At 60.8% G+C, this 131,895-nt stretch overlaps 9 protein-coding genes and 1 long non-coding RNA gene across 29 annotated transcripts; 6 read left to right on the top strand and 4 right to left on the bottom strand.

The window, feature by feature from the left end:
- The first annotated feature begins 7,047 nt into the window (after positions 1–7,047).
- Positions 7,048–28,219, top strand: PLXNB2 (plexin B2). 2 transcript variants are annotated; one of them, XM_064368260.1, is made up of 37 exons: positions 7,048–8,154; positions 8,506–8,558; positions 12,312–13,397; positions 13,732–13,914; positions 14,003–14,131; positions 14,811–14,911; positions 15,061–15,187; positions 15,584–15,737; positions 16,488–16,602; positions 16,702–16,810; positions 16,899–17,000; positions 17,532–17,624; positions 17,981–18,062; positions 18,285–18,442; positions 18,520–18,668; positions 18,819–18,927; positions 19,078–19,214; positions 19,380–19,550; positions 19,985–20,114; positions 20,223–20,450; positions 20,559–20,735; positions 20,802–20,941; positions 21,097–21,197; positions 21,309–21,538; positions 21,623–21,804; positions 22,204–22,270; positions 22,497–22,643; positions 23,213–23,369; positions 23,523–23,623; positions 23,699–23,783; positions 24,047–24,201; positions 24,277–24,437; positions 24,838–24,985; positions 26,519–26,583; positions 26,719–26,794; positions 27,246–27,320; positions 27,402–28,219. In XM_064368260.1, exons 3-37 carry the CDS (start codon positions 12,327–12,329, stop codon positions 27,504–27,506), a joined length of 5,520 nt encoding a protein of 1,839 aa, XP_064224330.1. In that variant the 5' UTR covers positions 7,048–8,154; positions 8,506–8,558; positions 12,312–12,326; the 3' UTR covers positions 27,507–28,219. The 2 variants fall into 2 exon arrangements, with proteins under 2 accessions (XP_064224330.1, XP_021524365.1); XM_021668690.2 differs by lacking the exons at positions 7,048–8,154; positions 8,506–8,558 and having other exon boundaries at positions 21,623–21,765; positions 27,402–27,758.
- Positions 28,220–34,157: 5,938 nt separating this feature from the next.
- Positions 34,158–38,215, top strand: MAPK11 (mitogen-activated protein kinase 11). The gene is made up of 11 exons (XM_021668680.2): positions 34,158–34,287; positions 34,454–34,512; positions 34,601–34,712; positions 34,797–34,826; positions 34,914–34,961; positions 35,040–35,154; positions 35,457–35,528; positions 35,765–35,844; positions 36,309–36,387; positions 36,473–36,646; positions 36,927–38,215. The coding sequence occupies exons 3-11, from the start codon at positions 34,620–34,622 to the stop codon at positions 37,004–37,006; spliced, it is 771 nt and encodes a 256-aa protein (XP_021524355.2). The 5' UTR covers positions 34,158–34,287; positions 34,454–34,512; positions 34,601–34,619; the 3' UTR covers positions 37,007–38,215.
- A 1,962-nt stretch (positions 38,216–40,177) lies between these two features.
- MAPK12 (mitogen-activated protein kinase 12) lies at positions 40,178–49,350 on the top strand. The gene is made up of 12 exons (XM_012434358.3): positions 40,178–40,475; positions 40,564–40,693; positions 43,389–43,447; positions 44,511–44,622; positions 44,752–44,781; positions 45,071–45,118; positions 45,574–45,688; positions 45,891–45,962; positions 46,662–46,741; positions 46,825–46,903; positions 46,986–47,159; positions 48,791–49,350. Exons 1-12 carry the CDS (start codon positions 40,351–40,353, stop codon positions 48,868–48,870), a joined length of 1,104 nt encoding a protein of 367 aa, XP_012289781.1. The 5' UTR covers positions 40,178–40,350; the 3' UTR covers positions 48,871–49,350.
- Positions 49,351–50,870: 1,520 nt separating this feature from the next.
- Positions 50,871–56,820, top strand: HDAC10 (histone deacetylase 10). 4 transcript variants are annotated; one of them, XM_012434362.3, is made up of 20 exons: positions 50,871–51,168; positions 51,237–51,371; positions 51,612–51,708; positions 51,974–52,071; positions 52,166–52,270; positions 52,426–52,494; positions 52,665–52,791; positions 52,888–52,953; positions 53,166–53,225; positions 53,305–53,394; positions 53,587–53,693; positions 53,799–53,866; positions 53,946–54,201; positions 54,315–54,399; positions 55,273–55,364; positions 55,499–55,555; positions 55,850–55,928; positions 56,137–56,319; positions 56,402–56,554; positions 56,696–56,810. In XM_012434362.3, the coding sequence occupies exons 1-20, from the start codon at positions 51,110–51,112 to the stop codon at positions 56,717–56,719; spliced, it is 2,010 nt and encodes a 669-aa protein (XP_012289785.2). In that variant the 5' UTR covers positions 50,871–51,109; the 3' UTR covers positions 56,720–56,810. The 4 variants fall into 4 exon arrangements, with proteins under 4 accessions (XP_012289785.2, XP_021524362.2, XP_021524363.2 ...); XM_021668687.2 differs by having other exon boundaries at positions 51,024–51,168; positions 53,587–53,679; positions 53,920–54,201; positions 56,402–56,579; positions 56,696–56,820; XM_021668688.2 differs by having other exon boundaries at positions 51,024–51,168; positions 53,587–53,679; positions 53,920–54,201.
- A 410-nt stretch (positions 56,821–57,230) lies between these two features.
- Positions 57,231–83,212, top strand: TUBGCP6 (tubulin gamma complex component 6). Of its 5 annotated transcripts, none has more exons than XM_012434380.2 (25): positions 57,231–58,493; positions 60,583–60,746; positions 66,379–66,589; positions 71,074–71,247; positions 72,457–72,578; positions 73,395–73,473; positions 73,624–73,703; positions 73,988–74,079; positions 74,177–74,316; positions 74,411–74,560; positions 75,676–75,757; positions 75,849–75,937; positions 76,011–76,126; positions 78,594–78,732; positions 79,063–79,137; positions 79,323–80,781; positions 81,004–81,062; positions 81,227–81,359; positions 81,442–81,610; positions 81,688–81,853; positions 82,008–82,202; positions 82,280–82,412; positions 82,484–82,697; positions 82,775–82,974; positions 83,074–83,212. In XM_012434380.2, the coding sequence occupies exons 1-25, from the start codon at positions 57,759–57,761 to the stop codon at positions 83,163–83,165; spliced, it is 5,268 nt and encodes a 1,755-aa protein (XP_012289803.2). In that variant the 5' UTR covers positions 57,231–57,758; the 3' UTR covers positions 83,166–83,212. The 5 variants fall into 5 exon arrangements, with proteins under 5 accessions (XP_012289803.2, XP_012289800.2, XP_012289798.2 ...); XM_012434377.2 differs by having other exon boundaries at positions 73,594–73,703; positions 81,688–81,829; XM_012434375.2 differs by having other exon boundaries at positions 73,594–73,703.
- On the top strand, positions 60,776–61,606 carry LOC105704855 (INO80 complex subunit E-like). The gene is made up of 2 exons (XM_064367858.1): positions 60,776–60,807; positions 60,860–61,606. The coding sequence occupies exons 1-2, from the start codon at positions 60,776–60,778 to the stop codon at positions 61,260–61,262; spliced, it is 435 nt and encodes a 144-aa protein (XP_064223928.1). The 3' UTR covers positions 61,263–61,606.
- Positions 83,213–83,463: 251 nt separating the features above from the next.
- SELENOO (selenoprotein O) lies at positions 83,464–97,945 on the bottom strand. Its single transcript, XM_012434382.3, has 9 exons — positions 97,386–97,945; positions 92,909–93,112; positions 91,034–91,214; positions 89,452–89,582; positions 88,879–89,159; positions 85,174–85,324; positions 84,019–84,204; positions 83,788–83,944; positions 83,464–83,711 (listed from the first exon to the last, which is right to left on the bottom strand). Exons 1-9 carry the CDS (start codon positions 97,943–97,945, stop codon positions 83,547–83,549), a joined length of 2,016 nt encoding a protein of 671 aa, XP_012289805.3. The 3' UTR covers positions 83,464–83,546.
- A 1,323-nt stretch (positions 97,946–99,268) lies between these two features.
- Positions 99,269–115,457, bottom strand: TRABD (TraB domain containing). 11 transcript variants are annotated; one of them, XM_064368252.1, is made up of 10 exons: positions 115,378–115,457; positions 105,645–105,711; positions 105,205–105,283; positions 103,948–104,114; positions 103,387–103,527; positions 101,489–101,599; positions 101,253–101,404; positions 100,836–101,008; positions 100,646–100,757; positions 99,269–100,493 (listed from the first exon to the last, which is right to left on the bottom strand). In XM_064368252.1, exons 2-10 carry the CDS (start codon positions 105,675–105,677, stop codon positions 100,319–100,321), a joined length of 1,143 nt encoding a protein of 380 aa, XP_064224322.1. In that variant the 5' UTR covers positions 105,678–105,711; positions 115,378–115,457; the 3' UTR covers positions 99,269–100,318. The 11 variants fall into 11 exon arrangements, with proteins under 11 accessions (XP_064224322.1, XP_064224326.1, XP_064224323.1 ...); XM_064368256.1 differs by lacking the exon at positions 115,378–115,457 and adding an exon at positions 113,041–113,168 and having other exon boundaries at positions 101,253–101,392; XM_064368253.1 differs by lacking the exon at positions 115,378–115,457 and adding an exon at positions 113,105–113,168.
- A 3,216-nt stretch (positions 115,458–118,673) lies between these two features.
- Positions 118,674–127,700, bottom strand: PANX2 (pannexin 2). Of its 2 annotated transcripts, XM_012434408.2 has the most exons (4): positions 127,475–127,700; positions 120,468–121,934; positions 119,794–119,995; positions 118,674–119,708 (listed from the first exon to the last, which is right to left on the bottom strand). In XM_012434408.2, the coding sequence occupies exons 1-4, from the start codon at positions 127,698–127,700 to the stop codon at positions 119,669–119,671; spliced, it is 1,935 nt and encodes a 644-aa protein (XP_012289831.1). In that variant the 3' UTR covers positions 118,674–119,668. The 2 variants fall into 2 exon arrangements, with proteins under 2 accessions (XP_012289831.1, XP_012289830.1); XM_012434407.2 differs by having other exon boundaries at positions 118,674–119,995.
- Positions 123,367–124,473, bottom strand: LOC135271281 (uncharacterized). Its single transcript, XR_010339410.1, has 2 exons — positions 123,925–124,473; positions 123,367–123,443 (listed from the first exon to the last, which is right to left on the bottom strand). It is a non-coding gene; the product is annotated as an uncharacterized LOC135271281 (long non-coding RNA).
- Positions 127,701–131,895: the final 4,195 nt, after the last annotated feature.

Below are 131,895 nucleotides of genomic sequence, written 5' to 3'. Positions count from 1 at the left end.
CCTGCTGCAGCCTCCCGGCTTGACACCAGGGCCTCCCTCCCACCAGCAAGGGGGAGAAGCTATTTTAAGTGGAGCCAGCAGTCGACAGGGGCAAGGGGCAGGTGGTGGGAGGGAGGGGCTCCAACATGGCCCCCGCCACTCCCTCTCAGCCTCAGAGATTGGCCAGGGTTGCTGAGGGGCTTGGCCAACCCACTCCCATCTTGGCACCGGGCCTGATTTGGTGACCACCCTGAGGGACCTCTGGACAGAGAAAAGGATGTTAGGGAGAAGGGTGGGAAGGCGGGGCTCCCCAGGCAGGCCGCCCAGGCCCTGCAAAGCTCACTGGAGAGTCTCCCAGTTCCACATCTGGACGGGGGCCCAGTGGCTCTTGACCAGGCCCTGGGGGGTTTGAAGTCCTCAGCTCCATCATGAACAGAGCAAGCCCCCTCGTGGAGCAAGGGGCTGGTCCCCAGGTCTCCAGGGAGACCCTGTTGCCTTGCAGGGAGGCCCGACACCCACCTCCCCACACAGCTCCAGCCACCAGCATCTCCTTCCGCTCACTGTCCTGCCCCCACTCTGAGCTGGACATTTCCTCATTGGGAAATCCCGGTCCCTCTGCCCTCCCAAAGCCCTGAGTGTTTGCCCCCGTGGGGCCCAGCCCACATCCTGGACTGCCTTACCCTCTGCCTGGACCCAGATCCTGCCCAGCACCCTGTGCCTCACCAGCCCTTAATTCATCCAGGGCAGATGCAGCCCCTCTCCTCTGCTGAGACCACCCTTCTCACCCCCCCACCCCATGCCACACATAGCCCCTCCCTTAGGGCTGGCTCCAGGCATGCCCGGCTATGAAAGCCCCACTGCCAAGATCCCAGCTACCCACAGCCCCTCTCAGCCCAGGTGTCCCCGCCTGAGGCACCTCTCCCAGGCTCTTTGTCCTGGGGATGAGTTCTGGGTGTTGGGGTGAGACCCCTGTGGGCAGGGCTCTTCCGGCAGCACCCAGCCGTGTGTGTCTGCACATGTGTGGTCACGTGTGCAAGTGGTGTCTGGCACACAGGCTTGGCGAGGTGCCCCAAGCTAATTGTGGGGTTCATCGGTGATGGGAGAGGCAGGGCTGGGGTGACCGCTGAGACGCTGACAGACTGACGGGGAGATTACAGGCCTTGCTTGCTGCTCACTGGCTGGTGCCTCACCCGTCTGCCCCCCACGCCCACCCTAGGGGGGTGAGAAGCCCCTGCTGTGGGCGGGCTCTGGTCCTAGGCCAGCTGCATCCAGGCAGGACCTAGTCTTTTTTTTTTTTTTTTTTTTTGAGACGGAGTTTCGCTCTTGTTACCCAGGCTGGAGTGCAATGGCACGATCTCGGCTCACCGCAACCTCCGCCTCCTGGATTCAGGCAATTCTCCTGCTTCAGCCTCCTGAGTAGCTGGGATTACAGGCACGCGCCACCATGCCCAGCTAATTTTTTCTATTTTTAGTAGAGACGAGGTTTCACCTTGTTGACCAGGATGGTCTCGATCTCTTGACCTCGTGATCCACGCGCCTCAGCCTCCCAAAGTGCTGGGATTACAGGCGTGAGCCACCGCGCCCGACCAGGACCTGGTCTTTGAGGAGCCGGCTGCTGCAGGGTTGATCTGGAAAAGGGGAGATGCATGGGGCCACTCAGAGGAGAGCCTGCAGGTGGGCATGGGTGCAGGTGGGGACAGGCACTAGTGGGCGGGCATGGGCACCAGTGGGGATGGGCCCCAGTGGGCTGGGAGGCCTCTGTGCAAGAGAGGCTCCGAGTCAATGAGCCCCAGAGTCCCATGGGAGTCCCTCTGTGGCCGGGCCGTCAGACCACACGTCCTGACCTGATGAGCTGGTGGTTCCTGCAGTGGCCACCAGCCTCATGTGTGTGCCCCGGGTGCCTAGCAGTGCCCGCCCCTCCCTCAGGAGGTCTTCAGGGAGCACAGGGACGTTGGTGGGTTCATTGTGCTGCCCAGCTTTTTGACCCAAAGGACTGCTGTATGGGGAAAGGGGGGCTGCAGCTGTATCCAAGCTGGACAGGATGGGGGCTGGGACCCCAAAAGGGGTGGTTGAGGAGAGAGCTGGTTCTGCAGGCCTGGTAGGTGTGGGGACAGGGTGCCATAGCCAGTTGGATCCTACCTTTTGTCTGAGGGCTGGGGAGGACCATTCTCCAGATGCCCCGGTGGGCCGTGGCCAGAGGGGAGGCCAAGGAGGTCCCCGAAACTGTGTGTGGCATGGGAGGGCAGCCCTGGGCCCCAAGCTAAGGACCCTCAATACACAGGGGCTGCGCTTGATGCAGAGGCAGGGAGGGGGCTGGGGCACGCCCCTTGGGCATGGCCAGGTGAGCTTGGGGGGTGCCTGAGGGCCAGGGCTAGATACAAAGGCCCTGGGTACCTGGTGGCCTGGGCGCCTCAGGAGGTGGACCAGTGGGCCTTGGCCATCTCGCCTGGAGCAGGTGACAGGGAGACTGGAGGAGCTGGGGCTTCTTGGGGCACACCCCAGGATCCTGGGCTGGTGACCCCATTGCTGCCACCAGCCCGGGTGACTTCCTGCTGGGACCGGGAGCCCAGACTGGAGCGCAGACTGCAGGGAGGCTGGCCCCAAAGGAAGGAGCCCAGCCCCTGGAACCCAGGCTGGCAAAGAGGGAGTGCGACTGCCTCCACCTGGGAGGGGTTCTCGCCCAGAGTCCTGCGGGAACCGCTCTAGGCGCTGACGCAAGGCCCAGGCCGCATTATCAGTCTGTCCCTGGAGCCCCGCCCCGCCCCATCCCAGCTCCTAGGTCGGGTTGTGCCGGGAGCGCTCGGCCTTTGCCCCGGGTGAGTCTGGCCTTGACCTCAGGTCGCGAGTCCTGCGGGAGGCTGCTGCGGGCAGGGTCGTGCATAATTGGCAGCTGGGCTGGGAGGGGCCGGGCCTGGAGACCGACTCTGGGGCACGGGCGGAGCCACCGTCGGCCGGACGGAGCAGCTCCCCGCTCCCCTTCCCCGGCCCCAAGGACTTAGGGTCTGGCCGGCCGCGCGCTCTGATGTGCCTGACGCCAGGTGAGCGCTCCGCGGGGACGCCGTCTCCTGTGCTCCTGTGACTGCGCCGCCGCCGTCACTGTTACTCGGGTCAGGCTCCAACTCGCCCGCGCGTCCTGGGTCCACGGGCCTGGTGAAGTTCGTCCCAGAGGCGGCCACGTGCTCCCTCCAGGTGCGCGCCTGGGGCTCGGGGCGGAGGGGCGGGCGGGGCGCCGGAGTCCCCGGAGGGCCCAGGCGGTGGCCGTGGATCTCCGGTCGCGGGGGGCAGTGGGCGGCGCGGAGGACGCCTGGGCCTAGCACCCGCGCTTCCTGGCCCTGGGCGCGCTTTGCGCCTGGCTCCCAGGCAACCGTTCTGCGCCCTCCGGGGAGTCTGGCGGCGCCGGCGCCGGGGGAGGGGCTGTGCCACCTGGGTCTGTCTGGGAGGAACCAGGCCAGGGCTGTCCACACAGGCCGGGGTGCCCGCCTTTGGGTCTGGCCGGGTACCGGGCTCGCAGACTCACCCAGGAGACGACCCTTCCCGCCCCGTTGGCTCCGGGTACCCGGGGAGCCGCCCCCCCTCCCTGCTTCTCCCCGTCCCTGGGCTGAACTCTGACCCGGGTCACTGGAGGGTGGGGATGGGCGCTGGACTGCCGGGCTCGCCCTCGCTGGGTCTCCCCGCGCGCTCTCGGGCCAGTCTCTCCCTGCGTCTGCCCACGGGCGCGGTGCCGCGGGGAGGGGCGGCCGGGGTCCTTGCGGATCCCCCCACCTCCGCCCCATGCGCCCCCCTCGCGCTTGTTTTGAAAACGATGGAGGCTGGGATTCGCCGGCGCGACTGTTTTGTTTCCTCTGATTTGTTTAGCGCTCAGGGCTAATTGCAGATTTGCGTGTGTCGCTAGCATTGGCCCGGCCCCCAGGCTGCTGGCTGCGGGGGGGCTCCCTGGCTTCTCCGTGTCGCCTTTCCCCTCCCCCCCGTTCCGGGACAGCCACTCTCAGACCGCCTTGGCCTGTGCTCCTGGCAGCGAATCGCCCACTTTATCCGAGGCTGCCTCCTCCACCACCCCCTGGCTGCGGCCCCCAGTGCAGGGCCTGTGCCCACCTCGGTGCTTTGACCCCTGGAGGGCTGCACAGCTCTACGACCCCTGCCTGCTCCACCCAGGGGTGGGGGGTTGTGCTCATGCCACCCCCTCCAGTCCTCCTAGGCCTGGGCCTGAGGTGTCCTGTTCTCCATGACTGCTGGTACCGGGTCCCCATCTCAGATTTGGCCAGCCCAGGCACCTCCTCTGCCCCCTCCTCTGGTCCCTGCCCTCTCTGTTTCACCTCTTAGAGCCCACAGCCTGGCCTGGCCAAGAGCAGCTCCCAAGCTGGGCCCTTCTTCCCACTGGGCCTGACTGCTTTGTGATGGTTTGAGTTTAGCATTAAGAATGGTTCAGGCCGGGCAGTGCGGTGGGCTGTAATCCCAGCACTTTGGGAGGCTGAGAGGACAGATCATGAGGTCAGGAGATCGAGGCCACCCTGGCTAATGGTGAAACCCCATCTCTACTAAAAATACAAAAGATTAGCTGGGTGTGGTGCACACACCTGTAATCCCAGCTACTTGGGAGAATCACCTGAACCCGGGAGGTGGAGGCTGCAGTGAGCTGAGATTGCACCACTGCACTCCAGCCTGGGCAACAGAGTGAGACTCCATCTCAAAGGAAAGAAAAAAAAAAGAATGGCTCAGTCTGTGTTTGCTTGAAAATACTGAAAGGCAGCGAACCCCCAATTTTAGCCCCTCCCGGAACCCTCTCCCAGTGCAGCCAAGACTTGAGGCGGTCTCAGAACCAAGGCTGGCAGGAGTTGGGGGACCTGGCAGCCTCCACTCGGCCTCATCTGGTGTAGGGCTCTGTCCTTCTCCCTTGGATGCCTCCTGTTTACCTGGTGGGAGGGGTGGTGGCCAGACTCAGTCTGTGCAAGGGGCCTGGGGGCTGCTGGTCAGAAAAAGAAGGAACCGAGGAGGGGCCACAGGTGCCCAGCCAGCAAGCGGCTCTTGCTTCTCCCCAGGCTGCCTGGGGCATAGGGAAAGGCCCAGCATCCCTGGGCTGCCCTCTGCCCCCATTGGAGGAGGAGGTTGCGGGGAGGAGACCCTCCTCCGCTCTCTTGGAGGTCTGGGGAGGGCCTACGGGGGCAGATGTGCTTTTGGGCTCACCACACCTTCCAGGCTAATGGAGCTTGGGAAGCCGCCAGATCCAGTGTTTGGACTTGTTGGTTGGGGGGGCTAGGGCCTCTTGGTGAAGACCATAGACCAAAGAGCAAGGCCAGTCCCTCAGGGGCTGGGTCAGGGAGGGTGTCTTGGTGTTCTGAAGGGTGGGCGGGAGCTTTCTCGGGAGCACAGTGAACATGGACGTGGGAACGTTGTGAGGCAGTGTTCCCTGGGTGCCTTCTCTGAGTGGGCACAGCTGTAAAAATTTCCGCACCCACTCAACCTCAAGGCAGCCCTCTGAGGTGGGCACCATTATGACCCCCGGGCTACATATGGGGAAACTGAGGCACAGAGCAGCTTTCTTTCTTTCTTTTTTTTTTTTTTTTGAGACAGAGTCTCACTCTGTTGCCAGGCTGGAGTGCAGTGGCGCGATCTTGGCTCACTGCAACCTCCGCCTCCTGGGTTCAAGCAATTCTCTTGCCTCGGCCTCCCAAGTAGCTGGGACTACAGATGCCCCAGCTAATTTTTATATTTTAGTAGAGACGGGATTTCACTATGTTTGCCAGGATGGTCTCTGACCTTGTGATCCGCCCGCCTTGGCCTCCCAAAGTGCTGGGATTACAGGCGTGAGCCACCGCGCCTGGCCCAGAGCAGCTTTCTGAATGGTCCACTTGAGCCAGCTAGAACGTGACACAGTTGGGGTGTGAATTCAAAGGTCTGGCTCCGGAGTTCAGGCCCTGAGGCCCCAGCTGTGTGCAGCAGCGTCGGGTGTGACCACAGCCTTCCAAGGAAGAAACTCCTTTTTCTGGGGTAACTAAGTGGGAATCCTGTGAGCAAGAGATGGAGCCTAGCAGAGTGTTGGGGGCCGGATGGGTGAAGGTGGGAGAAGCCTGACGCCAGGCAGAGGAGGTAGAATGGGCCAGGAAGAGCCCCAGGTCGAGGGTGGGAGGGGTCCAGGTGTTATTCTATGGGAGGGGAAATCCCTGACCTTCCTCCACTGTGAGAGACAGGGAAGAGGACAGCCGGAAGCCCCCTGCAGGAGAGTGGCGTTTGGGTCCTGCCTCTGGCTTTCTGAGTGCATTGATCACTTGGGGCAGGTCCTTGAGGGGGGTTCCGGGGTGGGCTGGGAGGAGGCCAGCCTCCCCTGACCTTGGCTGATCCCCCCACCCTGGGGCCTGGGCCGGTGGAGGCTGGGCCTTGGAGGTGTGCTGCCGGGAGAAGTTCAGGGCTGCAGGAGGCTGAGGGAGTGGGCACAGGGGCACACAGGCTGGCATGGTGTCCCTTCCAGGTGGCAGGTCTGGGGGCACCGTGCCACTACCATCACTGCCACCTCCTTCAGCAGCTGAGTCTCCAGTCCCGGCAGGTCCCGGCTTTCTCAGGAGGCCGCATCCTCCCAGCAAGACCCAGAGCTGCCCTGTGCTTTGGTTTCTGAGTTTGCCAGAGGAGCAGCCTTTTGGCCCTTTCACAAAAGCAGTGTTGAGTCTCAGGTTAAAAGGACACTCTCTCCCCGCAAAACCCCATGCTCCCCCGGCGCATAGGCCAGGTCAGCCCTTACCTGTGCAGCATGGTGTCCATGCACAGCTGTGGCGCTCACCTCCCTTCCTGCCTCCCCCCTGCTGGTGTCATCGCAGGTCCAACGCTGGGTCCCTCCGCACAGGGCACGGGGGGTTCCCGGTGGGGTGGGAGGAGGAGAGCTGGGCCTGGTCCTGTGGGAGGAGGCACTAAAGGCGCTTTGCTAGCCAGGCTGGGAGTGGACTCTGGGGCCCAAGCAGGATTCAGCAGAACCTTGGTTGTGGGGTGGCCTGGATAGTCACATCCTGAGGCAGAGTGGAGCCCACCTTCTTTTTTTTTTTTTTTGAGATGGAGTCTCTCTCTGTCACCCAGGTTGGAGTGCAGTGGCATGATCTCGGCTCACTGCAGCCTCCGCCTCCCGGGTTCAAACAGTTCTCCTGCCTCAGCCTCCTGAGTGGCTGCGACTACAGGCACGCGCTACCACACCCAGCTAATTTTTGTATTTTTAGTAGAAACAGGGTTTCAGCATATTGATCACGTTGGTCTTGAACTCCTAACCTTGTGATCTCCCTGCCTCGGCCTCCCAAAGTGCTGGGATTACAGGCATGAGCCACCGTGCCTGGCCTTCTTTTCTTTTCTTTTCTTTTTTCGTCTTTTTTTTTTTTTTGAGACAGAGTCTTGCTCTGTTGCCCAGGCTGGAGTGCAATGGCATGTTCTCAGTTCACTGCGAACTCAAGTGATCCGCTGACCTCGACCTCCCAAAGTGCTGGGATTATAGGCGTGAGCCACCGTGCCTGGCCCAGCTTACTTAGACGAGTAATATGTGAACATAGTCTTAGACTTGTGTTTTGCTTTAGTCTTAGAGTCTGGGTCTTGTCAGCCTCCTGAGTACCTGGGACTTCAGACTGCACCACCACGCCCGGCTTTAAGCTTTTTTGTTGTGGGGTGTGTGTGTGTGGGTGTGTGTGTTGTGTGTTGTGTGTTGTATGTGTGTGTTTTAAGACAGACTCTCACTCTGGCCTGGGTGGGAGTGCAGTGGCCTCCTCCTTGCTCCCAGAGTTCCCCACTATTTTCAGTTTGGATTGAGGGCTTCTGGAGCCTCTCAGAGATGGATGGGCTGGCCCTGCACCCCAGACTTCCCCGTCAGAGTCAGCACAGACCCACCTGCTTGCATCCACCTGTAGTTTTCCACAGCATCCTCTGGCAGGATGCTGGGTGGCTGCCAAATTTTCACTAAAACCAGCCATGCCGAGAAGCACCTTGCGTCCGAGCCTCGCTGTGGGTATGGTGGGTGTCTATCCAGAATGGGAAGATAGATACAATGGCAAGCATTTGCTGAGTGCTACAGTGTAACACTCTGAGGCTTTTTGTGAATGCATTCATTCAGTCCTTATAGACCCCTGGGTAGCTCACTGTTACTGTCTCCATTCCACAGATGGGGAATGAGGCACAGAGAAGTTAAGTAACTTGCCCAAGGTCACACAGCTAGTAAGTGAAATTTTCAGGGTCATGGGTGTGCATACTTTTCAGAAAGCAACTTTTTTTCAGAAAGTTTATTTTAAGCAATGTAATAGACATACCTAGTTTAAACATGGGCAGATCGTGTCAACAGACTTAAAATGAAAAGAAGTCCCTGACACAGGGGAGTGCCCAGAGCCCTGGAGGTGTCTCAGGGATGAGGGAGGGGTCATGCAGATGGGGCCAGAGGGAGAAGGCAAAGGCCAGATGGGGTCCTGTGGGCTGTTTCTTCCCCCAACCCCTGCCAGCATGGGACGGGTTCGGGGGCTCCACAGCAGGCCAGGCTCCTCTTGTGACCACCATCCCTCCTTTGCCTCCTAGAGAATCTCGATGCTGGCCTGGAGCAGAGACTGAGCCGGACCACTGGAGCCTCGGTGAGGGGGCTGCGCCCCGCCTGGGAAAGGCCGTGGGTGGCTCGGGCTATGTGGACAGGGAGGCTGGAGGTATCTGGAACTGCCATGTGGTGTCTGCGAGGCTCTGCCCAGCCAGATTTCGACCATAGCTGTCCCTCTGCAGCCCCTCCATGGCCTGGCCTGGCCGGGATTAACAGACGGCAGGGGTGCAAAGGAGCGGGGAGCTTCCCTGCCCGCAGAGCCACTGTGAGGCCCCCCAGGTTCTCTGAAGCCAAGCTTTGGCTCAGGTGGAGTGGGCTCTGCAGGGAGACTGGGGCACCCATTTTGGGAATTAGCGCTGGGAATTCAGGCATTGGGGGTGTGGTGAGGGGCGGTGCTTCGGGGGCCAGCCGCAGCCAGAGTTGGTGTGGCCTCTTGAAAGTGCCCCTCCGAGCTTCAACCAGGAGGAAGGCACCAGAGAGCCGGAGGAAATCCTCACCAGCCCCGTAAGTGGGGGTCCCAGGAGGGCTTCAAAACAGGAAGTGCTTGCTGCCCGCCCTCCCTCCTGTTCCAGGAACACAGGCAGCAGGAAGCAAAGCTGGCTGTGCCTGGCACCTCCTGCCCAGACAAAGCTTTGCTGCTGGTCCGGTGGTTGCCCTTTGCTCCTGGGCCTGGGCAGGCAGGTCACCTGAGGCCTTGTTTGTCCAGGAACCAGAAGGCAGCTGCCACCTGTGGGTGTCACCCCAACTGTGCCTGCCATCCTGGAAGGCCTGTGAGCACGGCAGAGGGAGGCATTCCCAGCGGTGGTTATTGAGCACTTAGGGTCTGCCAGCTGCCGGCAGGGACAGCAGAGCCTTCTTCCTGCACCGCGGCCCCTGCAGCCCTGGCGGGTGGGCGAGTGCCTTCCCTGGGTGGAAGTTGGCGGGGATGGGTGGGGGTGGCCGGTAGGGGCCCAGAGTCATTGCTTTTCCTGGGACGGGTGGCGGGGGCGCCGAAGAGTTCCCCAGGCTGCCCCACCGCGGTGCCTGCCGGATCCGAGGGGACTGCGGGCCCCGCCTGCGCGCTGCCCCCGCGCCGCCCCGGCGCTCCCTCCCGGCCGCGGTGCATTCCATTCGTTCCCGGAGCTGCGCCGCGCCGGGCCGAGGCTGCCGGGTGAGCGGGCCAGGAGGGGAGGGCAGCAGGCCTGGGCACAGGTCGAGGGGCCTGGACATGGCCTGCCCCCGCTGGCGCCGCTGTGTGCGCTTAGAAGGCAGGGGCGGCCGGGCCTGCGGGACCTGCCCCCAGGTGTCCCGGGGCGGGGGAGGGACGCGGCGGCAGGGTCTGGGGGGCCTTGGGGGCCTTGGAGCCGGAGCTGCTGCTCCCTGGGAGGGCATTCCGCTGTGGCTGTAGCCTCTGGGTCTCTTCTGGAGGCCTGGGGCTCCTGCGCCATCCTCTCCTTTCCCTAGACAGGCTGCTGAGCCACAGCTGGGGACCCTGGCTGAGCTGGGCATAGAACCCCCTCCTCCAGGATCCTACCCTCCTTGTGGTCCCCAGGGGCTTGTAGAATCTTCCTGTCTCTCACTAAAGCCAGTGTCTTCACGCATCCTCGTGAAACCTGCAGTCCCCTGGCCCTGCCAGGCCTCTCTGCCATCACCAAGCGGCCAGGGACTCCCTAAACTGTGGATGGTCACCTCCCCCAGCCGCTGCTGTGCTCGTGGGCACCTGGGGGTCCAGGAATTGGGCAGGAGGCTTCAGGGGCTGGGCAACAGCCGAGCACCAAATTCTCAGTGCAGGGAGGGGGTTCTGTGCTGGGCAGGATTCGCCTGGCTGAGGGGCGAACCCCCAGGGAGCAGGGAGGCCAGTGCAGCCCAGTCTCACCCAAGCTGGTCCTGGGGTGGCTCGGATGTTATCGATTGGTTGCGTCTTGGTTACACCTCAAGAGATTTCAGGAAACATGCGGGTAATCAGAACGGGGGGTGCCACGGGGAAGTGGAGGGCAGCTGTGCCAGTAAATACAGCTTCACCCAAAGCCGAGGCTCTGGAGAAACATCTCCCCTGGCTACGGAGCAGCAGAGTGGGGCGTCTCTGCCCTCCTGGGAGGACGGAGGCCAGCCCAGGGTGGTGGGGTTGCCAGTGTCAAAAGGGTGGAGAAGCGCAGTGATCATAGACCAAGCTGCTCCCACCACAGGTCAATCCCAGCCCCACCTACACCCACAGCCTGGCCTTGGGCAAGTTGCCCTCCATGCCTCAGTTTCTTCACCTGAGAAATGGGTCACAAGGCTGTCATGACTCACCCTGCTCGTCAAACACAGGAATATGGAAACATTTGCATCTTGCAGCTTGTTCTTTCTGCACTTAAAACTTTAAAATAGGCTGTGAGAAAAAGGATTGTCTTTCGAGGGGTTGAGCATACGCAGGCAGCTGACACCTGAGGTGGCCTGAGAGGGCATGGCAGTCCCTCTGGAGGCCCGGGCCTCTGTCCATCGGGGCTGGACCTACTTGACGGCTGCCCTGGACACCTGAGAGCCCCCAGCACTGGTTCACTCAGGGTCTGGGAGTGGGGGTGGTTGAGGGCATGAGGAGGGGGCACTGGCAGGGGAGGGTGATATAGGGAACCCTGGCCCTGATGGAGCAGGTCCCTAGCGTGAGAGGGACAGACCACCCTGAAGGAGAGCTCAGAGGCAGAAGGGTCCTGTCTGCCACTTGTGTCTGAGCCCCCAAGATGCACCTGAATTGGGCAGCGAAGGAAGGAGGGCGGACCACGCACGCATGTCCTGAGTCCACCTGTGCGGCCTTAGATCATCCTCCAGCTGGGAGACCCTTTGTGCAGCCTGGTTCTCAGCAGCTCACCCCAGTCACACATCCCCCTCATCCACACAGGCACAGGCACAGACCTGGACCCCACATGGACATGTGCTCGGTGACACACACGCATGTGGATGAGGCCTGTCCAGCCCACAGACATGGGGGCCTCTCCCTCTGATACCCGGTGGATTTGTAGCTGCTCATGGCTCCCCAGATCCCCTTCTTGCTTCCCCTGAGCCCACATCTGAGGCTCTGCACAGTGCACCCCTCACTCTCACCTGAGTCTCTGGTTTCTCGTGTACTTCACCTCTGCCCCACATGTGGCCTGCTTGTTCCCACATCCAGGGGTCTGTCTGTCAGCCTGGGCCTGTGTGCTGCGGCCAGTGCCTCCCCACGACCTGGAGCTCCCTGGAGTCAGGGGTCGGGGGCATGTGTGTGACCACCTGGAGCTCCTTGGAGTCAGGGGTCGGGGGCATGTGTGTGGCCACCTGGAGCTCCCTAGAGTCAGGGGTCAGGGGCATGTGTGTGACCACCTGGAGCTCCCTGGAGTCAGGGGTCGGGGGCATGTGTGTGACCACCTGGAGCTCCTTGGAGTCACGGGTCAGGGGCATGTGTGTGACCACCTGGAGCTCCCTAGAGTCAGGGGTTGGGGGCATGTGTGTGAGCCCCTGAGAGCGTTTCTGGGGGCATCGACTCCTGCCGGTGCTTTGAGCACCTCCAGGAGGGATCCTGGCGCAGGTGGTGGCAGTGCCTTGGGCCCAGTGGTTGGTCAGGGTGGACTTGAGGAGGGCAGGGAAGTGGTCTCCAGCAAGACCTTGAGGATGGCGGGGTTGTGAAGCAGGAAGGGGAGAAGCTCCGGGTTCCTTGGTTTGTGGAGTGGCGTGACTCTCTCTGATTCTCTCTCCCATGTTCTGATGTTTGGGGCAGGGACTGGAGGGGCAGGGACTGGAGAGGGATTTGTTGGTGGGTCCTCTGGGCCGGGGCTCCCCTGACCCTTCTCTCTTCCTACAGGGTGCCGGGGGGGCAATGGCACTGCTGCTCTGGGCCCTGACCCTGCTGGGCCTGCTGGGCGCGGGTGCCGGCCTGCGGCCCCGCAAACCAGACTTCTTCCGCAGCGAGAAAGAGCTGAACCACCTGGCTGTGGATGAGGCCTCGGGTGTGGTGTACGTGGGGGCGGTGAACGCCCTCTACCAGCTGGATGCCAAGCTGCAGCTAGAGCAGCAGGTGTCCACGGGCCCGGCCCTGGACAACAGGAAGTGCACGCCGCCCATCGAGCCCAGCCAGTGCCATGAAGCTGAGATGACCGACAACGTCAACCAGCTGCTGCTGCTCGACCCTCCCCGGAAGCGCCTGGTGGAGTGCGGCAGCCTCTTCAAGGGCATCTGCGCCCTGCGCAGCCTGAGCAACGTCTCCGAGCGCCTGTTCTACGAAGACAGCAGCGGCGAGAAGTCTTTCGTGGCCAGCAATGATGAGGGCGTGGCCACGGTGGGGCTTGTGAGCTCCACGGGTCCCGGCGGTGACCGAGTGCTGTTTGTGGGCAAAGGCAACGGACCGCATGATAACGGCATAATTGTGAGCACCCGGCTGCTGGACCGGACTGACGGCAGGGAGGCGTTCGAAGCCTACACGGACCACGCCACCTACAAGGCTGGCTACCTGTCCACCAACACGCAGCAGTTCGTGGCTGCCTTCGAGGACGGCCCCTACGTTTTCTTTGTCTTCAACCAGCAGGACAAGCACCCGGCCCGGAACCGCACACTGCTGGCCCGCATGTGCAGACAGGACCCCAACTACTATTCCTACCTGGAGATGGACCTGCAGTGCCAGGACCCCGACCCCAAGGCCGCTGCCTTTGGCACCTGCCTGGCCACCTCCGTAGCCGCACCTGGCTCTGGCAGGGTGCTGTATGCCGTCTTCAGCAGGGATGCCCGGAGCCCTGGGGGCCCCGGTGCGGGCCTCTGCCTATTCCCGCTGGATGAGGTGCACGACAAGATGGAGGCCAACCGCAACACCTGCTACACGAGCACCCGGGACGCAGCCAGGGACATCTTCTACAAGCCCTTCCACGGCGAGATTGAGTGCGGTGGCCACTCGCCGGTATGGGCCTCGGGCGTCCACGTGTGGATTTTTGTGTCCTAGCCTGACGGGGAGGGTGCGAGTCAGCAGCGTGGCCGCGGTGGGCGCTTGCATGGGTGGGTGCCGGGTCTCTCAGTGCCATTCATGCCGGCGCCAGTCCCAGGCCCGTTCCAGGGACTAGGGCACACAGCAGTGAGCATGGCGGGGCTCCCTGCCACGTGGGCCCTGTTCTGGGGGTGTGTGTGGGGCCACGTGTGCCTGAGGGAAGGGAAGGACCTGGCCCGTCTTGGAGCCCAACTGGGGAAGGCCCTCCAGGGCAGGGGTCTGCCTGCCATTGACACTCGGCGGTCCACAGGGCTCCAGTCAGAATTTCCTGTGTGGCTCGGAGCACCTGCCCTACCCTCTGGGCAGCCGTGACGGGCTCACAGCCATAGCTGTGCTGCAGCGTGGGGGCCTGAACCTGACGGCTGTGACGGTCACCACCGAGAACAACCACACTATTGCATTTCTGGGTACCTCTGACGGCCGGATCCTCAAGGTTTGGCCTGGGCTAGGGCAGGGAGGCTCCGGAGGGCCCATCAGTGCACAAGGCCTCTGCCCTCACGAGCCTGCCGTCCCGCACACAGGTGTACCTCGCCTCGAACGGCACCTCCTCCGAGTACGACTCTGTCCTTGTGGAGATCAACAAGAGAGTCAAGCGTGACCTGGTGCTGTCCGGAGACCTGGCCATCCTGTACGCCATGACCCAGGACAAGGTGAGCCCCACGCAGCCCCGGAGGTCACCCCAGGCCAAGCGCACCCTTTATGACAGGCCTAGGGGTCGGAGGAGGATGGGGCGCTGCAGAGCTGGGCCAGGCCTTTTCTTTGCCTGGGTGGGTTCCTGAACAATGTCTCCGTCTGTCTCTCTGATGCTGCCCCATTTCTGCTGCTCTTTCTGTCTGTCCGGTGTCTCCACCACGCCTGTCGCTCTGGCCCCACCTTTGCCCCGTCCCGATGGAAGGGCCCCGTTGGTGTCTGAGGGGTGTTTCTGAGGGTGGATGAGAGGAGGGGCCCTGCACAGCCTCTGTGAGCTTAGTCAGTGGGGGACATGGGCCTGGGCCCCAAGCTTGTGGGGGTGTTGGTGCAGGAGCCCCTTAGGCTGGCCCTAGGAGGACTCCTCAGAGGGAGCCAGTGCAGAGGACTGAAGCTGCCCCAGGGAGACACCACAGCCAAGACCTCCAGGCTTCCCTGGGCCCCCATTGGGTCCTGGGCCTGGCAGGGGCACTGGCCATGGCCACGCAGAGCCAGAAGTGTTTCGTAACAAGCCTGAGGTGTCCAAGGCTTTCGAGGCCCCAGGACGAAGCTGGGTCAAGCTGGCTCTCTGGGGGCATCTGTGGTGCGTGAGAGGCCCGTGCTGCGTCTGCTGTGGTCCCGCTTACGGCCCTGCTGCCCCAGGTGTTCCGGTTCCCGGTGCAGGAGTGCCTGAGCTACCCGACCTGCACCCAGTGCCGCGACTCGCAGGACCCGTACTGTGGCTGGTGTGTCGTCGAGGGCCGGTGAGCGCCCGGGGGCTCGGGACACAGCTGCCTCTGGGATCCTGGAGGGTCGTGGCCTGGGTCGGGGGGCACACTGCACTGTCCTGGGAGAGCAAGACCCCATCTGGGCTGAGGGGTCCTAATGCTGAGGCCGCCCCCTGCCCCTGCAGATGCACCCGGAAGGCCGAGTGCCCGCGGGCTGAGGAGGCCAGCCACTGGCTGTGGAGCCGGAGCAAGTCCTGCGTGGCCATCACCAGCGCCCAGCCGCAGAACATGAGCCGGCGGGCCCAGGGGGAGGTGCGTGGTGGGGCTGGGATAGGGGTGGTGGGGCTGAGGCTGGGCCAGGTGGGGGCTCCCCCAGGCTGGGAGCTGTTGGAACAGTCAGGGGAGGGTCCACCTCTCCCCAGCCTGGACTCCGGGCACTGAGCCTTAGGGATGGAGCCTACCCCCCATTGGCCCCCTGGACCCCTGTGACCTGGCGGGTAGAGGTGGGCTTGCCTCTATCGGGGGTGGATGCAGGCCCTGTCCCAGGAGTTGCTGGGGTGACCACATAGGGGCCTGTTTTGGAAGACACGGAGTTGGGTTCTGGAGGCTCCTCTGGGATGTGCGCCCAGACACGCAGAGGTCACTCACTGGCAAGCGGGCGGACAGGACTCAGTGGTCCCGGTGTGAGCCTCATGGGCTCTCCCTTAGGTGCAGCTGACTGTCAGCCCCCTTCCTGCCCTGAGTGAGGAGGACGAGTTGCTGTGCCTCTTTGGGGACTCGCCACCACACCCTGCCCGCGTGGAGGGCAACACCGTCATTTGCAACTCCCCAAACAGCATCCCCATCACGCCACCAGGCCAGGGTGAGGCGCCTTCTGAGCCCCTTCCCGGCCCTTCTCAGTCACTCCTGCACACGGAGCTCTGCGCACACGGGCTCTCGGCTCTGCCAGTCCCTGGGTGCAGGCTGGGCGCAGGCACGCTCTGTGGCCACTTGGGGACCAGGCCTGAAGCATGTGGTGGGGTTGCTGTGCCTTTGGGGGAGGTTCTGGGCCCCCCAGGCTGTCCGAAGCCACGCCCTTCAGGCCTGCCGCGAGGGTGACTTGGAGGGTAGTAGGCCCCCCAGCTTGCTCCCTCATCGCGTCCAGAGCGGCATCCGGGTGCCAGGTACCAGGCCTCGTCATCTGGGCACATGCCTCTCACCCCTCCCTGCCCTGTCTAGCCTGAGACAGTGGGGCCATTTCCAGAGGCTGCAGGGCCCGCATGTGGGCCAGGGCAGGTACCGTGCCCATGTCCCCTGAGTTTGGGGGCAGTGGGGCCACGCAGTGACGTGGGCAGGGACCTGGCAGGTCCCACCCAGACTCCAAGGAGCCACTGTCCCCAGTGCCTGCGGGAACAGAGGGCACGAAAGCAACCCGGGCCCTGGGGAGGAAGGCGAGCCCTGCGCTGGGCCTGACACCGGAGCTGAGATCTGATAGCAGGTGGCCAGGCCCAGCCCAGCAGGAGCACCCCACCCAAAGACCAGGGGTCTCTACTTCAGGCCCCTCCCCAGAGGAGGCCCAGCCTGCCCTCGGCTCAGCGGCGCCCCCTGATGCCGCCCCCTCTGCTGTCTGTAGACCACGTGGCCGTGACCATCCAGCTCCTCCTCAGACAAGGCAACATCTTTCTCACGTCCTACCAGTACCCCTTCTACGACTGCCGCAAAGCCATGAGCCTGGAAGAGAACCTGCCGTGAGTGTGGCATGCTCTCGGCCCCACCCACCCCGGCCCTGCTCTTGACCCCACATGCCCGCCCACCCCCGCCCTGCTCACAGTCCTCTCTGGACGCAGGTGTATCTCCTGTGTGAGCAACCGCTGGACCTGCCAGTGGGACCTACGCTACCACGAGTGCCGGGAGGCCTCACCCAATCCCGAGGACGGCATCATCCGCGCCCACATGGTGAGGGGCCTCAGGGCCGGGGGGTACCGTTCAGGGCCTGGCTGCCTTTCTGTGGCCAGGCAGCACCTGACCCACCTTGCCGTCCCAGGAGGACAGCTGCCCCCAGTTCCTGGACCCCAGTCCCCTGGTGATCCCTGTGAACCATGAGACAGACGTGACCTTCCAGGGCAAGAACCTCGACACTGTGAAGGTGCGGAAGGAGGGGGCGGCAGCCGGCGGGTGAAGGTGTGGAGGGAGGCTGCAGCGGGCTGGTGCTGATGGGTGGATGGAGAGCCTGAGCTCTCCCTGTGCCCCGCCCCCAGCTTGGGGCCCCCACATGAGGTAGAAAGCACAGGATACATGGGGGCAGAGGCCAGGAGGGAGCACACGGGAGCCTTCGGAGGGGCCTCAGTGGAGGCAGTGGAGGAGGCAGGTGCGTGGGGGCTGAGGGGCCAGTGCAGCCTCCTGAGGAGGGAGCAGTGGGGGCAGCAATGCCAGGTGGACGGGGCGATGCCCTCAGGTGTGGGCATGTGGTATGGGTGCCCCTGGGACTGCAGACACAGGTGTTTGGGCTCAGGAGGGGCTGCAGGGTCAGCTGGGAAGGGAGCGTCAAAGAGGGGCAGGCACATGTGGGGCAGGGAGAGGGCTCCCACACTGTAGGTGCTGAGGAGGGCTGGGGTGCCAAGGCTTTGGGCAGGGCAGGTGGGCTGTCTGTCCAGGGTCCTGATGGGACGGTCTGCAGGGCTCCTCCCTGCACGTGGGCAGTGACCTACTCAAGTTCAAGGAGCCAGTGAGGATGCAGGAATCGGGGACCTTCATCTTTCGGACCCCAAAGGTACAGCTCCAGGGCAGGCCGGCTCAGCCGCTGGACCCCAGGGTCCCAGGTGGGGTGGGAGTCACCTCCAGGAGTGTGAGGAGAGGGGCGGCAGGGAGACTCCTGGGACCAGAGCCCAGCCAGGGGCTTGCCATGCATTGCCCTGCTGGGGAAGCCCCCTTCCCTCTCTCTCCTTGGGGACAGAGTGGCGTAGAGCAGCGTCCTTGGAGATCCTAAACTGCCCCCACCTGAAGGCCTCTCTTGCTGCCCTTGGCTGGGAAGGGACCCAGTGACCACGGGGTGGTTGTCCTTGTGACCCCTGCCCTGCACCCCTCTGTGGGGGCAGGAAGTGCAGTGTGTCCCCGTGTGTCCCCCAGCTGTCCCACGATGCCAATGAGACGCTGCCCCTGCACCTGTATGTCAAGTCCTACAGCAAGAATATCGACAGCAAGCTTCATGGTGGGGCCACGGGCAGGGGACGGGAAGGGCGCAGGGCATGGGGTGGGGGATGGGTGGGGGGATGGGTGAGCACAGGGGGTGGGTAGGGGGACAGGTGGGCTCAGTGGGGAGTGGGGGGGTGGGCAGGCGCGAAGGACAGGTAGGGGGAGGGGTGGGCACAGTGGGGAGCAGGTGGGGGGCGGGCAGGCTCTGGGTGGCCATTGACTGCTACTCTCCCCACAGTCACTCTCTACAACTGCTCCTTTGGCCGCAGCGACTGCAGCCTGTGCCGGGCCGCTCACCCCACCTACAAGTGTGCGTGGTGTGGGGGTCAGAGCAGGTGCGTGTATGAGGCCCTCTGCAACGCCACCTCCGAGTGCCCGCCACCTGTCATCACCAGGGTGAGCCCCTTGAAGCCTGGCCCACGCTGCCCACGCGCCTGGCCCAAGCCCCTACTCACCTGGCTCTGTGGTTTCAGATCCAGCCTGAGACGGGCCCCCTGGGCGGGGGCATCCGTGTCACCATCCTGGGGTCCAATTTGGGCGTCCGAGCAGAGGACATCCAGAGGATCTCCGTGGCGGGCCGGAACTGCACCTTTCAGCCAGAAGGTTACTCCGTATCCACCCGGTAAGTGGACGGCCCTGGGCCCCGTCAGCCGGGTCAGTATCCACGCCGGGGTTCTGGGTGACTGGGTGGATGGAGAGGCTGAGGAGTGAGGGTGTCAGGAAGCGGGGTGGGTAGGGGAGGGCCTGGGCCACCTTGCCTGTCATCCGCCAGGATTGTGTGTGTGATCGAGGCTGCAGAGGCACCCTTAACTGGGGGTGTCGAGGTGGACGTCCTTGGGAAACTCGGTCGTTCGCCTCCCGACGTCCAGTTCACCTTCCAAGTAAGTGCCTGGCTTTGGGGACCTGTCCTGTAGCTGCTGAACCCGGGAGAGGGCTCTGTCCGCCACCTTCCTACCAGAGTTACTATCCAGCCCAGGACTGAGGGTGTCCTGAGCCCCGTCCTCACCTGAGTGCCCCTGCATCTCTTTTAGCAGCCCCAGCCTCTCAGTGTGGAGCCGCAGGAGGGACCGCAGGCGGGGGGCACCATGCTGACTATCCATGGCACCCACCTGGACACGGGCTCCCAGGAGGACGTTCGGGTGACCCTCAGTGGCGTCCTGTGTAAAGTGTGGGTGTCACCACCAGCTGCTGTCTGGTTGGCCCTGGCCCTGGGTATGGAGGGGGGCACTTACTGAGACTTGCGTGGCCGAGCGGATGGCGAGGCCAGCCTGGTCGGGCTGGGGCTGGTCCTGAGGGAGGGGGTTGATGCAGACCAGCACCCTCCCTCCCCCAGGACGAAGTTTGGGGCGCAGCTCCAGTGTGTCACCGGCCCCCAGGCGACACGGGGCCAGATGCCCCTGGAGGTCTCCTATGGGGGCTCCCCTGTGCCCAGCTCCGGCATCATCTTCACCTATCGTGAAAACCCAGTACTGCGAGCCTTTGAGCCACTGCGAAGCTTTGCCAGGTGAGGCTGCTGCCCCTCCCCTTGGTCTCCTGTGCGAAGGAGGGGAGCCACCCTCTCTGCTCCCCACATGCACACACCCAGCTTCCTCTTCTGTGCTCTCGGCTGACTTCACTGAAAGGAATGTGGTGGGGCTGGTCTGCACAGCGGGAGGAGGCCTCCTGAAAACCCCACTGCACGCTAGATCCGCTTCCTCCTAGAAACCACACGGGCACACCTCGGGCTCCATGTTCACCAGGTCCTGCGTGCCCCCCTGCCCACTTGAGGCACAATCTCGTGTTCAGCACGGCCCATCGTCTTGCCCCTTTGCCCACCCAGACCCACACGTGCACCTGGAAGCCCTGCGTGGCCTGAGCCAGGGTGGGTGGGGATGGGAGGGCAGTGCCTGCAGGGACCACCCCTGCCAGCTGAGCCCACAGAGGCACTGCCCTCCCCAGTGGTGGCCGAAGCATCAACGTCACGGGTCAGGGCTTCAGCCTGATCCAAAGGTTTGCCATGGTCGTCATCGCAGAGCCCCTGCAGTCCTGGCAGCCTCCTCGGGAGGCCGAATCCCTGCAGCCCATGACGGTCAGTCCTGGTGTAGGCTGGGGCTCCGTTCTGGCGCCAGCCAATGGGGATGTGCCCGGGAAGGGCGGGGCTTGCACCCATGGTCTGATGGCCGGGACTTGCCTGCAGGTTGTGGGCACGGACTACGTGCTCCACAATGACACCAAGGTGGTCTTCCTGTCCCCGGCTGTCCCCGAGGAGCCCGAGGCCTACAACCTCACGGCGCTAATAGAGATGGACGGGCACCGTGCCCTGCTCAGGACGGAGGCCGGGGCCTTCGAGTATGTGCCTGACCCCACCTTCGAGAACTTCACGGGTGGCGTCAAGAAGCAGGTCAACAAGCTCATCCATGCCCGGGTGAGGACGCCGCAGCTACAGGGGCTGGGTCCTGCTGGGGTCTGGGCTGAGCTGGGCCACATGTCCCCGGTTCCCTCCTGCTCACCCTGACCTCTGCCCGCTCCCCAGGGCACCAACCTGAACAAGGCGATGACGCTGCAGGAAGCCGAGGCGTTCGTGGGTGCCGAGCGCTGCACCATGAAGACGCTGACGGAGACTGACCTGTACTGCGAGCCCCCGGAGGTGCAGCCCCCGCCCAAGCGGCGGCAGAAGCGAGACACCACCCACAATCTGCCCGAGTTCATTGTGCGTGAGCGCAGGTGGGCGGGGGGTGCCCCCATGAGACCCAGCTGAACCCGACCTCCCACACAGGTGAAGTTCGGCTCTCGAGAGTGGGTGCTGGGCCGCGTGGAATATGACACGCGTGTGAGCGACGTGCCGCTCAGCCTCATCCTGCCGCTGGTCATGGTGCCCATGGTGCTTGTCATTGCGGTATCAGTCTACTGCTACTGGTGAGCCCGCCCCGGGGCCGTGCCCACGCCCTCCTGCCTCGGCCCCTCTGGCTTCACCTGCCGCCCTGCACGGGCAGGCGTGTGGATCCACCTCCTCACCCGGGCAGCTGAGGGGCCGGCCAGGCAGGACCCAGGAGTCTCCCTGTGCCCTGCAGGAGGAAGAGCCAGCAGGCTGAGCGTGAGTACGAGAAGATCAAGTCCCAGCTGGAGGGCCTGGAGGAGAGCGTGCGGGACCGCTGCAAGAAGGAATTCACAGGTAGGGCGGCTCGGGGGCAGGCGCCCGGGCACCTCCTGGGGCAGGAATGCTGTGTGTGGCAGGGTGAGGGCCCCAGGTGGCCAGGGCCGTCTCACGCCAGCCTCCCCCCAGACCTGATGATCGAGATGGAGGACCAGACCAACGACGTGCATGAGGCCGGGACCCCCGTGCTGGACTACAAGACCTACACCGACCGCGTCTTCTTCCTGCCCTCCAAGGATGGCGACAAGGATGTGATGGTCACCGGCAGGCTGGACATCCCCGAGCCACGGCGGCAGGTGGTGGAGCAGGCCCTCTACCAGTTCTCCAACCTACTGAACAGCAAATCCTTCCTCATCAACGTGAGCCGGGAGGCAGTGGGCCGGAGGGCGGGTGGGAGGGCGCACAGGTGGCGCCGGGCAGGCTCTGACCGCCAGCCCCCACAGTTCATCCACACCCTGGAGAACCAGCGGGAGTTCTCAGCCCGAGCCAAGGTCTACTTCGCGTCCCTGCTGACGGTGGCGCTGCACGGGAAGCTGGAGTACTACACGGATATCATGCGCACACTCTTCCTGGAGCTCCTGGAGCAGTATGTGGTTGCCAAGAACCCCAAGCTGATGCTGCGCAGGTGCACACGGGCGGGGCCACAGGCGGGGCGGCCACAGGGGCTCTGGGGCTGGTGGTGGGTGGCACGGAGGCCTGTGGGGCACCTAGGAGCCGGCAGGTGCCAGCCAGCACCGTTGGGGGGCAGCCTAGGGGTGGTGTCCCTGGCAGCACACACAAAGCCAGACTCCAGCCCTTCCTGCCCAGTGGTTTCAGCTGGTCATGTCGTTAGCCCGCTGCAGAACAGGAGAAAGGTGGCAGCCCCACGAGGGCTGGAGCTGCCACCAGGCAGTCCTCGCTGCAGGCCACACCCGGGCCTGGATCGGGACAAGGCTGGCCCAAGGGTGGCAGGTGCTTGGAGGAACTTGTTGGGCCTCAGGAGTGCTAGGGCGTCACTTGGTACAAGGCCCCCCTGCACCCCCAGGTCTGAGACGGTGGTGGAGAGGATGTTGTCTAACTGGATGTCCATCTGCCTGTACCAGCACCTCAAGGTGGGTCCCGCCCAAGCTGCGCTGGGGTTGACGGGCAAGGCAGACTGGTGCCGTCCCCTTCAGTGTCCACCTGTCCGTACAGCACCTTGCGGGGGGCCTGCCCGGACAGCTTCGCTTCCTGTCCCTGACACTGCCAGCCCCATCCATGCCTCTGACCAGGCCTCGGGGGGTCCCTTACAGGCCCCAAGCCCCCTGACTTCCCAGCCTCCCCTCCGTGTTACCCCAGGACAGTGCCGGCGAGCCCCTGTACAAGCTCTTCAAGGCCATCAAACATCAGGTGGAAAAGGGCCCCGTGGACGCGGTGCAGAAGAAGGCCAAGTACACCCTCAATGACACGGGGCTGCTGGGGGACGACGTGGAGTACGCACCCCTGGTGAGCTCCTGGGGCGGGCGGGGGCCGTCGTGGCCTCCTCGGACCTGTGCTAAGGAGCTTGGGTGTCCCTGGCTGTAGATGGGACCCACAGGCCAGAGCTGTCCACCTCCTGTGTGGATTCAAGTAGAGCCAGCTCTCTGTGCTCGGGGAGGGCCTGGGTGAGGGCCTGGGTGCTCCTGGGTGCGGGCTCTGGAGGCTGTAAGTGTGCGGGCCCTGAATCAGCTCTTCCTGGGTGCCCCTGCCTCCTTCAGGGCATGTAAGGGGCCTGGTGTCCCATGTTCTGTGCACGAGTGACTGGATCCTGTGCGCATGATGTATACATGTGCTGCCGTGAGCTTGCGTGATAGCCTGAGTGAGCAGTTCTGAGCTGTCCCCGCTTTCTGTCCTACTGAGCGGAGTGGGGAGGGGAAGGGTAGAGTGTGGTCATCTCGGAAGCCTTGGGGGCTCAGAGCGCGGCCGGCCGGGGCCTGCCGCCTGAGGGTGCCGCCGTGGTGGGCAGAGTGGCTCCTGCTTGGTGCAGGTGAGAGCAAGGGCCTCTCCCCTTGGGCTTCATCTGGTGTTTCCTGCAGACGGTGAGTGTGATCGTGCAGGACGAGGGAGCCGACGCCATCCCGGTCAAGGTCCTCAACTGCGACACCATCTCCCAGGTCAAGGAGAAGATCATTGACCAGGTGTACCGCGGGCAGCCCTGCTCCTGCTGGCCCAGGCCAGACAGTGTGGTCCTCGGTGAGTGCCGGCCACTGCCAGTCTGCATGCAGGCACACGCGTGCCTGGCCTGTGTCCTGTGGCAGGTTCTGGCCGGCTTTCTCCCTTGGGAGTGGTGGGCAGTGGGAGGAACTTGAGCGGCCTGGGCCCAAGCTGGGCTGTCTCTTCCCACAGAGTGGCGTCCAGGCTCCACAGCCCAGATCTTGTCGGACCTGGACCTGACGTCACAGCGGGAGGGCCGGTGGAAGCGTGTCAACACCCTCATGCACTATAACGTGAGCATGTGGGCTGGGACGGGCTAGAACCGGGAACCCGGGGGCAGGGCCCCCTCTCACTGCTGTGTTCTCCAGGTCCGGGACGGAGCCACCCTCATCCTGTCCAAGGTGGGGGTCTCCCAGCAGCCAGAGGACAGCCAGCAGGACCTGCCTGGGGAGCGTGAGTCTGTCTCTCTTGCCCATTTCCTTCCAGCCCCGGAGGTCAGTGCAGGCCATGTCCGCCCTTGGCACATGCCCGCCCCGACCTCCAGTGCTGCCTTGGGGCACAGGTAGGGGAGGTACCTGAAAGCCCCGCTGGGGAGGTGGCCCAGTGGCTGTGGCCGAGGCCCCGCCCTCCCGCCACCACCCAGGGGAGCTGTGCGTGTCCCTGTGGAACCCAGTCCCCAGACCCTGTGGGGGTCCCTCAGCACCCGCTCCCCACAGGCCATGCCCTGCTGGAGGAGGAGAACCGGGTGTGGCACCTGGTTCGGCCGGCCGAAGAGGTGGACGAGGGCAAGTCCAAGCGAGGCAGCGTGAAGGAGAAGGAGCGGACTAAGGCCATTACCGAGATCTACCTGACGAGGCTGCTCTCCGTCAAGGTAGGCCGCCGCGGGCATGCGGGCCGGCACCAGGAGCCGCAGCCATGGCGCCACGCTGAGCTCCTCTCCCCACAGGGCACGCTGCAGCAGTTTGTGGACAACTTCTTTCACAGCGTGCTGGCGCCTGGGCACGCTGTGCCGCCCGCAGTCAAGTACTTCTTCGACTTCCTGGACGAGCAGGCTGAGAAGCACAACATCCAGGACGAGGACACCGTCCACATCTGGAAGACCAACAGGTGACCCTCTGCACCCGCCCCACGGCCCGCCCGGCCCAGCCCCCCCCCCCCGCCTCTCACTCACCTGAACCTCCTGTACCCACCCTGCGGCCCACCCGGCCCCACCTCTCACTCACCTGAACCTCCTGCACCCACCCTGAGGTCCACCTGGCCCGGCCTCCCCATCACCTGAACCTCTGCACCCGCCCAGTTGGGCCCACCCGGCCCGACCCCGCCTCTCACTCACCTGAACCTCCCGCACCCACCCTGCGGCCCACCCAGCCGGGCCCCACCTCTTACCTGAACCTCCCACACCCATCCTGTGGCCCACCTGGCCCGGCCCCGCCTCTCACTCACCTGAACCTTCTGCACCCACCCTGTGGCCCAGCCCCTACTCTCACTCCCCTCTGCTCTGCCTCAGCTTACCGCTCAGGTTCTGGGTGAACATCCTCAAGAACCCCCACTTCATCTTTGATGTGCACGTCCACGAGGTGGTGGACGCCTCGCTGTCAGTCATCGCACAGACCTTCATGGACGCCTGCACCCGCACGGAGCATAAGCTGAGCCGCGTGAGTGGGGCGGGGCAGGTCTGGGGCAGGGAGGACCTTGTCTCCGGTGTGGATTTTTACATCTTGGGCCTGAGCTCTGGATGTAGGGGGTGGAGGGTGGCCGAGGCTGGGGGCAGAGGGGTCTGGGGCAGAGCCTGGGAGATTCTGAGACCCCTCTCTCCTCCTGAGATCTGTACATAAGCAGAGAAACTGAGGGTTGACACTCGGTGCCGCAAAGAAAAATTAGCACTGAGACAAAGGATTTTTTATAGCCACGCAATTTTTACTTCCTGGTCTGCAGGAAGGGTACCCTCACTAGCCATCTTAGCACAAGGGTCAATGAACAAAGGAAAACACACAAATTTATTCCTCATGCATTTGGGGTCATCCTTACTGCTGTGTCTGATCTCCGGTGGCTGGAGCTAGACCTCAAAATCTAAACTAAAACCCGATTGGCTAACAACTTAATTTTTTTTTTTTGAGACGGAGTTTCGCTCTTGTTACCCAGGCTGGAGTGCAATGGCGCGATCTCGGCTCACCGCAACCTCCGCCTCCTGGGTTCAGGCAATTCTCCTGCCTCAGCCTCCTGAGTAGCTGGGATTACAGGCACGCGCCACCATGCCCAGCTAATTTTTTGCATTTTTAGTAGAGACGGGGTTTCACCATGTTGACCAGGATGGTCTCGATCTCTTGACCTCGTGATCCACCCGCCTCAGCCTCCCAAAGTGCTGGGATTACAGGCGTGAGCCACCGCGCCCGGCCAATTTTTTTTTTTTAAAGATGGGGTTTCACCATGATGGCCAGGCTGGTCTTGAACTCTTGACCTCAGGTGATCCACCCACCTCGGCCTCCCAAAGTGCTAGGATTACAGGCGTGAGCCACCGTGCCCAGCCTACAACTTAAAATTTTTCTAAACAGATAAAAGCAATGGAGAGATGGGACATGGCTGAGAGCACGTCCAGCACAGATATTTTGGTTAAAGTACAAAGATATAGAATGCACTACGTGCTTGTAAGCATGGCGTGTCTAACAGCTACATAGGATAGGGATTAACAGAGTTATTAGCACACTTATTCTTTAACAGGAAAGGAAACTTTTAAAAGGAACTTTTCTACTTTCCACACTTTTACTACAAATTATAAAATACATAGTTTTTTCTTTTTAGACGTTGTCTCGCTCTGTCAGGCAGGAGGGCAGTGGCATGGTCTCGGCTCACTGCAACCTCTGCCTCCTGGTTCAAGCGATTCTCCTACCTCAGCCTCCTGAGTAGTTGGGATTACAGGCATGCACCACCACACCTGGCTAATTTTTGTATTTTTAGTAGAGGAGGGTTTTGCCATGTTGGCCAGGCTGGTCTTGAGTCCGTGACATCAGGTGATCCACCCACCTCCGCCTCCCAAAGTGCTAGGATTACAGGCATGAGCCATCTGGCCCAGCCAAGTTTTCTTGATGAAAGTGTCAGGAGGTCTGGGCAGGGGAAGCTACCCAGGGTGACTCTGAGCAGCCCCAGCCCGGCCCCCTGGGCCAGGCGTCACTGGGCTTTGTCCCCGACAGGACTCTCCCAGCAACAAGCTGCTGTATGCCAAGGAGATCTCCACCTACAAGAAGATGGTGGAGGAGTAAGTGCTGCCTGCCCTTCAGGCCAGGTCCCCTTGCCCACCTTCCACCCTCTGGGGGGAGGTTCAGGCCTTGGTTTCCCCCACCCACCCCTTTGTGCCCCTGCCACCCGCACTGTGTGATCCTCCCCCCTGCAGTTACTACAAGGGCATCCGGCAGATGGTGCAAGTCAGTGACCAGGACATGAACACACACCTGGCAGAGATTTCCCGGGTAAGCAGGCCACCAGGGATGCACCCACGGCCTCCCCTGCTCCCACCACCCTGTGCTGAGCCTGGCCCTGAGCTGCAGGGCAGGGGTAAAATGGTGTGATGGTGGGGGTGGGACCTCAAGGTGGGCCCGGCCATGTGAAGCGTGTGGCTGCAGCTTCGTGGTGTGGAGAGTGTTGAGCTGCTTGACGCCCATCCCCGCCCAGCGCCCCTCTCTGTGGCTCCGTCTTCAGCGTGCGTGGCACAGGGAGGCACTGAGATGGTTGCCTGTGCACGACTCTGCGTGGGTGTCTGTCTGAGGCTGTGCCGCGTGGAGGCCCCCAAGTGCCGGCTGTGCCTGAGGCCCCAGCTGCTACCCTGCGGAGGCCCCTTGTCCTGGGCCTCCGGCACTACCCCTGCCAGCCCTGGGGCTCCCACAGCCCCTTTTTGGCCCTGACCATCCCATCAACCCCCAGGCGCACACAGACTCCCTGAACACTCTCGTGGCACTGCACCAGCTCTACCAGTACACACAGAAGTACTATGATGAGGTAGGGTCAGCCCCTTGGGTGGGGGGCAGGGTACAGGGTGCGGGCGCTCCCCCGATGTGCTCTGATGAGACCCTTCCTCAGATCATCAATGCCTTGGAGGAGGACCCTGCCGCCCAGAAGATGCAGCTGGCCTTCCGCCTGCAGCAGATTGCGGCTGCACTGGAGAACAAGGTCACTGACCTCTGACCTCCAACTTCCAGTGCTGCCTTGGGGCCCAGGTACAAGAGATACCTGAGCGCCCCTCGGGGAGGAGGCCAAGTGGCTGTGGAGAAGGCCCCGTCCTCCCCTAGAGAACTCGCCCCTCGCCAGAGTGGGTGCAGCAGGGACCCAGCCAGCGCCTAGACTGTAGCATCTTCCTCTGAGCAATACCACCGGCGCCACACCAGCCCCAGCCCCAGCCCCAGCTCCCGCCGGCGGAACCGGCATCGGTGTTCACTGTGCAGTCTTGAGCGATTCGCAAATGTGCCTTATGCTGCCATGCTGGGGGCAGCAGGCCTCCGCCTCCACCCACGCACCAGCAGCCGCCTCCATGCCCTGGGTCGGGCCCCCGGGGAATCTGAGGGCCTGTAGCCCCCAGGGCAAGTTCCCAGACACTGTCTGTCTGTCCACAATGGGATGGGAGGAGGAGAAAAAGCGGTACGATGCCTTCCTGACCTCACCAGCCTCCCTGAGGGCGCCTGCACTCTGGGTGGACTCACAGCTGCTGGGCTCCACCTCATAGGTCAAGTGGGATGTCCTACATCAGGGCCCAGGCATCCTGTGGTCCTGGTCTGTCAGACAGACTGCCCTAGAGCCCCACCGGATCTGGGGGGACTGGGAGCAGCTCCACCAAGACCACCCCACCCCTTTTTGTAAATCTTGTTCATTGTAAATCAAATACAGGCGTCTTTTTCACTCTGCGGATTGGCTGAGTTCCTCCTGGGGCTGCTCACCACCCCTTCTCTGGGCTCTGTGGGCCCTAATAGGGGCAGGGGTGCCAGGAGGAGGGCTGTGGGGAGGTGGAGGGGTACTTGTGGGAGGTGGAGGGGGCTGAGGAGAGGTGGAGGGGGCTGGGAGGGGTGCTGGGGGAAGGTAGAAGGAGGTGGGGGAGGTGGAGGGGGCTGGGAGGGTGCTGGGGGAAGGTGGAAGGAGGTGGGCAGAGGTGGAGGGGGCTGGGAGGGGTGCTGGGGGGAGGTGGAGAGGGCTGGGTGGAGTACTGGGAGGTGGGACTGCTTCTGGTGCCATCTGGTGGCTTCGATGGTCTGCTTCTTTGATGCAACACATTCTTACCAAGTGCCCGCTGCATACCACACATGCACTGTCCTGAGCGCTAGGAACAGCAGCAACCAGGACAGGCAGGGCTCGGAGCCTCCGCTGTGTGCCAGGAATACAGGCAGCCCTGGCAGAAGGAGTATTCCGTGCTCCAGACCCAAAGTGAAGGCCCAGCTTCAGATGTGGCTGGATCCAGGCGAAAATCCTGAGGTTCTGCTGGTTGGGACTGCTAATCCATGTGCTAGGATCCATTTTCAGGCAGCCCCAGCCTGTCTCCCCCGCACTGGGGCACATCATGGTTGGGTGTCTTTGTAGGGCAAGGCCTCCATTGATGGAGTCCCCTTTGGACTGGGGCAGTTCCATTCGAGCCATGAGGAAAAACGGGTGGCTGTGTCTCCCCCACAAGAGAAAGGGGTACAAGGCAAACACATTCCCTGCTCCAGGGACCTCTGAAATGACATCGGGTTCCCCCATTCCCAGAGAAACTTGGGGTTGGGAGAGGTTGCAGGCTCAGCAGTCCAGCATCTCGGTGCGGGCAGGCCCTGGGTAGAAGTTGGGCAAAGCTGCTGGGGTGCATGTGGATGGGCTGAAGTGGTCAGCTGGCCAAAGACGGGTGGCCTGTCCTTTCTGGTGCTTTCCAAGTCCCATTTTCCTCCCAGAGAGGTGGGAGGAGGGGCAGCAGGCAGCTTAACAGCCCTGGGCTACAACCTGCTTGCTTCTTACTGCAGGAAAGTCCTCTGCTAAATCAGCTCCTCACCCACTATCACCTGGTCCCCCAGTGAGCAAGGCCAGATTTGTCAGGAAGTTCACTGCAGGAAGGGGCCCAGCTGGGAGGGACCTGGGGGACCAGAGAGGACTGTCACATCCCTCCAGTGAGGAAAGGTGGCCTGGGACAGCGCAGAGGGCAGTGGCCATGGAGAAAGGGTGGTGTGCTGTATTCAGGGACAAGTTTGTCAGCTGGGTAGGAGGTGCCTCTGCCCTAGGGCCCCTCACCCCTGCCCTGCCACGTGCTTTTCCCAGCTCCCCTGCCCGAAGCCAGTCCTGTCACCAGCAGCCTCCTTCTCCTCTGGCCCTGGGACTTCCTCCACTGGTGGCTCCCTCCACTTGGCCGACTGGGCCAAGGCCTCTGTTAGTTATCCAGGCAGCCCGGGCTGCAGGGACTTGGGGTGAGGTGGTTACCGGGAGTCCCAAGTGGTAGCTTCCATGTTGACTGGGAGGCGGACCACGGGTATGGGGTTCCCTGGCCCCCCCCAAGTTCTGACGGTGCCTCTCCTGGAAGGCGGCCTCCAGGCACTCTTGCCATCCGAAACTCCTCAGTGACCATTCCCCTGCAGTGCCACGACCCCACACTGTCCCCAGCAGGCACCTGGGCAGGACCTCTTCTGCCTGAGCAAGCAGGCAGGGGTTCCCGGGGCAGGTCCGCTCAGTGATGACAGGGTCCTGTCTCTCTGCCCGCGCCCCTCCTTCCCATCCCCTTGTCTCCCACCCAAAGTGGGAGAACGGAGCCGCCCAGCCTTCCTCGCCACACCCCCCCCGCGCCCCGGGAGGTCCAGGGGTGTGGCCGGTCGCCAGGGGAACCCGGCTCCCGCCCCGCCCGGCCGCGGCGCAGACAAAGGCCGCTTCCCTCCCCCGGCGGCGGCGGCCGCGGCCGGGGTTCCCACAGCGCCGGGGCTGCGCTCCCGCCTCCTCTTCCTTTAGCTGAAGCTCCATTAACTCCGCACAAAACCTAGGCCCGCCTCAGCCGGGCCCAGTGAAAGGCGCCCCGGGGCGGGAGCCCTCGGAGAGGCAGCCCGCGTCCTCGCCCCAACCCAGCCCCAGCGAGGAGCGGGGCCACCCCCAGGCCCGTGCTGGGCCCCAGGCCGGACGCCGGCTCCCAGTGGGGAAACTGCGGCTCCGGGCTTGGTCATGCAAGAGGGACTGGGCTGAGACCTGTTCCTGGTCTGTCCGTATTGGTCCCGGACACGGGGCCGTTCGCCAGGACCGCGCTGGCTGTCTTAATTTGGTTGCAGATATTTAAAAATCAGATTTGACTTTAAAACTCGGATTTTAATGTTTTAAAAAAGAAGCTTTTTTGGGCCACTGGGATCCTGCTGATTTCACTTCGCTGGAGGGGGCTGCCCAGCCACGAAGCCCCCTACCCACTGCTCTAACAGGGCGGAAGTCAGTGGCCGGTGCTCCAGGGGGCAATGCTCCTTCGAGCCTTCGCCACTTTCCAGTGGGAAGGTGTCAGGCTTCCCCCAAGGCTCCCGCCTGCAATCCTCGCGGCCTCCCTGGCAGGGCCGCTCAGCGGGTGGAGTGTGGCGCGGGCGACGAGACAGGACCCTGTCATCCCGCGGCCCGAAGCGCGGCACAGAAGCCGAAGAGGAGTGGGGCGCTGCGGACGTCCCCGCCAAGGCAGCTCCACGCGCCTGGCGGGGCTGACTTCACAAGACCCTGTGCACAAAGTCCGCTTCTTGGACTTGGGATAGTCAGGGTGGGCTTCCTAGAAGAGGTGGCAGCTAAGGAGGGGAAAGGTTCTGGGCACCAAAAAGGATCCGTTTTGGGGCCTGCATGTGGGTAGGAAGGCCCCGCGGTGATGCCGCTGTCCCTGGTCCTGACAGCCCTGGCCCTGCGGTCGCGCCTCTCCCAGAGGCGAGGTGAAGGCAAGCCGGGGCAGGAAGCCTGGAAGGTTCTCCCGAGCGCGCCGCGGATCAAGGCCTGCAGGTCCTGCGCGAGAAAGCCAGGCCGGCCCAGTCCCAACGCCTTTCTTTCGGCTGATTTTTTATCCAGTGCCGAGTCTTTAGGTGATGCTATTCATATTTCTGTCTTGACAAAAATGTTTCCCATGGTTCAACCCCGGCTTCTTGGCTTTTGACGGTTCTCCCTCGTTGGGGAGGGAGCCGCCGGGGTGGGGATGCCCGGGTCGAGCCCAGACGCCGGCGCAGGTCCGGGAAAGCGCGCGGCCCCCAGGAGATGCGAGCAGGAGGGAGGTGTCCGCCCTTGGTGCCCCCCCCCCCGGCAAAGGGAGGGCCGGTTTCCGCTCTGCCGCCGCCTCCGAGGCGCAGGAAGCAGCGCATTTGTCTTCGGGAACCCCCCCCCCCGCCCAGGCCACCCAGCCCGGGAAATCCGCCCGGGCCTCCCGGCCCCGCCCCGGAGCCCCGCCCCCGCGCCCGCCGCCGCCTCCGCGGCCCTCCGCTCCGCTCGGCTCGGGCGCGGGCGCGGGGCGCGGGGCGCGGGGCGCGGGGCGCGGGGCGCGGGGCGCCGGGCAGGACACGGGCGGAGCGGCAGCCGCTCCGGACATGTCGGGCCCTCGCGCCGGCTTCTACCGGCAGGAGCTGAACAAGACCGTGTGGGAGGTGCCGCAGCGGCTGCAGGGTCTACGCCCGGTGGGCTCCGGCGCCTACGGCTCCGTCTGGTAGGGGCGGGGCAGAGGGGGTGCTGGGTGGGGGCCGGGCTGGAGAGCGCGCCCCCTCCTCGCCCGCGCGGGGTTCTCGGCGTGGGGAGGGGCCTCGCCCTGCCTCCGCCCCCGGGCGCCGCGCGGATCCGAGGAATGAATGGGGGGTGGCGCAAAGAAACTTTCCAAGCCGACGCCGCTCCCGATTCAGAGCGCCCCCCACTAGGCCTGAGTCCTGGGGGTCACAGCCGGCGTGAGGGTGGGTCTCAGGCGACCGAGCGCCGAGTCTCCCGACGTCCGGGCCCCTCAATGTCTGAGCGCCCACCTGGGATTCACTGGGTCAGGTCAGGCAGTCTCCGGGGTCTAGCGGATGCCCCTCCCCCTCCCGGGGCGAGGACTATTGTTTGAAAAAAGCAGCCCCGTTCCCGGAAGTCAAGACCTGTTCCCTGGGATGGCCTCAGGCTCCCCCTCAGACCACCACCCCCACTTAGGCCCTGGGGCCAGAGGACCTGGCCTGGGGCCCAGAGAGAAGTCAAAGTCAGGGTGGGGGAGGGGCCGACTGGGCCAAGGCCTCTGTTAGTTATCCAGGCAGCCCGGGCTGCAGGCACTTGGGGTGAGGTGGTTACCGGGAGTCCCAAGTGGTAGCTTCCATGTTGACTGGGAGGCGGACCACGGGTATGGGGTTTGAGAGGTGCAGCTGGGTCCTTATGGAGGCCAGGGCCCGATAGCTGCTACCCACTGTGTAGTGCTGGTGGGGCGGAAGGCAGAGGCAGCCAGGGCAGGGCATTGCCCCAGGCACTTTCAGGTTGGGAGTGGGACCTCTAGGCCCACCAGAGGCGGAGCTCAGCAGGTGGCATCAGGGTCCGGGGGTCCCAGGGCGGGCTCTCTTCTTGTGGGGTCCCTACCCTTCCATCAGGGAAGTGGGTCATGCTAGCCATCCCAGCACAGATCTGTCGTCCTCTCTGACCTCGAGGGCAGGAAGAGGGTCCCGGTCAGTGTGGGAGTGGCCACAGGGAACTAGGGTGGGGCCTGCCTGGATTAGCCTCTGGGACTTGCCTTCTGGAAGTTGCTGAGGGGTGTCCGGTTCTCCGAGTGAGGCCTGGTCTCCCCATCTCTACCCGCACCCCTAGCCTGTTTACTCAGTTCTACTGCCAAGGCTGGGGACTAGGTGCCAATTGCCTGTCACCTGACTGCACAGATGGAATTGGCCAAAATAACCTGCTGCCCACATGTGGGGCCACTCCCCTCACCACGCCAGGTGCACCCTTCCCTGGTCATAGGCTGGGGGCATGGCTGCCCCAAGCACCTCGTTGACTTTCCTGAACCACGGGGCCCATGAGCATCCCAGACCCAGCAGGAGCCGCCCCTGCTCCCCCTGTGTGGGCATGGGGTGTGGCCTCAGCCTCCACTTGCTCTTGGACAGGATCCCAAGAGACAGGACTGGGAGGGAGAGAAGGGACAAGTAGCAGCCAGAGAAAACAGGCTGTGCAAAGGCCTTGGCTTTAGCAGGGCTGAGGGCAGGGGGACAGGGGAGGCTAGGGGCGAGGGCCACCTGCAAAGGGAGGGTGGGCTGAGGAAGCTGGCGCGGGGTGGAGGGTCTGGACACCTGGGAAGTGGGGCTGGGCGAAGGGCTGTTCTGTGGGTTGGGCGGATGCCCTCAGCTGGACATCACCTACTGTCCAGGTTTTGTTACAAATAATGATGCAGTAAACACCTCTGACCAACTTTCCCTCCGCATTTTGAACACTCGGAGGCACTGGGGGTCCAGGGGCTTTGAGGTGGCTCTAGAAACCTCCTCCGTGAGCCTTCTGAACCCATGGGGCCTAGCGGGCAGAGGGAGGCTCGTCTGCTGCAGGCGAACGCCAGTGGCTGTTTTCCTGCTGTATTTTTCCACGCTGGGTGGGAGGCCTCGCTCCCAGCCTCGCTTTGAATGGGGGCCCTGGGTTGGGGATGAGAATCGGTGGGGCCAGGGGACAGAGAAGGTCCAGGACCTTGTGGCGGGGAACACACGCATGGCGGCCCAGCCCCAGGGGTCCTTCCCAGCAAGCGCGGAGGCCCGAGGGCGGAGGCCGAGCTAGGGCGGCGGGGCCAGGGCGGAAAAGCCCCACGGCCCCATCCCCACGGAGGAGCGGCGCCGCCCAGGTACAGGCGCGTGCGCGCGGGCCGCCACCTACGGACCCCTCCCGGCTCCGCCTCATTCGCCCGCCTTCCAGTTCGGCCTACGACGCGCGGCTGCGCCAGAAGGTGGCGGTGAAGAAGCTGTCGCGCCCCTTCCAGTCGCTGATCCACGCGCGCAGGACGTACCGGGAGCTGCGGCTGCTCAAGCACCTGAAGCACGAGAACGTGAGCCGGGGTGGGCTGTGGGGAGGGCGCGTCCGGGGGCGGGGCCGCGGCGCAGCCAATGGGCGGGCCCTGGCCTTGGGGCGGGGCCGTGGGCGGGGCCCGGGATGCTGAACGGCGGCCGCGGGTTCGCCGCTGGGTCCTGATCCCTGCCGCCCGCGCCACCCAGGTCATTGGGCTTCTGGATGTCTTCACGCCGGCCACGTCCATCCAGGACTTCAGCGAAGTGTGAGCGGCAGGGCGGATGAGGCAGCGCCCTGGGGAGCGCGTTCGCGGAGGGGCGGCGGGGCCCTGTCCTGACCGCCCCCTTCCCCAGGTACTTGGTGACCACCCTGATGGGCGCCGACCTGAACAACATCGTCAAGTGCCAGGCGCTGAGCGATGAGCACGTTCAGTTCCTGGTTTACCAGCTGCTGCGCGGGCTGAAGGTGGGGCGCCCTGGACTTCGCGGGTTTCCAACGCGCGGGGCGGGCGGGCCGGGCCCATCGCTGACCGCGACCCCCCTCCCGCAGTACATCCACTCGGCCGGGATCATCCACCGGGTAGGTGCGGCCGCAGGGTGAGGGTCGGGTCCGGCAGGGCTCTGCCCGGCCCCCTGCGCTCACGCTCACGCTCGGCGTGACCTGCAGGACCTGAAGCCCAGCAACGTGGCTGTGAACGAGGACTGTGAGCTCAGGGTGAGGCCTGCGGGCAGGGGTGGGCAGGGTGGCGGCGGAGCCTGTTCCGGGCTTGAAAACACCTCGTGGTCGCCCCAGATCCTGGATTTCGGGCTGGCCCGCCAGGCAGATGAAGAGATGACGGGCTACGTGGCTACGCGCTGGTACCGGGCCCCTGAAGTCATGCTCAACTGGATGCATTACAACCAGACAGGTGCAGGGGGAAGGCCTGGCCGGGACGGAGGCCGAAGGCCCTGGCCCTGCATGCTCGGTCTTGGTGGGCAGGCAAGGTCCCCAAGAATGTGGGACCTACATTCAAAAGCAGCCCTTCAGAGGCTGCTAGAATATGATGGGTGCTGGCCCCCTCTGACCCTGCAGCTGTCGCCTCCCCTTGCCCAGGGTTGGATGTGGCAGAGGAGGGGGTCTACCTGTCCTGGGGTCTGGATGTGACTTTGGGTCTCCTGGAGGAGGGATGTGGGCTGGGCACACTGACGGAGGCCCCCCGCCCTCACACAGTGGACATCTGGTCCGTGGGCTGCATTATGGCTGAGTTACTCCAGGGCAAGGCCCTCTTCCCGGGAAGCGACTGTATCCTTGGCTCAGGTTGGGGAGCAGGGTCAAATGGGGCCGTTCCTGTAGGGTAGGGGCTGGTGCTGGCCTCTTCTGTTGGGTCTCGCCTCCTCTGCCCTCCCCCATGCCATGCTACCTTGGGGTGGCCATCCTCAGCTATGGGAGAGCGGGCTCTGGGCAGTGCCCCAAATCTTGGGTCTGAGGGCCCAGGAGAGGTCCGTGGCTGGCCGGTGGGTGTTTCCTGAGTGATGCAGACATTGACCAGCTGAAGCGCATCATGGAAGTGGTGGGCACACCCAGCCCCGAGGTTCTGGCAAAGATCTCCTCAGAACACGTGAGTAGGTGCCCACCAGCCAGCAGCTCCCTCTGCTGGCTGAGCCCCTAGGCTCCCCGGGGGAGAGGGTAGTATTGAAATGCAGGGACAATGTGGGGAACATGGGACGTGGTGGGATAGAGCCCAGGGCAGGTGCCCAATCCCTGTAGGGGGAACAGGAGAACAGGAGAGACATTCCTGACACCAGAGACAGTGGGTGCTAAGCCATGATCCCAGCAAGCAGTGCCTGGCCATGGCAGTGGGGGTGGGCTGGGGACAAGGAGTGCCCAGCTCCTGCAGGCATCAGGGGCTGAGTGAGGAGCTAGAGCCACCAGCTCTATGCAGAGGGGTTCACCGGCCTGCCTGTGCCCTTGTCCTGGCTCGTTGGAGTGAATGAGTGTTGTAGCTTGCTGAGACAAGCCCCAGTTTGGGGCCAGGGAGGCGGAGAGTGAGCAGCCTCCCCAGGTGCTGTTGTTTGCTCCCAGGCCCGGACATACATCCAGTCCTTGCCCCCCATGCCCCAGAAGGACCTGAGCAGCATCTTCCACGGAGCCAACCCCCTGGGTGAGGACCGCCCTAGGGCTAGATTGGGCTCCATATCTGGCCCTGGATATAGAGCTGACCCCCACCCCCACTGTCTTCCCTGCAGCCATAGACCTCCTTGGAAGGATGCTGGTGCTGGATAGTGACCAGAGGGTCAGTGCGGCCGAGGCGCTGGCCCACGCCTACTTCAGCCAGTACCATGACCCTGAGGATGAGCCAGAGGCCGAGCCGTACGATGAGAGCGTTGAGGCCAAGGAGCGCACCGTGGAGGAGTGGAAGGGTGGGCATGGCAGTGGCTGGGGTTGGGTCCAGGGGCCTGCGGGCTGCATTACCCCAGAGGCAGGAAGGACTCCAGTTCCTCTACAGACTGGTCAGGCGCAGAAGGGCGTGCAGGTATCAGCACAGACTGCGGGGTGGCACAGGGCAGGTTCTGGCTCCCAGACTGTGCTGAGGCTGCTGTCACAGTGTGGTGGGCCTGGGCTGGGTGGCAGGTGCTAGATAAGCAGGTGGGGGGCTGGGCTGTGGGAGGCACAAGCTTACCCTTTCCCTTCACCTCCTAGAGCTCACCTATCAGGAAGTCCTCAGCTTCAAGCCCCCGGAGCCACCGAAGCCGCCTGGCAGCCTGGAGATTGAGCAGTGAGGTGCTGCCCAGCAGCCCCTGACAGCCTATGGAGGGGCCTGGGCCTGCGCCTTGCCACGGCTGATCTGGTTTCCTCAAGAGGCGCCTCCCATACTCCTATGGTCACTGACTCCTGGCCCAGGACCCCTTGCCTTCAGGAGAATCTACATGCATGTATGCATGCACAAACATGTGCACATGTGCTTGCCGTGTGTAGGAGTCTGGGCACAGTGTCCCTAGGCCTACCTTGGTCCTCCTGCCCCCTCCTGGCCACTGCACTCTCCGCTGGGACCTGACTGTGGGGTCCTGGACGCCAAAGGATTTCCCCTGGGGAGTTCCCCTGTCCGTCCTAGGCCGACCCACGGGGAGTGTCAGCCGATGGATCTCTTCTGTCCCAGGGCTCTGGAGGACGCACTGGGGCCGGGAACCCCAGAGACAAAGGGAGAGGTCTCAGTGGCTACAGCTGCTCAGCCTAGAAGTAGGGGGCTGCCCTGGTCACTGCTGAGACCCACAGGTCTTGAGAGGCAGAGCCAGTGTGCCACCAGGCTGGGCAGGGACAACCAGCAGGTGTCAAAAGAAAAGCTGCCTGGAGCCTTGTGTTCACCCATGGGTGTGGGCACATGTGGATGGGCATGCACTCCCCGTGTTCACGTCAGGGCACATGTGGTGCATGTGAATCCGTGGGCACCCAAGGGACAGCAGCCGCGTCTGGCGAGAACCCTGAGCTGGGGCGGGCGTGCTGCTGCCTTCCCTCCCCTCAGTTCCTGATGCTTGAGGGATGTTGGGATTCAGACTAGAGGCTCCAGTGGGCCAAAGGGCAACCACGTGAGCACAGCAGGGTCTTTTTCCTCAGACATGGGAGCTATAGCAGGTTCCTGTGGCTGGAGGTGGGGGTGGTTCAGCCTTGAGGACTCTAAGGCAGGCTGAACACGTAGTCGTAGACTTGGCTTCGGACACTCCTGCCCCAGCACCCTGGCCCGCTCTCCGCCTCTGCCCGCTGCGTGGCCCTGCAGCTGGAGATCGGAGGTGCTCTGGTCTGCAGGTCAGTCCTCTTTCCTTGTCCCAAGATGGAGCTGATCCAGTAACCCTGGAGATGGGACCCTGCTCAGAGCTGAGTTGGAAGTGTGGCTTTGCCCTGGAAAGGCGGTGACCTCTTGCCTTGAGGGGCCCAGGGAAGCCTGGGTGTCAAGTGCCTGCACCAGGGGTGCACAATAAAGGGGGTTCTCTCTTGCTTGGCTCATATCCAAAGGCCACTCCGGGCCCTGCTGCCCTGCCATCCCTGCTGCTGGGGGTGGGGAGAGTGTCTGGGTCAGCCTTCATCACTTGTCTCCAGCTGGCCAGATCCCTCAGTCCCTCAGTTAGAACAGCAGCCATCCTCTGGCACCCTCCCTGCTCCCTGGAGGGTCTGAGAGCCCAGGGGGACCAAGGGAAGACGTGGCTGATGGGCGGGCTCTGTGGGCACAGGTTGTGACAGCCACCCAGATGGTGACCCCAGCTGCCCTATGGGGATGTACTGGGCAGACTTGGCTTCTGGCCAAGACCCAGACCCCCACCCCCACCCCACAGTTGTCAGGGAGGCTGGCTGGGGGTTAGTTGGGTGTCTCAGGGAGTAAGGGTCTGCCCATACCTGGTGGGGTGGGGCTGGGCAGGGTAAGGAAAATAGCTTTCCTTTCCTTTCTGGTGAAGGAAAAAGAGGCCACTTTAACCCAAGGGATGTATGCGATGGTCCCATTCCCACTGTACACGGTAGCTTACATGACGGGGAGGGTCCAGGCCATGCTGGGTCAGGCAGCATCTCCGGGCACCAGGGACAGCCTGTGCCCTTGCCTGGGTCTTGGGTGGGGGCCTCCTGGGGCCTAGTCAGTGTAGTGTTCAGTCCTGGGGAAGTCCAGTGTTGGGGTGGGGGTGGGAGCAGAATGGGGACACAGCCCCACCTCAGACGCCTGGTCTGTGTGGGGCCTGCTGGACCCCTGAGCCCCACCACGGGGAGTAAGGGAGACAGCAGTGGAAGCAGGGCCTGGAAGAGGTGGATGGAGTGCCACAGGCAGCCCAGGGCACAAAGGTTGCAGGCCACAGGCAGCTGTGGTTTGGGCAGCCCTGGGCTACCCCTGCTCACTGGTCACCAGCTGGTGAATGCCACAGACAGCCCGAAGCCCAGGTGTAAAGCTACTCCCACCCTTGAGCTGCTGAGCTGCTGATTCATGGCAGGAGGGCGGGGCAGGGGGACCTAGGGATCTTGTTACCCACCAGCCCAGTGGGTTCCAGGGGTGCACCCCCATCCTTCCTGAGACCCAGATCACTGGGCTGGGGAAGGCGTGTCAGGGTGGGGCTTTTCCCTCTGAAGCATCTGGTCCAGAGTGGAGCCAGACCGATTGGAGGACAATGCTCACAAGGAGGGGACAGGCTGAGGGCCCAGCAGGTCCCCGTCCCTGCAGGAAAGAGTGCAGCCATGAGCTTTGCAGGACAGAACAGGCAGGGGTGGGACAGGCCGGTGCACTGGTACTTGCAATGCTTGGAGCAGGCATCTCACAGACAGGTGAAGGGGAGGAGCTAGGGGTGCAGAAGGGCCCACGGGGACCTATGGGACTGGGAGGCCCAGGGTCAGTGGCCACGGCAGTGGGGTTGGGGATGCAGCTTGAGGAGTCTGGGGGACAGAGGGATGCAGGCAGGACAGGTGCAGGTGGACCCCACGTTCGGGGACGATAGGCACAGCGGCAGGGCATCCTTGGGGGTGAACCTGGGAACACAGGGCTCAGCCCAGGGAACTCAGGGCAGGGGGACAGTGACTTGCAGCTGCGGACAGAAGTCGGTTCTCAGGCTGTCACGGATGGGCCTAGCGCCCTGGAACTGTGGGGAGTAAGGACTGGAGCCCGGCGGGGATCCTGCTGAGAACTCCCCTCCTCACCCCGCAAGGCAGGGAAGTTCAGCCAAAGGACAGAGGCCGGCAGGGGTATCTTCGCGCCGCGTCCGGTCCTAGGTCCAGACGAAGCTGCGGGGCGGTGCTCCCTTCCCCCTGCGCTTCCCCCCAGGCTCCGGCCCTCCCCCGGCGGCGGCCGCCTCGGGTTTCCGGAGGGGCCGGAGGGCGGGCGAGGGCGTCACGTGCGCGCGGCCCGCGGGCCGGTTGGTCCCCGGGCGAAGGAGGGGCCGCGCGCTGCCTGGGTCGGGGCTGGGGTCGGGCAGGGGTCGGCACCTGGGACATCCCTGCGGGAAGAGCCGGGAGCAGGAGCGCCCCAGCGGCGGGCGGGCGGACAAGCCGCGCGGAGCCGGCCCGCGGCGCGCGCCGAGGGAGCCCCGCCGATCCCGGGTTCCCGGGCCTGGGGGAAGCACCCGCGGGCTCTGCGGAGTGGGCGGCTCCCGGGCCTGCCATGAGCTCTCCGCCGCCCGCCCGCAGTGGCTTTTACCGCCAGGAGGTGACCAAGACGGCCTGGGAGGTGCGCGTCGTGTACCGGGACCTGCAGCCCGTGGGCTCGGGCGCCTATGGCGCGGTGTGGTGAGCGCGGGCCGGGTGGGGCGGCCGGCGGCGCGGGCGGGGCCTGCGCGGAGTGCCCGGCCTTCCCGCTAAGCGGTGTACCCCGCAGCTCCGCGGTGGACAGCCGCACCGGCGCCAAGGTGGCCATCAAGAAGCTGTACCGGCCCTTCCAGTCCGAGCTGTTCGCCAAGCGCGCCTACCGCGAGCTGCGCCTGCTCAAGCACATGCGCCACGAGAACGTGAGTCGCGCGGCCCAACTCGGCTCGGCTTCCCCACCCAGCGACGCCCCCTCGGCAGGCGGCTGCGGGGCGGGGCGGGGACCGGGCCGTGGATCCCCAGGGGAGGAGGAGAGCAGGGCCCAGCCCCTGTCTTGGGAAGACGATTCCCTCTTCTCTGCCAGCCCCGGGAAGGACTCAGCCCCTCAACTCTGCGCCTCAGCCAGGCCCTGGTCAGGGGACACGAGTTGGCCAGGCCCAGGGGATCCTCCAGTTCTCATGCCAAACCCTGCCCCCAGCCAGGAAGCCCGTGGTGAGAGGTTGCTCCCGGCGGGACGATTTTCCTGGAAGGGGCACCTCCCTTCTTCCCCATCCGGACCCCTCTCCAGCTCCTCTGTGGAGCCCACTCTGTTGCGGTCCATTTCCCGAGTCTTCCGACCCAGCGTGGGAGAGGGGGCGCATCCAGAACATAGGGAGAGTGTTGGACCCTCAGGAGCCCCTTGGGGTGCAGGGTTTAGGGAGCTGGGGTTTGGGGACCACTGGGTGCTGTGGCCATCACACAGACACCCTCCCGTTCCTTGGTGGGGAGCCCATCCTTTCCAGTCCTGCCCGTGAGATGTACACCTACCCTGGGCCTCTCCCACTGCCGTGGCTGGCTGTTGAGAGCCCTACCTTTCTGCCAGGGGTGCTCCCGTTTCTGGACACAATTCCACTTGTCCACTGCCCTCCATGTCGCTCCTGCCCTGCCCCTTGTCTGGGCGCCTGGACCCTAGCTCCAGGGTCACACTCTCTGGACCCTTCTGGGTCATCCAAGCCACCAGCGCCCTGGGAGAATGAGTCCCTGCGTCCACCAGCAAACTGCCCCCACCACTCCCTCAGCCCCTTGGGTGGGTGCTTTTCTCTGAGGCTTCCCATGCCCACCCTGACCCCAGCTCACCCACCCCCCCGGCCCTGTGAGGTCCATTTGTGGTGGACAGCAGTCCCGCCCCCATCTCACCACCTCCCAGTCACACCCAGGCCTTGTCCCAGGAGTGCAGCCTCCCCAACCCTTGGTTTTATCCAGCTCCTCCCCTCTGGACCCCTGACCCCACCCACCCACTCACCTGCCTGTGCCTTGCCCCTGGGGCTTTTTTTTTTTTTTGGAGATGGAATTTCACTCGTTGCCCAGGCTTGAGTGCAATGGTGAAATCTTGGCTCATTGAAACATCCACCTCCCAGGTTCAAGCGACTCTCCTACCTCAGCCTCCCGAGAAGCTGGGATTACAGGCATGTGCCACCACACCCAGTGGGTAATTTTGTATTTATTTATTTATTTTTTTAATAAAGATGGGGTTTCACCATGTTAGGCTGGTCTTGAACTCCAGACCTCAAGTGATCCACCCGCCTTGGCCTCCTAGAGTGCTGGGATGACAGACGTCAGCCACCACGCCTGGCCACCAGGGCTTTACTTTAGTCACTGCTCCCTGTGCCTGTGGGTCCACCCCTGGGCTCCTGGCCTGCAGCTTCGGCCCTTCCCCTGTAACGCCATCTTCCTGGGAGACTAAGGCTCTGCAAGGCCATGTGCCTTGCTCAGCGGGGGAGGAGGCTCTGCCACAGGCCCCAGTCCTGCCATCTCCAGGCCGCCTCCGGCTCCAGGAGGGCCCCCATACCACAGAGGCCAAGTCCATCCGTCTGATGGCCCCTAGTCCACGGGACTCTGTTCTCCGTCTTGGGCTAAACCACTCTCCCAGGCACCCTCCAGCTCTCATGACTGCAGTCCCAGCTGCTCCCAGGCCTCCCTGGACCTTCCCCAACCCACCGTTCCTTCTTCTCTCTCCACACTCTTGCCCTCAGCTCTGGCCCACGGGGCTACAGTGGAGCTGTCCTTCCAGCTTGTGCCCATTCTTGCCTCACTCCGGCTGGTCCCTATACCACAGCCAGGAGGACGCATTTAGCATCACACCCCTGTTGAAATCCTTCCCCGCCTCTTGGGATCAAAGCCAAACCGTCACCTGGTGTGTGCTTCCTGCCGGCTCCCTCTGGCCTCTCCTCAGCCCCTCCCTGGCCTGGGCCTCGGCCACCTGGCCTCCCTCCCTCTGTTCCTCAAACTCTCCAAGTGTTCTCCCTCCTGCCTCGGCTACTCTGTGTGTGCCCTCTGCCAGTCTCCCTCCTTCCACACGTCCACCTGTCCCTCTGTCCTTGGCTATGCAAAACTCCAGGCCTCTCTGGGACTCTGGAGGCCCTGTCACCCCAAAATGCTGAGGTGGCAGTTATCTTATGTCCACTGTCTGTCTCCCCAGCCAGGGGCATTGTGGGGACCAGGTCTGGCTGGTCACGGTGCTGCCTGCCTGGGCCTCACCAGCAGAGGCCTGGCCTCTCCCCATAGCGCTGTCCTCCCCCTGGGCCTGGGTCTTCTTGGTTGGGGAGAAGATGGGAGAAAGGGTCAAGGGTCAGGCAGGAGCCCTCTGGATGGCAAGCCAGCCTAGGCTTGGGGTTGCCCCTCCCCCAGAAGATCCTGGCTGTCACCATCCAAAAATAACTTGTCTGGGGGTATGTGTGCCAGGGCTGGGCCACACTGCCAGTGGCCAGTGGGCAGAGCCAGGCCCTTTGGACAGTGGGGCATGACAGCGACAGCTGCAGAGGGGGTTTCCTGCCCAGAGGGCTGTGCCACTCTTGGGGGGTGCCCCAGCCCGTGTCCTCTACTGCACCCTCAACCCTACCTGCCCTCTCCCCACCCCAGGTGATCGGGCTGCTGGACGTATTCACTCCTGATGAGACTCTGGATGACTTCACGGACTTGTGAGTGCCGACCTGGGCTGGCCGCCAGGCACAAGGGGTGTTAGGCAGCTCTGGGTACTGGCTTCAGGTTCTAGGTTGGCATAGGGCTCTCATCCTGCAGGCTGAGTGGGGGATGCACATTGCCCACCTCCTCCCCAGACCACTGTCTGCCCACCGCCTCCACTACATGCTCCTGGGACCTACGGGCACTGGCACTGCCCATCAGAGCTGGGGCTGCCGCCTCCCTCCAAGTCTGGCATCTGGGCCCTCTCCAGCACTGGAGGTGTGAACCTTGGACCTGAGCATTTGTTAACAGGAAGGTCCCGTGCTCGGGACCTTCCTGGCACCAAGTATGTGGCCTGTAACAGGAGCAGCTGACCTTTTCCGACTGGTGTAGGAGAAGCAGTAGGGAGGACCCGCCCTGCTCCTGCCCTGTAGCCGACCACCCTGGGACTCACACCTTGTCGGCCAAGAGTGAAGGGCCAGGCTCAGGAAGAGCTGGAGAGGGCAGCAGGCTCCTCCCACCTGACTTGCAGAGGTCAAGAACCCATGCTGGCCTCAGTGGATGCTGGGGAGGTGCTAAATACCATGCTTCTGTGTCTGTCTCCACTGGCCCAGCTGACCCCACTGACCCAGATGCCTTGTGAGCCCCTGTCACCCCCAGGCACCTCCCTTGTCTCTGGCACAAAGTTCTGAAGTTGAAACCTGACTGCTTCCCTCCCCTGCCTGTGAAGCCTTGAGCCCTGCTGCCTCCACCACGCAGCCTCAGCCCCTAGACTGGCACGCAGGGCACTCAGTGGAGGGTTCAAAAACCCCAAAATGCAGCCTCCTCTCTGCCCAACAGTCCTCGGGGTGGGAGGGAGGTGTGAGCATTGCTGGCAGTGATGGGGTTGGGTCAGGATGGAGCCTGGCACTGCAAGGTGCAGCTTTGAGGACGCCGAGGCCAGTGGGGACAAGTGCTGCAGGGTGACCTTCCCAGGGGCACTTGCTGGAGCGGGATGGGTCTGAGCCTGGGCCTGCTGGGCGGGCCTCTGGGATGCAGAGGCTGGCTCTGCCCACTGATGGCACCCGGCCCCTCCCACAGTTACCTGGTGATGCCATTCATGGGCACTGACCTGGGGAAGCTCATGAAGCACGAGAAGCTGGGAGAGGACCGGATTCAGTTCCTCGTGTACCAGATGCTGAAGGGGCTGAAGGTACGGACCCCGGGGGAGGCTGCGGGGAGGCTGCAGGGAGGCGGCAGGGCCTGGTGGCCGGGCGGAGGAGGATCTTGTGGCTCTGAGTCCTTGGTGCACTGACGCCTGCCCAACCCTCTGCCCCCGCAGTATATCCACGCTGCCGGCATCATCCACAGAGTGAGTCCTGGAGGGGAAGCCACCCATCAGCCCTCCCTCGGCGCAATTTCCCCGCCTCCACGTCCGACCTGTGAGGATCTGACAGGGTCTGGGGGGGACTGAGCCATGCCCCATGCACAGCCCCTGTTGGGAGCCTGCCTGGTGCCCAGGTCCCTCCATCCATCCTTGAAGGGCTGCAGAGAGCAAGGGGGCCAGGTCTGGTGGCCCTGGCTTTAGGTCCCACCCAGGCTCTTGGCTGTGCCCATGCTTGGGAGGGTGGGACACAGTGGCCACCTTTCTCTGCCCCCAGGACCTGAAGCCTGGCAACCTGGCTGTGAACGAAGACTGTGAACTGAAGGTGTGTGCAGCAGGCCCTGAGCTGGGGCATAGGCTCCTTCAGATCCACCATCTATCTACCTGTCCTCAGGCCTGGGCAGTAGCTGAGGAGTGGGTCGGGGGGTTGAGCCCCAGGAGGCAGTCGTGCAGCCCATTGCTGTAGCTGCAGTGGGTGAGGGTGGGAGGCGCCCCCAGGCCCCTGCCTGGTCCAGGGCAGGGCTGAGGCCTTGTCGGGCAGCAGGTGACAGCAGGGAGAGGGCACCTGCTCCAGAGGGCAGCTGGGCTCAGTGCAGTGGCCACAGGGAGGAGCTCAGGGCAGTTTGGGGTCTGGGACTGTGGCCTTAAGCCCTGGAAGGTTGTCAGGAGGCCCCAGCTTGGGGGCTTCAAGTCCAGCCCTCTTGGGGTCTCCTGGATTATGGGTGGCCTGTCCACTCCTTGGGAGTCCCCTAGAGCCCACTTCCCCAATTTTCCCCACAGATCCTGGACTTTGGCCTGGCCAGGCAGGCTGACAGCGAGATGACTGGGTATGTGGTGACTCGGTGGTACCGGGCGCCCGAGGTCATCTTGAATTGGATGCGCTACACACAGACGGGTGAGGATCTGCCCAGAGATGTGGGCCTCTCAGGCTGCACCATCTGCTTCCCTGCTTCTTCGCGGAGAGCCCCTGGTGGCTGCTTCCCGGGAAGCTGTTGAGCTGGGGTGGGAGCCGGGCGAGTGGGCTGTGTCGGTGTCTCCTCCCTTCCCATCTCATTCCGGCCCCCTGCCCACGGAGCTGACCAGGGCTTCTGTCTCAGTGGACATCTGGTCTGTGGGCTGCATCATGGCAGAGATGATCACAGGCAAGACATTGTTCAAGGGCAGCGACCGTATCCTCCAGCAGCAGGGTGGCACTGGGGAGGGTGGGGATGGCTTCTGCCCAGGTGGAGGGTATGGGTGTGGGTGGGGATGGCTCCTGCCCAAGTGGAGGGTATGGGTGTGGGTGGGGATGGCTTCTGCCCAGGTGGAGGGTATGGGGGGGAGGATGGCTCCTGCCCAGGTGGAGGGTATTGGGGGAGGATGGCTCCTGTCCAGGTGGAGGGTATGGCGGGGGATGGCTCCTGCCCAGGTGGAGGGTATTGGTGGAGGACGGCTCCTGTCCAGGTGGAGGGTATGGGGGGGGATGGCTCCTGCCCAGGTAGAGGGTATTGTGGGGGATGGCTCCTGCCCAGGTGGAGGGTATTGGTGGAGGATGGCTCCTGCCCAGGTGGAGGGTATGGAGGTGGTGGGGATGGCTCCTGCCAAGGTGGAGGGTATTGCGGGGGGAATGGCTCCTGCCCAGGTGGAGGGTATTGGTGGAGGATGGCTCCTGCCCAGGTGGAGGGTATGGGGGTGGTGGGGATGGCTCCTGCCCAGGTGGAGGGTATTGCAGGGGGAATGGCTCCTGCCCAGGTGGAGGGTATGGGGGGTGGTAGGGATGGCTCCTGCCCAGGTGGAGGGTATTGGTGGGGGGGAATGGCTCCTGCCCAGGTGGGGTAGTGAAGGCCCCAATCTCTGGCACCCGAGCTGTGCTCCTGACCTCAGTACAGATCTGGACCAGCTGAAAGAGATCATGAAGGTGACAGGGACACCTCCAGCTGAGTTTGTGCAGCGGCTGCAGAGCGATGAGGTCAGTGGTCAGCGGGGAACTTGGTGGGATTGGGGGCAGACTCAGGCCTCGGTGCTGGCCCCTCACCCTTTCTTCCCACACAGGCCAAGAACTACATGAAGGGCCTCCCTGAGTTGGAGAAGAAGGATTTTGCCTCCATCCTGACCAATGCAAGCCCTCTGGGTAGGGCTGGCTAGCATGGGGGCCACAGGGTGCTGTAGTATGGGGCCTCCCGAGGGCTGGCCTGACATACCTTCCCCCACAGCTGTGAACCTCCTGGAGAAGATGCTGGTGCTGGACGCGGAGCAGCGGGTGACGGCAGCCGAGGCGCTGGCTCACCCCTACTTTGAGTCCCTGCACGACACGGAAGATGAGCCCCAGGCCCAGAAGTATGATGACTCCTTTGACGATGTGGACCGCACGCTGGATGAATGGAAGCGTGAGTGGGGGCTCTGAGCAGGGTCTGTGTGGCCCTGTGAGTCGGGGAGCTCTGGGCAGGGCCTGTGTGGACTTGGTGGGCTCTCTGCAGGTGGCCAGGCTCAGAGTGCTGGATCCCTGTCCCCGGGATGCAGGTCAGGTGAGGAGGACGGGAGGTCAGAGGGCAGTGTGGGGCCATGTGGCCTGGTGGAAGTGACCTTTGGTTGGAGCTGAAAGATAAAGGGAGGGTGTTCCTGGCAGGCTCAGCACAGAGGCTGGCACAGAAAGAGCCTGGGAATGGTGAGGGGCAGCTGTGAGTCAGGGCACCAGGGCCCACTTAGCCCTGCCTGGCCCCCAGACCTGCTGCCCTTCCCCCATGTCCAGGCCAGAGACCCAGGCCACCCTGACACCCCCGCCGTGTCCACTCATCCCTATGGCCTCTCTGCTTACACCTCCTGAATTTGTCATTGCCTCTCCTTGCCCCATTTTGGGATCCCTCCCACTTGGACAGCTGTATACCCAAGATAGTCCCCAGGGCCTCGCCTGTCTCTTCCCAGCCCCCCTGAGCAGTCCAGACCCCAACCCCAACAGCTGGGCACTATCGTCCCCTCTAGCAGGGGCCATCCCCTCATCTTGGAGGGCTGGCCAAGGCCTATGCAGCCTCAGGCTGGACTCAGGGAAGCCTCCCCAGCTCCCACAGCTATGATGCAGCGTGGGGCTGTGCTGGACCTGGCTTTATTTCTGCCCCAAGATGGCAGGCTGTGCTGTCGTCTTCATAGCTGCATGACCAGCCTGGGGCTGGGTGCCTGGGAATAGCAGGTGGGCACTGGGAGCAGTGCCGTGTTCCAGGCCCTGTCCTGGCTCTGCCTCGGGCTAGATGGACTGAGATTCTTTACCTGTGCTCCTTAGGGCCATGGGTCCCTGAATGCCTGCAGTAGAGCCTCCACCCTTAGCTGTGTGTGCTTAGTCATGTGCTTATGAGTTTGGGCTGGGAGCGGTGGCTCATGCCTGTAATCCCAGCACTTTGGGAGTCTGAGGCAGGTGGATCATGAGGTCTGGAATTCAAGACCAGCCTGGCCAACATAGTGAAACCCTGTCTCTACTAAAAATACAAAAAAATTAGCTGGATGTGGTGGCAGTTGCCTGTAGTCCCAGCTACTCGGGAGGCTGAGGCAGGAGAATCACTTGAACCCAGGAGGCAGAGGTTGCAGTGAGTGGAGATCGCGCCACTGCACTCTAGCCTGGGTGACAGTGTGAGGTGTGAGGCTCTGTCTCAAAAAAAAAAAAAAAAAAAAAGATTGCTTATGAGATTGGGTTTGTTTGATGAAAGGTTTCTGCTGCTAAACAAGATGACTTGAAACCATGGGCCGTAGGATCCTCTCTGTAGTTCCCACCCACACAGCTGGGGCTGGGGCTTCCGCTCTTAGGACAGACTGTGGTGGACGCATGGCCAAGCCCTGGCCACCTCCCCTTCTCCCTGGACATCCGGATCTAGGGCAATGGCCTCTTCACACAAACCTTCCCTCAGTGGCTCCTACCCATTAAGACTAGAGAAAGGCCCCACAAGGCACCACCAGGCGTGTCTGTGAGTGACTCCTGGGCTGGAAGGCAAAGGCTGACCCCTGTTTCTGTTATACCCTGCTCCCCTGCCAGGTGTCACTTACAAAGAAGTGCTCAGCTTCAAGCCTCCCCGGCAGCTGGGGGCCAGGGTCTCCAAGGAGACGGCTCTGTGAAGACCTCTGGGCTCTAGGGGTGGCAGCGAGGACTACCTTCACCTTCTGCCTGAGAGGGGACCCTTGTTGCCACCTTGCCCTTGGCTGGGGCTTGCATCCCGAGGCATCCGTCAGAGTGGACCCCAGTTCCATGGATGTTCCTCCCCAAGCCCGTGCCTTTGCTCTTGGGTACCCATCCTGGAGGAGCGCCTGAACTTTCTGGACAGGACCTCTGCCTGACCTGGGATGGCCTCTGAACCCTGGAGCAGTGGCCCCCTTGCCAGTTGCCCTCAGAAACCTCGGAGCTGGTGGGGCTTCAGGTCAGGCCCTGCTCTGGGCCATGCAGAGGAAGGACAGAGGGTGGGCACAGGGTACCAACTCAGGGACATCCCCTCTCCTGGGGGGCATCAGTGGGCCTTCCTGCACCCCCAGCCTGGAATGTCATTCAGCTGTGTGGCACCCACATGGCTGGAAGGAAATAGAGCCTTTTGTAGCTCCCTGCTCTGCTGTGCGTCCTCATGCTGGGTCCCACCTTGAGGCCTCCAAGCCCTTGGCCTGCATATAGAGGAGACTGGCCTGAGAGCTCGGACTCTAAGAGCTAGGAGAGGGGCCTGAGCATCCCATCTACCCCAGACCACAAAGCTGGGGCCCACTTCCCTAGGCCTGTGCCAGTGAGCCTTGAGCCCCCACATTAGGACTTGGCCTCTTCCCCTCTTACGGGGTGACCTTCCTCTAAAGGCTTAGAGTCTAAGCCACTGTGTGGATCCGAAGCCAGACCCAGGGCGGGGCCTGATGGTGGGGGAGTGTAGGGTCTATCCTAGCTCTCTGCACCCTCCAAGACCAGCAGGTTCCTGGGGAGGGAGGGGACACACTGGACACGTTGAGACCCTTCTGGTCCCTGTGGTGGAGTGGTGAGCACAGAGGGCTCACCACTTGATCAAACCTTTAGCCCCCACCCACTACAATGCCCCTGTGGTATCCTCATGCCTAGGCTGCCCTCTGTGGGCCATTCAGTGTTTCCAAGGGTAGCTGGCGGCTGGACCACAGGCCACGGGCGCCTCCACACCTGTGCCAGAGCAGGGGTCACAGCAGAGAGAGACCAGTGAGGGGTGGGACAGGCTGGGCGTCATCCTTGGTAGACATGCCCACAGCTGGCCCAGCCAAATTGGGCCCAGTGAGCTGCCACGACGGACTCAGGCCTTGTCTATCCAGTGAACCTCATGCTTTTCCAGGCATGGGGGTGGGAGGACGTGACCACTGGCTCTGGAGCCATGCTAATTTGTGACATGGCCGATGCCTATGCTGGACCCAGCTCCCTGCCACAGCTGGCCTGAGGAATGGGACTGGGGGCCCCAAGACTGTGACCCAGTTGGACACGAACTCTGGCGGGGGCAGGGTGGTCCCTGGGCTCCAGGTGCACTCAGGTCTCCTCTGCAGACACCTTGCTCCGTCTTACGCCTCCTGCCTTCCTCGAACCCTCTCTGTCTCCCTTCCCTCCGCCCCCCACACCTCCAGTCCAGCGTCCCAGCCTCCACCCTGACCTTGACTCTGAACTTGGGCCGGTGTCTCACTCCCTCCTTAAGCCTCGGGGGCGGCTCTGTGCCCAAATGCAGCCAAGACCACCGCCCTGAGCCGGCCGCGGGCCACCTGCGTCCCACCGGCTCCTCCCGCCCTGTGGCTTTTGCCCTGCGGACCCCGCGTCTCACTTTCCCTCCACCCTGACTCTTCCCGCGCCTGGCCCGAGTGGACCTTGGGGCTGTGCTGGACCCTGACCGGGAGCTGGGGCAGAAGGGAGCTCGGGCAGAAGGGAGCTCGTACGGGTGGGGACCCCGCCCCTCTAGAAGGAGATCGGGGCGGAGCCGAGGGGTAGGCGGAGCCGCAGCACAGCTTGGAGGGCGGGCGGCCCGGGGCGCCAAGGTGTCCGCGCCTGCTGGTTCCTCGCTCCGGGGCGGGGCTCGCGGCAGCGCTGGGGAGCAAGGCGCGGGGCGGAACCGAGTCCCAGGCGAGGAAGCCGGAAGCCGGGCGCGAGGAGCTTCCCGCTTCCACCTTCGCCCTGCTCGGCGCCTCCTGTGCGCCTGGGACGGCGGAGCCTTCCTGGGTTCTGTGCACTCCCGCCCGGGCCAGTTCCCGCAGCCCGCCGCCCGCCTGGGCCCCAAGCAGGTCCCAGGCCTCTGGCTAATCCCGGCCGAAGGTGGGGACGGGCAGTGCCAGGCATCGCTAGCGAGGGCGTTTGGGGACCCAGGGTGACCACGGCGCAGCCATGGGGACCGCGCTTGTGTACCACGAGGACATGACAGCCACCCGGCTGCTCTGGGACGAGTAAGTGGGACCTGGCCGAGGTGGGGTGCGGGGAGGGAGCTCTGGACTGAGCTCCCCATCTGTCCCAGCCCCGAGTGCGAGATTGAGCGTCCTGAGCGCCTGACCGCAGCCCTGGACCGCCTGCGGAAGTGCGGCCTGGAACAGAGGTGTCTGCGGTTATCAGCCCGCGAGGCCTCCGAAGAGGAACTGGGCCTGGTGCACAGGTCAGGACGGGGGCGGGCCCCATGATCAGGGGGAGAGCTTACCTAGAAACAGAGGAACCTGGGTCTACCCCGAGCCTGCCAGCCTCGAGGACAGAGCCTCTTCCCATGGACCTCGGGTGGGCTTGAGGAAGCAACAGGGTGGCCACTCCCACCACGAATCCCAGCACACACACGTTCCCCCTCCCGCACTGCCAACTGCTCCTGCTGGTGACCCTGCCTCTCCTGCTCGCCTGTCTACAGCCCCGAGTACGTGTCCCTGGTCAGGGAGACCCAGGTCCTGGGCAAGGAGGAGCTGCAGGCGCTGTCTGGACAGTTTGATGCCATCTACTTCCACCCGGTGCGTGTCCCTGGACACTCAGCCGTCCAGACACACATGCACGTGCCTCTGTGTGTTCATGGCCATGGCTGCCAACCCCAGTCAGTGTACCCTGGTCCGTGCATGTGACCATGCCCTGTACACCTGCCTGCTGGCACTGCCAGCACCTGGGACTGGCCTGTTCTGCTCAGCAGCTGGGGCCTTGCAGCCTGGCACCAGTGTGGGCATGGCTTACAAAGGGCAGCAGGGAAGGCAGGGGGCTCATCCGTGCCCCTACCTCCCACAGAGTACCTTTCACTGTGCGCGCCTGGCCGTGGGGGCTGCACTGCAGCTGCTGGACGCTGTGCTCACAGGAGAGGTGCAAAACGGGCTTGCCCTGGTGAGGTGAGAGCTGCCCCTAACCCCAGCTGCTCCTCCATGGGTGGCCTTGTGAGGGGATAGGGCGACCCTGACATGCCCCAAATCTCTCACTCAATAGGCCACCTGGGCACCACAGCCAGAGGGCAGCTGCCAGTGGGTTCTGCGTGTTCAACAATGTGGCCATAGCAGCTGCACATGCCAAGCAGAAACACGGGCTGCACAGGTGTGTGCCAGGCTGGCTGCAGGGGTGTGGGCCAGACCACACAGCAAGGGGCGGCGCAGGTGGCGAGACAGCCCACCCCGCACCTTCCCATCCCTGGCCGGGCTCCTGGAGGTGGGAGGCCCTGCCGCTTGGCCACCAACGCTGTCTGTGTCCAGAATCCTCATCGTTGACTGGGATGTGCACCATGGCCAAGGCACCCAGTATCTCTTTGAGGATGACCCCAGGTGAGCAGGAGTGCGGAGTGTGCATCCCCATTTGTGGGGTGCGCAGCCTGGCCTTGGAAAATCCAAGGGTGAGGTACAGACATGTGCTCAGAGCTCAGGGTTCTATGGGGGCTGCAGAGCTTGTTGAGGGTCCTGACCTCTAATCTCTGACCCTGGCTGGCTGTTGGCAGCGTCCTTTACTTCTCCTGGCACCGCTATGAGCATGGGCGCTTCTGGCCTTTCCTGCGAGAATCGGATGCGGACGCGGTGGGGCGGGGACAGGGCCTCGGCTTCACTGTCAACCTCCCCTGGAACCAGGTGCTCACCCTCAAGCCCCAGGCCCCCCCCAGCCCCCTCCCCCCAAACCCCTCCCCTGCCCCACAGTTCAGGATGTAGCCTGGGATGTCCTGCCAGGTCGGGATGGGAAACGCTGACTACGTGGCCGCCTTCCTGCACCTGCTGCTCCCACTGGCCTTTGAGGTGACTGCATGGTGGGTCCCTCCAGGGCAGTGGGGTGGGAGGGGGACTTGGTGCCTGGAGCGCCACAGGGAAGGCAGGAGAGGAGGGTTATGAGCTGCTCCATTCCTGTGTGGCTGGGGAGGGTGCTCAGGAGAGGCCAGGTTAGGCCTGGCTCATCCTCACCTGGGCTCCAGCCTCTCTCTTGACCCTCCCCACCTCTGTCTGACCTGTAGTTTGATCCTGAGCTGGTGCTGGTCTCGGCAGGATTTGACTCAGCCATCGGGGACCCTGAGGTGAGGACCTGGCCTGGCCAGGGAGGGCTTCTAGGGTCCTGGGGTCCAGGCCCCCCATCACACATGGCTCTGGTTCCAGGGGCAAATGCAGGCCACACCAGAGTGCTTTGCCCACCTCACACAGCTGCTGCAGGTGCTGGCTGGTGGCCGGGTCTGCGCCGTGCTGGAGGTGAGTGACAGGAGGGCACACAAGGAGGGGTCCTGGGCCAGAGGCCTGGGGCCAGAAGCATGGGAGCCAGGTGCCCATGGGGTACTTGGAAGGGTTATCCTGCCCAGGATAGAGAGCCAGGCAGGGGCCCTTCCAGTGATACCCCACCCTAGTGACATCCCTGCCCCAATCATGTCTCTACCTTCCTCCCAGGGCGGCTACCACCTGGAGTCACTGGCGGAGTCGGTGTGCATGACAGTGCAGACGCTGCTCGGTGACCCAGCTCCACCCCTGTCAGGGCCCATGGTACCGTGTCAGAGGTATAAGGGGAGGGAGGGTGGGCAGGGCTGAGATATGAGGGGAGGGAGGGTGGGCAGGGCTGGGGCATGAGGCCAGGCATCACCACTGTTTTGTCTGCCCCACAGTGCCCTGGAGTCCATCCAGAGTGTCTGTGCCGCTCAGGCCCCACACTGGAAGAGCCTCCAGCTGCAAGGTCAGTGTGGCTGGGTGCTGGGCTGCAGGATCCAACCTCAGGCTCCCGTGCAGTGACTATGACTCTGAACTGTCCCTAGATGTGACCCCTGTGCAGACGAGTCCCAGCACCCATTCCTCAGAGGGGAGGCCTCCACCTCTGCTGCCTGGGGGTCCCGTGTGTAAGACGGCTGCATCTGCACTGAGCTCCCTCTTCGACCAGCCGTGCCTCCACCCTGCACCCCCCGTCTGCCCAGCTGTTGCCCTTACAGCGCCAGATATCACATTGGTCCTGCCCCCTGATGTCACCCAACAGGAGGGGTCAGCCCTGAATGAGGAGACAGAAGCCTGGGCCAAGTGAGCAGGGCTGGCCTGGAGAGAAGGATGGGGCCGCGTCTACACCTGTGCCTGTGTGTGACTGATGTGCAGTCGCTTCATGTCTGTGTGTCCCTCTGGTCTCTCTACTACAGGCCACACGAGTCCCTGGCCCAGGATGAGGCCCTCACTGCACTTGGAAAGCTCCTGTACCTCTTAGATGGGATGCTGGATGGGCAGGTGGGGGCGCCTGGGAGGGGTTGGGGGTGCTGTGGACCCAGGGCAAGGGACCAGGACCTGTCAAGGAAATGTGGCCTGTCCAGAGGAGGGGTGGCTGGTGCAGAACCACATGGATGTGAATGTCGTCTTGTGCCAGGGGTTGCTCCCAGAACAGCCCCAGGGGTGGGGATCACTAGCATGTCTGACCTCAACCTCTTCAGTTAAATGCTCTGTGGCAGAGAGGTGCAGGTGATGATTTAAAGTAGAGATTTAGGCACGGTGCAGTGGTTTGTGCCTGTAATGACAGCAGTTTGAGGGGCCAAGACGGGAGGATCGCTTGAGCTCAGGAGTTCAAGACCAACCTAGACAACATATGGAGACCCTGTCTCCACAAAAAATAAAAAAAATCAGCCAAGCGTGCTGTCATGTACCTGTAGTCCCAGTTACTTAGGAGGCAGGAGGATTGTTTAAGCCCAGGAGTTTGAGACTGTAGTGAGCTACAATTGAGCCACTGCACACCATGCCAGCCTGGCTACAGAACAAGACCCTATCTCAAAAAAAAAATGTGTGTGTGTGTGTATATATATATATATATATATATATACACACACACACACACACACACAGACTTAAGATCTTATTTACAGAAATGGAATAAACACACACACATATATATGTACACTTAAGCATCTTATTTACAGAAATGGAGTGATATACACATATATTACATATATATATAGACTTAACATCTTATAGAAATGGAGTGATTTGACCTGAGTGTAGAGAAAGGCTGACAACAGCCACGTAGAGACCGAACAAAGGGAACTGTGGGTCTCTCTAACTGGCTTGGGAGTTGGCTGCTACCTCATCCTCCACTGTTTCTTCATTCCACAGGTGAGCAGTGGTATTGTAGCCACTCCACCCTCGGCTGCAGCAGCCACCTTGGATGTGGCTATTCAGAGAGGCCTGTCCCACGGAGCCCAGAGGTAAGCCTCACTTGGCCATCCTGAGCCTCTGAGGGCAGGACCGGTGGGCACCCCACCCTGGCTGGCCAAGCAGAGGGCTCTGGGAATGGGCTCCAGACAAACACAACCTGTCCTCAGGCCAGCTCTTCCTCCAGGCTGCTGTGTGTGGCCCTGGGACAGCTGGACCGGCCCCCAGATCTCGTCCATGATGGGTAGGACTCTCAGGTCTTGTATCTGTCCAGCCATGCATGTGGATGGGCATGTGATGGACATGTGCCTGTGCCCCAGGGTGACGGGTGGGTGGGGCACTGTGTGGTCCTGAATCGAGCCTTCCTCAGCTGGGGTTTGGGAGGGCTGCTGGAGGCAATGCCAGGTGGGTCTCCAGCAGAGGCTCGGCAGTCATAGCACCCCTGCTCGTGGCCCGTGAATACTCTTCCACCTCTGCCTTTGCTGCCTGGGCTTAGAGGGGTGAGCAGGGTCTTATGCTTATGCATGTGTCCTGGAAGGAGGATTTTGTGGCTGAACATCAGGGGCAAGGAGGCGGCTGCCCTATCCATGTTCCAGGTCTCCACACCACTGCCAGTGGTGAGTGATCATGCCACGTGGCAAGGCAGGTGGTGGGGAGACTGGATGTGTGCAGCTGCTGCTCGCTGGCACTGTCACGACAGCAGGCCTCTGGACCTTCCTGTCTCCCTGCTCCTACTCCAGGGGCCCTGAGATTGGGAGGTGGGGGGGCCAGAGCCAGCAGGAGGGGTATCCATAGATGAGGAGCTGCGCTCTGCTGTCCCCACAGCTGACTGGTGGGTTCCTGAGCTGCATCTTGGGCTTGGTGCTGCCCCTGGCCTATGGCTTCCAGCCTGAGCTGGTGTTGGTGGCACTGGGGCCTGCCCATGGCCTGCAGGGCCCCCACGCTGCACTCCTGACTTCAATGCTTCGAGGGCCGGCAGGTGGCCGAGTCCTGGCCCTCCTGGAGGAGGTAAGCTGGGCAGGGTGGAGGTGCTGTGGGGTGGGAGGAGGGGAAGGACCAATGACTGCCTCCGTCTTCACCCCTGGCCCAGGACTCCACACCCCAGCTAGCCGGCATCCTGGCCCGCGTGCTGCATGGAGAGGCACCTCCTAGCCTAGGCCCTTACTCTGTGGCTTCCCCAGAGGACACCCAGGCTCTGAGGTACCTGAGAGGGCAGCTGGAGCCTCAGTGGAAGATGCTGCAGGTGACCAGTGAGGCTGACTGCAGAGGCATGGCCTTGCCCTGGGGCCCGGCTCTGCCGCAGAGCTTGGTGGGGAGGGGAGTGCCCTGAACCAGCTCCAGCGCTGGAGGCCAACTGCGCGCCTCTTCCCGGCTCCTGTTGTAGTGTCGTCCTCACTTAGAGGCTTGAAATTGGCCAAGGTGGGAACATTTACACCGCAGAAATGACACAGCACGCCAGTGCCCCGCTGCCTGTGGCCGCCGTCCCCAGGCCCAGGCCGCTCCTGCCGCTGCGGTGACCCGGCGACTCGGACCTCCGGCCCACAGCTCCCGCTGCACCGGGGCACGGGGCCCCGCCCCCTCCCACCCCTGCACTTCGGCCCCGCCCCATCACGCTCCTGCTCCCCCACGTCACCCCTCCCGGCCCGTGAGCCCCACCCTCGGTCCCATCCTGGACCCTGCGCCCCGCTGCGCTTCGCTCCCAGCCCTGGTGCAGTCAGTAAATATCGGCCAAACGAAACCCTGGCTCTTCCTCCTTTATTGAGGACGCTCGGCCTCAGTCTTCCATACGTGGTACCGGACTCAGGCCGGAAGTCCGCCGCTGCGCAGGCCTCGTCCCCTCCACGGGCCTCCGGCGTCCCCGTGACGTGCTTCCGGCGCGTCCGCACTGGCGCTCTCCACAGTCGCGGCTGTGACGCGACGCAGGCGGCGGGAGTGGTAGCAGAGGGCTCTTTCCGCGGGTGAGGCCTGGTGAACGGGCGGACCTGCGGAAAGACCCGTGCAGGCCAGACCCCGGGACCACTCGGCTGCGCTCCCAGACTTTTCGCTGCCTACGAGCCTCAGAGTGGCACCCTCCCCTGGCCGTCTCCTCTCCTGAGACCCGAAGAACGCGTGCAAAACCGGGTTCGTCCATTGTGTACTGTCCGGGCGCATGTTCCGTTCTTCGGGTTTGCCACGGTTCTGTGACTCCCTAAAGGTTGAGTGCTACTGAATTAGAAGAAACACCGAGCTGGCTGCCGGTGGGCTGCCGGGCGCCGGGCAGCGTGCTTACTCCGAGTAACCGCAAGACCGCCTTTAAAAATACCAGTTCTGAGCTTCGTCGTTGGAGAGGCTGCCTGTCATTCAGCCCCTTCCGACCCTCTCTCACTCCCTGTCTTCCGGAGCGTGAGTGAAGCCCGGGCGAGGTGTTTTCCCACATGCCAGGGGCCCGGAGCTGAGGAGGGGCGGGCATGGCCAGCATCACGCAGCTATTCGACGACCTGTGTGAGGCCCTTCTGCCGGCTGCCAAAACTCACCTGGGCCAGCGCAGTGTGAACCGGAAGAGGGCAAAGCGGAGCCTCAAGAAGGTGGCCTACAATGCTCTCTTCACAAATCTTTTTCAAGAGGAGACTCAGCTGCAGCCTGACACTTCGAAACTACCAGCCAGAAACAAGATCCTCATGTTGTCCTTTGACTTGAGAGTGGGTGGCCTGGGCCCCAGGGCTGACCGTTTGGAGGAGCTTGTGGAGGAGCTTGAAGCAGCCCCTTGTCCGCTTGTGGAGGTGGGGTCTGTTTTGGACCTCCTGGTGCAGCTGGCAGGGAGCGGTCCCCCTCAAGTGCTGCCGAGAAAACGAGATTACTTCCTTAACAACAAGCACGTGGGGAGAAACGTTCCATACGGCGGCTATGATTGCTACGACCTAAATGTGTTGGAGAGGGGTGTTCAGTCTCTGATCTCCAGAGAGGAGTATTTGTGTCACAGCATGATCCAGGATACACTTCAGGTTATGGAGGCTACTCCAGGCACCGGCCTGCCCACCGTCGGGCTCTTCTCATTTGGTGACCCTTGTGGTGACAAGTTCGAGAGAGACACCCGGGTCTCACTCTTCGGTGCGCTTGTGCACAGCCGCGCCTACGACATGGATGTCCGACTGGACCTGCCCCCCGTGCCGGACAATGCAGACGTCTCTGGGCTGGCCATTAAGGTAGAGTGTTTGTTTTTTCTCTTTCATCCCTCTCAGGGTTTGGAGAATGCTTTCTGTGACCTTTCTTCTTTTTCTTCTTCTTCTTCCTTCTTCCTTCTTCTTCGACAGGGTCTCACTCTTTCACCCAGGCTGGAGTGCAGTGGCAGGATCTTGGCTCACCACAAGCTCTGCCTCCTGCGCTTAAGCAATTCTCGTGCCTCAGCCTCCCGAGTAGCTGGAATTACAGGCACCTGCCACCATGCCTAGCAAATTTTTGTATTTTTTTTTTTTTTTTTTTTTTTTTTTTTTTTTAGATGGAGTCTTGTTCTGTCACCCAGGCCGGAGTGTTAGTGGCAAGATCTCGGCTCACTGCAACCTCTGCCTCCCGGGTTCAAGTGATTCTCCTGCCTCAGCCTCCTGAGTAGCTGGGATTATAGGCGCCCACCACTATGCCTGGCTAATTTTTGTATTTTTAGTAGAGATGGGGTTTCACCATGTTGCCCAGGCTGGTCTCAAACTCCTGACCTCAAATGATCCACCCGCCTCGGCCTCCCAAAGTGCTGGAGATTACAGGCTTGAGCCACCCTGCCCGGCCCTGTGATCTTCCTTTCATCATGTTAAAAGGAGGATAGTCTGGTGGCTGCGTTGTCCTGAGGTGGGGCTGCTGGAGTGGGCTTACTGGCGGCCACTCTCCTCTGCAAGGACAGTGCTGCCTGTCTGCTGGCCAAAGCAACGTGCTGGTTTTCACCTTTACCTAACAGGGCGTGCCTTTAAACCACTTCTGCCTTGTAGAGCTGCCGTTTAAATTTAATTAAAACAAAATGAAAAATTCAGTTCCTCAGCCCCACAAGCCACATTTCAAGTGCTCGCATGTGGCAAAACGGTCTGTTTATGTTATATAAAATATGCAATTGGATATACTTTTGCTCTCTATAACCTGAGGCTTTTTCCTATGGTATTATGTAACTCCTCACTGAGTTTTGTATTTTACTGCTTTAAGGATACATTGTTATTAGTCATTCTATTCCTATGAGATACCCAGCTATTTATAAACATAATGCTACAGCAAATGCCTTGGTGTACAGTAGTTTTGTTTTGTTTTTTGTTTTTGAGACGAGTCTTACTCTGTCGCCCAGGCTGGAGTGCAATGGCGTAGTCTCGGCTCATTGCAACCTCTGCCTCCCGGGTTCAAGTGATTCTCTTGCCTCAGCCTCCTGAGTAGCTGGGACTACAGGCTCCTGCCACCACACGTGGCTAATTTTTGTATTTTTGTATTTTTATTTTCATTTTCTTTGATTTCATGTATTTTTTTCGAGACAGAGTCTCGCTCTTTTGCCTAGGCTGGAGTGCAGTGGCACAATCTCGGCTCACTGGAGCCTCTGCCTCCCAGGTTCAAGCAGTTCTCCTGCCTCAGCTTCCCGAGTAGCTGGGACCACAGGTGCATGCCACCATGCCCGGCTAATTTTTGTATTTTTAGTAGAGGTGGGGTTTCACCATGTTGGCCAGGCTGATCTCAAACTCCTGACCTCAGGTGATCCGCCTGCCTCGGCCTCCTGAAGTGCTAGGATTACAGGTGTGAGCCACCATGCCCGACGTGTATTTTCAGTAGAGATGGGGTTTCACTATGTTGGCCAGACTGGTGTCAAACTCCTGACCTTGTGATATGCCCACCTAGCCTCCCAAAGTGCTGGGATTACAGGTGTGAGCCACAGTGCCCAGGCAGTGTACAGTAGTTTTTTTAATGTTTAGTGTGATTTTTTTATGCTAGGTTTCCTAAAATGGAATGTCCAGGTCAGAAAGTTTCTCAAAAGCATCTTTTCAGAAAGCATCTCAAAAAGTCATTGTAAGTTCCACTGAGGCTTATGTGTTATATGCAATTGGAAATTTGTAGTCTTAACAAATTATTTTGTTTAATTCCTTAAATGGCTCATTGGGGAAAAACATTGTATGGTACACATGTGCTTGAAAAAAACAGAGAAACGTTTTGCTAGGTCTTTGCCTCTAAGAAGTAAATGGAACTTTGTGGATAAAGTTTCTGAAATTCTTATTGCCCTTGGATGAAATGTGGACACAGGAATGAGTGGCGGTTTGTTCTTCCCTTTGTCTCCAGGTCCCACAGAGTGTGGATCAGTGGGAAGATGAAGGATTCCAGTCAGCATCCAACCTGACTCCTGATTCCCAGTCTGAGCCCAGCGTGACCCCAGACATGGACCTGTGGGAAGCCGCACTCACCTACGAGGCCAGCAAGCGGAGGTGCTGGGAGCGAGTTGGATGGTGCGTGCCCTTCTTTGCCTTGGCCTGCAATGCCCCTACACCTGTGTGAGCAGGACCTTGGGTGTGTGAGGGTCGTTGCTGACTCGGGGGCCCAGGCAGTTGTGATGGGTTAGGGACCTGGAAGTTTCAGGGTTTCCCCTTCAGGCCTCTGGGGTCCCCTCCCCATACCTGAGCTCGCTGGCCTCCCCCCGCTACCCCCCATTCCCTTCTGACTACCTGGCCCTGCAGCTGCCCGAGCCCAGCCCCATGAGGCCCAAGCAGGAGAAACGGCCCCGCCTGCCCCGGAAACTCAAGATGGCGGTGGGACCCCCTGACTGCCCTGTGGGAGGGCCGCTGATCTTCCCTGGCCAGGGTTCTGGGGCCGGGGTCGGGACAGCCCTGACCCCCTTCCTGCCCCCCAAGATGCCCCCCACCACGATCCCGAGCACAGTCCCTCGGCAGATGTTCAGCGACGCAGGTAGTGGGGACGATGCCCTAGATGGGGACCATGACCTGGTGATCGACATCCCAGAATGACTGCAACATTGCACCACGCCCACCACAGCCCCACCTGGTGCCTCCCTGTGCAGCACACACGAGCCCAGCTTCCCGGAGGTGTTTATTGATACCCAGCTGCCATGCTCCGGCTACTGACACAACCAGAAAAGGTGTAAACATGCACGGGTGTCCCCCAGGAGGGTGGCAGGGGCCCTGCCTTCAAACCCTGGCCCCATCCAGGGGACAGTTAAATGAGTGGCTGGGAGCATCTGCCACCTGCTGGAGAGGCAGAGACCCTGTGATCGCCACCCCTTTAAAAGGGCAGCTGTATGGGGCTAGGTTTTTTAATGAAGTTTCTGTATTAAAGGAGTGGCTCTGGGTTGGTTTAAAAAAAAAAAAATGTCCTCACTACCAGTCAGAGGTTCCTGAGAGCTGCCTGGCAGGGTGTGTGGTCAGTGCCAGGAAGAAATGCTCACCGGGCACTGGGTGTTGATGAAGGAGCCTTTTGCATCCATGTCTAGAGGAGGTGGGGTGCTGATGAAGGAGCCTTTTCCAGCTGTGTCTGGAGGAGGTGGGGTGCTGAGGAAGGAGCCTTTTCCATCAGTGTCTGGAGGAGGTGGGGTGCTGATGAAGGAGCCTTTTCCATCGGTGTCTGGAGAAGGTGGGGTGCTGAGGAAAGAGCCTTTTCCATCAGTGTCTGGAGGAGGTGGGGTGCTGATGAAGGAGCCTTTTCCAGCTGTGTCTGGAGCAGGTAGGGGTGGCACTCTGGGTGATGAGAAGCTACAGCTGCAGCAGCTTTCCCTGCCTGGTGCCAGCAGCTTGCTCTCTGGATGCAGTAGTCAGTCACTCTCTGGCTCATCTGGGTCCAGAGGCCTCTGCACTCAGGACCTCTTAGTCTGTAATGTGGTGGTATCTTTTCATAACTTCCAGAACCCAGGTAGAGAATATGCATTTTGGCTGGGTACGGTGGCTCATACCTGTAATCCCAGCACTTTGGGAGGCCAGGGTGGGCAGATCACTTGAGGTCAGGAATTTCACCTGGCCAACATGGTGAAACCTCGTCTTTACTAAAAATACAAAAATTAGCCATGTGTGGTGGCACATGGTTGTAATACCATCTACTCGGGAGGCTGAGGCATGAGAGTTGCATGAACCCAGGAGGCAGAGGTTGCAGTGAGCTGAGATTGTGCCACTGCACTCCAGCCTGGGCGACAGAGTGAGACTCTGTTTAAAAAAAAAAAAAATACACATTTCCCAAAATGTTTGTTTGGCCATGGAATGCCCTGTTCACATCCAGTCCACTGGGGATTCTGTTGATACCGGTTTGGGGAGTGTTAGGTGAAAGTCAGGACTGGCCAGGAGCTGAGTGCTCTCGGATGCAGTGCTGGGGCTCCTGTAGGGCCTGGAGAGGAGCATGTGCCCCCTGTGAACTTTCCTGACATCATAGAGTCCTCCAGGGATGACTAGCTCCCTGCTTCCCAGCACAATGGTGGTGGTGGCATTGTCCTGACCACCGGGGGCTTTCCTGCCCTGTCACTTCCTGCTGGGGCATCGATCTTGTCTTCTTGCACGTACAAAGCAAATCTAATGGTCCTGCTGTCTGCCAGCCCCTCACATGTTTAAAAACTTGCCCTCTGATTTATTGCTTTGCTCTGTATATATTTGCTAATAGTATTTTTTTTTTTTTTTTTGTATTTATTTGAGGTAGAGTCTTACTCTGTTGCCCAGGCTGGAGTGCAGTGGCACCATCTTGGCTCACTGCAGCCTCCGCCTTCAGGATTTGAGTAATTCTCCGTCTCAGCCTCCCTAGTAGCTAGGATTACCGGTGTGCCCCACCATGCCCAGCTAATTTTTATAAAAACTTAGAACCTTCTAATACCAGGTTTCCTCTGCCTGGAACATTCTTCAGCTCACCGTGATTAGGCAAGTGCTTTCATCCTAAACAAACTATGTCCTTCAGACTCTCCCTCATAAGTTTGTTTGTTTCTTTCTTTCTCTTTCTCTCTCTCTTTCTCTTTCTTTCCTTGAGATGTATTCTCACTCTGACACCCAGACTGTAGTGCAGTGGTGTGATCAAGGCTCCCTGCACCCTCTGCCTCCTGGGTTCAAGCAGTTCTCCCTGCCTCAGCCTCTCGAGTAGCTGGGATTACAGGGGTGTGCCACCACACCTGGCAAATTTTGTATTTTTAGTAGAGACAGGGTTTCACCATATTGGCCAGGCTGGTCTTGAACTCCTGACTTTGGGTGATCCCCCTGCCTCAGCCTCCCAAAGTGCTGGGATTACAAGTGTGAGCCACCGTGCTGGCTGTATTTCATTTATTAGCTCCCCCTTTTCTAGGTTCAGTTTTTCATGTCACAGATTAGGAGACATGGTTGCTTACTTTCTTCATCACCCTGTTCTGAATACACTGGAGACTGTAGAGCTCCGGTGCTGTGGGGCCCTGGTGGTGTTCCCTACACTGTGGAGCCCTGGTGCTGTGGGTTCCTGGTGGTGTTCCCTAATTGTGGAGCTCTGGTGCTGTGAGTTCCTGGTGGTGGTCCCTACACTGTGGAGCCCTGGTTCTGTGGGTTCCTGGTGGTGTTCCCTACACTGACGAGCTCTGGTGCTGTGGGGCTCTGGTGGTGGTTCCTACAGGGAGGTTCTGCTGAGCACCTGGCAGTGTTCTGAGCACAGCCTGGGCAGCTCCTGTAGGGGCTTTGTCTGCCCAGGGCCCTGCAGAGTGAAAGTGCTGTGGTCATCTCAGTGTCCAGTGGCTGACCTGCACAGGGCCACACAGTGGCTGGACCTGAGTTTACATCCCCTGGGCCCTCTACTCCCTGATTCCACAGCCCCTGACACTGTAATCCTGTCAGCCTGATGCTGTGGTTCAAGATCCTTTGGCAAATCATTTGATCTTGTTTCATTTTAAATCCCAGCCACCTGCTAGTTTCCCTCTATGATGACCTCTGACCAGCAGGTGGCTAAAGAAGTTGCTGCCCACAGGGGATGGAGGCAGCAAACCACCATGGCACGTGTATACCTATGTAACCTGCACATTGTGCACACGTAACCCAGAACTTAAAGTATAATTAAAAAAATTTTAAAAAAAAAAGCTGCTGCCCAGACAGAAATCGAGCCCCCTCCACTCTCACGCCAAGACATCAACTCTGCTGCCGTCCCAAGACCTCATGGTGGGCCACTCTTCCCTGTTCTGGCCCACACCGGGAGCCAGCATGGTCAGGCTGCTTATGGCCTGGCCCCCGTGCTGCTGGGCTGCAAGGGCTGGGTTAAGGTGGAGTGAGGCCTTTCAGACCCAGGAATGGCCTCTTTTTTTGCATGTGCCACCCATCCGGGGGAAGTGTGTTGCTACATCTTGGGCTGTGTTCTCCCTGGGGATCTGTTGGAGGTAGGTGTTCACTCCATAGCCCCCAGGGTGCTGCTCTGTGTCTTTGTGTTCTCACTGTGGGTTTTTTTCCCCTCAGCTCTGAGTCACCAGGAGGGGTGCATGGCCATGGCAGTGCTGGGGGCCAGTCCTGGAGGATCTAGGGTGGGATTGGCTGCAGGGGGAAGTGGGGTTGTGCCGACAGCTTGCACCCCTGCCGAGGCCGTCTGCAGGAAGAAATGCAGGGGGCAAACAGGTTCTGAGGGACTGTCTTTCCCATGCTTGTCTCATCCTGAGGGAGCCTAGGTGGGTGTCTGGGGTCCAGAGTGGCCCCACCTGCTGACTAGACACCTCAGGGCTTGTTTCCTTCCTCCTGCCTCGCTCCAGCCCCTCTTCACATAGCAGAGGTGGCCAGTAAAAGTGTGTTTTTTGAAGCTGATTGTTTTTGCAGGGAGGGCAGGGGTGCTAGTGTGTGCAGGGTGTGTGAGTGTGCAGGGTGTGAGTGTGCAGGGAGTGCAGGGTGCATGAGTGTGTGCAGGGTGCGTGAGTGCAGGGTTAGTGCAGGGAGTGTGAGTGCAGGGTGTGCAAGTGTGTGCAGGGTACACGAGTGTGCAGGGTGTGTGTGTGCAGGGAGTGCGAGTGTGCAGGGAGTGCAGGGTGCACGAGTGTGTGCATGGTGTGCAAGTGCAGGGTGTGTGCAGGGTACACGAGTGTGCAGAGTGCAGAGTGTGCAAGTGTGTGTAGGGAGTGTGCACAGTGTGCAAGTGTTTGCAGGCTGTGAGAGTGAGTGTGCAGGGTGTGCTAGTGTGTGCAGGGAGCATGAGTGTGTACAGGGAGCATGAGTGTGTGTGCAGTGCAGTGCCAGTACACATGGTTTTGCAGCCTCATAGCACCAGTGGAAGGCAAATTCCTCAGAGTTGCATGTGCCCAGTGCTGCCTGTACCAGCCCACTTCGCCTGTTTTAAAAAATCGTGAACTTTTTTTCTGTATCCATCTCTTGTGGTTTTTCTGAGGTGGGTTAGTAAAATTTATATAATGTTTTTACTGTCTTAACCAGTTGTTCAGCTCTGTAATGCTGTGTATTTTTACTACCACACAGTAAATCTGCAGACAACTCTGAACCCTTTAAACAGCTCCCCATTCACTCCACTTTCTGTCTCTAGGATTTTGGCCACTGTAGGGCCCTCATGTAAGTGGAGTTGCACGGTGTTTTGTGATGGCTTATTTCACTCCTCATGGCGTCCTTGAGCGCAATCCCTGTGGAGCGTGTGTCTGAACTGCCTTCCTTTTTAAGGCTGAATGATGGGCCAGGGTCTGCACAGACTACCTGTGTTTATCCTCCTCCTCCGTCGGGTGCTCAGGCTCCTCTCCCTCTGTCTATTGTGGATGATGCTGCCGTGGACATGGGTGTGGATGCTCCTGTGGACATGGGTGGACAAATCTGGTTTTGTTTCTAACAGAATACATTATGAGTGAGTCACCATCCTGAGGGCCACTGGCATGGCCTGGGGTGCTCTTCCAGGGCTGGGCCACACCCAGGACCCCAGGCAGGTACCCTGGACACACTTTCACACCAGTTGTCCTGTTAGAATAGATATGTGTTTGTACTCACAGCAGCATTATCCACAAAAGGCTGGGTGGTTAGTGGCATTCATACCTGATTGTGTTTCTTAGAGTTTATTGTTTTGAATAACTTCCGTTCTTCTGTTTATGTCCATTTCTGAGAGAAAGCACCCTGGTGCTGAGGTGCAGGTCACACGTCTGCTCATGGCCTGTCTTCTGCCCCCTCTCAGCCCGCCTGGTCACAGAGAGGAGCCTTACCTGACAGAGGCGGGAAGGGAGGCTTTCGACAAGTTCTGCAGGCTTCGCCACGGGGAGCTACAGCTGCTTGCCGGGGGTGTCCTGCAGGCCCCACAGCCCGTGCTGGTGAAGGAGTGTGAGCTGGTGAAGGATGTGCTGAACGTCTTGATTGGGGTTGTGTCTGCCACGTTTTCCCTCTGCCAGGTGAGAAGTGCTCCCTCCAGCGTGGGGCTGGCCTGCCCTCCACCAAGCACTGCCCGGCTCTGGACTGGGGAGAACAAGGCTCGCAGGAGTGGGGAGTGGCAGGGAAGGCCAACTCCGAGGGCCACCAGTGATGACAGCCAGAGTCATCCCATTTTGGTTCTAAAAGGTGTAATTTATTAATGTCCTTTTAAAAAACTGTAGAGCAATAAGGTGTATATTGCCATTGGTGAAGCAATAGAAAATGTCCCTCCTCCACATTGCCACTTCCGTCCTGGAGAAGTGTCAGGTGTCTTCTGAGCCTTCCCACCGCTCGGGAGGAGCACCTGCCTGCCAAGAGTGTCCCGAGATTGGGATGTGCACCGCTCTCCTCTGTGGCCTGCGGTGTCTCTCTGGGATGGGGCCGGGACTTGCTGATTCTGGCACCAGCTGCAGTTTATCCAGCCCTCTTACTGGACACTTAAGAAGTAAATGAGGGCCGGGCACGGTGGCTCACGCCTGTAGTCCCAGCACTTTGGGAGGCTGAGGTGGGTGGATCATGAGGTCAGGAGCTCAAGACCAGCCTTGCCATCATGGTGAAACCCCGTCTCTACTAAAAATACAAAAATTAGCTGGGAGTAGTGGTGGGCGCCTGTAATCCCAGCTATTTGGGAAGCTGAGGCAGGAGAATCACTTGAACCCAGGAGGTGGAGGTTGCAGTGAGCTGACATGGGCCACTGCACTCCAGCCTGGCGACAGAGCGAGACTGTCTCAAAAAAAAAAAAAAAAAAAGTAAATGAATACATTCAGAAAAATGAAGTCTCGTTGTGCAGCTTTAAGTGCTTGTCCTTTTCCTTTGTCTTAAATGTTCTGTGGTGGCCATTCTTAGACTTCAGTGTGTACTAGAAGCACAGCCAGTGACTGCCCCAGACAAGTGCTCACAAGCAAGCTCTAGCTGCGGCCAGTGATGAGGGCCCCTGTTTGCAACATGTTCTCAGGGCTCATCTTGTCTGTTGTGGGGATAGCCTTATTGTGTGGAACCAACCCTCACTTTTTTTTTTTTTGAGACAGGGTCTTACTCTTTTGCCCAGGTTGGAGTGCAGTGGCACCATCACAGCTCACAGCAGCCTCAATCTCCTGGGCTTAATCTAAGACAGAGTCTCGCTCTGTCACTCAAGTTGTAGTGCGGTGGTGCTATCTCGGATCACTGCAAACTCCGCCTCCTGAGTTCAAGCAATTCTCCTGCCTCAGCCTCCCGAGTAGCTGTGATTACAGGTGCATGCCACCATGCCTGGCTAATTTTTGTATTTTTAGTAGAGATTGGGTTTCACCAGGTTGCCCAGGCTGGTGTCAGACTCCTGGCCTCACCTGATCTGCCCACCTTGGCCTCCCAAAGTGCTGGGATTACAGGCGTGGGCCACCGTGCCTGCCACTTCTGGCTAATTTTTAAAATGTAGAGATGGCTCTTACCGTGTTGCCCAGGCTGGTATGAACTCCTGGGCTCAAGTGATCTGCCTGCCTCAGCCTCCCAAACTGCTGAGTGTACAGGTGTGAGCCACCGTGCCCAGCTCTTATTTTCATTTCTGATTTTATTAATTTGAATTTTTTCTTTTTTTTTTTTTTGAGATGGAGTTTCGCTTTTGTTACCCAGGCTGGAGTGCAATGGCACGATCTTGGCTCACTGCAACCTCCGCCTCCTGGGTTCAAGCAATTCCCCTGCCTCAGCCTCCCCAGTAGCTGGGACTACAGGTGTGCGCCACCATGCCCAGCTCCTTTATTTTTTTTGTATTTTTAGTAGAGATGGGGTTTCACCATGTTGTCCAGGATGGTCTCGATCTCTTGACCTTGTGATCCACCCGCCTTGGCCTCCCAAAGTGCTGGGATTATAGGCGTGAGCCACTGCGCCTGGCCTCTTTTTTTAGTAGTCATTTTTTTTCCTAATTATTCTAGCTAAGACTCTGCAATTTTGTTGATATTTTCAAAGAACCAACTTTTTTTTTGATTCTCTATTGTTCTCCTTTTCTGTATTTTTTTTTTTTTTTGAGATGCAGTCTCACTCTTTTGTGCAGGCTGGAGTGCAGTGGTGTGATCTCAGCTCACTGCAGTCTCTGCCTCCTGGGTTCAAGTGATTCTCCTGCCTCAGCCTCCCAAGTAGCTGGGACTACAGGTGTGCACCACGAGGGTAATTTTTGGTATTTTTAGTAGAGATGGGGTTTTACCATGTTGGCCAGGCGGTCTCAAAATCCTGACCTCAAGTGATTTACCCACTTTGGGCTCCCAAAGTGTTGGTGTTACAGGCGTGAGCCACCGTGCTTTGCCTGCTCACTCTCTCTGCTCTAATTGTTACTTGTTTCCTTCTGCTAGTTTTGAGTTTAACTTTTTTTTTTGACACGGAGTTTCGCTCTTGTTGCCCAGGCTGGAGTGCAGTGGCGCGATTTTGGCTCACCACAACTTCCGCCTCCCAGGTTCGAGTGATTCTCCTGCCTCAGCCTCCTGAGTAGCAGGGATTATAGGCATGTACGAACATGCCTGGCCAATTTTTAGTATTTTTATTAGAGATGGGGTTTCATCATGTTGGTCAGGCTGGTCTTCAACTCCTGACCTCGTGATCCGCCTGCCTCAGCCTCCCAATGTGCTGGGATTACAGGCATGAGCCACCACATCCGGCCTGACTGCCTTTTTTTTTTTTTTTTTTTGAGATGGAGTCCTGTTCTGCCACCCAGGCTGGAGTGCAATGGTGTGATCTCAGCTCACTGCAACCTCTGCCTCCTGGGTTCAAGTGATTCTCCCGCCTCAGCCTCCTGAGTAGTTAGGATTACAGGCGCATGCCACCATGCCTGGCTAATTTTTGTTTATAGGAAAGATGGGGTTTCACCATGTTGGTCAGGCTGGTCTCCATCTCCTGATCTCAAGTGATTCACTTGCCTTGGCCTCCCGCAGTGCTGGGGTTACAGATGTGAGTCATCGTGCCTGGCCTAACTGCTTTTTTTTTTTTTTTTTTGGAGACAAGATCACCCAGGCTCGAGTGCAGTGGTTCAAACGTGACTCACTGCAACCTCAAACTCCTAGGCTCAAATTGATCCTCCTGCCTCAGCCTCCTGAGTAGCTGAGACCAACAGGCATGCACCATCACGGCTGGCTAATTTTTAAATTTTTTTTTTTTTTTTTTTTTTTTTTTTTTTTTTTTTTGAGGCGGAGTCTCGCTCTTGTTACCCAGGCTGGAGTGCAATGGCGCGATCTCGGCTCACCGCAACCTCCGCCTCCTGGGTTCAGGCAATTCTCCTGCCTCAGCCTCCTGAGTAGCTGGGATTACAGGCACGCACCACCGTGCCCAGCTAATTTTTTTGTATTAGTAGAGACGGGGTTTCACAATGTTGACCAGGATGGTCTCGATCTCTCGACCTCGTGATCCACCCGCCTCGGCCTCCCAAAGTGCTGGGATTACAGGCTTGAGCCACCGCGCCCGGCCAATTTTTAAATTTTTAAATTTTTTTTATTTTGAGATGGAGTCTCCCTCTGTAGCCCAGGCTGGAGCGGGAAGGCGCAGTCTCAGCTCACTGCAACCCCGCCTCTCGTGTTCAAGTGTTTCTCATACCTCAGCCTCTGGAGTAGCTGGGGCTACAGGCACACACCACCACGCCTGGTTAATTTTTGTATTTTTAGTAGAGACGGGGCTTTGCCATGTTGGCCAGGTTGGCTATGAACTCCTGACCTGAAGTGATCTGTCTGCCTTGGCTCCCCAAGTCCTGGGATTACAGGCGTGAGCCACCATGCCTGGCTAATTTGTACAATTTTTATAGGGATGAGGGTCTCGCTGTGTTGCCCAGGCTTGTCTCAGGCTCCTGGGCTCAAGTGATCCTCCTGCCTCAGCCTCCCAAAGTGCTGGGATGATAGCCGAGAGCCACTGCGCTTGGCCTAGCAGCTCTTTTTAAAATCTCTTTAGAGTATGCACAGGGCTGCCATGGGTTTGCTATCTTTTTCGTTAGTAACGCAGGTGTTTGCAGCTGTAACCTTCCCTCTTGGCGGGGCTTTTGCTGCATCCCACACTTTTTGGTTGTGGTGAGCCCTCTGTTGGGGGTTTCCACTCTGGTTATAAACATGTTGTGGAGAATGTGCTCTGATGAGTCTGTGTTTACATCTTCCATCATTTCCTTTAATTCATCCCTGAGAGTCGAATGAGCAGGTCTCATGGCAAACATGTTTTATAGCTTCTGCCCAGGAGACTGTCTGTGTACTTGTGTCCTGTGAAGGTGCTCTGTTTTTTTCTACACTTAGCATTTTAAACATGTATTTTTCAGTGTGGTCAGTGAAAATTTATGTCTTGTTTTGGTTTGTATGTTTTTATTCCTCAGTGCAGGAGTTCTGGGTATGCCTTTTGAGCATTTGCTTTTGGATCCTGTGGGCACTCTAGGTGGTGTGGGGTTGGGTGCAGCAGTGGAGGGAGACGGAACCTTACTGGGCATCTGGGTGCCTGGCCTCTGCAACCTGTGTCCTCTGCCCCTGTGTAGCTGGCTCAGGCCTTTGTGGTGAAGCGGGGCGTCCATGTGTCAGGAGCATCTCCCGAGAGCATCAGCAGCCTCCTCTCGGAGGTGGCCGAGTATGGGACCTGCTACCTGCGCCTGAGCCGCTTCTCTCTGCAGCCCGTCCTGGACTCCTCGTACAGCAAGGGCCTTGTGTTCCAGGTATAGCCTCTGCCTCATGCTTGTCACGAACCTTTGAGAGAACGGTGCTCACGTTCTGGAAAAGAGAATCTTAGAGGTCCTTTTGCGGGACCACAGAGTCTAAACCTTTTATTTCCTTGCTAACATCTGAAACCCGATAGTGACTCTTCAGGGATGGGTCAGTGATGATGTTTTTCCCTCACTGAAAACCTGGGGCAGATGTGTGTGGGCTCTGGGTTGGTGGGAGGCAGGCGTGGCCAGCATTCGGGCTGTGCAGGGCAGGCAAGGCAGTGAGTGGGACTCTTGCTGCCTGCGCCTTGGTGGGAGCAGTCATCCGCATTGTGGATGACTGACAGGGCAGGACTCTCGCGTTGGTGAATTTACGGTGCTAGGAGTTCTGAGCCAAGCCTGGCTCTGGAAGCTGCTGTTTGTGAGTCTTGAAGCTGGCTCATATGCTGAGTAGAGGCCCAGGGGATGGGGGATGCACCTTGAGGCAGGCAGATGACAGGACGTTGGGGGAGTGGAGAGGAGGGTATTGGGGAGGCTGGGCAGAGAGCCCTTAGGACTGTTGGTGCTGCAGCGGGGGCTGTGGGGTGGGGTGATGCAGTGAGGTTTAGGTTTTAGACGGGCTTGGGAGGTAGGCGTGGTGGGAGCTGCATGGGGTGGGGACAGCTTCTAGGCAGATGAGCAGCCCTGGGGTTCTTGAGGGCTGGAGATAGTGGAGAAAGGGTCAGAGCAGTGGACACTGAGAAGGGTCGGACTGTGGTTCTTGCTTGTCTGGCAGGCGTGGCCAGGCCAGGCGGCTCCTGGGATGGGTGGACTGAGATTGGTCCAGGGTTGGCGTGAACTTCAGGGCCTGCTGCTGTGGCGTTACCCAGGATGCCGGTGCCACCGAGACCACTGTGGTCTGAGCAGCCGAAGCCTTCACAGCGCTAGTGTCTGTGCATAGAGCGCAGCCGCTCTTTCCACCCTCACCCCAAATCCCAGAAGCCACGTCCTTGGGCAGCTGGTCTCAGATGAGAGGGATTGGTGGTGGGCCATGGTTGTGGAGGTCCAAACGTCTACCTGGCCTGGTGGCTGGACGTGGCTCACAGAGGCCCACTGCTCGGAAATGAAGCCCAGAGCCGAGGCAGGGAGCAAAGTGCCGTGCCCAGCACTGGTGCGCTCAGGCCCTGGGCACAGGCTGCATCCATGTTCTTGGCTGCCCTCCTCCCGCCCCCTTGCCTACAGGCCTTCACCAGTGACCTGAGGCGGTACCTACAGTATTACCGGGCCTGCGTCCTCGCCACTCCGCCCACCCTCAGCCTCCTCACCATTGCTTTTCTCTTCAAGAAACTGGGCCGGCAGCTCAGGTGAGCCTCAGCGTGGCGACTGAGCAGGGGACTTTGTGGGCGAGGTGTGGGGCTCGCTGGGCACCGGCGGGGGTTTGCCCTGCTCCCCGGCAAGGAGGGCCTGTGAGAAGAGCCCTCAGCAGGCGACTGGACAGCCCTTGCCTGGCTTAATTTAGGTGCCAGGTGCCGAGCAGGTGTGTCTGCCGTGGGCCCACGTCAGCTGGTCCATCCAGGCCTTCCAGGCCCAGTGACTCCTGCCTAATCAGTATACAGGGTCCCTGGGGCTGTGGCATCTGGCACACACAAGCTGGTTAGTGAGCAACCAGGCTGGGAGGCCACTGGCAAGTGGAGAAGGAAGAGTGAGGACTCGGGGGTGGGAGCTGGAGGGATGACCTTCCGAGCAGAGGAGCAGAGTGTGGCCACCCAGAGGAGACCCCAGGGCTGAGACGGTGCCAGACCCTGCGGGGGGTGGGAGCGGGCTGCGAAGGGTGTGGGTTGTGGCAGATGCTTGGTGCCACTGTGTGGATGGGAGGGGCTTTCAGGCGCAGCCCCCATGTGGGGTGAGGTGGTGGGAGGATCAGGGCGATTCGGGTGTTGGCCAGCGCCTGGGAGGGAGGTGCCTGTTCGGTGCGGGTGCTTCAGTGGGGTCTGTGTGGACAGCACAGGGCTGGGCATGAGTCCTGCAGGGCCATTGAGGTGCATCTGGTTTTTAAGGACAACATCTAAAGTCAGTTGTTCCAGGGAGCATGAAGATTTGTGGATGTTTTGCTCACAGTCTGATCCAGGCCTGGGGACCCTGAGCCCAGTCACCTGGTCTGATTCTGCCTCTGGGTCTAGGTACCTGGCCGAGCTCTGTGGTGTTGGCGCTGCACTCCCAGGCACCTGCGGAGGAGGGCCCGGGGCCGAGTTTCCCACCGTGAGTCCTGCGTCCCTGCCGAGCGTGCCAGCCTGGTGGGCTCCAGGAAAGGGGGTGGCTGAGTGTGTCCCTGGGGGCTGCTGCTGGCAGGGGTGCACCTCACTGAGCTTCCATATGCAGGGCGTGAAGCTGCTGTCCTACCTCTACCAGGAGGCGCTGCACAACTGCAGCAATGAACACTACCCCGTGCTGCTGTCCCTGCTGAAGACCAGCTGCGAGCCCTACACGCGGTAGGCAGCGGGTGGTAGGGGCTGGGCTGGCGCACACTCCCACCAGGCAGACATCTGAGAGCAGCCCCTTGTCAAACATCTGTTGAATGTGCAGCTCACACAGGGAGGGGGAGGGCAGGATAGGTGGACTGGACTGGGCAGGAATCCCCCACCCCCTACCCCAAACCCTGATGGACAGCATGCCCCACCCCTACCCCCATGGACAGCTATGCCCTCGCTCCTGACTGCTGGCCCCACCCACCTCTCCACTGACCACACCCACCCCTGCTGCTCTCCCACTGCAGCTTCATCCACGACTGGGTGTACAGCGGGGTGTTCAGAGACACTTACGGCGAGTTCATGATTCAGGTGAACCAGGAGTACCTCAGCTTCCGAGGTAGGTGGCAGCTGGCTGCGGGGCGGGGCTCCGTGCCTGTGGCCCTGGGTTCAGGGCCACAGCCATGCCAGCCACGCTGGTGTTCCCCCCACTGTAGATAAGTCATACTGGACCCATGGCTACGTGCTCATCTCCAAAGAGGTGGAGGACTGTGTTCCCGTGTTTCTGAAGCACATTGCCCATGACGTGTACATCTGCGGGAAGACCATCAACCTGCTGAAGCTCTGCTGTCCCCGGGTGAGGAGGGGCTCCTGCGTGGGGAAGGAGGGGCCGGGGCTGCGTCTGAGGCCAGGGCTGAGTGCCGGTGGCTGTGCCTGCATCCCTTTGGCAGCATTACCTCTGTTGGTCCGACGTCCCCGTCCCCCGGATCTCAGTGATTTTCTCCCTGGAGGAGTTGAAGGAGATTGAGAAGGACTGTGCCGTCTATGTTGGGCGCATGGAGAGAGTGGCCCGCCACAGCTCTGTCAGCAAGGAGGAGAAGGTGCATGGCACCACAGGTCTTGGGGGCTTTCTTTGTGCCTGCCTCTGCTTCCTGGGGTCTCAGGCTGGTGGGGAGGACGTGAGGGCCATGCAGGATGGCGGGGGGCTCCCTTCTTGCATTTTCTGTGCTGGTGGTGTGGGTGGGTGGGTGCCAAGGGGGAGTTGAGATGAATGTCCTGGAGCCAGGTGCCAGGGAGGGGCTCTGTCCTCTCCTCCTGGGTCTGGGTGGCTCAGCCTGAAGCCCGGGCTTTCCTGGCTTGGGAAGCTCCACTGGGGCTTCCCTTGGGTCTGCTGGCTGTGGACAGGTAGTCGCGACTGTGCTCCAGGGCGGCAGGGTGTGTGGTTCTACACTCAGGTGGCCTTTGCAAGCTCCCCTCCTACTGGGAAGGGATGATGTGTCAGAAATGGGCCACGCCTCTCCTGCGTCCTCAGGGAAGGGCTCAGTGGTACATTTGGTGCCATTCCCAGGAACATGCTTTCTGGCCTGGGCAAGGGCAGGCCCAAGAGGCTGAGCAGGGAAGCTCCCTCTCCTTTCTGAGGCCCCTTGGTTTCCCTCCAGGGTGGACACACAGCCTGGGGTCCTCAACCCCCAGATGTCTCTGTGAGAGCCGGTCAGCTCCAGTCCATGGCCTGGAGCCAGGCTTGCCACTGCTGAGAGCCGGGGCGGGGGGAGGGGTGTCCCGCCATCACTTGGTGCCCTCCTCTCACCCTTGGGCAGTGTGTCTTGCCTGCTGGCCCTGATACCACACGTGTCCTAGGTGAGGGGTCAGAAGACTGGGTTGCTTTTTTTTTCTTTGTGACAGGGTCCCACTGTGTTGGCCAGGAGGCTGGAGTGCAGTGGCACGAACATGGCTCCCTGTAGCCTCCACCTCCCAGGCTCAAGGGATCCTCCTGCCTCAGCCCACCCGCCAAGTAGTTGATACTACAGGCGTCTGCCAGCACACCTGGCTAATTTTTGTATCTTTGTAGAGATGGGGTTTTGCCATGTTGTCCAGACTGACCTGGAACTCCTGAGCTCACATGATCCACCCACCTCAGCCTCCTGAAGTGCTAGGATTACAGGCATGAGCTGCTGCGCCTGGCCAGCATACTTTGTTTACTAATTGTCTTTTTTAGGAATTACGTATGGAAATTGCAAAACAGGAATTAATCGCTCATGCCCGGGAAGCAGCCTCCAGAGTCCTGAGTGCACTGAGCGGTGAGTGGCCCCAAGTCCTCCCTTCTGCAGTTCCGGGGGGGCCTTGCTGTGGCCTCCTTGTGACTGTGTGCCCCTTACTTTCCCAATGCAGACCGGCAGATGTCAGAGCGGATGGCTTTGGACGCCCGGAAGCGCGAGCAGTTTCAGAGGCTGAAGGAACAGTTTGTGAAGGACCAGGAGGTGGGTGGGACCTGCCCCTGCGGGGTCAGGCCTAAGTCCTGATTTCACAGCCCAGGCTGTGTGTGTTTTACAGCGACGCCAGGCGGCCAGGCAGGAGGAGCTGGATGACGACTTCAGCTATGCCCGTGAGCTCCGAGACAGGGAGAGGAGGCTGAAGTCCCTGGAGGAGGAGCTGGAGAGGAAGGCGAGGTAGGGCAGCAGGGGCCCCAGGCCCAGGGGTGCAGGTGCGGCAGGGGCCCTGGAGCTCTGCTTTAATCTTGCTGATGATTTTACTTTGTGTTTTGAAATCCTTTAGGCGTACATTAAGGTAGAAAGACCAATACGCTGAACCCAGAGTGGCTGTGGCCATTCTGCCATACGCAGGCGTGTGTACCCGGCGTGTGTACCCGTGCTAACTGTTGCCTTGTGGGTGGTTTGTATGGATTAGGGTCTGAGCAAGGCCTGTGTGCTGTTTGGGGTCCTGTCTCTTTATTTATCTTCTTTCTAAATAGGTCCCAGCTGGGCGCAGCGGCTCACGCCTGTAATCCTAGCACTTTGGGAGGCTGAGGTGGATGGATCATGTGAGGTCAGGAGTTCAAGACCAGCCTGGCCATCATGGTGAAACCTCATCTTTAAAAAATAAATAAATAAATAAATCGGTCCCTTATTTATTTTTAAGTCTATTATTGGTCTGACAAAAAGGGTGGTTTTTTTTGTTTACTATTTTTTTTTTGAGACAGAGTCTTCCTCTGTTGCCCAGGCCGGAGTGCAATGTTGCGTGGAATCTCAGCTCACTGCAACCTCCACCTCCCAGGTTCAAGTGATTCTCCTGCCTCAGCCTCCCGAGTAGCTGGGATTACAGGTGCCCGCCACCACGCCCAGCTAATTTTTCTAATTTTAGTAGAGATGGGGTTTCACCATGTTGGCCAGGCTGGTCTGAAACTCCTGACCTCAGGTGATCCGCCTGCCTCAGCCTCCCAAAGTGTTGGGATTACGTGCCCGGCTGAGATGGTGTTTGTCCAGCACAGCATTTGAGTCTGTCTCCCTGTGTTGTCATCAGCCTGTCGCTAGTCTGAGTAGAGCTGGAGCCTTCAAGGGGCTGTTTGGGGTTTTAGAGAGAGACCCTCTCAGGAGGGTCTGGCTGCTTCCGCTCAACCTCACACGATGCTCAGCTGTCTCAACCTTAGATCTCTTTATGGAGCCAGCGAGGGATGTTTGTGGAGGGGTGCGTGTGCCTGTGTGCACACGTCTGTATGCGTTTATGCATGCGTACGTGTTTGTGCATGTATGTGAGTAGATACTGTCCCGTTAACACATGGAGAAAACCAGGCCTGGACACCACATGTCTGGCCTGTGGCGGGCAAATTAGAGCTGGCCAGGTCAGGTTTGAGCCGGTGTCCCAGTGGAGCCCAGCACAACTTACGTGCTGGAGAAAAGCTCAAAATCAGGGGGACGATCGGTGAGGCAGGCTTTGCATTCAGCACATAAAGCATTTGTGTTGGTTTGCTTCATGTACTTTTTTGCATTCGTTTTCTTTTTTTTTTTTTGAGACGGAGTTTTGCTCTTGTTACCCAGGCTGGAGTGCAATGGTGTGATCTTGGCTCACCGCAACCTCCACCTCCTGGGTTCAGGCAATTCTGCCTCAGCCTCCTGAGTAGCTGGGATTACAGGCATGTGCCACCATGCCCAGCTAATTTTTTGTATTTTTAATAGAGACGGGGTTTCACCATGTTGACCAGGATGGTCTCGATCTCTTGACCTCGTGATCCACCCGCCTCGGCCTCCCAAAGTGCTGGGATTACAGGCGTGAGCCACCGCACCCGGCTTTGCATTCGTTTTCAATTCTCAGGTCTGCACCTGTAGGAGAAGAGGCCTTGCTTCTTAGGGTTCTGGGGCCCTCAGCTTCCTGCTCACCCCTTGCTTCAGGTCATGCAGGATCTCATTCTGGTTTTTTTTTTTTTTTAAATGTATATATATATTTTTTAATATTTGTTGGATAATATCAAAGCCTAGCACTTTTTATTCTTACACCACATCTCACTTTGGACTAACCATTTCAAGTAATACTCACATGTGGCCAGTGGCTGCCCTAGTGGACAGCACAGCTTTAGAGCTTTTTTTTTTTTTTTTGAGATGGAGTTTCGCTTGTTACCCAGGCTGGAGTCCAATGGCGCGATCTCGGCTCACCGCAACCTCCGTCTCCTGGGTTCAGGCAATTCTCCTGCCTCAGCCTCCTGAGTAGCTGGGATTACAGGCGTGCGCCACCATGCCCAGCTAATTTTTTTGTATTTTTAGTAGAGACGGGGTTTCACCGTGCTGACCAGGATGGTCTTGATCTCTTGACCTCGTGATCCACCTGCCTCGGCCTCCCAAAGTGCTGGGATTATAGGCGTGAACCACCATTCCCGGCCTCATTCTGGTTTTCATCCAACAGATCTTGCTGAGCCCTGGCTGGGCACCGACTTGCTAAGGTTTCCCAGCCTGGCAGGTGGAAGGGCCTGCCTGGTGCCGCCCTGCAGGTGCTGTGAGGGCCCAGAGCTATCCGGCCCTGGCAGGCGGAGATTAGGGGCAGGGGCCCACTGGGGCCTCTGTTGTGCAGAACCATTCTCTCCCGAGGGGCGCCAGGTGGATAGGGGGGTGACTCTTGTGGCTGTGTCCTCTCTGGGTGTGGCTTCAGGCAGGCGCTGGTCGACCACTACAGCAAGCTCTCTGCAGAGGCAGCTCGTCGGGAGCAGAAGGCGCTGTGGAGAATCCAGAGGCACCGACTGGAGAGTGCACGGCTTCGCTTTCTCTTAGAAGATGAGAAACACATTCGGGTATCTCAGCAGCTTTAGATGGCAGCTCTTCCCCTGGGCTTTGGGGGTCTGGTAACCCCCTGAAACTGCACACAGACCTGCGTGCTCTTATGGGAGAGGGCTGGTGGTTCTCGTGTTTGTGGCAGTGCCACTGAATTGCAGATAGAGGTTGTGAGGAGCTCGTGGTTTTGGAGTGCTTTCTGCAGGTTGGGGTCCCAGTGGAGTCCAGCACAAGCCTTGTCTGGTTCAGTGCACATGGCTGCTGTGGGCGTAGGGGCTGTGGCTTCTGTGTGGGGTTGGGGCCGTGCTTTTCTCCAGCTCTGCTAGTCATCCCTCTGGCTTGAATTTCAGGAGATGCTGAAAGCGATGACTGAGGCTCACCAGCCCCAGAAGCCACCGGACTTTCTCTTGAGCCCACACTCCCAGGTGAGCAGCACAGTAGAACCCAGGGTGCCCTAGCTCTGAGCTGGGGGCGCCGGACCTGGCTGTTTGCCATAGCCCTTGGCACCTGGTGAGTGTCGGTCATGGCTGCAGAGCTGAACTTGGAGGACAGAGTTTGAGGGCTCGGGGAGCCTGAGACCAGACTGGGTCTGATGTCATGTGTGTTGCAGGTCACATCTGGCCCTGAGCACCCAGATGGAGGCCAAGGCTGTGATTCTGGGACTGCAGAGCAACACTCGGCTTCCTGGGATTGCCCAAACAGGCCAGACCTGCGGACCCCACAGCCCCTTAAGCCTCTAGCAGTGGGAGCTGGTGGCACAGGGCTGCAGCAGGCAGAGGAGCCTGGGCCCTTCTTTGACGGCCTCAGCATTGGAGACTTCCTACCTGCGGGCCCAGGGGCTGAGCAGTCTGTGCAGACTGGCGTGGTCCCTCTCCTGGAGGCAGCGCTGCAGACCATCAGCTCAGACCTGCCCGCCTCAGCTCCTGGGGAGGCACCCGCAGCAGCCAGCACTCAGCCCTCCAAGCCACAGGAGTATGACTTTAGTACTGTCCTGAGGCCGGCTGTGGCCGCCTCACCTTCACCAGGGCCCCTCCAGGCTGCAGAGTGCAGCTTGGGCGGCTCAGGGCCGCAGCTGTGGGAGGACACTTGTGGGAAGCTGGATGCCTGTGTCTCTGCCTTGCAGGTGGCCCTGCCTCCCTCACACCTACCCAAGTGTGCCGCCCTGGAGGAGGGGAGCAGCCAGCACACAGAGCAGCTTTTTGGGCATGTGTCAGGGGGTGGTGTTCCCACAGTGGGCTACAGTTCTGGAATAGCTCCCACTCAGCCACGGTGGAACATCCATGGGCACGTGTCTGATGCCAGCATCAGGGTCAGGGAGCAAATGTCAGATGTGGCTCCCACCCGGCCACGGTGGAACATCCATGGACATGTGTCTGATGCCAGCATCAGGGTTGGGGAGAACGTGTCTGACGTGGCTCCCACCCGGCCGCGGTGGAACATCCATGGGCACGTGTCTGATGCCAGCATCAGGGTTGGGGAGAACGTGTCAGATGTGGCTCCCACCCGGCCACGTTTGAACATCCATGGACATGTGTCCGATGCCAGCATCAGAGTTGGGGAGAATGTGTCAGATGTGGCTCCTACCCGGCCACGGTGGAACACCCATGGGCACGTGTCTGATGCCAGCATCAGCTTGGGGGTGTGTGTGTCAGATGTGGCACCCACCCGGCCACGGTGGAACACCCACGGACCCATCCCTTTGCCCCACGTGATGCTGGGGGCCCTCTCACCAGAAACTGAGCCCAACACACCCAGGCCCCAACAGAGCCTCCCTGGCCACACGTCCCAGTCAGCACTCAGCCTGGGAGCACAGAACGCTGCTCTGGACTGTGGGCCATGGCTGCCTGTAGAAGTGGGGCCATCTCTCTCCTCCCCCAGCTTAGGCTGTGGAGAAGAGAGCTTCAGCGTGGGGGAGAACATGTCAGCCTTGGCTCCCACTCTGCCACAGTGGAACATCGAGGGACACGTGTCCGACGACACCATCAGCATGGGGGAGAACGTGTTGGACGTGGCTCCCTCCAAGCCATGCTGGCCCAACACCCCGGGAGACAGTGTTTCTGAAGAACCAGGTTAGAGTTGGGTGGCCGATGGCCAGGAGTGGGACTGTGGGACCCACAGAGCGTGGGAGGTAGGCGGGAGGTGGGGCTGGCTGCTAGTGAAGGTCCCCTCAGGACTTGAGCTGCTGTTTGGGGGACATGGGAGGGGCTGCCTGAGCCAGGGCCGGCTCTGCTCCATCCCCCCTCCGCAGGCGCTTGGCCCAGACACTCCCATGTCCACTTGTGTCCACACAGGCCCTGGCAGGAATGGGGACACTGAGGAGCTCTCTCCAAATTGGCCTCTGAACTCACAGGTGAGTTGGATGCAGCCTAGGGGTCACACAACATGCAGGAAGGGCTCTGTGCCTCTAGGTTATCATGTGGGCAGGTCCCATGTACGATTTTCCTTTTGGCACAAGGTGGGTGGGTGGGGGCAGCGTGATGTGGGTAGGTGGCTCTCAGGCTGGTGTTTTGTTAGGACGCAGCTGCCCAGAGCAGCCCAGGACCTGGTGAAGAGGAGGCGGAGGCCTGGGACGGGGAGCAGGCCTACCTGGCAGGCCTGGTAGGGCAGTACCATGTGGAGCGGTACCCGGACAGTTACGAGTCCATGTGTGAGTGCAGTATCGCTGCGAACGGGGGCAGAGCCAGAGCCCTGGGCGGGCAGGTTCCTAGCACGCTCTCCGTCTCCCACAGCCAAGCCACCCATCGCTCACCTTCTGCGCCCCATGCTTCCCTGGGCCTTCGCCTTCCCCGTGGACCCCCAGGTCCACTCCGCTGCAGACGAGACTGCCGTGCAGCTGAGTGAGTTGCTGACGCTGCCCGTGCTCATGAAGCGCTCCATCACGGCGCCGCTGGCCGCCCAGTGAGTGCCCCTACCCCAGCCAGCCTGCCTGCCCAGCCCGCCCCAGTGGCACCCTGACTCCAGCTCCCTCCTGTCAGCATCTCCTTGGTGAACAAGGCCGCCGTTGACTACTTCTTCGTGGAGCTGCACCTGGAGGCACACTATGAGGCGCTGCGGCACTTCCTGCTGATGGAGGACGGCGAGTTTGCCCAGTCCCTCAGCGACCTGCTATTTGAGAAGGTGACCTCTGGACACGGAGCTGGGGTGCGGCCAATGGTAGAGGGGAGGCCGTGGGGAGGGGGAGACTGGCTGCAGGGCTTCAGCCTCCCTGCCGCTCTGGCACAGCTCCATGAGGTGCTGGTGCGTGGCCAGGGACGTGCTTGGGGCTCCTGGGGACGCCAGTCCTTTTTCTGCCCAGCTTGGGGCCGGGCAGACGCCTGGGGAGCTGCTCAACCCTCTGGTGCTGAACTCCGTGCTGAGCAAGGCCCTGCAGTGCAGCCTGCACGGGGACACCCCACACGCCTCCAACCTCTCCCTCGCCCTCAAGTACCTTCCCGAGGTGTTTGCCCCCAATGCCCCAGATGTGCTGAGCTGCCTGGAGCTCAGGTACAAGGTCAGCAGCAGCCCTGGCCACGGGGATGGGGCAGGGGCCTGCCCATGGGATGCCTGCTGAGCGGGGGCTCCCGGCAGGTGGACTGGCCCCTCAATGTTGTCATCACCGAGGGCTGCCTGAGCAAGTACAGCGGCGTCTTCTCCTTCCTGCTGCAGCTGAAGCTCATGATGTGGGCACTCAAGGACATCTGCTTTCACCTCAAGCGCACAGGTGAGGCCTCGCTGGACCCCAGCGCCCTGGGCTTGAGGCTGTGCTCACCTCTGCCCTCTCCTCTCTGCCAGCCCTGCTGAGCCACATGGCCAGCTCTGTGCAGTTCCGCCAGCTGCAGCTGTTCAAGCACGAGATGCAGCACTTCGTGAGGGTCATCCAGGGCTACATCGCCAACCAGATCCTGCACGTCACCTGGTGCGAGTTCAGGGCCAGGCTGGCTACCGTGGGCGACCTGGAACAGATCCGGCGTGCACATTCGGAGTACCTGCACAAGGCCGTCTTCAGGTGAGGCCCGGGCACTGCTGCGTCCCTCGTCCCTGTGGTCACAGCTCAGCCCACCCAGTGGCACCACTTCCCCGCAGGGGCCTGCTCACGGAGAAGGCGGCGCCCGTCATGAACATCATCCACAGCGTCTTCAGCCTCGTGCTCAAGTTCCGCAGCCAGCTCATCTCCCAGGCCTGGGTCCCTGCTGGGGGCCCGCAGGGTGCAGAACACCCCAACTTTGCACTCATGCAGCAGTCTTACAACACCTTCAAGTACTACTCCCACTTTCTCTTCAAAGGTGAGGCTCACCCCAGCTGGGAGGGCTGGGTGGGTGGGGGGGCAACGCGGGGTTCACACCGCGGGCAGAGGCCTGAGTGAGTGGCTCGCTGATCCCCAGTGGTGACCAAGCTGGTGAACCGCGGCTACCAGCCTCACCTGGAGGACTTCCTGCTGCGCATCAACTTCAACAACTACTACCAGGATGCCTGAGGCTGCTCTGCGGGCAACATGCACAATAAAGGTGTCCTCAGACCCTGTCTGTGTCTCTCTCTCCCAGGCGGGGGCTGAGGACAGGGCAGGGGGGGAAGAATGACCACGGAGACGGGCCTAAGGGAGTTGCTGGTTTATTTAGGAGCCTGGGTCCGGCCCCCAGGGGCCAGGTGGGTGGTGGTGCTGCCCTGCTGAGCCAGCGTCAGACAGAGACAGGTCAGGTCCTGACTGGATGTCTCTGCCTTCATGGAAAGACGACAGGTGTGCGTGGGCCAGGGCAGAAGCCCCCCGCACAGAGGGCATAGCCCAGCACTGTCTTGGCCACTCAGCAACACACAAGGGCCTCGGGGGACTCCAGGGGTGTGGAGCATGCCGAGGCCATTACGATGATCATGTCACACACAGTTCTGCTGCCCAGAGCGGGGGCTTGCTGCTGTAGGAACGCTGCCCGCCAGTCGCCCCTCTGGCCTCCGTGTCCTCGGGCTCTGTGGTGGCCCCTGCCTCGCAGTGGTAAGGGGTCTCCAGTAGCTTCAGTACCCGTCGAACCTAGAGGAGTGTGAGGGTGAGAGGGGTCTGAGCCTGGCCCTCCTCCCACAGACCACAGGGATAGTCACGTGCTTGCCTCTGAGAAGTCCCCCTGCTCGGCAGCCTCGATGGCGTTCTGCGCAATGTAGTTCCTCAGCACATACTTGGGGTTGCTGGCGTGCATCACACGCACACGCTCAGCCTGCCAGGCAGCGGCATCTCCGGCGCCTTCCAGGTCCTTGTCCAGCCGGGCTCTGGAATTACATCCAGGCTGTAGTATCACAGCCGGGCTGGACCTTCCCAGCATGACAGCGGACGCAGAACTCACCTGTACGCCTGGAGCCAGGTGGCCCAGTGGTCCTGGTTCCTGCTCTGCAGCTCGGCCGCACTCAGCTGTTCCAGCTGAGACTGCTGCTCCACGCGCTCCAGCTCCCTGGCGATGCCTGCCCGGGTGCCCATGAGCGCGAACAGCTGTGGATTTGACTGCGCCAGCATCAACATCATGGACAGCTGCCTGCAGGGAAGCCGGGGTGTCTGGGAGGCAACCCCTGACTGTCTCCTGCTCTGTAGGGAGGTGTTCCTTCTGCCCCACCCTTGAGTCCCACTGGCAGGGATGGACCCGGGTGAGCACATACCAGCCATGCCCATGCTCTGCTAAGGGGCAGGACTGCTCTGCTGCCTAGCTTCCTGCTGGAGAGTCTCCGCCTCCAGAGTTCAATGCTTGTGGGACAGGCACTGCTATTAGCACTTTCCTTTTTTCCAAAAGGGTCCAGATGGGCAGGGGGCTTCCCATGTCACGAGGGCCTGCTGGCCAGTGCTCCCAGCCAACCCCACTTGTCTTGTTTTTTAAGTTACAAGCAACAGCTGGTGTGGTGGCTCATGCCTGTAATCCCAGCACTTTGGGAAGCCGAGGCAGACGGATGACCTGCGGTCAGGAGTTCAAGAGCAGCCTGACTAACATGGAGAAATCCCGTTTCTACTACAAATATAAAATTAGCTGGGCATGGTGGCGAATGCCTGTAATCCCAGCTACTTGAGAGACTGAGGCAGGAGGATTGATTGAACCCGGAGGCAGAGGTTGCAGTGAGCCAAGATGGTGCCATTGCACTCCAGCCTGGGCAACAAGAGTAAAACTCAAAAAAAAAAAAAAAAAAAAAAAAAAAAGCAACACCACTTGGGCAGGACTTCCCTTTGGAAGATGGTGTGGGAAAGGCTGGCCTCTGGGAACCTGTCCTCTCTGGCAAGTCAGAGGCTTTCTCTGAAGCTCACCCACAGCAGACCACTGTCTCCCCGCCCCCGACATCTGTGTTGGCATTGTCACCTTCTCCTCTGTAACCAATGGGCCTGACTGCACCAGTCCCTGGAAGCAGAGCAGCCACCTGGGCCCCAGCCAGCTCTGCCTTCAGCTTCCCCTCCGGCCCTCTTTCTGATTGTGCTTCCCTTTCTGGAAACAAATCCAAGGAAGTAGGAACCAAGTACCCACCGGGGATCCATCTGGGGCCGGAAGGCTAGCCTCAGCTCCTCCAGGGAAGCACACTGCTCCATCAGCCTGGCCAGGAACTCCGCCAGGCCCGGTGACTCCGGATCCACCAGGAAGGAGCTCAGCAAGTAGAAGGTGTTTGTGAAGTCGGCACCTGGAACACAGGCTGCTCAGAGAGCCAGAAGCAGAAGGCCCAGGGTTCTCATCCTCATGCCACTCGGACACACACCCCCCCCCCCCGCGGCACAGGTGCTGCACAGACCCACACCCTCCCCGCCGCCCCGCACAGGTGCCGTAGACACACACCCTTCCCCCGGCACAGGTGACACACAGACACACACCCTCCTCCCCCCCCACACCCCCTAGCACAGCTGCTGCATAGACACGTCGCCCCTGGCACAGGTGCCACAGACACACACCCTCCTCCCCACCCTGGCACAGGTGCCACACAGACACACTGCCTCCGGGTACAGGTCCTGCATGAGCCCTGCTCAGCACTGGATCCTGGGACTCCTGGGCCCTCCACAGCTCACTCCTCAGCCTCCCCATCCACCGCCCAGCAAGGCTGCCACTCTGACCCTGCAAGCCACTTGTAATGTGGGCTAACACTGGGAAGGCATGGAGGCTGCTGCTGGCCTCACATCATCACAGTCACTCACGACTGCCTGCTTTGGGAGCTACTGAGTGCTGAGAAGCCGCTGTAACCCACCTGCAGAAGATCCAACATGTGAAAGACAGATCCTCCCCGATCAGGGAAACACTGTCATGTGTAACCACAGTAATCCCTAAGACAACAAGCAATGTACTGCGAAAAAGTCCAGTACACATGGAGGAGGCAGCGACGGAGAACGCAAGGGACCAAAAACACGGCAGAAGTTGTGCCTGATCAGTAAATAATCCTTCAACAAGAAGCAGATAGGCAAAATGGGTGAAAAGACAGTTTCCATGCTGTCTACACAATCTGCAGGATGTTCAAAGTCATAAGCAGGCTAGAAGTGAAAGGGTGAAGAAACCTAGGCAAAGAGTAACCTGAAGAGAGGTGAGGCGACTACACTCACATCAGATAAGTTTTCTTTTCTCTTTTGAGACATAGTCTTGCTCTGTCGCCCAGGCTGGAGTACAGTGGTATGATCTTGGCTCACTGCAACCTCCAACTCCCGGGTTCCAGCGATTCTCCTGCCTCAGCCTCCTAAGTAGCTGGGATTATAGGTGCCACCATCACCATGCCCAGCTAATTTTTGTATTTTTAGTAGAGATGGGATTTCACCATACTGGCTAGGCTGGTCTCGAACTCCTAACCTCAGGTGATCCGCCCACCTCGGCCTCCCAAAGTGCTGGAATTAAAGGCATGAGCCACTACACCCAGCCAGATAAGATTTTAAATAAAAAATTGTCACAGGGGCCAGTAAAGGTAGCTCACCCCTGCAATCCCAGCTACTTGGGAGGTTGAGGTGGGAGGATCACTAGAGCCCAGGAGGCACAGGGTGCAGTGAGCCGTCACCGTGCCCAGGAGGTGCAGGGTGCAGTGAGCCGTGACCGGGCCCAGGAGGCGCAGGGTGCAGTGAGCCGTGACCGTGCCCAGGAGGCGCAGGGTGCAGTGAGCCATCACCGTGCCCAGGAGGTAGAGGGTGCAGTGAGCCAAGACCGAGCCACTGTACTCCAGCTTGAGTGACAGATCGAGACTCTGTCTCAAAAACAAAAGACAAACCCAAAACACAACATATCAGAATTGATGGATACCGAAGCAGCAGTGAGCAGAAGAACATACACAGCTGTAAATGGCTACACTGAAGAAAAACCTCACCTCACGCCTAAGGAACTGGAGAAAGAACAGCCAAGACCGAAGTTGGCAGCAGGGAGGGAAATATGATTAGAGGGAGAAAAATGAAAAACGGAATAGGCCGAAGAAACAGGACAGATACTGCATAACTCCACTTACATGAAGGATTCAGAGTAGGCAGATTCCCAGACTCGAAGTGGAGTGCTGCTACCAGGGGCTGCAGGAGGGGAGTGGGGAGCTGGTGACCGAAACGCACAGGGCGCTGGTGGTGACGTGAACAGGCTCCGGGCTCTGCTGTCCAGCACTGCTCCTGTGTCAGCACTCGTGCTGCACACTTCCTGCGCTCTCAGCTGAGAGGATCTATGTTAAGTGTTCTTACCACAATAAAATCGTTTTTAAAAACCTGCTATGAACAATTATGTGCCAAAATTGCCTACATGACATGGATAACCCACAGGACACAAAAATTCCTAGAAACACAAATTACCAAAACTGACTCAAGAACAACAGAAAATCTAAATTGATCTAAGAGAAGCAAGGAGATTGAGCAGTAATAAAAAAATTTTCCAACAAAGAAAAGTTCAGGACCAGGTGGCTTCACTGGTGAATTCTATTGAACATTTTAAGAATAGCAATCCTTCTCAAACTTTGAATAAAAAAATGGAAGATGTGGGAATACCTCCTAACTCATTCTGAGGCCAGCACTGCCTTGACATCAAAGCGAAACGAACACGAAAGAAAAAATGAAGCAAAACTATGAGCCAGTGTCCCTTACGAATACAGATGCAAAAATCCTCAAAATATCAGCATATTAAAATAATTACACAGCATATGGCTGGGTGCGGCGGCTCATGCCTGTAATCCCAGCACTTTGGGAGGCTGAGAGGCAGGCGAATAACCTGTGGCCAGGAGTTTGAAATCAGCCTGAACAACATGGAGAAACTCCCGTCTTTACTAAAAATATAAAAATTAGCCGGGTGTGGTGGTGGGCGCCTGTAATCCCAGCAACTTGGGAGGCTGAGGCGGGAGAACCGCTTGGACCTGGGAGGTGGAGGTTGCGGTGAACCGAGATTGAGTCACTGCATTCCAGCCTGGGCAATGAGAGTGAAACTCCGTCTCAAAAAATAATAATAAAAAAAAAAAAAATTATACAGCATATTAAAAGGACCAAGTAAAATTTATCCCCAGAATGCAAGGAGATATGAATGAAACAATAAAACAACGTTACCATTTTCATTGCAGGAAAAAGCATTGATAAAATACAATAGCCTTTCATGGTAAAAGCACTCTAAAAGAAAACTTCAGCATCGTAAAAGTTATATATAAAAAAGGCCACAGCTAACATCACACTCAATGGGTGAAACCCTGAACACTTCCCCGCAAAGGTCAGGAACAAGAAAAGGATGCCCATCTCAACTACTTCTATTCAACATGCATAGCTACAAGTCCTAGCTAGTGCAATCCAGTGAGTCACCCACATGATCCTGCCGTCCTACCAACTATGTGCCCCAAAGACCTGAAAGCAGGGACCTGGAGACCTCTGCACTCGCGTTCACGGCAGCACTGCACACAGTACACAATACGCTGTACACAACAGCCAGGAGAGGACAGTGTAGGCCAGAAGGTCACGGAGAAGCAAACTGGCCTGTCCATGCAACGGGATGCTTCTCGGCCTTCAAATGGAGTAAAATCCTGACAGAGACCTGATGAACACTGAGGACGTTATGCTACGTGACATAAGCAGTCACGAAAGGACAGACACTATTATGAATCCACTCACAGGAGGTCCCTAGATTCACCAAATTCATAAAGAAGGGGCTGGGGCGGGCATGGGAGTGGGCGTGCACCTGGAAATGGCTGGAAAGGTAAACCATCGCTAGCCACCACAGAACCGGAAACGCCTGCTGTGGGCACGCCTGGTCACTCACCGGTCAGGTGCATGGTCTGCAGGAGCTTGGACACCAGCGCCCTGTCTTCCACCAGCTCCACTCGCACGAGGCCCAGTTTCCTGCGCATCTTCTGCAGGTAGTGCCTTTGGAACTCGGCGTCAAACTCCTCGGCCAGGATGGCCTCACCCAGCTCCAGGGGCAGCTCCGGCTGCAGCGCCTCAGCCAGCTTCCGCAGGTTCCACTTGCATACCTCAGGCTGCTTGCTGTATGCGTAGCGGCCGGTGTTGTCTGAGGCGTTGCACACGTGGTCGGGGTCGTACCTGCCACATGGGGCGAGAGAGCCATGCCCTGCCTGAGGGGATGCTCCTAGGAGATGGCACAGGCACCCCAGAGGGGAGGCCCAAAGGAAGTTCCCGTGTGGCCGCGGCTCTCCTGCCCTGTCCCACAGGGGTCCTGTCTCTACAGCCTCTGGCCAAGGTCTCTGCATTGCCCCGACTCTCCTTCCTGTATCAGTCACCAGCCCCGTGGGCTCCCCATCCTGCACCACGGGCCAGGGCCTGGGGCAGCAGGTTTCATGAAGCCTGCACTTTGCTGGGCCCCAGGGCTGCTCACCTGTCCAGGAAGCCAAAGGGCCCATAATCGATGGTCAGCCCCAGGATGCTCATGTTGTCGGTGTTAAGAACGCCGTGGCAGAAGCCCACGCACTGCCACTCGGCCACCATCCGAGCCGTGCGCCGCGTCACCTGGGGCGGGACAGTGTGCTTGCTCCCTCGGGGTCCTCCCCAGACCCTCCCACTTGCATCCGTCCTTCCCCTCCTGAAACCAGCTGTGCTTCGCTGAGAGGCTCTCGCTCTGGTATTTCTGCGCAATCTGTCCGGATGACCTCTGTCATCACTTCAACCACAGGGCAGTGATGAAGAGTGTGTTGCGAGGGTTCTCATCCCCACTTACAGCATCCACTCTTTTATATGCTCACAAAATTCGGCTTTTACCCAAACTAGAAAAATCAGAGAACCCCAGATTCAGGCCCAGTAGAGACCCCAAAGAAGCAGGGAAGGGCCAGCTCACTCCGGGGCCACCCCTGCCCTAGGGCCAGGCCACTGTCCACTCTGGTGCCATCAACCAGACAGCAGTTCCCACCCAGCCCAGCGCTGGCAACCTTGAGAATAGGGGCCAATCAACAGGGAGGCCAGGAGCCCCCAAGATGCAGGGTGCACCGAGGGCTCCACCGGCCCTGCTGAGCACAGGCCCGACACCACCTCACTCCTGCAAGGCCACTGACACTCCTGGGAGGCAGTCAGCGCCGTCCTCTGAGGCTCAAAGGGGCAGAGTGACCTGCCCTGATCACACACCCACATCTATGCCAGAGCATAAGGCTGCGCCCAGTGGCTCCTCCCGGCCTTCTGTGGCCCCGCTGCCCGCCCACATGGAGCATAGCTGATGCGGACTGAAGGGATGGAGCCGGCACAGGACACAGCCCCAGGAGCACCTGTCTGGCACCCACTTCTGCTGATGGCAGCTCAACAGCTCCCAGCCACGTGCAAAAGCGGGTCCCCACACAGCCCTGGCTGCAGCTGCTCCAGGGATGGCCTGAGACCTCTCAAAGAAGATGCTGTGCCTGGGCCCCCTGAACCCCCACTTGGCCTAACCCCACTGATGCTGCAGGCCCCCAGCCAGGCCAGGTGCCGGGTCTCCCTACTGTGCCCTGAATGCCCTGTGACAAGGACGACAGCATCAGATCATGTGGGACGTATGTGCTGTCCGTGGGGCAGGGACCCAGACCCAAGCTGGGTGCTCAGCACCTCCCCAGTCAGGACCTGGCCGGCTGCTCTGGGCATCATGACGTGTCAACCCACATGGAAGGTGCCCAGTATCCACGGGTGCTTTCACCCAAGTCAGCTCCTCCCCACCCCCACCCCTGAGCTGGCCCTGCAAGGACTCCAGGAGGAGAGCACACCCAGGCCCCCAACACCACTGAGCACAGGGGAGCTTCAGGTTTGTCACAGGGCCCGATCACACGGTATTTGTGAGACGTCGGCGTGAGGGATGGGGTTTGTGGACAGGACGGGGAGCTCGGAGAAGGGTGGGAGGCTGGGCAAAAGCCTTTGTCCCCCGGCCAAAATGAGGGTGTCTTCAGCACAGGTGGGGACACCCAGCACCCTCCCGCAGTGGGGATGGCGTGCAGCCCACTGACCTCCCGGAAGAAGGCGGCATTTCTCTGCACACTGTCGCTGGCGTGAGCAGCCTGGATCTCAGGGTAGAAGGAGCTGATGACGTAGTCGAGCAGCTGCACGCGAATGTCGTTCCTCCCCACGCTGGGGCCTGCGCGCCCTGAGTGCTCATCTGCGGACTTAAAAATCTCAAAGGATCCAAACCTGGAGGGAAGACCCGAGTTGTCAACAGGTCAAACCTGACCCCAGCCCCTTGTGAGACTAAGAAAAAAGAAAGACGTTGTTGTGGCTGTTCGATCTTGTAGCTCCAACGCAGAAAGAGAACCCTGATTAAAACAAAAACCACCATCCAAGACGCACCCGGCTTTACCTGACACAAACACAGACATGTTCCACTTTTGGTCAACATCCAGCCACTGAACAAGCCCTGTTCACAGTCTGGGTCACGTGATGGGGAGGCCCATGGGCTAGAAACCACCAAGGCTCCCTGCACCCCCACCCCAACCCCATGAGGAGGGTTTTCTGCAGGTTTTACACATGGAGGGGCTTGGCCTGCCACTGTGTCCTTGGGGAGGGAGTGCAAAGGAGAGTCAGCTTCTACAGACACGCATCTGTGAGCACTCAGCAGCGGCCATCCTCCAGCGTGACCGTTCCCCAGGGGACATAAGGCAATGTCTGGACACATCTTTTGTTGTCACAACTGGGGTTACTGTTGGCAACCACTGGGTCCAGGGCAGGGAGGCTGCACGGCGCACAGGATGGACTCCACAGTGATGCCCACAGAGCTGCTGGACGGGGCCTCGGAGGAAGTTGCTGACCCAGATCCTTGCCATCCCCCCAGAGGACAGGAAAGGCCAGAGGCCCCAGAGGCCCACAGGCAGCCTCAGGTGTCGGCGGCTGGACGGGGCCACAAGCCCAAAGGCCACCTCTGGACCATTCTATATTCAGGCGTTCAGGAGGAGATGCTGGATGCCAGGTGGCAAGGTGACATCGAAGCCTGATGGCTGGGCCTGTCATCCCAGCACTTTGGAAGGCTGAGGCGGGCGATCACCTGAGGTCAGGAGTTTGACACCAGCTTGCGAACATGGTGAAACTCCATCTCTACTAAAAATACAAAAATTAGCTGGGTGTGGTGGCGCATATCTGTAGTCCCAGCTACTCGGGAGGCTGAGGCAGGAGAATTCTTGAGCCCAGGAGGTGGAGGCTGCAGTGAGCCGAGATCGCACCATTGCACTCCAGCCTGGGCAACAGAGTGATGGTCTGTCTCCAAAACAAAACAAAACAAACAAAAACAACAAAAACTGGTAACTGACGGCTCACGTCAGACAGGAGCCAGCTCAGGAGGACGGCAGACCAACGAGCAGCTGGACCATCAGATGAGAAAGCAGGAGCCTGACACCAGGCATAGCACGCTCGCAGCTCCTGCTGCTTCAGTGGCCATTTCCTGTCAGGTCTAAGGAGTTCTTTGTCATAAACTCCAGCAAACAGCTATGGACACTGTCCCCAACCTCAGGCAGCCCCTCCCGGGAAGCACCAGGCAGGGACCCTTCTCTCTGCCCATGGCCCTGTACCCGCTTGCTGGTGTTCCGAGGCATGCCAGCTCCCACAGGGCCGTCTCTGGCTGCAGTGAGAGCCTGGACAGGCACGTGGGAGGGCTTGGCACAGGTGTGCCGACCCAGGACCGAGTGCCTTTGTGTTCAAATCCTGGCCAGTGAGTGTGACGCAGCTGCTTTGCGGACAGGCAGCTTCCGAGGCTGCCGGGGACGGGCTGGACTAAGAGGCCACGGCGGTCATCTGGGTTTGTCTGTTTCTACCAGACTCCTAGCAGCATAGGCCCAAATCTCCTAAGACTCTATAAGCAAGTGCGCATAGACAAGCCTAAAGGACCCCGGCATTACCTTATGAAAGTGGAAGCTATACGCAACACAACTGTGCATTTTTCATATTTGGGATTACCATCATAGAACACATCACGCGCCACCATGGACTCAGATGTGACGCAGGCGCCAGCCCGTGTGGTGGGGACCCCGAGGTGGAACATGGCTTCGCTGCACAGGAACTCCCGAATGCTTGACCGCAGGACCTTGCGACCGTCGGCCTGTCTGAAAGCAAACACAGAGTTCACTACACAGGCGGGCAGGAGTCACCCAGCACCAAGACTCAGGGCAGCACACGGAGAGGAGGGAAAGCATGTAAGAGCCACGAGCAGCTCGCATGTCACTGAAAACAGCCCATCCTAGGGGACACCACCCAGTTCCAGCCACCGCCCACTCAGCAGGTCGTTGGCACAGCCTCTGATAAAAATGGGCCTGAACACATGAAGCAGCCTGTCCTGCCCAGGACGAGGTTCCACAGCAGAAGCTGGGACTGTGAGACTGTGCTGCAGGGGCAAAGGGCCTGGGGCAGCCTTGCCCCATGGGACAGGTCCAACAACAGCCTTTGTCTGCACCAGGATGGATGCCCACGTTTGGGCGAGCCAGGGAATCGGCTCCTCTGTGTCTGCTGGAAAGGTTATCCCGAAGCTCCCACACCACCTGCCAGCCTGCAGAACCCCTCCTTGGGGCTCCAACACTGCTGGGCTCAGGCCACTCACAGCCACTTTGGGCCCCCAGATCTCACATCCCCTCCCTATCTCACAACCTAGGTCCTGGCCTCAGCCTCGGGTCCTGCAGAACTGCTGAGGCCAGGCACTCTAGGACACGTGTGGGGAAGGGGATGCAAGACCTGAGGGCCAGATGACTGCCCCTTTTTTCTTCACTATTTTCATTGTGGTAAAATACATATAATACAAATATACTGTCTTAAACCACATTTTTTTTTTTTTCGAGACAGGGTCTCACTCTGTCACTAGGCCTGGAATGCAGTGGCATGAACCTGGCTCACTGGGGCGTTCAAGCCACTCTGTCACCTCAGCCTGCCAAGTAGCTGGGACTACAGGCTAATTCTTACCTTTCTTTTTTGTAAAGATGGAGTTTCACTATGCTGCCCAGGCAAGTCTTAAAACTCCTGGGCTCAAGTGATCCTCTCACCTTGGCCTCCCAAAGTGCTAGGATTATAGGCATGAGCCACAGTGCCTGGCCCATCTTAGCCATTTTTAAGTGTACAGATCAGTGCTATTAAATACACTGATAATGTTGCACAATCATCACCACCATACATGGGCAGAAATATGTCTTGTGAAACTGAAACTCTGTCCCTATTCACCAGCTCCCGACTCCCCTACTCCCTCCAGCCCCTGGCACCAACCACTCTACCGTGTCTCTGTGAATGTGACTATTCTAAGTACCTCATGTAAGTGGAATCACACAGGACTTGCCTTTCTGTGACTGGCTTATTTCACTCAGCATCATGTCCTCAAGGATCATGAAAGTTGCATCGTGTGTCACAATCTTCTAAGGCTGAATAATTTCCCACTGTATGTAAAGATCACATTTAATCCATTCTGCCTGTTGCCTTTGAATATGGATATACAAATATCTCCTTGAGATCCTGCTCTTAGGGATATACCCAGAAGCAGAATACGGTGATTCTATTTTTAATTGAGGAACTTCCATACCGTTTTCCACAGCAACTGTACCGTTTTACATTCCCACCAACAGTGCACAGGGTTCCAACTTCTCCACAACCTCAACACTATTTTTTTTTAACTTACAATTTTGTTTTTTGAAACAGGGTCTCTCACTCTGTCACTCAGGCTGAGGTACAGTGGGGTGATAACGGCTCACTGCAACCTCCACCTCTTGGGTTCAAGCAATTCTCCTGCCTCAGCCTCCTAGGTAGCTGGGATTATAGGCATGCCACACCCAGCTAATTTTTGTATTTTTCAGAGACAGGGTTTCACCATGTCGGCCAGACTGGTCCCAAACTCCTGACCTCAAGTGATCCACCCACCTCAGCCTCCCAAAGTGTTGGGATTATAGGCATGAGCCACTGTGCCTGACCAACCTTTTTTTTAAAAAAATTTAATAGCTGCCATCCTAATGGGTATGAGGTGGCATCCCACTGTAGTTTTGATTTGCATTTTCCTAATGATTAATGATGTTGAGCATCTTTTCATGTGTTATAAAACTTTTCACGTGCTTATTAGCCAAATCTTCTTTGAAGAAATGTCTATTCAATACCTGTCCATTTTTGAATTGGGTTTTTTCCTGAGTGTTGAGAGTTCTCTATATGATCTGGACATTAATCCCTTATCAGATGTATGAATTGCAAATTATTTCCTCCCATTCTGTGGGCTGCATTTTTACCCTGTTAATACCGTCTTTTTGTGCACAATTTTAAGTGTTCATAAAGTCCTGTTTGACCATCTCTCCTTTGGTCACCAGTGCCTTTTGTGGCACAGCCAAGAAATCACTGCCAAATCCAATGTCATCAAGCATTTCCCCTATTTCCTCTAAGAGTTTTAGCTCTTAGGTCCACTTTTCAGTTAACTTTGTTCAAGGTGTAGTTAAGGACCCAGCTTCATTCTTCTGCACGAGGATCCAGTCTTTACAGCACCCTTTGTTGAAAAGTCTGTTCTCCATCCAATGGTCTCAGCACACTTGCTAAAAATCTGCTGACCACATATATGAAGGTTTGTTTCTAGGCTCTTTATTCTGGTCTACGTCTATCCTGATGCCAATGCCACACTGTTTTGCTGACTGCAGCTTTGTAGTTTAGTTTTGAAATCAGGAAGCACGAGTCCTTCAACTTTCTTTGTATTATTTTTGAAACAGGGTCTCACTCTGTCATCTAGGCTGGAGTGCAGTGAGACAATCACAGTTCACTGCAGACTTGAATCCTGGGCTCAAGCAATTCTTCCACCTCAGCTTCCTGAGTAGCTGGATTACAAGCACACGCCACCTTACCTAGCTAATTAAAAGATGGGTCTCCAACTCCTGGCCTCAAGCAGTCTTCCTCCCCTGGTCTCCCAAAGTGCTGGGATTATAGGAATGAGCCACCACACCTGACTCCATGTGAACTTTAGAATGGGTTCTTCTATTTTTGCAAAAACTGTCACTGGTATTTTGATAGGGACAGCAACAATCTCTTCAAAGAGCTTTCTTTTTTTTTTTTTTTTTTGAGACGGAGTTTCGCTCTCGTTGCCCAGACTGGAGTGCAATGGCACAATCTCAGGTCACCGCAACCTTCACCTCCCAGGTTCAAGCAATTCTCCTGTGAGCCTCCGGAGTAGCTGGGATTACAGGCATGCACCACCATGCCGGCTAATTTTGTATTTTTAGTAGAGATGGGGTTTGTCCCCGTTGATCAGGCTAGTCTTGAACTCCAGACCTTAGATGATCCATCTGCCTCAGCCTCCCAAAGTGCTGGGATTACAGGTGTGAGCTACCGCACCTTCAACCCATGAACAAGGGATGTTTCCACTTATTTATGTCTTCTTTACTTTCTTTAATTTTTTTCACTATACTAGTCCCTTCCTTCTCACGGCCACTTCAGACATTAGCCTCAATCTCAGAGACTGGTAAGGCCAGGGACCCCAGCTGCCCTCAGCCAACTTTTCAGACACAGAACCGAATGGGTTTGGAGGGTGGTGAGGAAGACCACTGCCAGTCTGAGGAGCTTGCTGGGGAGACGGAGCCCTGGGAAAGGGATGCTGAGGCCCTGGGAAAGGGATGCTGAGGCCCTGGGAAAGGGATGCTGAGGGGCATTTCAGGCGCTGGATAGGGAGGAGTTGAGAGCACAGGGAAGGGTCCGATGAGAGGCGGATTTAGCATTTCTCTGAACATAAAATATACACTTGTAGATATTTTTTTCTTAGTCATTCCTCAAGCAATAAAGAATATGGAGTAAGTTCATTAACTGTTTAGTGGAAAAGAGCAGAACAGACCGAAGTGCTGTCTGTACACAGGAGGCAGGCGGCGAGTGCAGGGCTCCCCTGTGGGCCTGGGCAGCATTTGGACCCAGGTCTTGCCTTGGACCACCTGTGTGTCCCCCTGCCAGGAATCGAAACGATGCCCACCTCACTTCGGGGTCAAAGAGGGCTGCCCGCAGGGAGTCAGGGCAAGGCTTCTGTGAAGTCAGTCGCAGAGCGAGGTTGCTGGACGAAGCGGCCCGCCCCACGAGCGATGGGAGGAAGACTGGGGGCCTGCGGGGTTAGGGTTAGCCTAACCCCTCACCCCGGCTCCCGCCCCTGGGCTTGGAGCCCCAGCGAACGTCGGTAAACACGAGCGGCGTCACTGGTGGAGCTGACTCCAAGGTCCTCTGCAGGCTGATAAGCACAGGGCGCGGGCGGCTGCCAGCACCGCGTTTCCGCGGATGGAGGACAGGCCCCACCTGGCAGAGGCCGCAGGACGCCCCCAACACCGCGCCGAGCGGAGGGGCAGGGGCGCCCCGGCGGGGAGGACCCACCCGCGCCCCTCGCCCGCCCTGGCCCACCTGGAGAAGGGCGTGGGCCCGGCGCCCTTGAGTTGCAGCTCCCAGCGCTCGCCGGCCGCCGTGCACACCTCGCCTAAGTACATGGCAGCGCCGTCGCCCAGCTGCCCGGCGAACTGGCCGAACTGGTGGCCGCAGTAGCAGTGCGCGGCGGGCTCGGAGCCCGGCAGCAGTGCGTTACCGCTGAAGAACAACGCGGTCTCGGCCTCAGCCTCGGCCTCGGGCGCGGGCGGCGCCCCCAGGCCCAGCAGCGCCAGCGCGGGCTCCGACAGCGCCACGAGGCGGGGCTGCCGCAGCGGGGTGGGCCGCACGCGGGTGAAGCAAGCCCCGGGCACGAGCCGTGGCGTGGTCGAGGAGCCCTCGGGACCGGCAGGCGGCGTCTCCACCGGCAGCGCGCGCAGAGCGCGGTTGTCGAAGCGCAGTCCCGCCAGCCAGCGCGGCGCAGGCTCCATGGCGGCGCCTGACAACGCAGAGCGGGGCACGGGCGACAGGCGGCAGCGGCCGAGGAGCAGGAGTCGGGCAGCAGCGAGCGAGGCGCACACCGCGACCCTGCGCGCAGCCATCCGCGGCTCCGCTCCCGCCGTAAGCCGGTCTGCCCCGCCCGGAAGCCCCGCCCCGCGTGCTCCGGAACCCAGTCGCCAGTGGGAGGGGCGGGGGGGGGCCGGTGTCGTACCGGGCACTGATTGGCTGCCTCGTCCGTCTGTTCGCATCTCTGGTCCAGAGAGTCTGAGGCGTCGGGGTGGCAGCCGGGCGCGAGCCGGGTGACACTTGGTGACGTCCCCGAGACCGCCACCGGCGACCCCGCTCGGGCAGCCTTGGATTTCCTCGGCTGCACCGGAGCCGGCAGTCCGTTCGGGTCGGGCAGGGGCTTAGCGCCGCGCCCCACAGGCGGCCGGGACCCCACCCGGCCCCCGCCGCGGCTCTGGGCCGCCGGAGCCTCGCGCCGCCTCTCGGGGATCTGGTCCCTGGTCTCCCGCCTCTCGGGCCCCTCTCCTGTTGTCTAGGAGGGAAGGGGTCTTGGACCCGGCACCGCCCCCGGAACCGGGCCTGCGCTCGGAGAGGCCCCGCGAGGCCGCAGGCGCAGACACTCCCAGAGGGCTGGGCGGGCACCGGCGTCCGCGGCTGGCTTGAGGGACCCGACCCGCGGGGGAGGAGTTTGGGTTTCGTTTGGCCGAATGAACGCGGGGGTTCAGACGAGCCTGAGGCCCTTCCGCTTTCCATGTCCTCCCCGACCGGGCCCCAGAGGACGGTCTGAGAGGCGGGTGTCCGCGGACCCTGGACGCGCTTCCCGCCTGCCTGTGGTTTCCTTTTATTCCGACAGCGCCGCGAGTCCACCCTTCACTTCCAGAAGCTGCATCCAGAACCTTCTCCTGGGGCCACAGCGTGGGCTTCCGAGACCCCTCGTGACCGCAGCTCTGCGCTTCGGGGCAGCCTGGCGGAGCCCTCAGGACCCTCCGCATGGGTGGGTGGGTGACGTGGATAAGGCACAACGTGGTGATGTCCCAGTGCCCGACACTCCCCTGCAGTCCATCCTTCCCTTCTGCAGCAGTCCCTTCCAGGCACTGTGGCCACACCTGTTCCGAGCATCCTCTTGGGCAGGTGTTAGCTCTCAGGCCCTGGAACCTTCTGACCCGTCTTTTCGCTCCCTGGCCTCAGTCTGATCCACACTCTGGAATCTGTGGGACTGGGTATGGAGGGTCGTGTCAGGCCACTTGGATCCCACAGGTCAGCATGGAGGACAGTGGCCCTGTCTCCTTTGCTGGGAACCAGGCAAGTTCCCCAAGGGCTCTGGCAGGGCTGCCAGCACCCGCTGCCTGGGAGCACAGGGAAGAGACCAGGGTCCTTCATTACCCTGAGCACCATTTCCACACATCACAAAACAGGAGTTTCAAAAATTAGAATTTATTTTAGTTTCTATGGGACGAATCCCCGAGTGTGGCAGGAAGGACACGGCCAGCTCCTGACGCACACCCGATTTGATTCAACATTGAGTCAGCAGACACAACCAGAGATCGCCGGGGTCCAGGCTGAGGCTGCACAGGCTATGTCCTGGACAACCAGGAGGGACTGCCTGCACACAGGTGGCCGCCAGGCAGGAGGCTTGAGGGGGCAGCCTAGCAGGAGCCAGGCACACACAGTCTGTCCACAGAGGGCCTGGACGACCCTGGGCACCCCCTTGCTCTGGGGGGCTCAGGACACAGGCTCCCAGCTGAGGCCCCACCTGGGCCCAGAGCTGACATTCGGCTGCATACAAGCCCACTCGGGACAGACCCAAGAACACAAATTCTGTCCCTCCGGATTTAAGGCTGGTGTTTTTTTGACATTTACTTCAGTTTTTCTCTTTGAAGTTAAAATTACCTGAGTAAAAGATTTTGAGACATTAAAAAAGCCAAAAACACAGAATCCCTGCTGGCAGATGGCGTCGAGGAGGTGGCAGCCAGGCCCAGGATGCCAGGGGCATGGTGGGGTCGGCTGGAGCTCGAGGGCCGGGCCTTTCCCAGTTCTTGCCTGCCAGGGAGCTCCCAGGAGCCGCCCCTGGTAGGACGCTCCCATGGCCAGAGCACAGGAAGGCACAGTGAGGTAGGGACAGTGGCCATTGTGCCCTGCCCGCCACCAGGGCTGAGAGGGCGTATGCCTTGGCCTCTTCTCCAAGCCCCTGTCCCCCGGAGCTGGGCGTCTTGTCCAGAAGCCGGTGAACGGCCCCTGCAGTGTGGGAGGGGAGGGGCTGCGGGAGGCCTGAGCTGAGACAGTTAAATAATTCTTTATTTGGGTGGGCTGGGGGAGGGGTGATGGGACCGGGAGGGCAGGTGAGGCCCGACCTAGACCCCCATGGGGGGTGGCAGGGGCCTCAGGTGGGCTTGGATGCGCCTGGCATCCAGGAAGTGCCTCGGGGGCAGCGGCTCCTCAGGGGCCCCTGAGCATGTGGGGAGCAGCTCCTACTTGTGCCGCGCCTCAGTCACCCTCTGCAGGCAGTACTGCGCGGCGGGCAGCGACAGGACCAGGCTGGCGGTGCGGCGGCCCATCCAGTACAGGCTGTAGCCCAGCAAGCCGAAGAAGGCGGCCTTCACGGCCAGCCGAGACACTCTGCCGGAGATGGACGGCGGGGGCACGCTGGGGGAGGGAGGGGGCGCTGGGCCTGGCTGGGCGTGGGCTCCCCACACCCCAGGCCCCGCTCACTGCCTTGTATGGCTGGCCTCCCAGGGGCTCAGCCTCCACCTGGGGGGCTCTCGGGGCGGGCCGGGCCTCGGGAGGTGGGCGCTTACGTCATGATCTCCTGGATGTTGAGGTCGGTGCTCCAGTTCTTCTCTATGCCAGGCACGTGCCCCATGCCCACGACGCCCACAACCACGGAGGGGACACACTTCCTGGGCTCGGCTGTGGGGAGGGACAAGGGATTAGTACCTGCTCGGGCCTCAGCCTCACAGGGGCCCCGTGCCCATGGGCGGCCGTCACCGTCAGAGGCCCGAGGCAGCTCGAGGCGCCGGGCGGCCTGGCGCAGCATGTAGGTCAGGTAGACATCACGCTCGGAGACAATGGTGCGGTGCAGGTCAGGGAACTCGCCGATCATCTCGGCCATCATCTGCTCCAGCAGGTCCTTCTGCTTGCAGCGCTCCACGTCATCCTTGCTGTGGAGAGGGGTGGCTGCAGCCCCACAGGGACGGGGCAGTGGCGGGGGCTGGCACCCTGGGTGCCAGGCAGGGGCCACAGCACATTTGTTTGGGATTATGGTGGAAACGAAAGGGTAGGAGGGAAGGCCTTGAGTGAGGCTCAGCCTGGGCAGGCGTGGCCACGCTTGGACACACACAGGAGGACCTAGAGCCTCCCACAAACCACCCTGCAGGCCACCCGGGGTCCTGGGGGCAACCCTACCTGATGGGGTCTGAGAGGAAGCACAGGCCCCAAGCCAGCCTGACTTTCTGCCAGAAGGAAAGTGCAGCAATGGCCCTCTTGAAGGTGACGGGGATGGGCCGGTCGCCCAGGTGGAACTTGCAGAAAGGCACCTTGCTGGCCTGGAGCAGAGGCTGCATGTTGGGAAGCCGTGGGAGCCCAGGGCCACCCCTGCGAGCCACGTCCCGTGCTCACCCACCACCTTGCCCTGTGCCCACCTCCTTGAAGGCCTCCCTGAACTCGCCGCCTGGAGCCATGCCCAGCTGCTCCGTGATGTGCGCAGACACCTTCAGCAGCAGCATCTGCATAAGCCCCGACATGAGCCCGTTCTGTAGAGAGAGGGGCGGGGGTAGGGGGTGATGAGCCCGTTCTGCAGAGAGAGGGAGCGGGTGCTGGGGGTGGGGGTCACGTGAGCCTGTTCTGCAGAGAGGGAGCGGGTGTCAGCTGGGTAGGGGGCAGGGGTGCGCAGGGGGCACCAGCACAGAGCCCCACCCCAGCCCCTGTGCTGTGTCCTCCGCCCCCTCCCCGACAGGCATAGGACCACCCTAGCAAGCAGAAGGTCAGACCAGAGCAGGGAGTTCTAGCCCAACAGGCACTTCTCAAAGGTCACTTCTCAAACGCTCAGTGCTGGGCAGGCAGGCTCGCAGGTCACACCCGCCTGCTGGGGCCAGCACAGCACCGCCACAGGTGCAGACACCAGGCCACCCACATCACAGCAATCGCAGCCTAAGGCCCGGCTGGGGCCAAGGGGCTGTCCATGTGTGGAAGATGCCTCCCTGGGAAGGGGAGCAAAGCCCGGGGGCCATGCGCCGCCAGACGACTGCTCGCACCCTGCATGCGCCCAGGGAAGGCCCGGCCCTGAGCCCTGGGCGAGCCCCGCCTGACAGAGTGCCTGTGTTTCCCAGGGGCCCAGGCCACCCTGGAGAGTCCAGGCTGAGGGTGAGATGGGCACAGGCCTTGGTTTGCTGGGACCGACTCCACCTCTGGAGGGGCTGGGGCCTGAGCTGGGCCAGGCTTGTGACTGACCCCAGTAGAAACCCAGACACTGGGGCACAGGGAGCCTTCCCGGCTCCCTCGGGAGGGGACAGGTGAAGTGGCACCTGGTGTCTCCCAGACCCTGCCCCACACCCTCTTCCCTCTGTGACGCCGCAGCAGTCAGCACCACAGCCCTGCTGATGTCTGTGCCCCTTTGAGATTCCTGGGCCCCAGGCTCTGGCAGAGGGGCTGCCCGGTGCTGGGCCCTGGCTGGACTGGGGACCGCCCTCTGCAAGGCAGCTCACAGAGGTCTTTGGTGACTTCCCTCACCTGGAGAAACTAAAAAATGAAAGGCAGGTGCCAAATGTTTGCGGACATTTCTACAACATCTCATTACAGTGGTTTCCTTTAATCAAGGGAGAAGGCAAGCTGGGTCCCCTCTGAAAACACAAAGATTGATCAGGCACAGTGGCTCATGCCTGTAATCCCACCGCTTTGGGAAGCTGAGGTGGGTGAATCACGAGGTCAGGAGTTCAAGACTAGCCTGGCCAACATGGTAAAACCCTGTCTCTACTAAACATACAAAAATTAACCGGGCATGGTGGTGCAAGCCTGTAGTCCCAGCTACTTGGGAAGCTGAGGCAGGAGAATGGCTTGAACCTGGGAGTCAGAGGTTGCGGTCAGCTGAGACCATGCCACTGCACTCCAGCTTGGCGACAGAGCAAGACTCTGTCTCAACAGAAAAAAACAAAAAGAGACATGAGAAAGTCCTGCCTCTTAGGTCACCACAGGGCTGGAGGAGGGGGAACAGGAGTTCTGAGCCCCACTTTGGGCCTGGGAGGCCAACCTTGCACCGAGACCTGCCCCATCCCAGCGACTGCTCAGCAACCCCGTCCTCAGGCGACCAGCCCCTGCCTTGGCTCGGAGAGCCACCCATCTCCTCCTCCCTTGCCTGAAACCCAGTAACGGAGCCTCATTCCTTTCCCCTGGCCTGGGGGAGGTCCCCAACCCGGCAGAGCCCCAGGGCAGGCCAGGCACGGCCACATCGACGGGGAGCATGGGCTGTGGGAGGGACCCAGGCACACGGGTAGCTTTGACCCCGAGCCCGACCCCAACCCCAACCCTGGCCCTTGCTGCATACCTGCCTCACAGCCTGCTGCAGCTTCTCCAGGCTGAGCTCCTGGGCCTCCCGCAGCAGCGTGCTCTCATCCATCTTCAGCATGGACACGCGGTACTGGCAGAGCTCCACGACCACCACGTCAGGCTGGACCTCCCGGATGGTCTGCAACGGCCGTGAGTCACACCTCGGGGACATGGCCTGTTTCACGCCCCTCGGCACAGTGGACACCAGCACTCGGGGCCCCACCCCAGGGCAGGCCAGCATTGGCTTCACCCCAGTGCTAGCTAACTCTGATGCTGTAGTGACAGTTCAATTCTCTAACAAGAAGAGAGGAAGCTGGAAGCTGGTTCACTTGTTAGAGTGGGAAGACCCACCAGGCGTTCACGGCTCCCAGGCAGGAAGCCCACCTTGCCACTCCCAGGGACCATGGAGTGTTGAAGTAGGCGGCCTGCAGCGCACAGGGGACTCGGCCCCACAGTGGCCACTGAGACACATGGGCACATGGGCCCTCCATGAGTGCAGGACGCAGGCAGGAGCTTATCACCAACCTGCATCCGGGCCGTGGCGGGCGACGGCGCTCACCTTCACCACGTCCCTCTTGCTGTCGTCGCTGAAGTGGGCTGTCCCCACCACATACACCCTGCTCCCGTCCTCAGCTACCAGCTGGGTCACGGTGCGTGGCAGGTTGGGCCGCTGGCGCCGCCGCTTCAGCTTCATCTCCAGGAGCAAGTTGAAGGCGTCCACGTCGGCTGCAACGATAGCACAGGCCATTGTGGCGTGGTGCCTGCTGGCAGCCTGGGCTCTGTGACCCTCCCAGGTTCTGAGGACTGAAAGGTACGGGGCACAGGCTCCCCGATGAGCCCCACGCCCCACGTGCTCCCTGAGCCCGACACCTCACACACTCCCTGAGCCACACGCTGCCTGAGCCCCACGCCCCACACACTCCCTGAGCCACACGCTCCCATATGAGCCCCACGCCCCAGGCACTCCCCGACGAGCCCCACGCCCCACGCGCTCCCCGACCAGCCCCACGCTCCACGTGCTCCCCGAGCCCCACGTCCCACACGCTCCCTGACCAGCCCCACATGCTGCCCGACCAGCCCCACACGCTGCCCGACCAGCCCCATGCTCCACACGCTCCCTGAGCCCCACGCTTCCTGAGCCCCATGCCCCACACGCTCCCCGACCAGCCCCACACTCCACACGCTCCCTGAGCCCCACGCTTCCTGAGCCCCATGCCCCACAAGCTCCCCGATGAGCCCCACGCCCCACGTGCTCCCCGACCAGCCCCACGCCCCGCGCGCTCCCTGAGCCCCATGTTCCACACGCTTGGCCTGCCTGGCAATGGGAACACTGGCTACCACCTCTGTGAGCTGGACGCCTTTGAGAAGCCAGGGCCTCAGGAATCCTGTGCCCCATACACATTGTGAGGGCGAGCTTAGGGGCTGCTGTGGGTGACACACAGCATGGTGGACAGTGGAGGGGTGGGCGCCCCAGGGGGCTCAGCTAGGGGAGGGGCTCTGAGGAGGCAAAGCCGGTATCCCCGCCATAGGAGGGGCTCTCATCCTTCTCACACTCCTTGTGCTCAACAGCCCCCTATGCCCAAGGCCGGCCTGTGCTGCCGGCAGCCCTTCCAAGAGGCTCTGCTGCCAGGCAGGGCCTAGGAGCAGCTGTTGTTGGGGGTCAGGTCTGCCCTCTAGGGCACTGGGCCTAGCAGCGCCCACCCCAGGTCTTGGCCACAGACTCCAAGCCCCTGACGGTGGTCGGCCTCCTCCCCCTTCTCCTTGACTCAATAGCCCAACACCAGGGAACGTGCCTGGGGCCCTGAGGGAGACGTACACAGGTTCTGGGGGTCTCCAGAAAGCACCCTGGGCACCAACTCTGAAGCCTCCGACGGCACAACGGGTTCCACATCAGCCTGCAGGTGAAGGGAGAGTTCAAGTCAGGGTCCACGCACCCCGGAAAGCCAGGGCTCCATGCCTACCCCATGGACCACACACCCTGGAAAGGGCCCCGTGGCCGCTCCGTGGAGCCTAGGCCTTGCACTGCCAGGACTCCTCCTGCTTGGCCATCACTGGCAGGGCCACCATCAAGCTGGGCAGACAGGGCCACCAGGCATACCAGTCCAGGACCCCTCTCCCTCAGAGGTGCCTCCTGCCTGACCCTGGAGAACCCTGTGAAGATCATCTTTGCAGAGCAGCAGCCACGGACTGACCCCAGGAGCCCACACAGTGGAGAGGCCCCCACGCCTCTGTGCAAATAGCCCAGCCCTACCTTACCTCATGCGCTGGCTGCTGCTCCTCCCCGTTCATGGCTGGGTAGTGACTTCCTGCACCAGTGGGGAGCCTGAGGAGAGGCATGAGAAGTGGAGTTGCCACCTGGAGCCCCAGGCCTGGCACAGGGCTCACTGCATAATGCCTGGTCTAGAACCATCTGTTGGGCGGGACTGTGGCCTCCTTCCCCCATATCCCCTACTGCATCCTGCCCATGAAAAGCTACTGAGGTCCAGGGTCCATTCTGGTCAGGGCTGGGTGGAAAAAGGCCAGCAGGTCCCCGGGGACCCCCGCCCAAAGCAAAATGCAAACGGGCCTAGGTGGGTTGCTGGTGCACGGGCCTCACTCAGAACAGGGCCAGGGCGGCCCACTCCCACCACGGCACGGCGGGCACACACAGGAAGGCAGCCTGGGGTCCATGCATGGTCTCAGGACACAGCAATATGGCTGTTGACCAGTGGCGCAGACTCCAGGGCCTTCGGAACAAAGCCACTTCCCCTTTTGGTGACTACGGCCCAGGCAACAATGTTAGCACAGAGTCAGTACAGATGGAGGAATCCGCAAAGCACACAAGTCAGCATGTTCGCAGCCAAGAACTTCTCTCCCAGTTTAAGAGAAAAAAAGGCAAATGGAGCATGGAAGGCCCATGCTGGAAACCTGGACAGGCTGGGGCTGCCACGCGAGGAGGCTGCCCCGAGGTGCCATAGCTCCCCACTGACTCTCCTGAGGGAGAGAAAGGAAACAGCCAGGAGCCTGCAGCGCCGGAGGCACACACCAGCCAAGGCCCGCAAGGCACTGCAAGACCTGCATGGAGCTCTCCGAGGCCGGGGCAGGGACTGTCCTCCCACGTGGCTCTTCCTGAATGTGCTCAGCCCTGGAACACCAGGAGCCAGTATTTACAAAGTCAACAGCTCGTGCATGTCCTGGCGGATGGATGTGTCGCCAGGCGGAGTCATTAAAATACTCAAAACAGGCCAGGTGTGGTGGGTCACGCCTATAATCCTGGCACTTTGGGAGGCCAAGGAGGGCAGATTGCCTGAGCTTAGGAGTTCAAGACCAGCCTGGCAAAACCCCATCTCTACTAAAAATACACAAATTAACCAGGCGTGGTGGCGCACACCTATAATCCCAGCTACTGCGGAGGCTGAGGCAGGAGAACTGCTTGAACCCGGGAGGCGGAGGTTGCAGTGAGCCAAGATCACATCACTGCACTCCAGCCTGGGTGGCTCCTTCTCGAAAAAAAAAACGTGGGCTGGGTGCAGTGGCTCACGCCTGTAATCCCAGCACTTTGGGAAGCCAAGGTGGACGGATCACCTGAGGACAGAAGTTGGAGACCAGCCTGGCCAACGTGGTGAAACCCTGTCTGTACTAAAAAAAAATACAAAAATTATCTGGGCATGGTGGTGCATGCCTGTAGTTCCAGCTATTCAGGAGGCTGAGGCAGGAGAATCGCTTGAATCCAGGAGGTGGAGATTATAGTGAGCTGAAATTGTGCCACTGCACTCCAGCCTGGGCAACAGAGTGAGACTCTGTCTCAAAAAAGTAAAGTAAAAAATAAAAACGATGAGCTGTTGGAAACTATTCTAAGCTGCCTAGTTGTGCCCGGTATTGTGGTTTTGTCTTGAAGTGTCTGCATCAGTCAGAGATGAGCATCTGGGGGGAAACGACAGGGCTCCTAGGATGCGCCTGGGAAGGTCCCGCGGCCGGGCTTCTAGGATGAGCCTGGGAAGGGGCTGTGGCCGGAGTTCTAGGATGCGCCTGGGAAGGGGCCGTGGCCGGGCTTGTAGGATGCGCCTGAGAAGGTCCCGCGGCCGGGCTTGTAGGATGAGCCTGGGAAGGTCCCGCAGCCAGGCTTCTAGGATGAGCCTGGGAAGGGGCTGCGGCCGGAGTTCTAGGATGCGCCTGGGAAGGGGCCACAGCCAGGCTTCTAGGATGCGCCTGGGAAGGGGCCGCAGCCGGGCTTGTAGGATGCGCCTGGGAAGATCCCGTGGCCGGGATTCTAGGATGCGCCTCGGAAGGGGCCGTGGCCGGGGTTCTAGGATGCGCCTGGGAAGGTCCCGTGGCCGGGCTTCTAGGATGCGCCTCGGAAGGGGCTGTGGCCGGGCTTCTAGGATGTGCCTGGGAAGGGGCCGCGGCCGGGCTTGTAGGATGCGCCTGGGAAGATCCCGTGGCCGGGATTCTAGGATGCGCCTCGGAAGGGGCCGTGGCCGGGGTTCTAGGATGCGCCTGGGAAGGTCCCGTGGCCGGGATTCTAGGATGCGCCTCGGAAGGGGCCGCGGCCGGGCTTCTAGGATGCGCCTGGGAAGGGGCTGTGGCCGGGGTTCTAGGATGCGCCTGGGAAGGTCCCGCGGCCGGGGTTCTAGGATGCGCCTGGGAAGGTCCCGCGGCCGGGGTTCTAGGAAGTGCCTCGGAAGGGGCCGTGGCCGGGGTTCTAGGATGTGCCTGGGAAGGTCCCGTGGCCGGGCTTGTAGGATGCGCCTGGGAAGATCCCGCGGCCGGGCTTGTAGGATGCGCCTGGGAAGGTCCTGTGGCCCGGCTTGTAGGATGTGCCTGGGAAGGTCCCGTGGCCAGGGTTCTAGGATGCGCCTCAGAATGGTCCATGGCCGGGGTTCTAGAATGTGCCTCAGAAGGTCCTGTGGCCGGGCCTGTAGGACATGCTTCAGAAGGGGCTGCTGCCAGGTTCTCCGCAGATGCCTGCCTGTGCGTCTGGGGTCATTTCCATGTCACTATTGCTGCCCACTTCTCAGAACTCGTAATAAAGAGGAACAATGAGTAATAAGATGCTATGTCAGGTTCCTTTCCTCTGTACACCCTGTGGGCATACAGCTGCAGCAAGCACAGACTCTGGCTCCCGCTAGGACTCACAGACCCAGCTGGGTCCTGGCCACACAATCCCAGTTAACATGCTTCCAAGCTCGGGTTTCCTCACCTGTGAACAGGAAGGAGCTCTCCGTACGGTGTCTGGGAGGGCAGCTCACCCTGAGAATGGCCGGGACTTCTGGAAGAGGAACTGGCCTGGCCTGGGGCGCGTGGCGCAACAGGGCCATGGGGTGGGGGGAGGTCAGCTGATAAACACCAGGCTGGCCTGGGAACCCCATCCTCATGCCCCCAGGGGCCTTGAACCTCTGCAGAGGGCAAGGGGAGCCCTCCCACAGGCTCCCTTCTGGGGCCTTTCGGCCCTGGCAGGGGGTCCCACTCCTTTCGACCTGGGTTTGAGTCTGGACCTGACCCTGCCTGGGTGTCATAACGGTGAGCACATCCAGGAAGTGTCGCTGCTGGCACCGGTCAGAGCAAGGCCAGGCCTCAGCTCCTCGGTCTGCCTCCTTCCCCTTTTGTAGGTGAAAGCTCCACAGATGCAACCCATTGGTTGTGAGCAGCCGCTAAGCCAGCCAGCCCAGACAAGCACCCGGCCCAGGAAACGGCCACCTCCCTGGGGTCCAGCTGCACACACGAGGTGCACGAGGTGCACAGGAAGGCTCCTTAAAGAAACATCCTGTGCAGCCTGGTGGGAGGCTGTTGGCCTAGCCAACCGGAGGCGCCCACGTCGCCGCAGCCCTTCCCCCAAGGGTGTGGCAGCCCCAGGTCTGCGGTCAGCCCCGCCCTCCATCCAGCCTGGCCAGACCCGCCTCTGAGGCCGGCCCAGGGTGCACCAATGGCCATAGACAGGGCGGGACCTCCATGCAGTAGCAGGCACTGGTCCTGACCCTAGCTGTGCCATGGGGTGGGCATGCACAGGTCTCCTGTCTGGGGGTAGAGAAGCCTTCCTGACCAGGAGCCAAGCCTTGGGCAGCACAAAGTCAGAGCGACCAGAGGCAGCACCAGCCCCCAGCCCTGGCCCCTGCAGCCTCTCAGCAGAGGTGTGCTGCCCGCACGGCACCAGGCGGGAAGGCCCCTGAGGCCCCCTAGCACCTGAAGCCTGTGATTCTGGGAGTCTCTCTGACAGTCCTCCTCATACTCCCAGCACTCTCCTTCCTGGCCGAGGCCCCCTGGAGAGGTGATTTCAGGAAGTTACCAGGCCCCTTCCCTCTGGCCTACTCCCAGGCACTGTGCTCTCAAGACATGTATGGCTGAGCCCCAGCCTCTCCCAGCTGCCTGGCAGTCAGCAAAGGGCCCTACCCGGAAAACCCACAGATGAGCCTCGACTCCCTGCTCCCTGCTCCCTGCTCCCAGGCTGTACCCACTCTGGTTCCCCCCGACAACCTCTGGGTCCCAACAGAGCATCGCCTAGAGGTCCAGTCAGCGCACACAGCAGCTGCCCCCTTCCTATTTGTCCTTTTCAGGCACGCTCAGGCCCATCGGTGGAGACCAGCAGACCCCTGGCTGCCCCTCTGGGGGGACAGGCACCTTTCCTCTCTTGGCTGCAAGCACAAACCACATTCAGATGCTGCGTTAGCACTGAGCCTCAGCCCCTGAGCTTCTCTGCCGTGGCGCGATCTGTCCCTAAGGCACAGAATGGGGTGGGGACCCACAGGGCAAGAAAAGACTTTTAGCACCCTGATTTCAGGAGACCCTAGACCCTGCTTCTGAAGACACTTGTTCTCCACGTGCTGCTCCTCATCTGTAAAAAGGGACATCTGGCTTTGGAAACCAGGATCCTCTGCAGATAAAGCCTCTGAAAATTCCCAACAGCCCGCACGTCCCGCAGGGTGTCTGTCCCAGGATGTCATGTCCGGTGTGAGCATCAGGCTCCAGGGCTGCCTCAGCTGGCATATCCCACCTGCCTGCTCAGGTCCCGCTGCTCAGACTGTGTCCCCAAAACCCACAGGTTAAAGCCCCAACTCCCAATATGAAGATATTAGAAGGTGGGGTGATCAGGTTCAGATGAGGTCATGAGGGCGAAGCCCCCGTGACAGGGTCAGTGCCCCCTCTGAGAGACACCACGCAGCTCTCACTCTCCCCAGGTGAGGATGCAGCCAGAGGGGGCCTGTCTACAAGCCAGGAAGATGCATGGCGACCAGTGACCAGCACCTTTCATCTGGGACATCCGGCCCCTAGAACTGTGAGAAAATAGATTTCTATGTTGAAGACTTTTCCCAGCACCAGTGGGGCACAGAGGGAGGAGCCTACTCACCCACAGCCCCAGCTACTCAGGAGAGGCTGAGGCAGGAGAATTGTTTGAGATCTAGAGTTTAAGACAAGACCTCATTTTTTTTTTAGATGGAGTCTTGCTCTGTTGCCCAGGCTGGAGTGCAGTAGCTGGATCTCGGCTCACTGCAACCTCCGCCCTCTCCCCCACCCACCAGTTCAAGTGATTCTCCTGCCTCAGACTCCCGAGTAGCTGAGATTACAGGGTACTGCCATGGCGCCAGGCTAATTTTTGTATTTTTTTGTTTTTTTGAGACAGTCTCACTCTGTCACCCAGGCTGGAGCGCAGTGACACTATCTCGGCTCACTGCAAACCCTCCCTCCCAGGTTTAATCGATTCTCCTGCCTCAGCCTCCAGAGTAGCTGGGACTACAGAGGCATGCCAGCAGTCCCAGTACTTTTAATAGACATGGGGTTTCACTGTGTTGGCCAGGCTGATCTTGAACTCCTGACCTCAGGTGATCTGCCCACTTCAGCCTCCCAAAGTGCTGGGATTACAGGGGTGAGCCGCCACACCCAGCCTGTTATTTTTTAAAGTTTCCTGCTCTGTGATGTCTTGTTACAGTAGCCAGAGCTAAGACACCATCCTATCCCCTTCACCCTACTAGAAACTGCCTCCCAGACTCCAGCCTAGCTTCCTAGTGCAGGCCAAAAGCTGGCTGGCACCAAACTAAGTTCCCAGAAAAACCCTGACCTCTCAAACCTCCCACTAGACCAGCTCAGAAAGCCAAGGTTCCAACCTGGTCAGACCTGGGTGTTGCAGCAATGACAGACTTGGAGGGACCAGGGTGTGGCCCAGAGCTCTGATCTCCCCTCCTTCCCGTTTCTGAGGCCAGGCATCTTTGGGTCTGGCGGGGCGCTTCATGCAGGTGTGGCAGAGCTGGGGGGTGAGGGAGGCGGAGGCCGAAAATACTCATGCCTGAGCCGGAGCCCGAAGCCTTCTTGCCAGCACACCTGGCACCTCCGCATCCCTGGGGACCTGGTCACAGTCAATGCAGAACCCCCACACTGATCACCATGCAGCAGGCCCTGCAGGCTCCTGCCACCCACCCACCCCGCCAGGCCCCCTCCTCGGATCCCACAGCATCAGGGTCTCCATCATCGAGGCTGGCCAGCAGCCCCACGGAGCCCCACCAGTCACTGCAGGGGTGGTGGCAGCAAGTGGGGAGGAGAGACATACAGGGCCCTGAGCCTGGCAGCCTCCACAGCCTCTTCAGGGACCTGAAAGCCAGGACTCATCCACCTGGAGGCTGCCGAGGCTGCAGGAGTCCCTGCAGGGAGTTCAGCACCTCAGCACGGTCCTGGTTGCTTCTGGGATTCTGATGCCCAGACAGCTCCTACTCCATCTTTCTAGTAAGAGTTTTGACAAAGACACACGGCAGCTGTTAGACCGTTTAAGTTTGGGCGGCGCACAGTCGGGGAAGATCTGTCGTCCACTTCACCCACATGGGAACCCTGCTCTGCTCCACTTGAAGGGCAAAGGCACCTACAGACGAGTCAAGCCCCAGGTCTCAGCGGGGCTGGAGGGACAACAGGGGTCTGGGGCCTCCTGCTCTGCCTTCCCCAGGAGCACACCGACGGCCCGCAGGACTGGGACGCGTGCCTTCCTTGGCTCCCATCTCGGCCGGCTCCACCACAGGGAGTAGGCGGGGGTGGCTGGGGCCTGGGGTTCCCCTGACCCGCGAGGACCCCGGGACTCGAGGTCCGACCCGCGCCCTCCCGAGAGGCCGCCGCTGACCCTCCTGGCCCCAGCCCTGGGGGCTCTGCCGTTCCGCAGCCGCACTTCCCGGAAGTGCGCGGGGCCTGCGCCCGCCCTAAACCTGACCCAGGCCTGACCCCCACGACCTGCTCCCCCGACCCCAAAACCTGACCCGGGCCCGGCCCCCTACGACCTGCTCCCCCGGTCCCAAGACCTGACCCGGGCCCGGTCCCCATGACCTGCTCCCCCGACCGCAAAACCTGACCCAGGCCTGACCCCCACGACCTGCTCCCCCGGCCCCAAAACCTGACCCGGGCCCGGCCCCCCACGACCTGCTCCCCCGACCCCCAAACCTGACCCGGGCCTGACCCCCACGACCTGCTCCCCCGGCCCCAAAACCTGACCCAAGCCTGACCCCCACGACCTGCTCCCACGGCCCCAAAACCTGACCCAGGCCTGACCCCCACGACCTGCTCCCCCGGCCCCAAAACCTGACCCGGGCCCGGCCCCCCACGACCTGCTCCCCCGGCCCCAAAACCTGACCCGGGCTCGGCCCCCCACGACCTGCTCCCCCGGGCTCGTTCACCCCGCCCCCCACAGTCCCCCCACTACCCTGACCTGGGCTCGCCCCCAGCCCGATGGCAGGCCCTCACGCACGCGCCGTCGGCTCCGCGCGGCGTACCGAGGCGAGGCGGCGGCGCTCCTCAGCTGGCCTCCATGCGGCGCAGACCCTCAACGGACGGGGCGGGGCGGGCCGGGCCGGGGCCGCGGGGCGGGGCGGGGCAGACGGGCCAAAAGCGCCGACGGCCCCGCGGCATGCCGGGAAGGGTAGTCCCAGACGCCTCCTACTCGGCCCCGACCCGCGACTCCGGACTACACTTCCCAGGGAGCCGCGCGCGAGGCCCCGCCCCGCCCCATCGTCCCCGGGTCCTAAGGATCATTGGCGCGCACTTCGGAATGTGGGTTCGAGTCCCGCCGCCGTTGCCACGGCCTTGCGAGGCGCGCCCACGTTCTCTGGCCGCAGTTCTCAAGCTGTGAATGGGGACAATGCTCGCACGGCGTCCACAGGATGGTTTTACGTCGAATTAGATATTGAAATGCAACTGTTCTGCGAGCCGTCAGTCCCGCACGAAAGGGACAGCTGATAGTGGGCCACGAGGAGCTGAGTACAAGAGATCAGGGAACGCGCCGACGTGGACTCCGCCCGGCCCCCTCCCCTCTGGGGATCGGCCTCTTCCGTCCTCCTGGGGTCGCCCCAGAACCCTCCCCAACCCGGGACTCATGTTTCAGCGGGACCTTGGCGGACCGCAGGCTGGGGCACCCCGGGAGGTCGATGGCCAGCTCGGCGGAAAACCCGGACGCGGCGGGGGTCTCAGGGTTCAAGGACCCGGGCGCGCGGCCACTTCCGACCGTCCCGAGGCCCCTAGGGGGACCCGGCTGGCCACAGCCATCCGGACGCCGGACCCTCCCCGCGCGCCTTCTGCCCCGAGGGCGTGAGAGGCGGCCCAGCCCCACCCGCCCCACTCTCCTGCCCGGGCGCCCGGACCCCTTGCTGCGCCCACCCTCTCCGGGGGCGGCCGGATCCAGGCGGCCAAGGAGCTGCGCGCTGCGGGCCACGGCGCTGACGGGGGTGCGGGATCGGTGGCCAACGAGGGGCCCGGGCGATTTGCTGCCCGTGCAGAGGACTCGCTGCCCGCCAGCTGCTGCGCCACCCGCCTGCCCCACGCGCCTGCTCTGGTCCGGCCGCGCAGCCCGGGCCCACGACTTCCTCCTCCACGACCCGGCTTCTTGGCTGCCCCGGAGCTGGCGCTGGGCTTAGTTAAGCGGGCGTGGGCGTGGCGATGGCTTGTCTGTTGGCTGCACGTGCGGACCCCACAGCCAGCTCCCTGAAGCTGCGTGCCCACCTCTACGGCCCTGCCCCAGCCCACGGATCGGGTCCTTAGAGCGGGCCCGCCCTGGGGCCAGGACTCCAGTCACAGGGAGGGCCGCTGTGTCTTCCTGCCAGACACTGAAGAGTCGCGGGAAGGGGCCCTTTAGAAGAGGAAGGACGGCGCACCTCTCTGCTCAAGTGCCCTAGGACCTGCTACTCTCTGCAGCCAGTGTGAGGACCTCCGTGACCGCTGCCCAGAGCAGGACCCTCTGCGAGCCTGGAAGGCTGACACAACAGGCTGGGGTTGGGGGAGTCCAGCACAGTGCCTGGGCCTGGTATGGGTCTGCCTGAGGCTGCCCACCAGGACTTGGCACTGGGGAGCCTGCTTCCTTCCAGGCTCCAGGAAGACAGGCTGTGGCCCTAGCTCCAGGTTCTGAGGAGCTGCCCCAGCACGGGTGGCCTGCAGGGGTCCCAGGTTCCTCGATCCCGAGCCTGCGGGTGGTCCTCCCGGGGTCAGGCGGGTGGGTGAAAATGCGTGTCCACACAGCACCAGGCTGGGCTCCCCTCCAGCAGGCTGGGCTGGCTGCCCTCCGAGTTCTCTTACACAAGAGGCCCCACTCCCTCCTACAGCTTCCTGGTCCCCAAACGGCTGGGCCTGGCCTCTGTCCTCCTTGGTGAAGGACACTCACTTCTGGCCCCAGGGTCTCAGGTTCACACCCTCCCCATTCATTCTCACTGTTTGCTGCCTCTGTGGTCAGTCTGCCTTTCTGACCATCTTGGTCACATTCTCACAGGAGGGCAGTGGGTGGCAGTGGCCCCGGCTCCACCTCACCAATTTCTCAGCGCCAGTCTGGTGTGGAGGGAAGATCCCTGGCCTGGGGGCTGGAGGCCTGGGTTCTTAGTCCTGGCCATCTGGGATGGGTGCAAGGTCCTCCTGGAGCCCCTCCTTCTCCACGAGAGGGACAGCACCGTCCACCTGCCATGCCTGCCTATCTTCAGGGAGGAGGAGGGGCAGACGGGGGCAAGGAGGGGCACTACTTCAAACCAACACCCACCCAGGCCTGCGGAACCACCCTCCGACTCACCTGGGCAAGGTGGCCAGTCGGGGAGGGGAGGGTGTCGGCGATTCCAGCCCCCGGTGGGCAGCAGACAGTGGAGAGGCAGGAGACATGCCCTCCAATCCAGCTGAGTCCCCTGCAGGGCTGCACTAGGCTGTGAGGGGCGAGAACCAGAAAAGGGGGTGATTGAGTCTTGGGGAGCGTGCTTGGGGAAACTGAGGCAGGTCCTTAGCCGCAGGCCCTGGGTCACCACCCGCATCTCAGGCTGGGCTTGTCTGCTAAAGGTCTGCTCCCAAGCCTGCATTTCTCTGGGCAGGCTCTGCTCCTTCCGCCTCGGTGGGCAGGCAGGGTTGCCTTGGGAAGATGGTCAGGTGCAGGTGGAGGATGTGCACCCTGGGGTGCCAGAGCTTTTGAGGCCCTGACCCTGGGAGACTGGCCACGTGGATGCTCTGTTCGTGGAGCAACCAGAGGAGGGGTTTCTTGAGGTGCTCTGCGGGGAGTGAGGAGTCCTGGGGAGCATGGGGGCAGCATGGCCTGAGGGGCAGAGGCCAGTGCCTGGACCAGCCTGGAGGGTGCCTGGGGCCTCAGGAACAGAAATGCACTGTGTGTGCTGAGAGGGAGCATCTTGGTCCCCAGCTGGCTCTGTCCTCAAGGGGTGGACCTTGGGAGGTGGGGTTCAGTCTCATTCAGAGCAGAATGACAGATCCCACAGAAGCAGGCAAGGCAGCAGCGGGGAGGCAGGGAGCCCCATGGGGGAAGGGGGTTGGGGCTGGTTCAGCCCTGGCCAGTGCCAAGGGTGAGTACCGCCTTTTCAGGCCTCTAGGAACATGGCACGGCTGGTGAGGATACAGCCAGAAGAACAGGTCTGGGGATGAGATGGTGACGTCACCTGGGAGAAGCAGAAGCCAACGTCTCACTGAAGGATGGACATGGGCACAGGCTCCCCAGCACGGGCCGCATGGGGAGGGAGGGCTGGCCCAGCACAGGGCGAGTGTCACTCGAGGCACGAGCCACTTTCCAGACAGGACTTGGCCTGACACCTCCTGCCAGGCAGAGGCCCACAGGAGGGGGACGGGCAGCGTGGCTGCTGCCCATGGCCCTGGTCCCATCGAAGACTTCAGGTGGCTCCACATGGCCCCTCCTGTGTCCACACGCTTCGCTAAAGCCCTGCCTTGGCCTAGATGTTTTCTGGGCAGCCTGCGGGGGAAGGTGCAGGAGCTGGACTCACCACCCAGATCGGCTGCCCCCAAGGACTATGGGACATCACTCCTCTGGGCTGAACCATTCGGGACGCTGGGCAGCAAGGAGGCAGGTGCACGTATGAGGGTAAGGAGGGCCCGGGAGGTGGGACCCCAGCCCCAGCTGGAGAGCAGCAAGGACGCCCATGGCAAGCGCTACCACTGAGGCTATCATCCCTTGGGTCCCCTCAGCTGCCGCGCCCTGCCCACCCTCGCCACTGAGCTGGTCTGTGGGTGCAGGTCCAGGGCTCAGCCCTCCTGCACAACCAGGCTGGCCTGGGCAGGGATTTGTGGGCACCGGGTCCCTCCCCTGGATGCAGGAATGCTGGGCACATGGGCAAGCAGGCTGGGGAAGTGTCCTGAGTTAGGTGACCTTTTCTTTTTGGGACAGTCTCACTCTGTCACCCAGGCTAGAGTGCAGTGGTGAGGTCTCAGCTCACTGCAACCTCTGCCTCCTGAGTTCAAGTGATTCTCATGCCCCAGCCTCCGGGTAGCTGGGATTACAGGTGCCTGCCACCACGCCCGGCTCATTTTTGTATTTTTAGTAGAAATGGGGTTTCACCATCTTGGCCAGGCTGGTCTCAAACTCCTGATCTCGTGATCCACCTGCCTCAGCCTCCCAAAATGCTGGGATTATAGGCAGGAGCCTCTAATTATTTTCTGTTTTGTTGCTTTGTCAGCAAATAACTTCCTGTGCAAGCCACAGTGTCCAGCAACCACACCCACTCCAGGCCTCGTCTGTGGGCTCTCACACCCCAGACCCCACTGCCTGCCCTCATCGCCCTGGGCCACACACTGAGCAGCCAGGGACAGCCCCTGCCCAGCACCCGCTGGAGTGTCCACACGGAGTCCCGAGTCCACGGCCCCACCCTGCCCACTCCTTCTGTGGAGCCACAATGAAGGCTTTGCCCATGCTTCCTCCCATTGCCTGTGCCCTTGACAACCCCAGTGCCCTCCTCCGTGGCCCTGTGTGGCACAGGGTGTCCCTCCTTTGGGGATCTGAGTACATTTTTTGTTTTAGAGACAGCATCTTGAGCTGTCGCCCAGGCTGGATTGCAGGGGTGCAATTATGGCTCACTGCAGCCTCGAATCCCCGCCTCAAGCGATCTGCCTGCCTCAGCCTCCCAAAGCTCTGGGATGACAGGCGTACGCCCAGGCACCTGCCCAGACTCCTGGAACCAGGCTCTTTTTAATGGCAGGAGGCCTCGCCAACCAGAAGAGTATATAAACCTCCATTTTAACGTGGAGGGCAGGGTGCACCCTCCAGCTGTGTCCTTGTGTACCTCATGCTCAGGGCCCTGGCTGTGGGGGCCATACCCTGGGGCTGGTGGCATGGAGGATGGACACCTCTTCCGGACTCCTGGGAACCCAGGGGTCCCTGCCCCACCCGCTCAGCGCTGCTCCAGGAGGGGCCTGGGGATGGGGCTTCTAGGAAGCCCGGGCCAGGTGGCAGACAGGCCCACTCTGATCTCAGCCTGGACCACCCTTGCAATTCATGTCCTACACCCCCAACCCCACTCTGGCCCCCACGGGCCTCTGTCCTAGCTGCCCAACCATCTGTCTTCAAGGACCCTCTGTTCAGACCCTCAGGGTCACCTGCCGGGATCTGCAGGGCACATGGCTCCATGGTGCACCCACAGGACCAGCCTTGTTCCATGGAGTCCTGGGCCTGGCAAAGGGGCCTGCCCAGGACCTCCGTATTGTTTTGAGCATCCCAGACCACATGGAGGGCGCCTCCTCCGGGAAGCCTTCCTGGATCCTGCCAGCTCTCTGTTCCCCTAGAGTGTGCCTGATAGTCCCCCTCCTCTCTCCCTGCAGGAGCAGGAAGACTGAGGGGGTTGTTCGTTCGCCTCCCAAGCCTGTGTGCCCCAGGGCTTCAGGCCACAAATGAATTACCTCCATGCCCACAGCCTGAGTACAGGGTATGTCCTGTTTCAAGCATGACACCTGCTGTGGGTGCAGAGGGGCCCCTTATCATGCTTCCTGACGAAGGTGGCCCCTGCCCTATGTACCCCAGCGTCCCCCACGCGTGGTGCCGAGTTAGGGGATGGGCGTGGAGGGAGACAAAGGCCCCGGTGGAGCACAGGCGGTTATCAGAATAATATTTATTGATATGCTCGGTGCTACCTTGTTAATGCCGCGTCACATGGCCTCTATGGCTGAGGTATTCGGGGTGGGACCCGCCGGGTGCCGGCCAGGGCTCCCACGGGAAGCCATGTGGCCTTGGCTGTGGCAGGGGGCTGGGTGGGGGATGTGGTTATTGCGCTGGGTTCCCTCCCTCCTCATACATGGACCACGTGCACTCACGCACTCACCGCCTGCTCACACACACACTCCCAAGCTGGCTCCTGCACACACCTGTGCACACGCACACACGTGCACACTTGTACATACACAGCTGCTAGCTCACGCCCACCTCTGCTGTGCCCGTTCACACACACACCATCCTGCTTTAAACCCATCCTAAGTCTCCTGGTGATAAATACAGCAGTCTTAGGAAAACAAAATGTATGTCAGGCTACGAGGAGAAAGTGCAAGTGGGTCTCTGACCCGAGGGTGGACCTCAGTCCCTCCCACCAGAGGCATCAGGTCCCTGCAGGGGTAACCCCTGAGCATGTGACCCCATGGGCGTGACTGCCCAGCCGGACAAACCGGTCCCAGCTTCCTCTTCTCTGGCTCTGGGCTGGGGGTGCTGGGCTGTCTGGCCACAGCCCGGGGCCAGAACAAAACTGACTAAAAAAATAAACTCTTCACCTCCTGGCCCCCCTCGCCCACGGCTGGGCACCTGACGCAGGGGTGTGGGAGGCCGGATTCAGCCTTCCTGGCCACTGGCTCCACGGGGCCACCTTTCCCCACCCAGCCAGTGCCTAGTGATGCCGTGGGGCGGGTTCCCCTGTCAAGTGGGTGGGGTTGGGGGCCCCAGGCATTCGGACAGAGGCTGGGGGTGTGGGCAGTGCAGGCGAAGCAGAGGCCACGTCCACGCAGGGCAGGCATCCCTGGAGGTCAGCCCGGCCACACCACACTTGCACAGAGGGGCACTCCAGGCCTGGGCGGAGCCATCCCTCAAAACTCCACAGTACTCACGACTGTTCTCGGCTCATCGAAGGTGGCGATGAGGATCTGCTGCGGGGCTGGGATGGCGATGAGGTCGCCCACGTCCTGTGGCAGGCGGGGGCCCCCTTCATCCTCCTCGCGGGCCTCGTACAGCGTGTTGATGTGCAGCAGCGGGTGCGTGGCGTTTCGGCTCAGGATGGTCAGAGGCTCTGCTTTGCCCAGGCTGGCTGGTGACAGAGGGGCCACAGCAGGGGCGGCGGGAGGTGAGCGGACGTGGAACGGGGCCCCCGAGGGAAGCCCTGCCCGGGCTGGCTCTGAGGGGAACAGGATTTCCTTCTCGGGGAGTGCAGCATCTGCAAACAGCCAAGAGCAAAGGCATCTCACACTGGGGCTGCAGCTGCGCCCCTCCCGGAGCCCACTCAGTGCAGGCCCACAGCGGGGGAAGTGCCCTGGAGAGCCTGGGGCGGGGCGCCCCTGAACACAGCAGCCGTCCTGGACACACGCCCTGCCCCGCCCCGCTCCGCTGTGCCGTCTGAGGAATTTCCTCACCCGGGGACTTGGCTCCACCGTGCAAGCGGAGTTCAAGGAAGCCGACCAGGAGCACATCCCTCCCAGCCTGCCTCCTTCCCACCTGCCTCCAGGGGGTCTCCAGGGCCAGGCCAGGCGCACCTTGACAGTGAGCCCGTTTGATGGAGCCGGTTGAAACCTCCGCCTCCTCTACGCGGCTCCAGGCCCCCACCCTTCCCTAGCGCCCTGGTCGGGCTCCCGCGGGCCGCAGTGGCTATGGGCGCCCCTCCAGTCCCCCGTCCCTAGCCCAGCCCCTACCTTTGGCGGGCACCACGGCCAGGCCCAGCCCACAGTCATCATCCTGGGACAGGAAGCCCCCCTCCTGGCTCCGGGAGGCGGGCAGGGCGGCGGGCACCGCCTCGGGCTTGGCCTTCTTGGTGCCCAGGATGTAGGGCTGCACGTCCAGGGAGAAGTGGCGAGCATGCTTCTTGTCGGGGGCGGGCGGTGGGGCGGGCGCGGGGGCGGGGCCCGGGTCGCCGCCTCCGCCCTTGTAGTGGTGGGCGGCACGTGCGCCCGCATCCAGCAGCGGCGCGATCAGTGTGTCCGTGGCCGTCTTCCTGCGCGCGGGCTTGGGCTTCTCCGCCTTGCTGTTCTCCACGCGCATGATGGCCAGCGGCTCCTTGAAGGGCTGCGGCAGCGGGTTGCTGGTGGGGATCCACTTCATCTTCTTGCGCGGCCGCTTGACTACGGGCGGCTCCGCGGCGCCGTCGGGCTCGGCGGGGTTGGCGCTGGGGTCCACGGTCTGCACGCCCGAATCGCGCACCGTGGGCGTGGCGTCGTGGTTGGACTGCGCCAGCGCCGCCAGCAGCTGCCGGACCACGTTGTCGTACATGAGGTCGCTCTCGTTGGTGATGAAGTCCAGCCGGTTGAGCGACTTGATGTGGTCGCGGTTCTCGTTGCAGAACATGGCCAGGATGTTGATGTCGCAGAACTGTGAGCGGCGCCACTGCCGGCGCGTCTTGATGCCCACCTTGTGCAGCTTGTCGAAGATGAAGTTGCTCTTGCGGAAGATGAAGAGGTGGATGAGGTTGACCAGGATGATGAGGTTCATGACGCACAGCAGCACGATGTCCACGCCCGCGATGATGCGTTGCAGCTGCACGGACGGGAGCTTGCAGCTCACGCGCACCGTGGAGCCCGCGCCCGCCGGCCCGTCCGGGGCCGCGCCCAGCGCGCAGGTGAACTCATTCTGCTTCTGAGTGGCGTAGTAGGTGCACAGGTAGGAGATGGGCACGGCGCTCAGCAGCAGGATCAGCACGTGGCGCGCCAGGTACAGCTTGGCTAGGAAGTTGCTGCGGCCGCGGCGCTCCAGATACTTCTCGAACAGGTTCTGCTCTGGGCTCTTCTCCTTCTCCGCGTTCTCGATGATCTCCCGCTTCTCGCGCTCCGTGATGCCCGGGCCCTTGGACTGGATCTGCTTCTCGATCTTGGGCGCGCGGCCCTCGGCCGCCCGGTGGTAGCAGTTGTCGATTTCCTGCAGCAGGAAGTTGAGCTCCGAGGTGAGGCGCGTGGAGGCCAGGAACTCCCAGCCCAGCGCGGGCACGTACATGATGGCGGCGAAGGCCAGCAGCGCGTAGGGCAGGAACTTGTGCTCGAACAGCGACGGCCACAAGCTGGAGTCCACGCCGGGCAGCGCGTCCCGCAGCTCCGTCCAGCAGTAGCCGCGGGCGTACAGCGCCTGGTCGCGCGTGAAGTTGTGCGGGGTGTAACAGTAAATGGGTTCCTCTGGGGGCAGAGAGGAGACACGGGCTGGGGCGGGGAGGCGGCACTAGCTGCGGTGAGAAAGCCGGCTGGACCTGACCTCCTCCCTGCCGAACCGCCCCCGCAAAAGCCTCTCCAGCCTCCTCCCACACGGTGCCTGCTTCCTACAGGGCCTACTGCTCCCCAGATGAGCCCCACTCCCCTCCCCCCACCACGGTGGTGTGGGGGTCCTGCCCTGAGGACCCCCACGAGGTCAGCTGCGGCGCATCTGCAGGTTGAAGCCACGACCGCCCAGGGAAACCACCTGAGCCACGCATCTCTCCAGATTCCACAAAGACTGTGTGCACAAGGGGAAACCGAGTCCCAGAGAGGACCAAGGCAGGCTGGGAGTCCCAGCCAGGGTCTCTTCCATGCACACAGCCGGACCCAAACCAGGTCCCAGCCACCGGCCAGGTACAGCCTGGGGCCGTCCAGGGCGCGTGGCTCAGGTGCTGCTAGCTCCCGGGGAAGCCAGCCTGGGCTCTGCCAGGCCTTGACGGTGAGGGGCGTCTCGCTGAGACCCACCGTTCTGGGGACCCCAGACACCAGGTGAGTTGGGTGAGGATGTCACCAGCTGGACTTCGGTATCTGCTGCTAAAATTGCAAAGAGGGAGTCTCTCGAACTGCAGGCAAATGGTAATTACTGAACTTTGTTTTCTCTCAGAGCCTGTCTCTGCCTGCAGGTGACAATGGGCACGAACCGGCAATAAAGAAGTGTTCAGGACACTTGCGCCGTGGCCCAGTGTGGGGTCCAAGCAGCTGGGATCTTGCTAACGTTTCCCAGGAAGGCTCTGAGCCTGGGGGCCGCCAGCCATCGTGCTGTCCATCCAGGCTGGGCCCTTCACACAGCGCAGGCACCGGGGTCCATGCCAGCCTCAGCCTTGTCTCGCAGCCCCGAAGAATGGCCCCAGGGCAGGGCCCACGTCAGCATGATCCCCTCCCCATAGAGCAGAAGCAACAGGGACAGGCCTGCCCCTCTGCACCGAGTCCTAATTAGGGATGGAAATCGAGGCAGATGAGAGACCCCTGCCCACTCTGGGAACTATTGATGCCACATAGGGCCTGGGGCTGGGCACGATGGCTGGCTACAAGCGGGGCATGCAGACCCCACAGCCTGAAGGCGCCTCCAGCCCTGACCACGGGCCCCTGCGACCCCACGTGGCTATCATCACCTCGGAGGCACATCCACACAACCCGCTCAGGGAGAGTTCGAGGAGAGCCCCTAAGGCAGGGCTCCCACGGGCCATCAGACCCCCCTGAGGGTCCTGGAGACTCTGGAGGGCTTGGGAAGGAGCCTGGGGAGAGGCAGGAAAAGCTGGGACCTGAGGCCCGAGTCCTCGGTGGGGACATAGGGCTGGAGATGAGCTGGGCTCAGAGCAGAGCAAACCGGACAAGGCAAAGGAATCCACTCTCTTGGTTGAGAAAATGGCATATTTTATTTACTTATGTTTTGTCCTCACAGCCAATCCCAGGAGCCAGAGAAGAGCGTCCACCCTGGGGAAGAGAACAGGGACAGGTTTGTGTCCCATCCTGAGCTGGGCCCATCCATAGCAGCCACCCTTGCTAGGCACATGTGGCCAACATGGCGGGAGAGGCCCCGGAACCCCTGGCCTTGACTCCAGTAGGGCCGCAGGGAGACTGGAAGGAGGGATCCTTGGTTCTGGGGCATGGGGCGGCCTGTCCTCCTCCAGGGTGGATGAAAGCTGGGGCCCCATACCCCACCACATGGCTGGTAAGCTGCCCCCACTGTGAGGAGCCCCACTGGGACAGGGGTTCCTGACGCCTGTCACTGTCTCCCTGCTGTGTGGCGGCAGCAGCAGCAGGGGGAAGACAAACCCTGCTTGTCACTCTGACCTGTCTCCTCATCTGCTCAACCAAGGATATTGCCCTGGCTCACTGCAGGTGAGAGGCCTGGCCCTTCGGGGCCCCAGAGCCATGTCCAGCAAGGCCTCCCTCCTCCCCGGATCCATCATACCTGCAGGGCACAGGGTGCTCCTGGAGGCCTCAGCAGGTCCTGATGGACTCAGAGCTGTGCTGGCGGCCAGGCAAGGCCAGCCTCTCCCAGTGCTGTTGGGGGTGTTGGCCCGACTCGGGATGGGGCAGCAGAGAGGGCCTGCTGACCCCAAATCCACGGGCCCATCCCAGACACAGTGGCTGCCACGGGTCTTCTGCCTGAGGCCCTCCTCTGGGACTTGCCAGGGACAGTGGGGCTGTGCTGGGCTAGCGCAGGTGTCTGGAGGGAGGCAGGAAGGCCTGGCCCATCCAACAGGGCAGACGGAGCCGTGGCCAGGGCTTCTGGGGAGACAGCACTGTGTGCACCCTGGCTACCCCAGCTATGCCCCAAGAGAGGACACTGGCTTCCCAGCCAAGGAGCCTGTCCACACTGTCCTCAGACCCCTAGGGACAATGCCAGAGTCCAGATGCGGCCAGGGGCCTGGTGCAGCCTGAGGGAGGAGCACCTCTGAGCGGGTGTCTGAGCGTGCCCCAACACGGCCCATGTTCATATTTGGAGTGCTGGCCCCAGGCCACAGCCCAGCCCCCCGGTCCTCCCCCAGTCCTGCCATCTCCAGCCCACCCCTGCACAAGGCCCTGCAAGGGTGAAGCTGAGTCCCTCCCAGCTGCCCGGCAGTCCTTCTTGCCCCTGTCTTCCCACCTGGGGAGTGGGGACGCCTCTCCAGGACCCCTGGCTCTGCGCAGGCTCCTCCTGTCTGCTGGCCGCACCCTGTCCAGTCACCCCAGACCACTGCCACACCTTTGAAGACCTCGGCCCAGTCCCTTTCCGATTCCCCTGGCCTGCAGACCTCCATAGGGGGTCTGCAGTGAGCGGAATGAAGGCCCCAGAGATGCCACATTCCAACCCTGGAACCCGCGGCAGTGTCGCATTTCCTGGTTCATGAGGACTTTGCAGACATGACTAGGTTGGGGGTTGGCAATCACAGGACTCCTCTAAGAGGGTCAGAGTCAGGGACGGAGATGTGAGGACAACACGGGGACTGGGCTGCAAGGCCAGGAATGTGGAGGCCTCTGGAGGCTGGAGAAGGCGGGAAGCGGATTCTCCCCTGGAGCAGCCCTGCTGACACCTTGTTTTAGCCCGATGAGGCTGGCTTCTGATTTCTGACCCATAGGTTTGTTCCAGCAGCCACAGGAAGCTAATCCCAGTGGTGGCTGCATACCTGCTACCTTCTCCCACCTCTGCAGGCTGAGGTGGGCTGAGAGCCTTCCCCGGCCCACCTGGAGACCCTGGGACTTGTCCCCTACCTTCGAGAGTACTGAATCCCCAGACAGCAGCCGGTCGGTCACACAGGTCCTCAGGCCCAACCCTGCCCTGTGGCACCAGGGGCTGCGCCCAGCCCTCCAAGGAGACTGAGGCCAAAAAGAGGCACTAGCCATAGTGCTCTGCAGGGGCAGAGCACTCACTTCCTTTCCGTTTTAAAGAAGAAAGTTGGGCCGGGTGCGGTGGCTCATGCCTGTAGTCCCAGCACTTTGGGAGGCCGAGGTGGGTGGATCACCTGAGGTCAGGAATTCAAGACCAGCCTGGCCAACATGGTGAAACCCCATCTGTACTAAAAATACAAAAATCAGCCGGGTGTGGTGGCATGTCCCTCAGCTACTTGGGAGGCTGAGGTAGGAGAATCACTTGAATCTGGAGGTGGAGGTTGCAGGGAGCAGAGATCGCATCGCTGCCCTTCAGCCTGAGTGACAGAGCCAGACTCTGTCTCAAAACAAAGACAAAAAAGGGGAAATTTGGCCGGGCACAGTGGCTCATGCCTGTAATCCCAGCACTTTGGAAAGTCGAGGTGGGAGGATCACTTGAGCCCAGGAATTTGAGACCAGTTTGGGCAACGTGGCACAAAAATTAGCCAGGCGTGGTGGCAGATGCCTGTGGTTCCAGCTACTGGGGGCTCGGGGCTGAGACAGGAGGATCACCTGAGCCGGAGAGCTGGAGGTTGCAGACTGCACCACTGCACTCCAGCCTGGATGACGTACCAAGACCCTGTCTCAAAAAAGGTAATTTGGACACAGACAGGGAAGGAAGAAGCCCAGGAGAAGACAGAGGTAGAGACTGGGTGGCGTGCCACAAGCCGAGGCTCGCCAAGGATTGCCGGCAGCACCAGAGGCTGAAGAGGCGGAAGGTCCCTTCCCCAGATCCTCGGGAGGGAGCAGGGCCCAGCTGACACCTTGATTTTGGGTTTCTGGCCTCTGGAACCACGAGAAATAAATGTCTCCTTTTTGAAACTGCCTAGTTTGTGGCACTTTGTTGCCACAAACACAGAGAACATACATGGTGCCTGCACACCCTGGGCCCACCCCAAGGCCCCACATGAACCTGGGTTCCCTGCTCTGCCTGAGTGTGCTGTGCACCTGTCACAGGGGTCCTCTAATCCTGGGTGTCTGAGCTCCAGTGTCCAGAGGAGAGACCAGCAGAGGCCTCCTCCACCCCTGCGTGGGATCAGACAGCCTGGCCAATGTCCACCCTCAGGCTGGCATCTCCAGGCCACAGGCCTCCTAAAGGCAAGGCACCTGGGAGATTCGGGAAGTGCCAGTGCTAAGGCAGGGTCCCTGAGGTTTGGAGGCTGCAGGACAGGGGGCCCCAGGGCCCCAGCACCCGCTCCGTGCTGCAGACTGGCATCTCTGGGCCACGCAGGCCAGGAGACCCAAACCCTGACTCCCTTGCCTTGGCCCAGACCCCAGGGGAGGAAGCTCTCGGCTGCACCTGCCTCACCCCACTCCTTGGGGAGGGCAGAGGCACCAGGTCCCCACCACACAGAGGCTCACAGGCAGGCTGGCTGCTCTGTCCCTCTCCTGCATCCCTGGGTGGCTTCAGGTGCCCCCACAGGTCCTGCTCTAACCAGCTGGGTTCTGGGTTCTGCTGACAGCCCCTCCATCCCTGCCCTGGTCCACCCCCATCTCCCTGCAGTAGCTCTGGGCTCCCTGCTCCACACATTACCCCACCTCATACTAGCCCCCGCTGTTTCAGACCTTCAGAGGCCCCCAGCGCACCGGGAGAGGCCTCGCTCGCCTGAGGGGTGGAGGGTATGGGCCTCTCGGAGACTCTCTCTGTCCTCCTTCCACCCAAGTCCAGCCTGGGGACACTGCCCAGCAGCGTGGGGACTCCACCAGCCCCTGGCGTCAGCTCTCTCCTCTCGACACCCGTCCCGGCCTTTCCTGGTACCCTTGGCCACCCTTCCACCCCCTCAGACGCTGCCGTGAGGTTCTCCAGACCAGATCCCCTGTCTCATTGCATTTAAGACCCCCCAGGTCAAAAGGCCTAGTCCCACCCCGCGGCTCACGGGCGGACGAATGGAAGACAGAACAACAATAAAAAGAAGAGGGGTCTGGGGCCGCCCCAGCGACTAGCGACACCTGCGACGATGGGAGCGGCTGTGGAAGGTCCCCGGAACGCGGCGGACGCAGCCAGGCCACAGTGGGCGCGGCTGGACGGAGCCGCAACGCACGCGGGAAGCGCCAGCGCCCGGACACCTGCAGACGCGCCCTCTCGCCCGCACCCCGCGCCCCGGCCTCACCTGCGAAGTTCTTGGTGAAGACCAGGGTGACCAACAGGATGGGCACCAGCACCGTGCCGATGGTGACCACGCGGTCGAACGGCAACTCCAGCTTCAGCTGCAGCAGCAGCGCGGCCAGCGCGCCCGCCTTGTCGTCCTGCGCGCCCGGCAGGATCAGCTCCCGCAGCTTCTCTCCCGCCAGCAGCGCCGTCGCCATGTCCGCCGACTGCTCCAGGAGGTGGTGCATGGGGGGCGGGGGGCGCGGCCCAGCGGGGGGCGCGGGCGGGGCGGGGGGCGCGGGGCGGGGCCCGGCGCGGGGGGCGCGGGGGGCGCGGGCGGGAGGGGACGGGCACGGCGCGGGGGCGGGGAGCCCGGGGTGCGGTACGGGGACTGAGGGCGCGGGAGAGGGTAGCAGGGGACGCCGGGACCGAGCTGGGGGCTCCGGGGGATGGAAGTAGCCGGGGGTGCGGGGCGGAAGCGGGGCTGGCCGGGCGCTGAGCCCGCGGCGGGGCTTGGGGGTCGCTCCGCCGCCGCCCCCGGGGGCAGGGGTCGGGCGGCCAGGGCCGGCGCGGGGGTGGGGAGCCGCCCGCCTCCGCCGCAGCCCGGCCCCCGCCCTGGCGCGTGCCTCCGGCGGGGGCGGCGGCGGGATCCCGGCCCAGAGCGCGGGCGGCGGCTGCTGTCTCTGCTTGGGGCCGGCGGCCCCGCTCCCGCGGCGGGGAGGGGGCTGTTTACCTGCGGCGACTCCGCGGCGTGGCTCCGCCCCCGCCCCCCCCGCCGCCCGCCACGCAGATGCGGCGTGGGCGATGACTTTGCAGAAAATATTTAAATGAAATGAAATGAATTAGTAATGACCGGTCCTTCTTCCTGGGAACGCGGGGCGGCTGGGTGGGGGCTGCCCCGGCCCGCGGGACGGTGGGCGCGGGTGGGGGCGGCCCTGCGGGGCTCGAGGGCTTCGGGCGGGGGCACCGCGCGGTGGCGCCGCGAGGACTGGGAACGCACTGTGGCTGCACCCGCCGCACTGCAGGGCCCCTCACCCAGCCCAGGACGCGGAGGGGGCTTCCTCGCCCGGGCCCCTCGCTTGGGGTCACCTCCCCTCCCTTCCTCCCTGCCCCGGCCTCGCTCTGCTGTGGGCCCGGAGGCTCCCGCGCTCCTGGGGTGCTGCGGCCACGGGCGAAGAGGCCGGTGCCCTCTTCCCCGGGCTCGGGCGCCCGTGTGCCAACAATGAGGGCACCTCCCAGCCCCACCCGAGTTCCCCCAGTCCCGCCCTGAGTGACCCCATCACCTCCGCGGGGGCCCCTTTCCTACACCCCGCACTTCCTCCCCACCGCCCCATCACGTCCCTTGTTCCACAGACGTTCAGCTCAGGGGGTCCCCTCCGCTCCCCACAGCCGTCGCCCTCCGTCCTGTTCTCCCTCTGGGAGCCGCCGGGTCTGGTTTCAGGCGCGTTCCGCGTAGTCCACGCCCACAGGGCCCTCTTCGGTCAGCGGTTTTCCTTCCTGTAGGTCCCCTTCCCACTATACCTGGACGTACGTACACGATCTTTTATATGAAAGATTTAGCGTGATTGGAGTTTTAAGTTCATTCAATAATTCATTCCAAAAATGTATCTTCAGCCCCAGTGCTCGCAGGCCCGGCCACCGCTGTGAGCAAGCCAGGAGGTCCCCCTGCCTCCCTGGGCTGCAGAGGGTATGCATGTCTGCTGTGAGCTTTCACGCCGTCTGCGCTTTTAAAGACCCTTGCATGTTTCTGAGAGAGGCCAGCCCACGGCTTCCAGCAAACTTCATCCTGAGGCAGGCAGTTCAGCTACATCCAGTCCCTGCACCCAACCACCCAGTCACCCCAGATAAACCCAGTTACCCCAAGTAATCCAAGCACCTCCAGTTAACAGTCCCTACTAGATAACCCAGTTACCCCAACAACCCAGGCACCCCAGATAAACCAACTTACCTTCAGATAACACAGTCGCTTCTCACATAACCTATTCACCCCAGATAACTCAGTCACCCCCAGATAACCCAGTCACTGCCAGATAAACCAATCACCCCAAATAATGCAGGCACCTCTCACATAACCTATTCACTCCATAACTCAGTCATCCCAGATAAAATAATCACCCCCAAATAACCAAGTCACCCTTCAGGTAACCAGATAAACCAGTCATCTCCTGGATAACCCAGGCACCCCTCAGATAACTCATCCCATATAACCATCACCCCCAGATAACTGTCACCCCAGAGAACCCAGCCACCCTTCAAATAACCAAGCCACCCCCAGACAACTCAGTCACTCCCAAATAACCCAGCACAGTGATATCCAGACCCTCTGAGTGCCCTGGGTGTGGCTGCAGAGTGGGCACCTGTTTGTCAGATGCACTTCTGCTTTCACAGGGGTGCCTCTTGGTGCTTTCCACAAGTTCTGGGCCAGTCCATGCTCTCACCATCGGTGAAAAATCTTCCTGTCCCTGTATTCTTTCCAGCTTTCATCCCTATCCACCTTCTACTATCTGCCATTCTGAGGGGTGGAGTGTAGCTTCACAGTGCTTTTGAGTTTCTTTATTCCTCGTGGTTTGTGTGCATGGTCTGTTCAAACCCCCTGCACACTGCATCACTGGTGCTCACTGCAACCCTCAACTCCTGGGCTCAAGCAATCTCCCACCTTGGCCCCCCCCCCCCGCCCAAAGTAGCTGGCATTATAGCTGCACACCACCACGCCCTGTTTTCATTTTTTTTTTTTTTTTTTTGAGACAAGGTCTCACTCAGTTGCCCAAGTTGGAGTGCAGCAGTGCGATCTTGGCTCAGTGCAACCTCCATCTCCTAGGCTCAAGGAATCCTCCCACCTCAGCCTCCCGAGTAGCTGGGACTGCAGGCGTGCACCACCATACCTGGCTAATTTTTTGATAGAGATGGGGTTTCATCATGTTGCCCACGTTGGTCTTGAATTTCTGGGCTCAAGTGATCCTCCTGCCTCAGCCTCCCAGTGTTGGGATTACAGGCATGAGCCACTGCACCTGGCCTTAAAATTTCCTTATCTGTAAAAACAGGGTATCACTATATTGCCCAGGATGGTCTCAAACACCTGATCCACCCTGCCTTGGCCTCCCACAGTGCTGGGATTGCAGGCGTGGAATTGCAGGCATGAGCCATGCTGGGATTGCAGGCGTGGGGTTGGAGGCATGAGCCATGCTGGGATTGCAGGCGTGGGACTGCCGGCGTGAGGCATGCTGGGCTTGCAGGCGTGGGACTGCCGGCGTGAGGCATGCTGGGCTTGCAGGCGTGGGAATGAAGGCGTGAGGCATGCTGGGATTGCAGGTTTGGGACTGCAGGCATGGGAGCTCGAGAAGAGGAATGTCTGTGGCAGAGCTGAAACCTGGACTCAAACTCGGCACCCTGGCTGCCATCCTCATTCCGGAGGGGTCTGGACAAGCACAGGCAGGGGCCAGAGTGGAACGGTGAGCAGAGGTCCATGATGACATCCTGGATGCCCAGCCTCTGTTACCCTCCTGAGGGGGATGTGTGAGAGGAGTGAAGGTTCTACCCCTGTGGTCTTCACACTCCAGGGGCCCAGACTGGAGGACACTCTTCCCAAATTCTGTATTGTGGGAGCAGATGGTTCTTTCTCTTGGTGATACATTTACATGAGATTTCAACACATGGAAGGATCTAGAAGACCGAGAGTGCTACACAAACTTGCATTCCCATCTCTTTCTTTAGGTGAACAAGCTTTCTGAGCTTCTATATCCATGAAGATGAAAAATAGGAAAAAAAAACTGACAAACTGTCTCATTTCAGCCCTAAGTAATATCTTCCCATGAAAATATGAACTGTTTGCAAAGAAACACCATACAGACAATCAAATAATGCATTTCTGGCCAGGCATGGTGGCTCTTGCCTGTAATCCCAGCACTTTGGGAAGCTGAGGCAGGTGGATCACTTAAGGCCAGGAGTTTGAGACCAGCCTGGCCAACATGGCAAAACCCTGTCTCTACTAAAAATACAAAAATTAGCCAGGCATGGTGACACATGCCTGTAATCCCAGCTACTCAGGAGGCTGAAGCAGAAGAATCACTTGAACCTGGAAGGTAGAGGTGGCAGTGAGCCAAGATCGCACCACTGCACTCCAGCCTGGCCGAGTGAGACTCAGTCTCTTAAAAAAAAAAATCATTTCCAATTCAATTTTATTTTTATGCCTATTTTTGAAAATTGGAAATATATGCGTATCATTTTGATTGGGTACTTATAATAATCACAACAACTGACCAGATTATTGTTCCACATTAAGCCTCAGTGCGTGTCTTTTGCCAGGGTGCCCTGAGACTGGTGTTTCGTAGGGCCAGGCCAGGCTTCAGTAACAGACGCCTGGCAACAGCCCAGGTTGTTTGGCCTCACACTGCTCACAGGGGGGCGGGGGGTGGGGTGGCAGGGGTTCTGTGCCACCATCCTCAG

This window comes from Aotus nancymaae, unplaced genomic scaffold (genome assembly GCF_030222135.1).
Source record: "Aotus nancymaae isolate 86718 unplaced genomic scaffold, 86718_ANA_hifiasm-v0.15.2.pri h1tg000076l, whole genome shotgun sequence".
Taxonomy (NCBI): domain Eukaryota; kingdom Metazoa; phylum Chordata; class Mammalia; order Primates; family Aotidae; genus Aotus; species Aotus nancymaae.
Note: the sequence above shows the minus strand (reverse complement) of the source record. Positions and strands in the feature narration are given on the sequence as shown.

Coding starts and splice junctions, on each gene's coding strand:
- PLXNB2 (XM_064368260.1), top strand. CDS start 12,327: ATGGCACTGCTGCTCTGGGCCCTGACCCTGCTGGGCCTGCTGGGCGCG. Junction 20,736..20,801: donor ACAATCTGCCCGAGTTCATT/GTGCGTGAGCGC, acceptor CCTCCCACACAG/GTGAAGTTCGGCTCTCGAGA. Junction 21,198..21,308: donor CTGCAAGAAGGAATTCACAG/GTAGGGCGGCTC, acceptor GCCTCCCCCCAG/ACCTGATGATCGAGATGGAG.
- MAPK11 (XM_021668680.2), top strand. CDS start 34,620: ATGGGCGCCGACCTGAACAACATCGTCAAGTGCCAGGCGCTGAGCGAT. Junction 34,713..34,796: donor AGCTGCTGCGCGGGCTGAAG/GTGGGGCGCCCT, acceptor CCCCTCCCGCAG/TACATCCACTCGGCCGGGAT. Junction 35,155..35,456: donor GATGCATTACAACCAGACAG/GTGCAGGGGGAA, acceptor GCCCTCACACAG/TGGACATCTGGTCCGTGGGC.
- MAPK12 (XM_012434358.3), top strand. CDS start 40,351: ATGAGCTCTCCGCCGCCCGCCCGCAGTGGCTTTTACCGCCAGGAGGTG. Junction 40,476..40,563: donor GGCGCCTATGGCGCGGTGTG/GTGAGCGCGGGC, acceptor TGTACCCCGCAG/CTCCGCGGTGGACAGCCGCA. Junction 44,623..44,751: donor AGATGCTGAAGGGGCTGAAG/GTACGGACCCCG, acceptor CTGCCCCCGCAG/TATATCCACGCTGCCGGCAT.
- HDAC10 (XM_021668687.2), top strand. CDS start 51,110: ATGGGGACCGCGCTTGTGTACCACGAGGACATGACAGCCACCCGGCTG. Junction 51,709..51,973: donor ATGCCATCTACTTCCACCCG/GTGCGTGTCCCT, acceptor TACCTCCCACAG/AGTACCTTTCACTGTGCGCG. Junction 52,495..52,664: donor CTCTTTGAGGATGACCCCAG/GTGAGCAGGAGT, acceptor GGCTGTTGGCAG/CGTCCTTTACTTCTCCTGGC.
- TUBGCP6 (XM_012434375.2), top strand. CDS start 57,759: ATGGCCAGCATCACGCAGCTATTCGACGACCTGTGTGAGGCCCTTCTG. Junction 73,704..73,987: donor AGCTGCGAGCCCTACACGCG/GTAGGCAGCGGG, acceptor CTCCCACTGCAG/CTTCATCCACGACTGGGTGT. Junction 76,127..78,593: donor GAGCTGGAGAGGAAGGCGAG/GTAGGGCAGCAG, acceptor GTGTGGCTTCAG/GCAGGCGCTGGTCGACCACT.
- LOC105704855 (XM_064367858.1), top strand. CDS start 60,776: ATGCCCCTACACCTGTGTGAGCAGGACCTTGG. Junction 60,808..60,859: donor CTGTGTGAGCAGGACCTTGG/GTGTGTGAGGGT, acceptor GTGATGGGTTAG/GGACCTGGAAGTTTCAGGGT.
- TRABD (XM_064368250.1), bottom strand. CDS start 111,588: ATGAAGCGCCCCGCCAGACCCAAAGATGCCTGGCCTCAGAAACGGGAA. Junction 105,712..111,463: donor CAACACCCAGGTCTGACCAG/GTTGGAACCTTG, acceptor GCCTCTCCTCAG/GCTCCCCACTGGTGCAGGAA. Junction 100,758..100,835: donor GCTGCCTCGGGCCTCTGACG/GTGACGGCCGCC, acceptor CCCTCCCCACAG/CCGAGCCCAGGAAGTGTGTC.
- PANX2 (XM_012434407.2), bottom strand. CDS start 127,700: ATGCACCACCTCCTGGAGCAGTCGGCGGACATGGCGACGGCGCTGCTG. Junction 121,935..127,474: donor CTTCACCAAGAACTTCGCAG/GTGAGGCCGGGG, acceptor CTCTGCCCCCAG/AGGAACCCATTTACTGTTAC. Junction 119,996..120,467: donor GGCCGTGGTGCCCGCCAAAG/GTAGGGGCTGGG, acceptor GGCTGTTTGCAG/ATGCTGCACTCCCCGAGAAG.